Source organism: Callithrix jacchus, chromosome X (assembly GCF_049354715.1).
Source record: "Callithrix jacchus isolate 240 chromosome X, calJac240_pri, whole genome shotgun sequence".
NCBI classification, from domain to species: Eukaryota; Metazoa; Chordata; class Mammalia; order Primates; family Cebidae; genus Callithrix; species Callithrix jacchus.
The window spans coordinates 97377833-97522011 of NC_133524.1; the positions used below are offsets into that span (position 1 = coordinate 97377833).

The 144179-nt window shown below is 41.0% G+C and overlaps 2 protein-coding genes and 1 pseudogene across 6 annotated transcripts; 2 read left to right on the plus strand and 1 right to left on the minus strand.

Annotated features, from left to right (window-relative positions):
* The first annotated feature begins 13963 nt into the window (after positions 1-13963).
* TMEM35A (transmembrane protein 35A) lies at positions 13964-31873 on the plus strand. Its single transcript, XM_002763086.5, has 2 exons — positions 13964-14207; positions 30117-31873. The coding sequence occupies exons 1-2, from the start codon at positions 14088-14090 to the stop codon at positions 30498-30500; spliced, it is 504 nt and encodes a 167-aa protein (XP_002763132.1). The 5' UTR covers positions 13964-14087; the 3' UTR covers positions 30501-31873.
* Positions 31874-33650: 1777 nt separating this feature from the next.
* Positions 33651-109470, plus strand: CENPI (centromere protein I). 5 transcript variants are annotated; one of them, XM_054250868.2, is made up of 23 exons: positions 33675-33750; positions 33966-34065; positions 35410-35566; positions 36485-36720; positions 38185-38322; positions 44147-44265; positions 44559-44666; positions 56676-56724; positions 57006-57052; positions 62483-62572; positions 62905-63033; positions 63265-63432; positions 64467-64587; positions 65716-65807; positions 68063-68180; positions 68265-68329; positions 77721-77815; positions 83476-83611; positions 84929-85053; positions 86879-86927; positions 87057-87275; positions 105708-105749; positions 107017-109470. In XM_054250868.2, exons 4-23 carry the CDS (start codon positions 36498-36500, stop codon positions 107149-107151), a joined length of 2268 nt encoding a protein of 755 aa, XP_054106843.1. In that variant the 5' UTR covers positions 33675-33750; positions 33966-34065; positions 35410-35566; positions 36485-36497; the 3' UTR covers positions 107152-109470. The 5 variants fall into 5 exon arrangements, with proteins under 5 accessions (XP_035144522.1, XP_054106843.1, XP_008987850.1 ...); XM_008989602.5 differs by lacking the exon at positions 35410-35566; XM_054250869.2 differs by lacking the exon at positions 33966-34065.
* A 19025-nt stretch (positions 109471-128495) lies between these two features.
* Positions 128496-129110, minus strand: LOC100408751 (14-3-3 protein theta pseudogene; annotated as a pseudogene).
* Positions 129111-144179: the final 15069 nt, after the last annotated feature.

Genomic DNA, 144179 nt, shown 5'->3' on the forward strand with positions numbered 1-144179 from the left:
CTCTCAAAGTGTTGGGATTACGGGCGTGAGCCACCTCACCTGGTCTTTTTTGTTTGTTTTAACATTATTTTAGGTTCAGGGGTACACGTGCAGGTTTGTTATAGAGATAAATTGTGTGTCTCGAGGGTTTGGTGTACAGAGTATTTTATCACCCAGGTAGTAAGCACAGTACCTGATAGGTAGTTTTTCTTTTTTCTTTTTGTTTCTTCTTCTTCCTCTTCTTCTTCTTGTTCTCCTCCTCCTCCTCCTCCTCCTCCTCCTCCTCCTCCTCCTCCTCCTCCTCCTCCTCCAGCTGGAGTGCAGTGGCACAATCTAAACTCACTACAACCTCTGCCTCCCAGGTTCAAGAGATTCTCTTGCCTCAGCCTCCCAAGTAGCTGGGACTACAGGAATACCCTACCATGCCCAGCTAATTTTTGTATTTTTTGGTAGAGATGGGGTTTCACCATGTTGGCCAGGCTGGTCTCAAACGCCTGACCTCAAGTGATCTGCCTGCCTCATCCTCCCAGAATGCTGGGATTACAAGCATGAGCCACCGCACCCAGCCTCCGTAGGTAGTTTTTCAATCCTCCTCCCACCCTCCACCATTCACCCTCCACCACTAGACCCTGGTGTTTACTGTTCCCCTCTTTGTGTCCATGTGTGCTCAATGTTTAGCTCCCACTTATAAGTTAGAACATGTGGTATTTGGTTTTCTGTTCTTGCATTAGTTCGAGTAGGATATGATCTTGTTCTTTTTTATGGTGGCATAGAATTTCATGGTGTAGGCCGAGCAAGGTGGCTCCAGCCTGTAATCCCAGTACTTTGGGAGGCCAAGGTGGGAGGATCATGAGGTCAAGAGATCAAGATCGTCCTGGTAAACATGGTGAAATGCTGTCTCTACTAAAAAAAAAAAAATTAGTACCTGTAATCCTAGCTACACAGGAGGCTAAGGCAGGAGAATCACTTGAACCTGGGAGGTGGAGGTTGCAATGAGCCAAGATTGCACTATTGTATTCCACTCTGTGTGACACAGCAAGACTCCATCTGAAAAAAAAAAAGAATTTCATGGTGTGTATGTACCACATTTTCTTGATCCAGTCTATCATTGACGGGCATTTAGGTTGACTTCATGTTTCCCCTCCCTTTTATGTTCCATGATTCTATAAAGAAACCGGTAGATGAAATACTCTCTGTCCCATCCACATTGCATTGTCAAGATGTGTTATTTGATTTCTAAACTTTTTTTTTTTGAGACAGAGTCTCACTGTGTTTCCCGGGCTGGAGTACAGTGGTGTGTGATCTCAGCTCACTGCAACCTCCGACTCCTGAGTTCAAGCGATTCTCCGGCCTCAGCCTCTCAAGTAGCTGGGATTACAGACATGTGCCACCATGCCCGGCTAATTTTTATACTTTTAGAAGAGACAGAGTTTCGCCATGTTGGCCAAGTGGTCTTGAACCTCTAATCTCAGGTGACCTGCCCCTCTCGACCTCCTAAAGTGCTAGGATTGCAGGTGTGAGTCACTGTGCCCAGCCAGTTTCTGAACTTATAATTAGGACTTTTGCCAAAGAAAAACAATTATGTTGGAAATTAAAATGATTACCCAAAACTACACTTGTAATCATAATGAATATTCAATATGTATTGAATCCTTACTCTGTACCTCACACCATGCTAAGTGCTCAACGGGCATTATCTCATGTGGGTCCTTATTTTACATGTAAGAAAACTGGTACCTGTATTTTACAGAGGAGGTAGCTGAGACTTAGAGAGGGAAAACGAACTTGTTCAAGGCCACACAGTAAGTGGTGAAACCAAAACTTGAATTCAGCTATTTGATGCCCATGTCTCCACTTTTTTTTCTTCGAGATGGAGTCTTCCTCTGTTGCCCGGGCTGGAGTGCAGTGGCACAATTTTGGCTTACTGCAACCTCCACCTCCCAGGCTCAAGCAATGCCCCTGCCTCAGCATCCCAAGTAGCTGGGATTACAGGCACATGCCAACATGCCAAGCTAATTTTTGTTCTTAGTAGAAACCGGATTTCACCATGTTGGCCAGGCTGGTCTCAAACTCTTGACCTCGAGATCTGCCCGCCTCAACCTCCCAAAGTGCTGGCATAACAGGTGTGAGCCACTGCGCCCAGCCCCATGTCTCTACTTTTCATCTTTTGACTTTTAACCAGTGGTTCTCAAATGTTAGTGTACATCAGAATTCTCTGGAGGGCTTGTGAAAACACAGATTGCTGGGTCCCATCCAGAGTTTCCTGATTCAGGAAACCTGAGGATATGCATTTCTAAAAAATTCCCAAGTGATGCTGATGTTGCTGGATTGGAGAGTACTCTCAGAGGACCTCTGCTTTGTACTCCAGTGTCTCCCGTCAAGGGCAGAAGAGCCTGCCACTGTAATGAAGCTAAAAAGAAACTTGTGCACAATAGGGAGCTTGCACTGTGTGTGTGTGTGTGTGTGTGTGTGTGTGTGTGTGTGTGTGATGGAGTCTCACTCTTGTCACCCAGGCTGGAGTGCAGTGGTGTGATCTCAGCTCACTGCAACCTCCACCTCCCAGGTTCAAGCGATTCTCCTGCCTCAGCCTCCTGAGTAGCTGGGATTACAGGCACACACTACCATGCCTGGCTAGTTTTTGTATTTTTAGTAGAGACGGGGGTTTATCTTGTTGGCCAGGCTGGTCTCGAATGCCTGACCTTAGGTGATCCACTCACCTCAGCCTCCCAAAGTGCTGGGATTGTAATCCTGTAGGCATGTGAGCCACTGCGCCTGGCGGAGCTTGCACTTTTGTTAGGGCTTAACGTTCAGGGATCCTGGGAGATGTTCAGGTCTGCCCCTATCTCTCCAGGAGACCAGACAATAGGCAAGAAATTCCACTGTGGAGGAGAATACAGTGCATAGGCTGTTCTCACAGAATATAATATTTCTGCAAAGAGCTGAACATACAATGGGTTTGGCTCAGTTTCTTAATCTTGACTGCTACCAAAAGCTGGTGCATATACAGTGTGATCTTAGTTCTCTTTTGGAAGAAATTCAAAGAGTTAAAATCGAAGAGTAGTATTTGCCAAGTGTAACTACCTGTCAGTTGAGGTTTTTGATATATCTGACACATTCAGCCTGATCCTGTGGAGGGTCTCGATTAGCACTATCTTGTGAAGCTGAGGAAAGAGCCATTACTGTGCAAGCTCTCCTCAGAGCTGCTGTTCACACCTACCTTATAAAGAACATATATTGCCTACAGTAGACAGAGAGAGGCACACGTTGAAGATAACACTCACACTACCACAACCTTGTTTCTCTCTTTACTTCAATTTTTCTACCTTATGCCTTGTATTTCAGCTTGAGGTACAGCTGAGGTCACTGAGTTTTTAGGCAACAAAGCATAGTTCAGTGTCCATTATGTTCATTAGTGTGACTGCACATCAGGTCATTAGAGAAGCTTTTTTTTTGAAATGGAGTTTCACTCTTGTTGCACAGGCTGGAATACAGTGGCACGAGCTCACTGCAACCTCTGCCTCCCGGGTTCAAGGGTTCAAGTGATTCTCCTGCCTCATGCCTCCTGAGTAGCTGGGATTACAGGCACCCACCACCACACCCGACTATTTTTTGTATTTTTAGTAGAGACAGGATTTCATCATGTTGGCCAGGTTGGTCTTGAACTCCTGACCTCAGGTGAGCTGCCCACCTTGGCCTCCCAAAATGCAGAGATTACAGGCATGAGCCACCTCTCCCAGCTGAGAAGCTTTTTAAAACTACTTGTACCAGAGACCCTACCTTAGACCAATTAAACACAAATTTCTGTGGGAAGGCCTCAGATACATGCATTTAAAAAAAATTTTCAGATGATGCTAATGCCAGTCAAGAAAATAAGCTCTGCTATTGTGCAGATTTCATTTCTAGCTCTGCTGCTTATGAGAAGATGACCTTGGGCAAATGCCCTAACCTCTCTGAGCCCCAATTTTCTCATCTATAAAAATTGGCATACTAATAGAACCCACTAGGCTTTGTTTCATGGGCTTTTATGAAGGATTGAATGTACTGGTGTATGTAATGCACTGTAATTGTACAATGCCTAGCACAGGGTGATTACTACATAGATGGTAGCTAGTTATAAAATTAAGGCATTCCAGCTGGGCGTGATAGCTCACGCCTGTAATCCCAACTCTTTGGGAGGCTGAGGCAGGTGGATCACCTGAGATCAGGAGTTCAAAACCATCCTGGTCAAAATGGTGAAGCCCTGTCTCTACTAAAAATACAAAGAACCGCAGGGCATGGTGGCGCACACCTCTAATTTCAGCTACTTGAGAGACTGAGGCAGGAGAATCGCTTGAACCCAGGAGGTGGAGGTTGCAGTAAGCCAAGATCACGCCACTGTACTCCAGTCTGGACAACAGAGCGAGACTCCATCTCAAAAAAAAAAAAAAATTAAGGCACCCTCTTTTATTGTGCAGAGCAAGTCATGAGGCTGTGACCCTATGGGAGTTGTGGGTATCTTACTCTGCTATGGATCTCATGGTCTTTCAATAGGGACCACCTGTGACAAGATTAAAGGCTATGCAGACCATCTACCTGGTACATGTCATAGGAAACTTCTTTCTTTTGTGTTTGTTTGTTTGTTTTGAGATAGAGTTTTGCTCTTGTTGCCCAGGCTGGAGTGCAATGGCGTGATCTCGGCTCACCACAACCTCTGCCTCCCAGGTTCAAGCAATTCTCCTGCCTCAGCCTCCTGAGTAGTTGGGATTACAGGCATGCAACATCACGCCCAGTTAATTTTGTATTTTTAATAGAGACAGGTTTCTCCATGTTTGTCAGGCTGGTCTCGAACTCCTGACCTCAGGTGATCTGCCCCTTCGGCCTCCCAAAGTGCTGGGATTACAGGGAAGAGCCACCATGCCAGGCAGAAATCTCTTTCATGCTAAATGGGGGAAATGATGCTTCTTTGGATAAGACATCAAGTAAAATCAAAACAGAAACAAAGTACCACTAATATTCTTAGAGACCGGCCCATTAACTAACTTGAGGAAATAATAGACCACTTGGGGTTCTCAGATCACACTCTGAGAACCACTGAAGAGTACATGATAGTCTGCACTATGACTTGTGGCCTAATTAGTGGTCAACCCAGAATTTCCAGAGTATTCAAGAGTCACAATCTAAAAAATGTAATATTTATTGCCCAATGTCTCACCAGATCTGCACATTTATTCCTTACTCCTTGTAGACATGTGAATTGGTGACCCCTAGTGCACTCACCACCCAGAGATCTCTATAGTTTAAGGAAAAAAACTGCAAGAATCTAAGCATTAGGATATAAGGAATGAGATGAAACACAACGGAATTTCTTAGGCCTTAACAAACAACAAAGAAGGCTGCACTTTGTGGGAACCAAGAATTGGATCTCACATCAGTTTCAAGATAAAGTAAAAAAAATCCAGGCTGGGCATGGTGGCTCACACCTGTAATCCAAGCACTTTGGAGGCCAAGGTGGGCGGATAACCTGAGGTTCGGAGTTCAGGACCAGCCTGACCAACATGGTGAAACCCCGTCTTTAAAAACGAAAAAAATCCAGTATTCCGGCCAGATGTGGTGGCTCATACATGTATTCCCGGCACTTTGGAAGGGCGAGGCAGGTGGGTCACCTGAGGTCAGGAGTTCAAGACCAGCCTGGACAATATGGTGAAATCCCACCTCTACTAAAAACACAAAAATTAGCCGAGCATGGTGGCAGGCACCTGTAATCACAGCTACTTGGGAGGCTGAGGAAGGAGAATTGCTGGAACCTACAAGGCAGAGGTTGGAGTGAGCTGAAATGAGGCCATTGCACTCCAGCCTGGATAACAGAGCAAGACTCCATCTTGGTAAAAAAAAAAAATCCAGTATTTTATATTTGATCTTAGCCAAAAAGCTGAGAAGCAATTAAAAAAAAATCCAGCATTCTATATTGCTTCTAGAACCAAGTAAAGATAAAGCATATCCATCTCAAACCAATAGCCAACAATGTGATAAATGAGAAAAAGGAAGTTAGTAAAAATATGATAGTTAATAAAATGGGCTTTTGGGTTCAGACCAACCTGGGTTTAAAATCTCAGTTCATGTGTGGGTGAGGTGGCTCACACCTGTAATCCCAGCACGTTGGGAGGTCCAGGTACGAGGATCATCTGAGCCCAGGAGTTCGAGACCAGCCTGGGCAACATGGTGAGACCATGTCTCTATTTTTATTAAAAATATATAAAAATTCCAGCTCAGGAATATATATGCCTGTGACTCTGAGCAAGTTGCATAATAAATCAAAACCTAATAATAATAGTTCCTACTTTTTGGGGTTGCTGTGTGGAGTGAATGAGATTATGTATGCAAAATACTTAAAATAGCACTTGATACATGGTAAACCCTCAGCAATTTTTTTTTTCTTTGAGACAGAGTCTTACTCTGTCGCCCAGGCTGAAGTACAGTGGTGACATCTCGCTTCACTGCAACCTCTGCCTCCTGGGTCAAGTGATTCTTCTGCCTCAGCCTCCAAAGTAGTTGGGATTACAGATGCCTGCCACCACATCCAGCTAATTTTTTTTTTTGCATGTGTATTTTTAGTAGAGATGGAGTTTCACCATATTGGCCAGGCTGGTCTCCAGTTTCTGACCTCAGGTGATCCGCCTACCTCAACCTCCCAAATGTTGGGATTACAGGTATGACCCACTGTGCCCAGCCAAACCCTCTGTAAATTATAGCTTACTTCTAGCTAAAAACACTCTCACTGGAGTCAAGGACAAAGCTCAGCTGCTACCATTTACAATCTCTTAATAGTGTTCTGAATAACCAGTATCATCCTTAGACCTAGGCAAGAGGGGCTTCTGCCCTGAAGCTCTTGCTTTAAAGGATACCTCATATTGTAAATATTCAAAATAAATTCATTTAAAAAGACACAAACACTTGTGTCACTTGGGATCTAGTGCTTACCTAGTGTTGGTACAGCAAACCACATAACCCCAAATCTCCACTCTCTTGGGTAACATCATTCAAACTTAAGGGAAATACTTCCGATCTCTCACTCTTTATACTTGAATCAAAAGGCAACTCCATCTACAAGCCTGGAAGTTTTGTGAGTTATGCTGCTGCTGATATCAGACACTGCTTAGAAGTACAAGAAAAATCTGAGTAGCAGATGTGTTTAGTGAGAAAAAAGGACAGTTGACTTGTCAAATCCTTTCTCTCTCAATGGAAATATTGTTCCACAACAATGATTGTTTCCCAATAGTAACAAGCATAGGCTTTCTTGCTTCTCTTTGTTTTCCAATTCACGGTTCCTTGATGTGTGGTAAGTAGGCATCCAATTGTACTCTTGCCCCAGGCCAAGCAAATCTTAAAAGCTGGCTTGTAGCTAATACCATAAGACTTGAAAAGGAAATTAGGAATAACTATTGGAAGAGAGACAGAAATTACCATTATTTCCAGTTAATTTGTCTGTCAAGAGAATACCTAAGGGAATCAATTGAAACACTCATAAATTTAACAACAGGGTTCAGAAAAGTGGCCGAAGAACAATCAGTAGTTTTCCTGTAAACCAGCTAGAAGATATAATGGGAAAAAAAATTCATTAATGATGACAAAAATAGCATAAAACCCCTAGGAATAACTCTTTTGAATTCTTGGACTCAAGAGATCCTCCTGTCTCAGCCTCCCAAGTAGCTGAGACTATGGGCACATGCCCGTGCAACCTGGGGGCAGTTGGGGGGGTAGGGGAGAGACATTGGGGGGATGGGGAGGGAGGAGAGGGTGGGAAGGGATAACATGGGGAGAAATGCCAGATATAGTATGCACCTAAAATAAATAAATAAAGACTTCAAAAACATTTCACTGTAGACATGTTTTTTAAATTTCATAGTGAGACCACATGTTGGTCTCACTATGTTGTCCAGGCTGGTCTGGAACTCCTGAGCTCAAGTGATCCTCCTGCTCTGGCCTCCCAAAGCTTGGGAATTAGAAGCATGAGCCACCACACCCAGCCAGGAAATGCACAGAGGCCAGGCGCAGTGGTTCGTGCCTGTAATCCCAGCACTTTGGGAGGTCAGTTCACCTGACATCAAGTGATCCACCTGCCTCGGCCTCCCAAAGTGCTAGGATTACAAGTGTGAGCCACTGCATCTGTCCTATAGTCAAAACAGGACAATACTGAACATGCCCATAGTCCCAGCTACTGGGAAGGTTGAGGGAGGAGGATAGTATGAAACCAGGACCTCCAGACTGCAGTGTCAGACTGCACTTCGGCCGGGGAAACATAGAGAGACCTTGTCTCTAAAAAACAAAAAACGGGCAGAGCACAGCAGCTCATGCCTGTAATATTAGCACTTTGCCAGTATAAAAAGGCACCCTTAATTTTGGGGATCTCACTTTGCCTTCAGCTTATTTGCTGCTTCTTTGGCCCTTGAAATCCATGCTTTCCTGGCTCTGTTTCTCCAAAGCAACCCTAAAGCCAGTAATCAATGAAGAAACTGGCAAATGGAAAATCTTGCAAGTGCCGGATCTTCTATCTGTATTTACATGCATTGTGTGTGTGTGTGTGTGTGTGTGTGTGTGTATATGTGTGTGTGTGTGTGTGTGACGTTTATATATAAAAGAGCTCTGATTGCCAGGCGCTGTGGCTCACGCCTGTAATCCCAGCACTTCGGGAGGCCAAGGTGGGTGGATCATGAGGTCAGGAGTTTGAGACCAGCCTGGCCAATACGGTGAAACTCTCTCTACTAAAAATACAAAAATTAGACAGGCACGGTGGTGTGCGCCTGTAGGCCCAGTCGCTCAGGAGGCTAAGGCAGAAGAATCACTTGAACCTTCGAGGCAGAGGTTGCAGTGAGCCAAGATCACACCATTGCACTACAGCCTGGGCAGCAAAGCAAGACTCCATCTCAAAAAAAGAAAGAAAGAAAGAAAGAAAAAAGAAAAATACTTTCAAATAGAAGAGTGAATGGTGTTTGGTTTTCTTTGGACTGTATTTGTATAAACATGTTATTGGTATGTGGTCCAAAATTATGGGAAACTTCTGTAATGTTGATATAATTTAGCAAACATTATCAATAATTATAATTGTTATGTGAAATTGTTATTTGCCACAGAAATAACCAAAATTCATAGTCAATTTTAGCTTTAATAGTTGCTATAGACTTTTGTCATCCACAGACATTTTGTCTTCCTTTGTTCCTTTTCTTTCTTGTTTTTTAAGATGGGGTTTCACCATGATGGCCAGGCTGGTCTTGAAATCCTGACCTCAGGTGATCTACCCACCTTGGCCTCCCAAAGTATTAGGATTACAGGTGTGAGCCACCGTCCCTGGCCTCCTTTGGTCCTTTTCAAAAGACAGTTTATAATCAGATATAGGACTCTGAGTGCAGGTCCTCAGATAACTTTAAAAACTGAGCTATTGGAGGACGGGTGCAGTGGCTCATGCCTGTAATCCCAGCTCTTTGGGAGGCTGAGGCAGGCGGATCACAAGGTCAGGAGTTGAAGATCAGCCTGACCAACATAGTGAAACCCTGTCTCTATTTAAAAAAAAATTAAAAAAAAAAACCTGAGCTATTGGAAACTTCTAGGACTCTCATGGAGAGCTAATGTGTTAAGTATTGCTAGACCTTTTGTTTTCAGAGTCAGGAAAACTTATTTCTTTAGAGCAATTTGCAACTGTTAACAAGTGAGTAAAACATACTGCTGTGAACACAATTTGGAGCATATTTGTTCCTCTCTACCTGATTTCTCCAGAATTTGGAAACTATTTGTGAGTATTCTCAATTTATGGCAGTATAGTTAATTGCATAAATGCAATAAGAATTTGTTTTCTTTTGTAACAGGACACAGTTGGAGAAATTGGTTATTTTACCAAGGTTTTGACTGGAATGGCATGCTTCCTTTAAAGAATCAAAGTTAACTTATAGAGCCAATTAAAGTCCATTGGGGCATCTGGCCTCATACCTTGTCCACACAGAGTCCCTGTGCAAGGTCCCTGACCTGTGGTAACTAAAGAATGTCACTTCTAAGAGGCTCATGAACCCCAAGTTATCTTGGGACCTCAAGAGGAGAGAAATTTACCCAACTTGTATTTGAGGGTACAAACCCATGGCAGGGCTCGGCTTTTAAAATGTCTTATCTGAGATTCTTCATGAAACAGAGTTCTAGCAAAGCCAATTAAAAAAACCTAAGTGAAAAATCATTATTCTTGCCGCACATTATGCAAATAATCAAGCCACATACAGTAAGACTAAAGTTTATTTTGTAAACAAATCAGTTCTATTAAGTTTATTTTTAATAAAAATAGGGACTGGAGAGAGCAAAATTATGCTTCAAAAGAAAAACTATAGCATGCTGCTGTTAGCTCTTCTTGAGGTTTCTTTTGCAGTTTAGACTAAAGTTTAAATTCTTTGTGGGTTAGAAGTCCCCAAACAAATGCTTTCAAATCTTTGCTTTTAAAATTGGGAATTGTACTCCTCATCCCAGGACTCATTATTTACCTTATAAGGTAAAATTGGCTGTTCACTTGAACACTGTAGTAAAACTATAGATGAGAGTACTAATGTTTCTGCCATGCAAGCCTTAGAAGCTCAACCAGGCCTGCATGAGTATGCTCAGACAATTGCAAAGCAGTTCCACTCTTCTCACCTTAGGATTCACTCCCATTCCCACTACATCCTCTGTCAGCAGGAAGAAGCCAGAGTGATCAATGGCCTTTTCCCATGTTCATAGCCTACACCTTAAGATTAAGGTGTTATATAACTCAAAGGGAGGGATCGAAACAGTCTTTGCAAAATTATGACAGACAGTGAAAGAAATCTAACTTGACTGACTCCATCTTGCTTCTAACCTCCAAGCTGTACTTATTCACTCCTGTGCATAGGCTGAACTAACTTTGGGAGAAACTTAGTTTATAGTTTAAAGAAAGATGGTAACAGCCCTTTCCCAAAGTAGACCTCCTTCCTGCCTGAGGACAAGATTGCATTTGTAGGACTAACATTGGCCACAAGATTAGAAATTATGATTTAGGAGTCATATAGCTGGAGGCTACAAGATTTTGACCCTCCCTAAACTGCTCATAAGATAAGTGTTTGAGATATTTTGCAGAGCCTACACTTGATGGATCACCTGGCACCACCCAGATCAATGAACCAGCTCATCTGAAACTTGTGGCCCCCACCCAGGAACTGACAAGAAAACAGCTTCAACTCCCTGTGATTTCATCTCTGACCAATGAGCACTCCTGCCTCACTGGCTTTCCCCCCACCTTAAAAACTCTGCTCCCAGGTCAGGTATGGTGGCTCACGCTTGTAATCCCAGCACTTTGGAAGGCTGACTCAGGTGGATCACCTGAGGTCAGGAGTTTGAGACCAGCCTGGCCAACATGGTGAAACCCCCAGTCTCTACCAAAAATACAAGAATCAGCCTAGTGTGGTGGCACATGCTTGTAATCCCCAGCTACTTGGGAGGCCAAGGCAGGAGAATTGCTCGAACCCAGGAGGCAGAGGTTGCAGCCAGCTGAGATGGCACCACTGCACTCCAGCCTGGGTGGATGGCACTCAAAAATACACAAACAAAACAAACAAAAAACTCTGCTCCCCCAATGCTCAGGGAGATTGATTTGAGTAATAAAACTCTGATCTCCCGCATAGCGGGCTCTGCGTGGACTACGTTTTCTCTATTGCAATTCCCCTGTCTTGATGAATGGGCTCTGTCTAGGCAGCGAGCAAGGTGAACCCCTTGGGCAGTTATGGTTTCACCATGTTGGCCAGGCTGGTCTTGAACTCTTGACTTCAGGTGATCCACCTACGTCAGCCTCCCAAAGTGCTGGAATTATAGGCATGAGCCACTGTGCCTAGCCATGCATCACATTTTTATTTGTAAAAGTAAAAACCATGGAAACAACATCAGTATCTAGCAATAGGATGTTAAATGAATTAGAATTATCATATATTCGAGTGACGCTAAAGTTTTATGCAATCATTAAAAATGTTTGTGTAGGGCTGAGCATGGTGGCTCATGCCTATAATCCCAACGCTTTGGCAGGCTGAGACAGAAGACTCGATTGAGACTAGGCTTTCAAGACCAGCCTGGGAAACCCCATCTCTACAGAAAATGAAATGGTTGTGGTGACATGTGCCTGTAGTCCCAGCTACTTGAGAGGCTAAAGTGGGAAGACCACTTGAGCCCACGAAGTCGAGGCTGCAGAGGAAGACCCTGCGGTCTCAAAAAAAAAAAAAAAAAATGTGTAGGGCTGGGCTCTGTGGCTCATGCCTGTAATCTCAACATTTTGGGAGGCCAGCGTGGAAGGATCCCTTGAATCCAGGAGTTAGGGATCAGCCTGGACAACATCACAGGCTCTGTCTCCACAAAAAATAAAAAAATTAGCCAGGCATGGTGGCATGTGCCTGTGATCCCGGCTACTCTGGAGACTGAGGTGAAGGATCACTTGAGTGAGACCTTGTCTCTAAACAAAACTAAACTTTGTGTGTGTGTATGTGTGTGTGCGTGTGTGTGCACACGTGTGTGTACACGCACTTACAGTGCTAAACAACTTTAAGTGTGACATAACATTGCAAAATATTACAGGAAAGGCAGCAGAACAATTGTTAAGAGCCTGGGCTCTAGAAACGAATGCCTAGGTTTGAGTCCTGGCTCTCCACCCACTAGCTGTATACTCTTGGGCAAGTTACTTACCTTCCTGCACCTCAATGTCCCTATTTATAGCATGGGGACTCATATCTAGTCCATAGTGTTGCTGTAAAGATTAAGTGAGTTAATAAAAGTAGAGGGCAGTGTCTATCATCTAGTAAACAGCCAACAAATATTGGTTATTGTTACAGAAAATTGGAGGAGGGGAAAATCATATCTAACTGAGAATGGATCAGAAAAGGCTTTATGGAGGGAGGAGGTGACATTGAAGAAAAGGTTTAATGCTAATGAAGTGTGATGGTCGGGTTGGGGGGGAGGGTCAAAAGGTAGGGAGTTAAAGGTAGAGGAGGTGGAAATGCTTAGGTTGTGTGGGGCCATGAGTGAAGAGATGAGGGGTGGCATGTGGCAGTGGAAGCTATTGAAAACTAAATCTCCAAAGAGAGACAGAGGTCAAAACATGGAGGGCCTTGAATGCCAAATTTAAAACTGGAGTTAACCACTGGCTATGAGATTCATTAAAGAGAGAGTTGGGCTGGGCACGGTGGCTCACATCTGTAATCCCAGCACTTTGGGAGGCTGAGGTGGGTGGATCATGAGGTCAGGAGTTCGAGACCAGCCTGGCCAACATGATGAAACCCCAATGCTACTAAAGATACAAAAAATTAGCTGTGCACGGTTCTGGATGCCTGTAATCCTAGCTACTTGGGAGGTTGAGGCAGGAGAATCGTTTGAACCTGGGAGGCGGACGTTGCAGTGAGTCAAGATCATGCCATTGCACTCCAGCCTGGGTGACAGTGCCACACTCGATCTCAAAAAAAAAAAAAAAGATAAAAGAAAAAAAAAGAATGAAATAAAGAGTCATTCTCTTCTTTGTGGAAGAGAAAAAGAAAGCCCTCTTTGGCAGAATTGAAGACTGACAACTTTCCAGTTTGTCCTTGAGTGTTACCAAGTTCAGAAACAACTCTCTGAGGATTAATATTTTGATTTAGGGAAAGGAAAGGGGGAGAGAAAGGAAGAGATGGAAAAGGGAGTGAATAACTGAAGGATGATAAGTGCGAGGGGGAGATGAAAAGTGAGCCCTATGGGAAGGCGGCAGCAAAGTCTGTCTTCCCTAATTCCTCATTCCTGGGGTCACTTGATGACAGAACTAATATATAACCTACCTTCTCCTCATTTAAGATTTGAGGTTTCCGTCTTTAGTTTTGGGCTTCATTTAAGTTTGAGACTGTCCTTTTGGCCTGTGAGCACACGTAGGGCATTAGGACCCAGCGATTGTTGTAGTGAGAGTGGTTGAATCTCGGTCTCTCAATTTTTCTCTCTAGCTCCCTCCTCTCCCTTTGTCATTCTAGCTGCCTGCTGCCTCCGCAGCGTCCCCCTAGCTCTCCCTGTGCTAACTGCCTGCGCCTTGGACAGAGCAGGTGCGCAAATCGGAAGGATTAGTTGGGACCTGCCTTGGCGACCCCATGGCATCCCCCAGAACCATAACTATTGTGGCCCTCTCAGTGGCCCTGGGACTCTTCTTTGTTTTCATGGGGACTATCAAGTTGACCCCCAGACTCAGCAAGGATGCCTACAGTGAGATGGTAAGTAAAGAAAATGGGTGATGAGGAGTGCACTCCCGTGGGATTGCGAGGACCTCTCCCCTTTTTTCCTTCTCAGTCTTTGGTCCTATCCCCTTAGCCCCTATCCCCACCTGGACCCTCCCTTCTCAACAACTTTGCAGCTTGGAAGGAGCAGCTGGGCAATAGCGATTTCTTTTGTGGGCTATGCTGCTCTGGAGCCACTGAATGCCAGTTGGGGGAGGGGTTGTCCAACGAAAACCCCCCACCCCAAGTAAACCAGAAGGCTGAGACCTGCATAGCACCTGTCACCGGCAGGAACCCTTTCCTTCTTGCAGCACGCACCCAAAGTCCAGGCAACCAGTCTACAAGTCTGATTTCCCTCCCTGTGAACTAAGAGTTTAGCAAGCGGAGAGTTTATTTTAGAGCAGAACAAAGGGGAAAGACGGAAAGAGCTTGGAAAAATGGGCTACTAAAACAAGCAATTTGTAGGTACTGGCTGGTATTCCTCATCCCAGGCAGACAGCTGATAGTATTCCTCCAGCCACCTGGGTATGTATCTGGATCCTTGAGACAAAGCATTCTTCGCCCAAATAAAAGTCACTAAGCTCTTGCTTCTTCTCCTTCTCTCAAGGGAGAGCTAGGTGTTTTGTTTTATATATATATATTTTTTGTGTGTAGGGTAATTACGAAATCTGCAAAGTCTGCTTTTTCTCTCCAGCAAAACAGTCCGTAATCCCCACCTTCCTTTCTATGGATGTCCAGAACCAGGCCCTCTGCAGGTTTTCCCCTCTGCAGAGTTGGAATCACTGAAGGTGACTGGCCAAAACATCTCCTCTGCAACCTGGGGGCTGGGCTGCTTTCCCCAGTTGGGCGTGATGAGGACTTGCTCTTATGCCTTGGAGTACTAGGAGATGGCAGGGAATGTTTCCAGCACTTTCAGGTCTCTCTCTCCCCTCTCCCCCTGTCACTTTGCCTTTTCTTTTCCCCACCCCAGCTGAAGGGACCCTGCTTCTCATCGCCTTTGCTAGACTGTCAGTAATGGGAGGGAGCACATTAATGGGCTCTCAAGGTCAAGAGAGAAAAGAGCTTAGGGGAGGAACAGAAGGGGAGAGAGAAAAGAGGAAAGCCCGGTAAGGGCTGAGGCAGGGAGGAACAGCCTCACACATTGCGAGGAATTCATAGTTCTCCTGAACCCACTGCAGAGCTTTCCAGGGCCCCTAAATGTGAGCTGCAAATGCATGGAGACTGGCAAATTATATTAATAGATGCTCAGAAAATGTTTGCAGGCAGCTCTGGCTTCTGTCTCAGGGTTTAAGCTGGAGCTTTCCATTTCTTCCTCACCACAAGATCACCCTAGGGTGGGGGAGGGTGGCTAGGAGTTGAGGGCTTAGGTCTAGCCCCAGTGGCAAACCTTTACATGCTTCTCCTTCTCCCTTCCCCTCCTCCCAGCATGTTTGACCAGATGGAATTTAAATCAGGTCAAAATGAGTACCCGAGGCAGCCTGCACTGGGAGAAGAGGGGCGGGGTGGGGTAGCAAAAGCCACCAAATGGCTTAAAGAGGTTGGGAAAGAGGGACAGGGTGGAGGGGAAAGGCCACTATATTTCTGTCTTGGTGATAGTAGTTTGGTGTTAGATTATGACTAAATAAATATGGTCTTGCTTTACTTTTCATATGTACATATATTTATATATTTGTGTGTGTGCACCATAGGTATTTGTAAGCTTTCCTTAGCCTTAGGGACACACTACCTTTCTTCAGTATATTCCCTGCCCTCCAGACCTTAGTCAGCTGCTTCAGAGGCACCCCAAGCTGCACCCTAAGTACAGTGTTAGGCTCTGCAGGCAATCCGACTAAGATGGAGTCACCGGGAAGCTTCCTACCAGCTTGGCAGGAGCTCACGAGGACCAGCCACAAATGGGTTTACAGTATGTTTCTTCCTAGAAATGGAGCTGTCTAGTGCAGCCTAATGAAAAGGAGAGGAAACAAATATGAAGATTTCATATCACACATAGGAACGTATTTAAATAGATATAATGTAACACAGCAATATAAAACCATTGTGTGTGGGTGTGTATGCACACTTCTGCACTTCTGTGCTAGGGGCATTTAGAGGGAATGGAAAGATTGTATCTAACTGAGATGTAGAAGTCACAGTAGTTTGAGGAGGGTTTTCAGACTGCCCTTTTTCAGGGTACCCTCCTGCATCGAGCATCAGGCCATAAACTGGAGACTGCTCTGTGGCATAGAGCCTACTGCGTAGTGCCTGGGCTTGGCCCGGTTTTATTGTCATTCCCATAGGAAATGGAGGGAAATTCAGTTCTAGTACAGAGAAGGTACTCGATATATATTTGTGGAGTGGATGGGTGAATGAATGAGTCATTGTAGCATTGCCTTGGCTTGTTACCGCCCTTCAGATTTCTCTGGTTGGCTCTTGATTATGCAGTTCAGGAACATGTCTTGCTTCTTAGAGGGGCTCTCTAAGAAGCCCTTCTCTCTCAGAGGGAGAGTCTCCCAGAACCCCTAGATCAGTCGCGATGATTATCTGGGATTTTCTGTTTTCCATTAAGGAGTGATTCCTCTGCATCGAGGAGGTTAGTCATGTATTGACTGCAGTGGCATTTCTTACAAGATCTCAAAGCGTTGTTGCTGCTGTTGTTGTTTTAAGATTATTTGTTCTTTAGAACATCTCTGTGAGGTATATTTCGTGTATTAGTTATTTTTATTTTACTGATGGATAAACTGAAGCAGAACAAGTTTAATGACATATCCAAGGCCAGGAAGGCAAGCTGTTGTTGGAACAGAGATGAGAAACCAAGTCCATGACTCAGTACTCCAGAGTAGCTGAGATTACAGGTGCCCGCCACCATGCCTGGCTAATTTTTATATTTTTAGTAGAGATAGGGTTTCACCATGTTGGTCAGGCTGGTCTTGAACTCCTGACCGCAGGTGATCCATCCACCTGAGCCTCCCAAACTGCTAGGTTTACAGGCATGAGCCACCACCCCCAACCTGAAATCAAGCATTTAGAAGAACAAGATGCTATTTTTATGTGCCCTGTGGACAGACCTCTATGCCATCAGCTAATATTGAAAAATGCACACTTGCCACTGTGTAATGTACAGTGGATCTCATGCAGAACTTCCAGATGCATCTTTGAATAGCCCATTTGGCATGTGTTGTCCCATACCTCCTCCAGATTTAGCAAGTATCATTATAGAGTACTCTAAATCCCACGTGAATTCAACATGACTGGCCACTCCCTTGACTAAATGCCTTCATTAGTTCACTTAAAATTGGGAGACAGCCCTTAAAAGCGCTGGGATGCAGTTTCCCGTGCAGTGACTAGGAACATATAAATAGTTGGTTTGCTTTAAATTTGGTGTTCAGCTTTTGGAGTAGTGGCTTCATCCTATAAGCACAGGGGTCCACATATGAAAAGGTAGGAAAACACCAAAAACCTGCTCAAAATAAAGCCAAGAGATTCTAGTCCTGAGCATGACTGGGCAAGTCTCTGATTCTTTGTATCCCCTCATAGTAAAGGTTTGTTGATTAAAAGTTTGTAGTTAAATGCCCTCCTGTTTATGTAATCCTGAGGAAACCTTCCCAATATATTTGGGCAGTTTATTTAATGTCCATAGGTAATCTTTTAAGCTTCCAATCACTGCTATTACTTCCTTTCCAACTAGGTAATAAGATAGTAATTTACTGATGCTTAAACTGCTCTCTGAGGTGGTACAGTATGTTTATATTCAGAGGAAACTGAGACCCTGAGATGTGAAGCAGCTTTGCTTAGTTCACACAGCCTGCCATCACAAGCTAAACTACATATTAGAGCTTGTGTTGGGGAGCTTGTAGCCTCTCAGTATAGACAACAGCTGACTTTGTTTCAGACAGATCTTTGACTGACAGTAGGAGTCAGTCTTCTGGTTGCCCTACGATGCAATCTGGGAAGGGTCCACTTTAACTGGTACAATTAGGCTTGCCAGCTTCCTCTTCAGGTGGGCAATATATGACAATGGAAAGTAGAATTGCTTAAAAGGTGTTTATCATTCATGTGGCTATTTGGCAATTAAATATATAATGACTTTTTATTACATTTAAACAATGATCTATGATTCACATGGGCTTTATTTCTTACAGGGACTCAGAAAAATCACACATGAGTCAGTACATTTTGCAGCACTTATGTAGGCTTTATGGTTTAAGATAGCAACCAGGCTGAGATTTTTTTGCCAAAATATATTTTTATCAGTGCTTTCTTCGGCTTTCATATAGTTTTTTTCCTTGTAAATCTTATTGAAGTATAACATATATACTGAAACATGCACATAGCATAAGTATGCAGCTCAAGGAATTTTCAGAACATTCTCGTGTAACCAACACCCATATTAAGAAAAAGCACGTTGCCAGACACTGGCTCACGCCTGTAATCCCAGCACTTTGGGAGGCCGAGGCAGGTGGATCACTGGAGGTCAGGATTTCAAGACCAGCCTGGGCAACATGGCGAAACTCCATCTCTACTAAAAATACAAAAATTAGCCGGGCTTACTGGTGGATGCCTGTAATCCCAGCTACTTGGGAGACTGAAGCAGGGGAATTGCTTGAACCTGGGAGGCAGAGGTTGCAGTGAGCCGAGATTGCACCACTGCACTGCAGCCTGGGCAACAGAGTGAGACTCTGTCTCAAATAAATAAAATAAATAAATAAATAAGAGAGAGAGAGAGAGAGATAGAGAGAGAGAGAGAGAAACAGCACATGACCAGCACCCCAGAAACCTTCCTCAGGGCCCCTCCAGTTGCTACCCACCTCAAGGGTAATTACTATCCTGACTTCTAACAACATAAGTCAATTGTACCTGATTCTGAACTTTATATAAATGGAATTCTACAGTCTATTAGCCAATTTATCCTTTCCTTTTACTAATTGGCATGAGTGAACTGAAGTGGATACCACTTTCCCTGTGTTCTCATTTTGTATTTTGTCTTGTTAGCTGGCTTAGGTTGGTTATTAATTGTAATCACGAGTGAACTGAAGTGGACACCACTTGCCCTGTGTTCTCATTTTGTATTTTGTCCCGTTAGCTGGCTTGGGCTGGTTATTAATTGTAATCAAAGATTAATATCATTTGACAGTTTTGAGCTGTTCAAGTTTAATGTCATTAATATGAGATCATGAATCCTGGTGTGTGGTGAAGAATAAATGACAAAAAGGAAAAAAAAAGATATGACTAAAGAAAGGCTTCGGCCGGGCTCGATCGCTCACGCCTATAATCCCAGCACTTTGGGAGGCTGAGGTGGGTGGATCACCTGAGGCCAGGAGTTCTAGACCAGCCTAGCCAACATAGTGAAACCCTGTCTCTACTAAAAATACAAAAATTAGCCAGGCATGGCGGCAGGCACCTACAGTCCCAGCCGTTCGGGAGGCTGAGGCGGGAGAATTGCTCGAACCCAGGAGGCAGAGGCTGCAGTGAGCCAAGATTGTGCCACTGCACTCCAGCCTGGGCGACTGAGCAAGACACCATCTCAAAAAAAGAAAAAATAATAAATTAAAAAAATAAAAAGGCTCCATATGCTTTTGATTCATGTCTCAATCATAATGTCCTCATACCATAAGAATGGACCTGCTTGATTCATCAATGCTTTTGTTATCATTAAAATAATTACCGTGGCTTGCAAACATATGGATTTCTAATCGTGTGGTTCATTTTTTGCGTGTGTTTGTGACAGCATCTGGCTCCGTTGCCCAGGCTGGAGTGAAGTGGCATGGTCTCGGATCACCTCAACCTCTGCCTCTTGGGTTCAAGTGATTCTCCTGCCTCAGCCTTCTGAGTAGTTGGAACTACAGACGTGTGCCACCACGATTCGCTAATTTTTGTATTTTTAGTAGTGATGGAATTTTCCCATGTTGGCCAGGCTAGTCTCGAACTCCTGACCTCAGATGATCCACCCACCATGGCCTTCCAAAGTGCTGGGATTATACACGTGAGCTACTGCACCCAGCCTAATTATGTAGTTTGTTAATGATCAAATGTGTGTGTGCTGATGCTATGACACTTTGACTAAATCTTTAAAATGCTCATTTGATTCACTGAATCTGAGGAGAAACAGGTAATAAAATACTTAGTAATTTTCTCCAAGCAATTTAGTGGCAAAACTAAAATTGGAATTCAGCTTAAGAATCCCAGTCCCAAGGATATTGCTACATGATTGCCTTTGATTACAGGAATTTGAAACATATAACTAAACCTGTCTTTTTCTTGGGCTTTTTTCCCCCCTCCTATAAGGAAACTATGGTTTCAGAGCCTGGGTTATTGCAGTGGAAAGAACACAGACCTAACAAAGTGATTTGCAAGAGCCTTTTAAGAAAGTGAATCTGTCAACTCTCTTTATTCTTACTATCCGTACAATTAAAGTCTTTAGAGACCTAGTTACTATAGACTCAAGACTTGTGACCCTTCTATTGTTGTTAAACTTGAGGTGGCCTGGACCAAGCATAATGAGGGGGGCTGGCAATAACAGGATTCTTTTGATGTCTAGCCTACTCCATGGGAGAAAAATAGATGGTTTCCTATGATGTCAAGAGCCATCCAAGCTTAGTCTCATCTCCAATAAACAACATTCCCTCTTTGGAGTCCTAGGGAATAAATCCTATCTGTACCTACTCAGCTTTCTATGACAGATTTGATAAAATGGTTTATCCACATGCAGTTTTCTCTTGAGAAAAGGAGGAAAGAAAGAGGCAACGGCTGCATAAAATATCCACAGCTGCAGTTTAAGAGGTTAGCTAAACAACTAAAAATGTAATATGCAGTTTTACTAAATGGAGAGAAAAAAGATTACTCAAGTTATAGGAACTTGATTTAAAGACCTGGAATTTGGCCCCAGGCTACAGATTGCACTATAGTATAGATAAGAATCTATTCCTGTATGATGGACGGTTAAGCCCTAGTCAAAAAAAGGAGTGTTTCCAGAAGCCACTCAACAATCTTGGCTCCAAACTGACTATAAGAAACTCATCCTTTGGCCGGTGTGGTGGCTCATGCCTGTATCCCAGTATTTTGGGAGGCTGAGGTGGGTGGATCACCTGAGGTCAGGAGTTCGAGACCAGCCTGACCAACGAGGTGAAATCCCATCTCTACTAAAAATACAAAAAATTAGCCAGGCATGGTGGCAGGCGCCTGTAGTCCCAGCTACTTGGTAGGCTAAGAGAGAATAATTTCTTGAACTTGGGAGGCAGAGGTTGCAGTGAGCAGAGATCGTGCCACTTCACTCCAGCCTGGTCAATGGAACAAGAAGAAAAGAAAAAACTCATCCTGGGCCAGGCATGGTGGCTTATGCCTTTAGTCCCAGCACAGTATTTTGGGAGGCTGAGGCGGCAGATCATGAGGTCAGGAGTTCGAGACCAGCCTGGCCAATATGATGAAACCCCCGTCTCTACTAAAAATTCAAAATTTAGCCGGGTGGTTGGCACACGCCTGTAGTCCAGCTACTCAGGAAGCTGAGGCAGAAGAATTGCTTGAACTCGGGAGGCAGAGGTTGCACTGAGCAGAGATCACGCCACTGCACTCCAGCTCAAAAAAGAAAAGAAACGAAACTCATCCTGCCTCCTGTGTTAATCACATCAGAATTTTACACTTAGGATTTAGGAATTGCCTCTTGAGAACCTTTGTGTTGCTAATTAGAAATGCCCCTTACAGGCCAGGCACGGTGGCTCACGCCTATAATCCCAGCACTTTGGGAGGCCGAGGCGGGTGGATCACAAGGTCAAGAGATCGAGACCATCCTGGTCAACAAGGTGAAACCCCGTCTCTACTAAAAATACAAAAATTAGCTGGGCATGGTGGTGCACACCTGTAGTCCCAGCTACTCGGGAGGCTGAGGCAGAAGAATTGCTTGAACCCAGAAGGCGGAGGTTGCAGTGAGCCGAGATCGTGCCATTGCACTCCAGTCTGGGTAACAAGAGCGAAACTCCGTATCAAAAAAAGAAAGAAAGAAAAAAGAAATGGCCCTTACTTATCCAGTGGCTTTCACCTGTAATCCCAACACAACACTTTGGGAGGCTGAAGCAGGAGGATCACTTGAGCCCATGAGTTTGAGACAAGCCTAGGCAACATAATGAGACTCAGCCTCTACAAAAAATGTTAAAAGATATTAGCTGGGCATGGTGGCACAAGCCTGCAGGCCCAGCTACTCGGGAGGCTGAGGCGGGAGGATCACTTGAGCCTGGGAGGTCGAGGCTGCAGTGAGCCCTGATGGTGCCACTGCACTCCCGCCTGGGTGATAGCAAGACCCCATCTCAAAAGGGTTAAGAGGCCAGGTGTGGTGGCTGACGCCTATAATCCTAACACTTTGGGAGTCCGAGGTGGATGGATCACCTGAAGTTAGGAGTTCAAGACGAGCCTGGCCAACATGGCGAAACCACGTCTCTACTAAAAATACAAAAGTTAGTTGGGTGTGGGGGTGCACACCTGTAATTCCAGCTACTTGGGAGGCTGAAGTGGGAGAATTGCTTGGGTCTGGGAGGCAGAGGTTGCTGTGAGCTGAACCACTGAAATCCAGTCTGGGTGACAGAGCGAGACTCTGCCTCAAAAAAAAAAAGTGTTAAGGAAGCCACTTGGGTCTACATTTTTTCCCATAATGTCCCCCTGCTACCATAACCAGAGTGCAGAGGGAGAAGGATAAGGCAGATGGCATGTATTGAGGTTAATGTGAGGAAAGGGTGGACTTCTCACCATCACCAAGTACCCTAAAACTCAGTTCAGCTCTGCCCCACATGGGTCTGGCTCCTTTCAGCCCAAGGTTTTACTCTGCCTCGTTGTCAACCTCTCTCCTAATTTCTCTCTGAAAAATCCTTGATTTAATCTAAGATGGGCAGAGAGAGGAAGAATGTCTAACACTTTGTATTTCCATATCGGCTCAGGAACATAGTAGGGATGAGGGTAAGGTGGAATTTTAAATAAGGACAGTCTCTGCCAAGGCAGGTTTAGGGAGAAGTAAGTGAAGCAGGGTCATGCAAATGTAGAGTCAGAGCCTACGTTTATTTAAAAGTTTGATATTTTGTTCATCATGGATATTATTTACCTTGATTAATGAGTATTTTTGGTGCCATCTTAAATTTTCCACCCGAGGTAAGTAGCCTTGCTGACTTTACCTTAGCCCAGGCTTGTTTAGGAACTTTCAAATAATTTGCTCAGAGACACCCAACTAGAAAGTGGCAGGAGCACTTTGAAAAGTTGAGGCAGGCCATATAGCCAGGCGCTGTCCCCCGCCCAAAAAGTAAAATAAATAAATAAATAAATAAATAAAAGAAATTTAGCCAGGTGTGGTGGTGCATGCCTTGTAGTCCCAGCAACTTAGGAGGCTGAGGCAAGCTGGGAGAATTGCTTTTGAGCCCCAAAAGTCGAGACTGCAGTGAGCTCTGATCTTACCACTGCACTCCAGCCTGAGTGACACAATGACAGCCCATATAAAAAAAAAGGCTGGAAAGTGGCTGAGCTGGGATTTGATGCCAGTCTGTTTGCATCTAAACCATGCTTTTATTTTTCCTAAACTTTTAGTCTTTTTTTTTTTTTTTTTTTTTGAGATGGAATCTCTGTTCCCCAGGCTGGAGTGCAGTGGCGTGATCTTGGCTAACTGCAACCTCTGCCTCCCAAGTTAAAGCAATTCTCTGCCTCAGACTCCCCAGTAGCTGAGATTACAGTTGCCTGCCACTGTGCCCGGCTAATATTTTTGTATATTTAGTAGAGATGGGCTTTCATCATCTTGGCCAGGTTGGTCTTGAACTCCTGACCTCATGATCTACCCACTTCGGCCTCCCAAAGTACCAGGATTACAGGCGTGAGCCACCAAGCCCTGCCTACCATTAGTCTTTTTTTTTTTTTTTTTTCTGAGATGGAGTTTCTGTTGCCCAGGCTGGAGTGCAGTGGCGTGGTCTTGGCTCACTGCAACCTCTGCCTCCTGGGTTCAGGTGATTCTCCTGCCTCAGCCTCCTGAGTAGCTGAGATTACAGGCATGTACCACCACACTTGGCTAATTTTTTGTATTTTTAGTAGAGACCAGGTTTCACCACATTGGCCAAGCTGATCTTGGCCTTCTGACCTCGTGATCTGCCCACCTCAGCCTCCCAAAGCGCTGGGGTTACAGGCGTGAGCCACTGCCCATTAGTCTTTTAAGAGTCCTCATAGGTGATTATCTTAGGCCACTTAAGATAATTAATCAATTAAGTAAAGATACATTTGCTTGTTAGCATTTATTCCAAATCTACAGGTGTGTGAATACTATTTTAAGTGCCAGATGCTTCTGAAAGGTCAAGTTGGCTTTCTGTCTGATTCTTTATTTTTTTATTTTTTTGGTGCCATGACTCTGCCTCATTCTTACACTTGTCTAGCATTTGGCACTTTTGACTATTCCTTTTTTTTTATTTTTTTGAGATGGGGTCTCGCTCTGTCACCAGGAGGGAGTGCAGTGGCGCAATCTCGGCTCACTGCAATCTCTACCTCCTGCGCTCAAACGATTCTCCTGCCTCAGCCTCCCAAGTAGCTGAGATTACAGGCATGTGCCACCACACCCAGCTAATAAAACATTTTTTTTTTTCAGACAGTCTTGCTCTGTTGCCAGGTGCCAGGCTGGAGTGCAGTGGGGCAATCTCAGCTCACTGCAACGTCCACCTCTTGGGATCAAGCAATTCTCCTGCCTCAGCCTCCTGAGTAGCTGGGACTACAGGCGCACACCACCATGCCCAGCTGATTTTTGTATTTTTTTAATTAGAGATGGGGTTTCACCGTGTTGGCCAGGATGGTCTCGATCTCTTGACCTTGTGATCTGCCCGCCTTGGCGTCCCAAAGTGCTGGGATTACAGGTGTGAGCTACCGCACCTGGCTTGACTATTCTTAAAACTCCTCTTGGTGTTCATGACCTGGTCTCTCCTGATTTTCCTCCTAATTTTCTGACCGTACTTTCTTCTACCTGCTTTGTGGACTCTTCTTTCTTTTCTTTTCCTTCCTTCCTTCCTTCCTTCCTTCCTTCCTTCCTTCCTTCCTTCCTTCCTTCTTTCTTTCTCTTTCTTTCTTTCTTTTTTTTTTTTTTGAGACATAGTCTTGTTCTGTTGCCCAGGCTGGTGCAATCTTGGCTCACTGAAACCTCTTGCCTCCTGGGCTCAAGTGATTTTCCTGCCTCAGCCACCTGAATAGCTGGGATTACAGGCATGTGCCACCACGCCTGGCTAATTTTTGTATATATTTTTTTTTTTAGTAGAGACAGGGTTTCGCCATGTTGGCCAGGCTGCTCTCGAAACTCCTGCCCTCAAGTGATCTACCTGCTTCAGCCTGCCAAAATGCTGGAATTACACTGCGCCTGGCCTCTCTTCCCATTTCTTAAATGTCTGTCATGCATTTTTTCCCATTGTATATACCCTCCCTGGGCATGATAATGACTATCCATTCTCTATCTTTAGTCCAGACTTCTCTTACTGAACTGCCTTACCGGTCCTTTCCACTTGGATGTCTTAGAGATACTAAAAAAACCCCAAACTGAGTTCCTCATTCTTTCCTGATCCCTGACCACCCCTCCCTCTATTCTCTTCCTCTTATATCTGATATACATCCATACTTGGAGAACACTAACACCTATTTATCTCTCCAGCACCCAAGCCAGAGAACTGAGAATCATTCTTGACTCTTCCCTTTCCCTCAGTGCTCACATCCAATGAGACACCAAATTCTGTAGATTTTGATTTTGCTTTTTTTTTTTTGAGATGGAGTCTTGCTCTGTTGCCCAGGCTGGAGTGCAGTGGCGTGATATCGGTTCACTGCAACCTCCGCCTCCTGGATTCAGGCAATTCCCCTGCCTCAGCCACCCTAGTAGCTGGGATTACAGGCGTGGGCCACCACGCCTGGCTAATTACTGTATTTTTTAGTAGAGATGGGGTTTCACCACATTGGCCAGGCTGGTCTGGAACTTCTGACCTCGTGATCCATCTACCTCAGCCTCCCAAAGTGCTGAGATTACAGGCATGAGCCACTAGCCAGATTTGTCTTACTTTCTTTTCTTCTTCTTTTTTTTTTTTTGACGGAGTCTCACTCTATTGCCCAGGCTGGAGTGCAGTGGTGTGATCTCGGCTCGCTGAAACCTCTGCCTCCCGGGTTCAAGCAATTCTCGGCCTTGGCCTCCCGAGTACCTGGGATTACTGGCACCCGCCACCATGCCGGGCTAATTTTTGTATTTTCAGTAGAGATGGGGGTTTCACTATCTTGGTCAGGCTGGTCTTGAACTCCTGACCTTGTGATCCACCCACCTTGGTCTCCCAAAGCGCTGGGATTACAGGCGTGAGTCACTGCGCCCTGCCCAGATTTTGCTTTCAAAGCATTCCTTGACTCTGTCCCCTTCCCCTGATCCTGACTGTCACTATGCTAGTCCACATCTCTTACCTGATCTCTTTGTTTCTAGGCACACTTCCCCCAATTCATCCACCACAGTATTTCCAGAGGGACCAGCTTTTCTCTTTTCTCTTTTTTCCAGACAGGGTCTTGGTCTGCCACCCAGGCTAGAGTGCAATGGCACAATCACAGCTCACCAAAGCCTTGAACAACTCTCTGAAGCCTTGAACTCCTGGACTCAGGCAAACCTCCTATCTCAGCCTCCCGAATAGCTGGCACTGCAGCCATGCACCACCATGCCCAGCAAAATTTTTAAAAAACTTTTGTAGGGAGAGAGTCTCACTATCTCATTTAGGTTGGTTTGCATTCCTGGGCTTGATCCATCCTCCTGCCTTGGCCTCCCAAAATGTTGGGATTATAGGTGTGAGCCACTGTGCCCAGACTATTTCCAGAGGGAACTTCTTTAAAAGTTCCTCTTGGCTTATAAGACAAAGTCCAGCTCCACATCAGAACAGATATTGTTCTCCATGATCTAATTCATATTTATCTCTCCTATTTCATGTCTCATCTCCCTCTCTTCCCTCTGTCACCCTATGCTGAACTGAAGTGGTATTTGGCCGTATTTGGTGTGTCAGGGTCTTTTCTCATCCAGCTTCCTCTGCCTACAGTGCCCTTTCCTTTTTTTATCTTGCAAACGCCTGGTCTACTTTTAACATTCCATTCCAAGTTTTCTGTCACCATCTAGAGATTTGACCACTCCCTCTGGTGTACCTATACTGTTCCTACTACATAATTATATCCAGCACTTATAACACTTTATTGCACTTGTGTATTTACGTATCTGATTTTCCCCTTATAAACCTCAAACTTCAGGAAGACAGGACCTTTGAATAATAGACACCTATATCCAGAGTACCCAGTACAGTGCCTAGCACAAGGAGGCACTTAATAAATATTGAATTCAGATGAGAGTACCTCCTGGAAAGGAAAAAAAGAAATAAAATAAAATAAAATAAACTTTTTTTTTGAGATTGAGTCTTGCTCTGTCACCAGGCTGGAGTGCAGTGGCAAGATCTGCCTCCCAGGTTCAAGCAGTTCCCCTGCCTGGCTAATTTTTTGTATTTTAGTAGAGATGGGGTTTCACCATGTTGGACAGGATAGTCTCGATCTCCTGACTTCGTGATCTGCCCGCCTTGGCCTCCCAAAGTTCTGAGATTATAGGTATGAGCCACCACACTCAGCCAGAAAGTAAACATTGAATGAATGAATGGAAACAAAATGAAAACAAAGCAGTGGGCCAACCCAATGAAACACTTGATAAAATCTCATCAATTTACTGCAAAATGAGGCACAGGTCAATCTGGATAGTGAAAAATAGGAATGATCTATTACTCTAATGTCAATATAATTCTGTTACTTTGTAATCTTATATAGATCTCTATGTACCACTAACTGTGCTGCTTTATGTTGTTTACATATCTGTTTCCCCCTTCTAGTCTGAAAGCTTCATGACCCATCTTATTTAGCTCTGTATCATTGATGCATAACCCATAATAGGTGTACAATAAATATTTGTTGAATCAAAATTAAGGAATGAGGACTGGTTTGATGGCTCACACCTGTAATTCCAGCCTTTTTGGAGGCCAAGAGAGCTGGATCACCTGAGATCAGGAGTTCAAGACCAGCCTGGCCAACGTGACAAAACCCCATCTCTACTACAAATACAAAAAATAAAAAACTAACCAGGCAGTGGTGGTGTGCGCCTGAATCCCAGCTACACCAGAGGCTGAGGCAGAAGAATCGCTTGAACCTGGGAGGTGGAGATTGTAGTGAGTTGAGATTCCATCACTGCACTCAAGCCTGGGCAACAGAGTGAGACTCCGTCTGAAAAAAGGAAATGAATAAATAACAAAATAAAAATTAAGGAATGAAGCAAGCCAAAGTAGCTTCTTATAAAGGTCTAGGGATTTATTTCAATGAAATGAGAATTACTTTGTCTTACTATATTTTAAAGCTATGTAAAGGGCTGGCATTTGCATACATTTTTCTATTTGCTCAGCAAAACATTAATTTTTATATATTCTACAAATATAAACTCCAGTTTCCTCTTTTCTGAAATATCACAGATTCCAAATTAGGGAAGTCCAAGTTAGTGAAGCTTTACCAGATTGTACCTTACCTTGTTTCATTTTGCTTGGTATTCATATGCATCTGGGATTTGACAAAGCAGGCACTAGAAAATATGGATGTGCCTAACATGTACCAGTTTTTATGGACCTACTAAATTTAAAAAAAAATTCTTTTTTTTTTTTTTTTGAAATGGAATCTTGCTCTGTCACCCAGGCTGGAGTGCAGTGACACGATCTTGGCTCACTGCAACCTCTGCCTCCCAGGTTCAAGTGATTCTCCTGCCTCAGCCTCCCGAGTACCTGGGATTACAGGCATGCCCCACCACACCCAGCTAATTATTCTATTTTTAGGAGAAACGGGGTTTCACCATGTTGACCAGGATGTTCTCAACCTTCTGACCTCAGGTGATCCACCCCCCTCAGCCTCCCAAAGCGCTCAGATTACAGGTGTGACCCACCACACCCAGCTAAAAAAAATTCTTAATGTTATTTATGATTTATAATCATAAATGTTTTTAAACTATAAAATCAAATTGTTTGCCTTATTACCTTTGGTGCTTGTCTTAGTCTATTCAGACTAATTATAATAAAATAGCATAAACTGGGTAGCTTATAAACAACAGAAATTTAGTTCTCACAGTGGAGCTCAAGATCAAGGTGGCAGCAGTTTGATGTCTATTGAGGGCCCACTTTCTGTTCATAGTGCCTTCTAACTGTGTCCTCACATGGCAGAAGGGGCAAGTCAGCTTTCTGAGGCCTCTTTTATAAAGGAATTCATCTCATTTAAGAACACTCCACTCTCAGACATAATCATCTCCCAAAACCTACTAATACCATCATCTTGGGGGTTAGGATTTCAACATATGAGTTTTGTTGGGAACATAAACATTCATACCATAGCAATGATGCTACTAAGGTTTAAATCACAGGGATCCCAGAAGATTGCTTATTTTATTTTATTTTTTATTTTTTTGAGACGGAGTCTCACTCTGTCACCCATGCTGCAGTGCAGTGGCATAATTTTGGCTCAGTGCAACCTCCACCTCCCCAGTTCAAATGATTCTTGTGCCTCAGCCTCCTGAGCAGACGTGATTACAGGCGACAGTAACATGGCTGGCTAATTTTTGTATTTTTAGTAGAGACAGGGTTTCACCATGATGGCCAGGCTGTCTCCAAGTCCCGACCTCAGGTGATCTACCTGCCTCGGCCTCCCAAAGTGCCGGGATTACAGGTATGAGCCATCATGCCTGGCCTCTTATTTTAATCATAAAAAATTAAGATATGAAAAATTATATGTAATGGGACACCAGCAGCTGGTGTGAAAGGGGAATGGAGGTAGGAAAGGAGGACTCTGCTTGTGTTTTCTTCATTCTAATGTTAAAATCATGGTTAATGCTGTAATTTCCTTATAATATTCCCACTCTAGAAACGGGCTTACAAGAGCTATGTTCGAGCTCTCCCTCTACTGAAGAAAATGGGGATCAATTCCATTCTCCTCCGAAAAAGCATTGGTGCCCTTGAGGTGGCCTGTGGCATCGTCATGACCCTTGTGCCTGGGCGTCCAAAAGATGTGGCCAACTTCTTCCTACTTTTGCTGGTATTGGCTGTGCTCTTCTTCCATCAGCTGGTCGGTGATCCTCTCAAACGCTACGCCCACGCTCTGGTATTTGGAATCCTGCTCACCTGCCGCCTGCTGATTGCCCGCAAGCCTGAAGACCGGTCTTCTGAGAAGAAGCCCTTGCCAGGGAATGCTGAGGAGCAACCCTCCTTATATGAGAAGGCCCCTCAGGGCAAAGTGAAGGTATCATAGGAAAGTGGAAGTACAAAGAGTGGACCTTCCAGGCAGTTGCGTCTACGACACCAGGAAGATGTCAGTGTGTGTTTCTCATTCGATTTATTTATCTTGGGGAAAGGGAAAAATGTAATCTGCAAGTTAATGACCCTATTGGCTTGTGTACATCTATATGCTAAAATGACTTCCCCACTTGACATTTGTGCACCACCTGTAATTACTCTGGGGCAACTCTCACATCTTGCTGCATGTACATGTATACGGCTACTGTTGAAGTGTAATTGTGAGATGGACTCCAGCAAGCATGTGCTTGTGAGATTGTGTGTGGGAAAATGTATTTAACTACTCTGTGTGTGTGTGCACATGCACAAACGCATGTGCAGAGCAGGCTCTGATCTTGAACTAATCCTGCACAGGCATCCTTCCCTTTATAGATTGATTCCAGCAAAGGCAGAATAAAACAAATTTCCAATAAAGAGAATCCTGATATAAAACAAGTCATGTATTCCCATGGCCAGGAATCTCTCCACAGATGCTGAAAACTTAAACTTACTACTTTAGAGAAAAAAAATTCAATTTGAGACATTGAGTTATATATAAAATTAATTAGGGTTTATTCCAACAGTTGCTTAAAATTTAAATAGTCCATATTGAGTTTAATTAAAACAAGGGATGCATGCAGTTAAATTGATAGTTTAATTCTTCAAATGATAATATAGGAAGTTTCACCTTGCCTTTGTCTGAGCCCCACCTACTAAACCCCTTTACACACAATTTAAAACTGAAGCAGTAAACTTGTTTCCTGACATCTTTTTCAGATTGTCTTAAGCCTAAAATTGCCTCACTTCCATTATTCTCAGCAGCCAACCAGGATTTGGCAGCTGCTCCACTGTTCAGGTTGAGGGAACAGGATCAGTCTTGTTAGAAGTCTGTGAGTCTCAAACTCTACCTGTTCTTTGCAATCATTCAAAATTTGACAAAGAAGCTATATTCAGTGTTTCCTTGCCAAACAAATTTGCTATTCTTATTGATTCTTCACTGAGGTTTGCTAGTATAAGCAGAGTTCCAAGTCAACCCTAGAGTTGTCTCTACACTTCTTTATCATTCCAGTGGGTGGAGTTTAGCTGGGGGAAGGACATTTCATAAGGGTTAGTTGGATTGAGCAGTATAAACATTTGCTTTTTTCATTACGTACTGTTGTTTTTCCTTGTTAGATGTGCTTTGGTGGTTTAATATTATTGTGCCAGGGATGGGGAAATGGGTGGGCGGGGGTGTGTGGGAAGAGTACTTATTACTGTATTTTCTTCAGTGTCATGTTCTTGGTAATTGATACCTCTCTGTTTTATTTCTCTCATTCTTTCAAAATAAAACTTTTTGAAATTTGGAGGAAACTGTCTAGACAAATGCTGAAAATCTGGAAAGTAAGGATCATATCAAAGGATTCAGCCTCTCTTTTTCTGAGTCTGGATGAAGGAAGAGAGGAAAGAGAAGAGTATAATCACTTAATATGCTAATGAAGTTGCCAACTTTCTGATTTCTAGTTTTTCTTTTTCTTATTCTTTTTTTTTTGAGACATGGTCTTGCTCTGTTGCCCAGGCTGTAGTGCAGTGGTGTGATCACAGCTCACTGCATCAGTCTACCAGGTTCAAGTGTTCCTCCCACCTCAACCTCCTGAATAGCTGGGACTATGGCATATGCCACCATGTCCGGCTAATTTTTTATTTTTTGTAGAGATGGGGTTTTGCAATAGTGCCTAGTCTGGCCTCAGACCCCTGGGCTCAAACAATCTGCTTGCCCCGGCATCCCAAAGTGCTGGGATTACAGGTGGGAACCACCTCACCTGGCCTAACTTTCCAATTTAATTTACGTTCCTGCACACTTTTGTGATGTTAGCACACAAGACAGAAAGCCACATATTTAGGATCCCAATAAAATTTCAAGGTTTTGGGAGTTTTGCTTTATTAGGTGATGCCAAGGGAAGTTAGAAAAATGATTTCAGAGAAAATTGAAGATACATTAAAGGTGAATCACTGGCTATCACTACATATATATATATATATATCTCCACAAAGTAGTACAAGTTGCACTGCCTCAGACTTGTCACATTAGGCAAGATATTTCACCACTCAGGGCTCTAGTTTCACCATCTACAAAAAGAAGCTTTAAATTCCCTTCTAATTTACATTTCTTTGAGCCTATGAAACATGATTAAAAGCATGAAAAATAATTCAAGAAATTTTCAATTGTATTAAAGAAGAGCACTTATCAGAAAAAATTGAAGGGTCTCAGTTGTCATGCATGATTAAATAAGAGTTTGTGAAACTACTCTGAAAACCATGTATGATGTGGTAAATAACTATTTTTGCTGTGTGCTTTCCCAAACACATAAACTTAATTTTTGATAATTCATCTCTAAGATTGCAGTTCCCCCCCAACTAGTTTACCCAAAGTTTATAGGTATGTTTTGGTCTCAACAACTCAGTGAGTCATTAAATTTTTATCTTTTCTCTCTTATTCCTACTCTAATAAGAGATTAAATTAGAGACTAAGCTGAGAGCTCAGACTAAACCCTTGTTGCTGTTTTAAAGCCAGTTTCTTTAAGGTCGATTAACTTCTCATGATTAGGAATAGTTACATGTTGACAGCCAGTTTCTAGAAAACCTTGAAGGATATCCCTACTGATTCTCGGTAAAACGAGGGCAGATCCAGCTTTTCTTTCCTCCCACGCCCTAGGTTCACGTGGGGAAAGCGACAGGCCCTTTGACTTAAGTCTCAGCCAGGGAGAAGCCACCTTTATTGTGAAGTTTGCGGTTTCACATTTACCTACAAAGTCCCGACATCTGGGGTCAGAATAGGCAAAATAATCACTATAATTGATCATGTTAAATTCAAGAACGGAGACCTGAATTGTCCCATCACACGCATAATGACAAATGCGAGCATTCCTAGCACAGTGGGAACGCCAGCCAATCAGTTCACTCCAGCAGCGACGGCCCACTCGCTGCGCGCCCCCTAGGCCCCAGGTGGGTGGGGCAATCCGCTCTCCGTAATTGATATACGTCAGCGTCGGCGCGCGCGCCCCCTCCCGCCACAGAGCCACCTCCCGCCACCTCTAGCCAGTTAGGCTTCAGCTGAGTGCGTAGCTCCGCCCAGCCGCCGCTTGGGTCTGGGCGGAAGCGCATGCGTGCGGGTGGAGTCCGCTTCTTTGAATTCCCGAGGCGGCATTCGGTCGTCAGAGGCCTGTGCGGCTATACGTCGAGTGTGTTAGGTAAGAAGGTACTTTTAAGCACCGCGCGAAATAGGAGCGAAGATAATTTTGTAATTTTTGAGGGTGGGACTATCCTGCAAGTTGTGGCTGTGGTCCGGTTTTCTGTAGCCAGTTTCGCTTCCAGCTGGGGCAGGCTGTTGCGGGGATCCTTGGGAAGCACTGGGATGGTTCAACTGGGTGGGGTCAGAAGCCGCTCCCCCACCCTTCTTTTTTAGGACCCTAGGAAACGACTTGGGACCTGTAACCTCCCACTGGGTTGGACATACATAGTCCTCTTCTGATCTGGCCTCATCTGTTCCACGGAGGTGGGATTGAGTAGGTGTCATTCCGACCATTCCTTTCGTTTTTCCTATTTGAAGCCAAAAACTTAGAAGTCATTCTTTGTTACTGTTTCCCTTTTCCCTATATCCAATTCTTTTATCACGGCCCGCTCTGTCTACTTCCAAAACATAGCACTAATCCAATCATTTTCCACCTCTACACCCTAGGCCTAGTGCAGGCAACAGTCATCCCTTTACTGGACTTCTCCAAGAGTCTTTTATTTGGTTTATTGCCGCTGCTTGACCTCTAACATTCTCGTCTCTGCACTGCAGCTAAAATGATCTTCAAACACAAATCAGATGGCATTGCTCCCTTCTCTAACCTTTCCCCCTTCGCCTATGTTTTCCCATGACATTTAAAATCCAAACTCCTTACTCTGGCCTGCAAATCCCAGTGTGATCTATCGAGTCCCTGGCTACGTTCTGACTTCATCGCTTATTATCTTTTACCTCTTTCATTCCACTTTCTCCAGACTGATGTTGCTACTCTTTTTTTTTTTTTTTCGATTTCTTTCTTCCTTCCTTCTTTCTTTCTCTTTTCTTCTTCCCTTTTTTTTCTTCTTTCCAGAGTCAGGTTGGGTGTGGTCGCTTACGACTGTAATCGCAACACTTTGGGAGGAAGCTGAGGCAGGTATGGATCACTTGAGGTCAGGAATTCGAGACCAACCTGGCCAACATGGGGCAACCCCTTCTCTACTAAAATACTACAGTTAGCTGGGCGTGGTGGCATGCGCCTTCTTCAGTCTAACGCTCTCCCAACTGAGCTATTTCGGCCACCGGCGTGCTCCTATAATTCTAGCTACAGGAGAGACAGGCAGGAGAATCCCTTGAACCTGGGAGGTGGAGGTTGCAGTGAGCTGATCAGGCCACTGTATTCCAGCCTGTGTGAGGAATTAATTCTGTCTCAAAAAAAAAGAAAAAGAAACAATGTCTCCCTATGTTGCCCTCAGCTTCCCAACGTGCTGGGATTCTAAGTGTCACCTACCTACCCTACCTTGTAGGGCCAAGCTGCTGTTTTAACACATAAAGTTCTTAAAGGTCACCTCAGAGAGGTTTTCTTTGAACACTTGTTACAAAGTTACAACGTAGCTTCCCATTCCTACTTCATTTCTGTAACATCACTGTGTATTATATTCATTATTACTTGTCTACTTTTCTTCCTTTTTTTTTTTAGAGATAAGATCTTGCTCTGTCACCCAGGCTGGAGTGCAGTGGCACAGTCACAGCTCTCTGCAGCCTCAACCTCCCAGGATCAAGCGATTCTCCTGCCTCAGCCTCCTGAGTAGCTAAGACTACAGACATGTGCCACCACGCCTGGCTAATTTTTTGTCTTTTTTAGAGACGAGGTCTCACTGTGTTGCTCAGACTGGTCTTGAACTCCTAGGCTGAAGGGAACCTCCAGCCTCACCTCCCAAAGTGCTGGTACTACAAGTGTGAACCACCATGCCTGGTCTTAGTTGTATACTTACTTATTGACTCTCACCTCCCCCTTCAATGTAAGTTTCATGAGAACAGGGACCTTGATTGTTTTATTATTTTATCCCTGGTAACTAGACTTGTGCTTGGCATATAGATGACATTTAGTAATTATTAAGTGAATGAATGGGAATATTTGTCTCCTGAAAATGCTTAGTCTGGCCACCAGTTTGGCTTTTGAACTATGGTTTTAACTTAGCACTCAGAAAGTGAGATGCATAAAGATTAAAAGTAAAATCAAGTAGAGGTGGGGAAAATAGGAGTGGAGAAAGTAAGATTGAGTTATTGAGGTAGATTAATTTTTGTTTTGTTTTTGAGACAGGGTCTTGCTCTGTCATGGAGGCTGGAGTGTAGCAGTGCAATCTCTGCTCACTGCAACCTCCACCTCCTGAGTTCAGGCGATTCTCCTGTCTCAGCCTCCCGGGAAACTGGAATTACGGGTGTGTGCTACCATGCCCAGCTAGTTTTTGTATTTTCAGTGGAGACTGGGTTTCATCATATTGGCCAGGCTGGTCTGGAACTTCTGTATGCCTGACCTCAAGTGATCCACCCGCCTCAGCATCCCAGAGTGCTGGGATTACAGGCATGAGCTACTGCAACTGGCCGAGATGGATTAGTTTTGGACCCACTTATATGACATAGCCATTCTAAGAAAGAACTTGCTATGTTTCCTGTATTCTGGTTTTTTTTTCCCACTAGAAAGCTAGTTCAGCTGATGATGTTACCTTGGCAGGTTGTTTCTATTTCTATTTAGGGCAAGGGCTTTCTGAGAAAGTCAACGTCTAGATTTTGTTTCCTGGATTGTTGTCAACTTATTTATTGCATGCCTGTTGTATGCTAGCCATTGTATACTAAATACTGGAAATACACCCTGTCTCTGTGGAGAAGAAAGGACTGTTTGGCTGATTAATGATAACTTAACACTTGTTTCTGTATAGAACATATGCAGTAATGTCATCTCAAAAGAGAGGTAAGAACGTCCAGGCACAAAACAGGACTTCACAAGGTAGTAATAGTTTTCAGACCACGCTTTCAGCCTGGAAAGTAAAGCAGGATCCAAGCAACTCAAAGAGCATCTCAAAACATGGAGAAGACAATCCAGTGGGAGATTATGAACATGCTGATGATCAAGCTGAAGATGCTCTGCAAATGGCAGTGGGATATTTTGAGAAAGGTAAAGGTGGATTGTTTTCCTTATGAAAGTCCTATTTCTGTAAGAATATTCTAGTCTTTTTTCTTAAGAATTTTTAAAGGGCTGGGCGCGGTGGCTCCTGCCTGTAATCCTGGCACTTTGGGAACCCGAGGTGGGTGGATCACTTGAGGTTAGGAGTTCAAGACTAGCCCGGCCATCATGGTGAAACCTCATTTAAAAAAAAAAAAAAAGAATTTTTAAAGGAAAGCATAATTTTGCTCATTCATGCTTTTGTTTATTTAATAGACATTGAACACTTACTATGTATTAGCATGCTAGGTACTAGGGACACAACAACAAAACTTACTAGCAGAGTGGTTCCCAAACTGCTGCATATTGGGATCACCTGAGAATCTTTTTTTCTTTTTCTTTATTTTCCCCTCCCTCTCTACCTTTTCAGCTCTGAGAATCTTTAACAAACAAACTGTTGTCAGGCATCCACTCTTTTTTTTTTTTTTTTTTTTTTGAGGTGGAGTCTTGCTTTTGTTGCCCAGGCTGGAGTGCTGGAGTGCAATGGTGTGATCTCGGCCCGCCACAATCTCCACCTCCTGGGTTCAAGCAATTCTCCTGAATTGCTTGAACCTGAATAGTTGGGATTACAGGCATGCGCCACCACGCCCAGCTAATTTTGTATTTTTAGTAGAGATGGGGTTTCTCCATGTTGGTCAGGCTGTTCGTGAACTCCCAACCTCAGGTGATCTACCTGCCTCTGCCTTCCAAAGTGCTGGGATTACCGGTGTGAGCCACCGTGCCCGACTGGCATCCACTCTTAGACTTTGTGATTTTATTGGCATGGGATGCAACCTGGTGTAGGGATTTTTTTTAAGGCTTCCTAGGTGATTCCAATGTATGGCAGAGTTTGTGAACCACTGTCCTAGTATTGAAACAGATTGTAGTCTAAGGTCAGTGCTTTTAGTTAGTTTAGAATAAGAATGTCAGTGCATGATCCAGCTTTCTTCACTGAAGGTGCTATTGCTGTTAAATATTCTTTAGTTAAAAACATCTTTGAATGGTTTTTGGGAAGACACTTCTTACATAAACAAACTCATTTATTTATTTATTTTTGGAGATAGGGTCTTGCTCTGTTGCCCAGGCTGGAGTGCAGTGGCATGATCATGGCCCAGTGTACATTTGACCTCTTGGGCACAAATGATTCTCCCATCTCAGCCTCCTTAGGAGCTAGGACCATAGGCACATGCCAGCATGCCCAGCTAGTTTTTAAATTTTTTGTAGAGATGGGGTCTTGCCATGTTGCCCATGCTGGTCTCAAACTCCTGGCCTCAAGTGATCCTCTTGCCTTGGACTCCCAAAATGCTGGAATTAGAGGTGTGGGCCACCATACCTGGTCATTAAGCTATTCCTTTAAAGAGTTTCAAGTTGTTATTGAGGCTGAAGACAGAAATAATTTTAAAGGTCTCGCTATTTAATACTGTTTCTTTTTTCCAGGTCCCATTAAAACTTCACGGAATAAAGATAAAACCTTGGAAAAACACTTGAAAACTGTGGAAAATGTGGCTTGGAAGAATGGGTTAGCTTCAGAAGAAATTGACATTCTATTAAATGTTGCACTCAGTGGCAAATTTGGTAAGTTGAGGAGATGCTTTTTTTTTAAATCTTTTAACTCACCTAGCATCTATATTTTTTATTTTAAAAATAAATTTTATATATATATATATATATATATATATATATATATATATATATATTTTTTTTTTTTTTGAGACGGAGTTTCGCTCTTGTTACCCAGGCTGGAGTGCAATGGCACGATCTCGGCTCACCGCAACCTCTGCCTCCTGGGTTCAGGCCATTCTCCTGCCTCAGCCTCCCAAGTAGCTGGGATTACAGGCACGAGCCACCATGCCCAGCTAATTTTTTGTATTTTTAGTAGAGACGGGGTTTCACCATGTTGACCAGGATGGTCTCGATCTGTTGATCTCGTGATCCACCCGCCTCGGCCTCCCAAAGTGCTGGGATTACAGGCTTGAGCCACCGCGACTGGCCTATATATATATTTTTTATATAATAGAGAGAGGGTCTCACTGTATTGCCCAGGCTGGTCTCGAACTCCTAGTCCCAAGTGATCCTCCCCCATTGGCCTCCCAAAGTGCTGGGATTACAGGCTTGAGCCACCACACCTGGCCCAGGGGGATGTTTTCTGATTTTTTTGTTTTTTTGAGACAGAATCTTGCTCTGTTTCCCAGGCTGGAGTGCAGTGGCATGGTCTTGGCTCACTGCAACTTCTGCCTCCCAGGTTTAAGCGATTCTCCTGACTCAGCCTCCTGAATAGCTGGGACTACATGTGTGTGCCACTATGCCCAGCTAATTTTTTGTATTTTTTTTTTTTTTTTTAGTAGAGACGGGGTTTCCCCATGTTAGCCAGGATGGTCACGATCTCCTGACCTTGTGATCTGCCTGCCTTGGCCTCCCAAAGTGCTGGGATTACAGGTGTGAGCCACCGTGCCCAGCCAAGGGGATGCTGCTGCTTTTTTTTTTTTTTTTTTTTTGAGACACAGTGTCGCTCTGTTGCCCAGGTCATAGTACAGTGGCTTGATCTTGGCTCACTGCAGCCTCTGCCTCCCAGGTATAAGTGATTCTCTGCCTCAGCCTCCGGAGTAGCTAGGATTACAGGTACCCGCCACACGCCTGGCTAATGTTTTTCTATGTTTAGTAGAGACAGGGTTTCACCATCTTGGCCAGGCTGGTATTGAACTCCTTGACCTCGTGATCCACCTGCCTTGGCCTCCCAAAGTGCTGGGATTACTGGCATGAGCCACAGTCCCCACCTGGGGATACTTTAGTCATCACTTTGCTATTAGTTTTTCCTTTTAGACTTTGACTTGGATTGTTCATTGGAATCAGTTGCAGTTCTTTACATTTACTGTTCTTGTCATAAGACCAATCTGTTAAGATTATAAAATTGGCTTTTCTTGTGTTTAGGCCAAAAGTTTCTATATACATATGCTGAAAATGACCAGTTACCATATATCACAAATAAAATACAGAATACATACTCTTGTTACCAAATACATGAAAACCATTTTTTAGTATTTCTCTTAAGAAGCATACATAATAATTTAAATAATGTTGCTGGAAGGCATCTTAAAAGATTACTTAGTCTACTTCATTACCTTCATTATCTATGGCTTACACTGTCTCCATTCCAGTGTCTATGAGTTTAACAGTCAAGATTCTTTTGTGCAAATACATCTTTTCCTGTTCTGAGTTAATTGGTGTTGGTGGGGATGGTTGGATGAGGTTCTTAGACGTAACACCTGGTCAGTATTTTATTTACTTGAAAAGAACCTTTTGGCCAGGTGTGGTGGCTCACGCCTGTAATCCAAGCACTTTGGAGGCTAAGGCAGGCGGATCACCTGAGGTGGGGAGTTCAAGACCAGCCTGACTAACATGGCGAAACCCCGTCTTTAAAAAAAAAAGAACCTTTTAACTTTTTATCATTTAAATTCAGACTTAGAAGGTTAGACTCTAAATACTTTCATTTAAAGGTGAGGAAACAGAAGCTCAGAGTAGTTAAGGAGACTTGCTTAATGTCAGAGCTAGAACTGGGGAAATAAGATGTCTAAAGTCCCATTCTAGTGCTTATACTGTACTACACTGCTGCCTTTTTTTCTACTTAAAAAAAGTTAATGCTGGGCACAGTGCCATGGCTCATGCCTGTAATCCCAGCAGTTTGGGAGGCCAAGGCAGGATGATTGCTTGAAGCCAGGTTTGAGACCAGCCTGGGCAACAAAGTAAAACCTTGTCTACAAAAAGTAAACAAAAGAAAAAATCAGCTAGGTGCAGTGTCATGTGCCTGTAGTCCTAGCTACTTGGGAGTCCGAGGCAAGAGAATCACTTGAGCCCATGAGTTTGAGGCTACAGTGAGCTATGACGGTACCACTGTACTCCAGTGTGGGCAACAGAGCAAGACCCTGTCTCTGGGGGAAAAAAAGAATAAGACAGCTCTGAAAACCAAATGCTTTATATACTAAGTTTCCTGGCCCTTGCATGTTAGATTTATTTGTTTATATCCTAGCAGCATAAATAGTTGGGATTACGGGCACCCACCACCGTGCCCAGCTGATTTTTGTATTTTTAATAGAGACGGGGTTTCACCACATTGGCCAGGCTGGTCTTGAACTCCTGACCTCAGGTGATCTCTGTGACATCATTTCTATTACCAGATGGGAGAACATCATGAGTCCTGAGATCAAGTGTAAAGATTGGACTAGTGTAGAATGATATTACTGCCAGCCAATTCCAAGAATATCTTGTTCTAGGCCAGTCAGAGTGGCTCATGCCTGTAATTGCAGCACTTTGGGAGGTCGAGGTAGACAGATCCCTTCAGCCCAGGAGTGTGAAACAAGCTTGGGCAACATAGTGAGACCTTGTCTTTACTAAAAGTAAAAAATGTAAGCAAGCATGGTGGCACCTGCCTATAGTCCCAGCTACTCTGGAGGCTGAGGTGGGAGGATTGCTTGAGCCCAGGAATTTGAGGTTGTTGTGAGCTGTGATTGCACCACTGCACTCCAGCCTGGGTGACAAAGTGAGACCATGTCTCAAAAAAAAAAAAAGAATATCTGTTCTATTTTGCTATTCTCCCTTCTTTTTAGGGGCAAGTAGATGATATATATATTTTTAATTTTATATATATATATATATGTATTTATTTATTTTGAGACAGAGTCTCACTCTGTCATCCAGGCCGGAGTGCAGTAGCACGATCTCTACTCACTGCAACCTCCACCCACCACCACGCCTGGCCAGTTTTTGTGTTTTTAGTGGAGACGGGCTTTCACCATGTTGGCCAGGCTGGTCTTGAACTTCTGACCTCAGGTAATCCACTTGCCTCTGCCCCACAAACTGCTGAGATTCCAGGTGTGAACTACTGTGCCTGGCTATATTTTTATTTCCAGTTCACATTCTCTCATGAACAAATATATTCTTAAATGTAACACCTCATGCAAGGTGTCCCTTGGTAGCTTTAAATAAATCTATTATGCCATTGAGAAAAATGAAATCTTTGAAATATTCCCATGATTGAAAGGGTTTTTTGGAGATAGAACTCTTTTTTTTTTTTTTTGAGACGGAGTTTCATTCTTGTTGCCCAGGCTGGAGGGCAATGGTGCAATCTCCACTCACTGCAACCTCTGCCTCTCAGGTTCAAGCAATTCTCCTGCCTCAGCCTCCCCAGTAGCTGGGATTACAGGTGCCCGCCACCACGCCCAGTTAATTTTTTGTATTTTTAGTAGAGATTAGGCAGTTTTGTATTTTTAGGTGTCTCACTATGTTGGCCAGGCTGGTCTTGAACTCATGACCTCAGCCTCCCAATGTGCGGGGATTATAGGCTTGAGCCACCGTTCCTGGCTTTGTCTTTTCATTTTGTTTCTTCCTTTTTTTTTTTTTTTGAGATGGAGTTTCACTCCTGTTGCCCAGGCTGGAGTGTAATGGCGTGATCTTGGCTCACTGCAACCTCCACCTCCCGGGTTCAAGTGATTCTCCTGCCTCAGCCTCCCAAGTAGCTGGGATTATAGGTGCCCAGCACCATGCCCAGCTAATTTTTGTGTTTTTAGTAAAGATTAGGTTTTACCATGTTGGCCAAGCTGGTCTTGAACTCCTGAACTCAGGTGATCCACCCACCTCAGACTCACAAAGTGCTGGGATTGCAGTTGTGAGCCACCATGCCCTCATAAAATTCATTGTTTTAAAAATTCAGTATTTTTGTTTTTGGAGACAGGGTCCCACTCTGTCACCCAGGCTGGAGTCCGGTGGTGCAATCGCAGCTCACTGCAACCTCCACCTCCCAGGCCCAAGCTGTCTTCCCACCTCAGCCTCCCATGTAGCTGGGACTATAGGCATATGCTACTGCATCTGGCTAATTTTTGTACTTTTTGTAGAGATTGGGGTCTCACGATATTGCCCAGGCTAATTTCAAACTCCTAGGCTCAATCAGTCTTTCAACCTCAGCCTCCCAGGAGGCTCCACCATGCCCAGCTAATTTTGATTTTGATTTTTCATGGAGACAGGGTCCTGCTGTGTTGCCCAGGCTGGTCTCAAACTCCTGGGCTCAAGTGATCCGTTTGCCTTAGCCTCCCAAAGTACCTGGATTATAGGCATGTATCACCATGGTCGGCCCCAAATTCAGCATTTTTTAAAAAGCATAGTCACAGAGTTGTATAATCATCACCACTGTCTAATTCTTGAATATTTTTATCACCCCAAGAAGAAATTTATATTTTTTAGTTTTTTTATTTGAGACAGTCTCACTCTGTTGCCCAGGGTGGAGTGCTGTGGCATGATCTCAGCTCACTGCAACCTCTGCCTCCCAGGTTCAAGCGATTCTCCTGCCTCAGTCTCTCGAGCAGCTGGGGTTGCAGGTGCCTGCCACCACGCCTGGCTAATTTTTTGTATTTTTAGTAAAGACAGGGTTTCTTCATGTTGGTTATGCTGATCTTGAATTCCCTACCTCAGGTGATCTGCCTGCCTTGACCTCACAAAGTGCTGGGATTACAGGTGTGAGCTACCATATCCGGCCTATATTTTTAAAATAGAAATATTTGGGCCAATTTGCCATATATATATATATATATATATATATATATATTTTATTTTTGAGACAGGGTCTCACTCTGTCACCCAGGTTGGAATACAGTGGCATGATCATGGCTTACTGCAGCCTTGACCTCCCTGGGCTCAGGTGATCCCCCCACATCAGCCTCCTTAGTTGCTTGGTTTGCACCACCACCCCTGGCTAATTTTTGTATTTTTAGTAGAGATGGGGTTTTGTCATGTTGCTCAGGCTAGTTGTGAACTCCTGAGCTCAAGTGATCTGCCTGCCTCGGCCTCCCAAAGTGTTAGGATTACAGGCATGAGTCACTGTGCCCAGACATTGCCTTATGGTTTATATTAATAGTTAAAAGTACATTTTTGTTTTGAACAATTTATTAATGATGGTAAGAGATACTGAATTTTACATACTGTTGTTTTTTTTATTTTTTATTTTTGTTTGAGGCAGAGTCTTGCTGTGTTGCCAGGGGCCAGGCTGGAGTGCAGTGACGCGATCTCAGCTCACCGCAATCTCTGCCTCCCAGGTTCAAGCAATTCTCCTGCCTCAGTCTCCCGAGTAGCTGGGACTACAGGTACGCGCCACCACACCCAGCTAATTTTTGTATTTTTAGTAGAAATGGGATTTCACCATGTTGGCCAGGATGGTCTCGATCTTTTGACCTTGTGATCTGCCTGTCTCGGCCTTCCAAAATGCTGGGATTACAGGCGTGAGCCACCGCACCCAGCCATACTGTTGGTTTTTATTGCCTTCAATATAATGTGAGATTTTTAGATCTAAGAGTGAATAATAGTGAAAGAACAATTGAGACACTAAAATGTTTAATTTAGCTTGTCTGCTTTCCAGGAAATGCTGTAAACACGCGGATATTGAAGTGCATGATCCCAGCAACGGTAATATCAGAAGATTCTGTGGTTAAGGCTGTCTCCTGGCTTTGTGTTGGCAAGTGTTCTGGTAGCACTAAGGTAACCTTTGTAAACACTATGTTGATACGTCCTTCAGAACCACTTAAGGGCTGGCAGGGAAGAGCCACTTATGAAGTAATGGCAATGGCCTTTTGTGCAAAGCCTGTAGTTTTGGAATAATACATCTTGATGCAAGGACTATGTTCAAACAGAAATTTTTACTGAGAAGTAAAATCTGTCATTCTACTTTGTGCTGGAAGCTTCTAAAACAGCCCGGGGAGTGGGAAGGCTGAATTAAACTCTTCTGTACCAGTTATAGTTATTTAAAGATAAGTATTTTGTCTTTTTGATAGGTACTTTTTTATCGTTGGCTGGTTGCAATGTTTGACTTCATTGATCATAAGGAGCAAATTAACTTGCTCTATGGCTTCTTTTTTGCCTTATTGCAAGAAGATGCATTGGTAAGTAAAAATTGGACAGTATTGAGCATCAATCAAATAGTACGTGTGTATATTAATGTACCATATATGCTTCAGAGTGCTACACAATGTGTTTTTCCTTATTTTAAAAATAAGCATACAGAAATGTACCAAGATAACATAGACATATGAAATATACAGAAAAGGGCAAAGAATAGCATTCTATTTTTCACGTGTCTGTCAGATTAACAAAATTTTTTTATCATGTCTACTTTATATCTTCTTTTAAGGAAATAGAAATGTTACAGATAGAGTTGATTCCACGTTGGAGTCTCTGCTGAGCTAGAGCACTCATTCCCATCTTTTCCTTTTTAAACCTCTTCAGCAGGGTCCTCTGAGTCATTTAGTCTACATTTTCTTTTTTATTTATTATTATTATTATTGTTATTTTTATTGCATTTTAGGTTTTGGGATACATGTGCAGAACATGCAAGATAGTTGCATAGGTACACGCGTGGCAGTGTGATTTGCTGTCTTCCTCCCCTTCACCCACATCTGGCATTTCTCCCCATGCTATCCCTCCCCAGCTCTCCCCCACTGTCCCTCCCCTATTCCCCCCAATAGACCCCAGTGTGTAGTGCGCCCCTACCTGTGCCCATGTGTTCTCATTGTTCATCACCCACCTATGAGTGAGAATATGCGGTATTTCATTTTCTGTTCTTGTGTCAGTTTGCTGAGAATGATGTTCTCCAGATTCATCCATGTCCCTACAAAGGACACAAACTCATCGTTTTTGATTGCTGCATAATATTCCATGGTGTATATGTGCCACATTTTTCCAGTCCAGTCTATCATCGATGGGCATTTGGGTTAGTTCCAGGTCTTTGCTATTGTAAACAGTGCTGCAATGAACATTCGTGTGCATGTGTCCTTATAGTAGAACGATTTATAGTCCTTTGGATATATACCCAGTAATGGGATTGCTGGGTCAAATGGAATTTCTATTTCTAGGTCCTTGAGGAATCGCCACACTGTCTTCCACAATGGTTGAACTAATTGACACTCCCACCAATGGTGTAAAAGTGTTCCTTTTTCTCCACATCCTCTCCAGCATCTGTTGTCTCCAGATTTTTAAATGATTTTAACTGGCGTGAGATGGTAGCTCAATGTGGTTTTGATTTGCATCTCTCTAATGACCAGTGATGATGAGCATTTTTTCCTGTTTGTTGGCCTCATGTATGTCTTCTTTTGTAAAGTGGCTGTTCATATCCTTTGCCCATTTTTGAATGGACTTGTTTGTTTTTTCTGGTAAATCTGTTTGAGTTCTTTGTAAATTCTGGATGTCAGCCCTTTGTCAGATGGGTAAACTGCAAAAATTTTTTCCCATTCTGTTGGTTGCCGATTCACTCTAATGACTGTTTCTTTTGCCGTGCAGAAGCCGTGGAGTTTGATTAGGTCCCATTTGTCTATTTTGGCTTTTGCTGCCAATGCTTTTGGTGTTTTGGTCATGAAGTCCTTGCCTACTCCTATGTCCTGGATGGTTTTGCCTAGATTTTCTTCTAGAGTTTTTATGGTGCCAGGTCTTATGTTTAAGTCTTTAATCCATCTGGAGTTAATTTTAGTGTAAGGTGTCAGGAAGGGGTCCAGTTTCTGCTTTCTGCACATGGCTAGCCAGTTTTCCCAACACCATTTGTTAAACATGGAATCCTTTCCCCATTGCTTGTTTTTGTTAGGTTTATCAAAGATTGTATGGTTGTAGATATGTTGTGTTGCCTCCAATGCCTCTGTTCTGTTCCATTGGTCTATATCTCTGTTTTGGTACCAGTACCATGCTGTTTTGATTACTGTAGCCTTGTAGTATAGTTTGAAGTCCGGTAGTGTGATGCCTCCTGCTGTGTTCTTTCTGTTTAGAATTGACTTGGCTATGCGGGCTCTCTTTTCGCTCCATATGAAGTTCAAGGTGGTTTTTTCCAGTTCTGTGAAGAAAGTCAATGGTAGCTTGATGGGGATAGCGTTGAGTCTGCAAATTACTTTAGGCAGTATGGCCATTTTCACGATATTGATTCTTCCTAACCATGAGCATGGAATGTTTCTCCATCTGTTTGTGTCTTCTCTTATTTTGGTGAGCAGTGGTTTGTAGTTCTCCTTGAAGAGGTCCCTTACATTCCTTGTTAGTTGTATTCTTAGGTATTTTATTCTCTTTGTAGCAATTATGAATGGCAGTTCGTTCTTAATTTGGCTCTCTTTAAGTCTGTTATTGGCGTATAGGAATGCTTGTGATTTTCACACATTGATTTTATATCCTGAGACTTTGCTGAAGTTGCTTATCAGTTTCAGGAGTTTTTGGGCTGAGGTGATGTGGTCTTCTAGATATACTATCATGTTGTCTGCAAATAGAGACAGTTTGGCTTCCTCCTTTCCTATTTGTATACCCTTTATTTCTTTTTCTTGCCTCATTGCTCTGGCTAGAACTTCCAGTACTATATTGAATAGGAGTGGTGAGAGAGGGCATCCTTGTCTAGTGCCAGATTTCAAAGGGAATGCTTCCAGTTTTTGCCCATTCAGTATGATATTGGCTGTTGGTTTGTCATAAATAGCTTTTATTATTTTGAGATATGTTCCATCAATACCGAGTTTATTGAGGGTTTTTAGCATAAAGGGCTGTTGAATTTTGTCTAAGGCCTTCTCTGTGTCAGTTTAGATAATCATGTGGTTTTTGGAGCTCTTGTAAAGCAGGCCTGGTGGTGACAAAATCTCTGAGTACTTGCTTGTTCGTGAAGGATTTTATTTTTCCTTCACTTATGAAGCTTAGTTTCGCTGGATATGAAATTCTGGGTTGAGAGTTCTTTTCTTTAAGGATGTTGAATATTGACACCCACTGTCTTCTGGCTTGTAGGGTTTCTGCTGAGAGATCTGCTGTGAGTCTGATGGGCTTCCCTTTGTGGGTAACCCGACCTTTCTCTCTGGCTGCCCATAGCATTTTCTCCTTCATTTCAACCCTGGTGAATCTGACAATTATGTGCCTTGGGGTTGCTCTTTTTGAGGAATATCTTTGTGGTGTTTTCTGTATTTCCTGGATTTGAATATTGGCCTGCCTTGCTAAGTTGGGGAAGTTTTCCTGGATAATATCCTGAAGAGTGTTTTCCAGCTTGGATTCATTCTCTTCGTCACATTCAGGTACACCTATCAAACGTAGATTAGGTCTCTTCACATAGTCCCACATTTCTTGGAGACTTTGTTCATTCCTTTTTGCACTTTTTGCTCTAATCTTGGCTTCTCATTTTATTTCATTGAGTTGATCTTCGACATCTGATATCCTTTCTTCTGCTTGGTCAATTCGGCTGTTGAAACTTGTGCATGCTTCACAAAGTTCTCGTGTTGTGTTTTTCAGCTCCTTCAATTCACTCATATTCCTCTCTAAGTTGTCCATTCTTGCTATCATTTCCTCAAATCTTTTTTCAAGGTTCTTAGTTTCTTTGCATTGAGTTAGAACATGTTCTTTTAGCTCACGGAAGTTTCTCATTACCCACCTTCTGAAGTCTGATTCTGTCATTTCATCACACCCATTCTCTGTCCAGCTTTGTTCCCTTGCTGGTGAGGAGTTGTGGTCCCTTGTAGGAGGTGAAGTGTTCTGGTTTCGGGTGTTTTCCTCCTTTTTGCACTGGTTTCTTCCCATCTTTGTGGATTTATCCATCTGTCATCTGAGTAGTTGCTGATTTTCCAATTGGGTCTCTGAGTGGACGTCCAGATTGTTGATGATGAAGTATTTCTGTTTCTTAATTTTCCTTCTAACAGTGGCCCCTCTGCTGTAGGACTACTGAGGTCCACTCCAGGCCCTGCTTGCCTGGGATACACCTGTAGCAGCTGCGGAACCATGAGGGTTGCTACCAGTTTCTTCTTCTTCTATCTTTGTCCCCGAATGATGCCCGCCAAATGTCAGTCTGAGCTCTCCTTTGTGAGGTGACTCTTTGGATATATGGGGGTCAGGGAGCTACTTGAGGAGACTGTCTGTACTTTATACTTGAGGAGACAGTCTGTACTTTATAGGAGCTCAAGTGCTGAGTTGTGAGCTCCGTTGTTCATTCAGGGCTGCTAGGCAGGTACGTTTAAATCTGCTGCAGCAGAACTCATAAAGCCCCCTTTTTTTTCCTCAGGTGCTCGGTCCCGGGGAGTTAGGGCTTTATTTATGAGTATCCGTGGCACTGTCCTGCCCAGCAAGGAGGCAGTCTAATCACTGCCTGCCTGTAGTGGCTATGCTGAGCTGCCGTGGGCTCTACCCTATTGCCGTGGGCTCTGCCCTGCTGCCATGGGCTCCGCCTTGCTGCCGTGGCTCCACTGTGCTGCCATGGCTCTGCCCTGCTGCTGTGTGTAATTCTCTGTAGTCCTGTTTATATGGGTGTGGTTAGAGCTCCCGTGGTGATGATGGCCCGCCTCTGTAGTGGCAGACTCTCTCTGTTATGGCGGGTTGCCTCAGCAACGGCAGGCTGCGTCAGCAATGGCAGTGTACCTCCGTAGGGGTCAAGTGCCTCGGTAATGGTGGACGCCCCTCCCCCTCCGAGCTGCACCATCCTGGGTTCAGCTGTGCTTGCCGTGAAACTCTCAACCCCGAGCGTTTCCAATTGCTGTTTTGTTTGTTTTTGTGGGGGTGGGACCCACCAAGCCTGATAACCTGGCTCCCTGCCCCAGAGCCCGCCCCTTTTTTTTTAAGTTGAACGGTTGACTCTCTCCCAGGTGTTCCAGTCACCTGCTGAAAGGGCGCCAGATCTGTGTGATTTCCTGTGCAGCGACCCACTGCGTCGGCTGGAACCACATTGCTGCCTGGGAATCTCCTGGCCTGACTTTCTGTTTAAGTCCCATTTAATCAGATGAATGTGCTAATCTTCCTTCTGAAATCTCTGATTGCCGGTTTAACAGGGCAACCAAACCAGTGTATTTTGTATGGAGTGCTGCTGTGCTGCAGCCCCAGCCCAAACAGCTGTGCCAGCCCAAACAGCTGCGCTGGCGGCTCATGGGGCTCCTACACCTGGGAATCTCCTGGTCTGTGGGCAATAAAGATCCGTCTGGAAATGCGGCGTCCACTCACCATCTGTGGTTTCACTGGGAGCTGCAATCCTGAGTTGGTCCTACAGCACCATCTTCTCCCATAGTCCCCCCCTTTTTTTTTTTTTTTTTAAGATGGGGTTTCACCATCATGGCCAGGCTGGTCTTGAACTCCTGACCTCAGGTGATCCACCCACCTTGGCTTCCCAAAGTGCTAGGATTACAGGTGTGAGCCACCATGCCCGGCCTACATTTTCTTGATTAACACTGTAAAAGCCTCATCAGAATTAATAAGAAGGAGAGAATTCCTTTTCATGAGTGCTAATGGAGTGATTTTGATTAAATAGCATAATTATTTCCCTTAAAAACATTAATAACTTTAAGAAATCAATCTACTGTCCACCTGGAAGACTTTTTAGGACCATCAGTAGTTCATGGACCGTGTGAATCACTCATCTAACTCTATTTCTCTTGCCTTTGGGAAGGGAATTCATTTATTGATTTTATTTTTTAAAAATGATGTTTCCAGTGTGTTCATTGCATTATCCTAGGCACTGTAGAAGATTCAAAGTTTAGCATAGAGTTTCCTTACTCCAGGAACTTGAAATCTGGTTGGGGAATTAAGGAAATCACATAGAGTTGAATTATCAAAAATAGTATATGATAGTTTGAGGATAATAATTGCTGTAATATTTCCAGGAAGGAAGAAAGCACTGTAAATCAAAATGATTAGTAAAAGCATCATAAAATATGTGGGTGTTGAGCTGGGCCTTACAGGTAGAATAGGATTTGGGATTTGATGACAGAAAATGATATTTGATATGATGGGAGATAGTTCAAGCAAAGTTGTGAGATGTGTAAATTGTGTTTTAGGAGACCTTAAACAGACCAGCCTGACTTAATTGGAGGTGCTGATAGGTGGTAAAGCTGAAAAAGTTGGGTGAAGACAGATTGTAGAGTTCTTCCAATGTGATGCTAAGGAATTTGAACTTTATTCAGTGGGGAAATTACTGAAAATTTCTGGGTCGGATATGTTGAAAGCAGGAAGCTATATCTAGTAGTGCCGAACAATGTGAATTAGGAGGGAGGCTGAAGGCCAGAAGACTAATTAGGAAGCTAAACATGGTAATCTGGGTATATCATGATATCCTGGACAAGAAATTTTCAAATATGATCTGTGGACCCCCTGAGGCTCCCTGAGACCCTTTCAGGAAGTCTGAGAGGTCAAAATTATTTTCTTAATCCCAAGGTATTATTTGCCATTTTCACTTTGTTGACCTTGACACTGATGGTGCTAAAGCAATGGTGGGTAAAACTACTGGCCCTTTAACATGAATCAAAGCAGTGGCACCAAACTGTACTAGCATATTCTTCATTTTGTTCTTCATTGCGGTAAAAAACAAAAATGCTAATTTCATTTAAGAATGTCAAGTGAAGCAGTAAAAATTAACTAATTTTTATTAAATCTCTACATCTTTTTTTTTTTTTTTTTGAGACAGTCTGGCTCTGTCACCAGGTTGCAGTGCAGTGGCATAATCTCAGCTCATGGCAAACTCTGCCTCCTCGGTTCAAGTGATTCTCCTGCCTCAGCCTCCTGAGCAGCTTGGACTACAGGCACGTGCTACCATGCCCAGCTAGTTTTTGTATTTTTAGTAGAGACGGGGTTTCACCATGTTGGCCAGGATTGTCTTGATCTCTTGACCTCGTGATCTGCCCACCTTGGCCTCCCAAAGCGCTGCGATTACAGGCATGAGCCATTGCACCCATCCTAAATCTCTACATCTTTAATATTTTGTGTGATAAAATGGCAAGTACAAACACAGTGCTGCATACTAAAGTACAGTGGTTATTCTGAGGAAAAGCATTTGTGTGATTGAGTTGCGAGTCAAACTAGCTCCCTTTTTTTTGAGACAGAGTCTCGCTCCGCCCAGGTTAGAGTGCAGTGGCTCGATCTCTGCTCTCTGCCTCCTGGGTTCAAGCGATTCTTCTGCCTCAGTCTCCCAAGTAGCTAGGACTACAGGTGTGTGCCACCACGCCAGGCTAAGTATTTTTAGTAGAGACGGGGTTTCACCATGTTGGCCAGGCAGGTCTCGAACTCCTGACCTCAGGTGATACGCCTGCTTCGGCCTCCCAAATGTTGGGATTATAGGTGAGAGCCACCGTGCCCAGCCTCCATTTTTATTTGAAAGAATGACTGACAGCTGGGCACGGTGGTTCATGCCTGTAATCCCCACACTTTGGGAGGCTGAGGTGGGCTGATCATGAGGTCAGCAGATAGAGATCATCCTGGCCAGCACAGTGAAACCCTGTTTCTACTAAAAATACAAAAATTGACCGGGCATGGTGGCATGTGCCTGTAGTCCCAGCTACTCCAGAGGCTGAGGCAGGAGAATCGCTTGAACCCAGGAGGCGGAGGTTATGGTGAGCCAAGGTCACACCACTGCACTGCAGCCTGGAGGACAGAGTGAGACTCTGTCTCAAAAAAAAAAAAATTCAAGATGAGATTTGGGTGGAAAAATAAAAAGAAAAAAAGAGTGGAAAAAATAAAAGCAATGACTGACATACGAACCATAGTTATTCAGACTTGAGTATTTGGAAGATGTTTTCTTGAAAATGCACAAAATAAACCTGTTATTTCAAAGAAAACAACTGGCAGTATCTGTTGCTGGTGATAAAATTTGAGCATTGAAGTGAAAAATTGAAGTTTGGAAAATTTGTTTCTGCCATTATGAGCCAGATGGCTTTCAGTTACCTGACTTTTCTAATGATTGGTCATGGTATTAATGATGTGATTTTTAGTTATCATATAATGAAATGTGTCAGCATTTGGAAGCTCAGTATAACTCAGCGAGCCAATATTTTCCAGATTAACAAGTATGATGTTCTAAATTCATACATGGATAAAAGATCCATTCAAAGTAGAAGATACATCAATGAATTTTAATGGAGCAGAGTACAGAGCTTTTACTGCGAATGTTTCATATTCTACATTGCAGCTAACCCTTAAGAAACTATCACTTGTCAAGTTTTGGTGTAGTATCAAAGACTAATACCCACAGTTTTCTGAAAAGGCTTTTAAAATATTCCTACCTTTTCCAACTACATATCGGTATGAGGCTGGATTTTCTTAATATAAAACATAAGATTGAAGATTGATCTTCAATCAAAACAACAGAATTGGTGCTGCAGCACAGAATCCAACTGTATTCTTTTAAGCCAGAGACATTAAAAAGATTTGTATGGCCGAACACAGTGGCTCATGCCTGTAATCCCAGCACTTTGGGAGGCCAAGGTGGGTGGATCATGAGGTCAGGAGTTCCAGACCAGCCTGGCCAAGATGGTGAAACCCCATCTCTACTAAAAATACAAAAATTAGCCAGGTGTGATGGTGGGTGCCTGTAATCCCAGCTACTCGGGAAGCTGAGGCAGAGAATTGCTTCAACCCAGGAGGTGGAGGTTGCAGTGAGCCAAGATTGTGCCACTGTACTCTAGTCTGGGAGACAGAGTGAAACTGTCTCAAAAAAAAATTGTAGAAATAGGCTAGGCATGGTGGCTTATGCCTATAATCCCAGCACTTCCGGGGGCTGAGGTGGGCAGATCACTTGAGCTCAGGAGTTCGAGACCAACTTGGACAATATGGTGAAACCCCATCTCTACAAAATATACAAAAATCAGCTGGGTGTGGTGGTATGCATCTATAGTTCCAGCTACTTGGGGGGCTGAGGCAGGAGGATTGCTTGAGCCCAGGAAGAGGAGGTTGCAGTGAGCTGAGATCATGCCATTGCATTCCAGCCTAGTGAGACCCTGTCTTTACTTAAAAAAAAAAAGAAAGCTGGGTGTAGTGGCATGCACCTGTAGTCCTGCCTGACTACTTGGGAGGCTGGGGTAGGAAGATCACTTGAGCTTGGGAGTTGGAGGCAGCAGTGAGTTGTTATGATGCCATTGCATTTCAGCATGGGTGACAAGCAAGAACCTGTCTCAAAAAAATAAATTCTCAGTATTATTTGCAACATGGTGAGTATTGACAGACGTAATCCAGATAAACAAAAGCTCTTTGTGGTAAATATATATATATATATATATATATTTTTTTTTTTTTTGAGACAGAGTTTTGCTCTTGTTGCCCAGGCTAGAGTAAAATGGCATGATCTCAGTTCTCGGCAACCTTCACCTCCTGGGTTCAAGCGATTCTCCTGCCTGAGCCTCCTGAGTAGCTGGGATTACAGGTGCCCACCACCATGCCTGACTAATTTTTTCATATTTTTAGTAGAGATGGGGTTTCCCCATGATGGCCAGGCTGATCTTTAACTCCTGTCCTCAGGTGATCCACCTGCCTTGAGCTCCCCAAAGTGCTGTGATTATAGGTGTGAGCCACCATGGCCGGCCAAAGGGTCCTCTAATTTTTTTTATTTTTTTTTGAGACGATATCTTGCTTTGTCGCCTTTCCCGGCTAAGAATTAGTTTATTTACCTTGGTAATGACTACTGATATAGTAAAAATAAATTCAGATATCTTATTTTGAGATAATTCTAAATGAGTTGGGGTTTTTTTTTCCAGGTGTTCTCTATCCTCCTTTTTTTGGATTGACCCTAGTTTTTTTCCTATTCTTGTTTGGAAGTCACATACTCTGTGACTCTTCTTCAAAGTGTATTCATACCTACTTAACACGCATACTTAAAGTCTAAAGGTGACTGGCATCTTTACCTTTATCTTATATGATACAAAGACCTTAGGATGCTTTAACTCTGTTTTTCATTTTCTTTTTTTCTCTCCCTGTCGTAGGGTACTGAAGAATGCTTTAACTCTCATTACACTGCTCCTGGCTTATATGCTGCTGTTGTATGGTTTTAGTTGTAGCTTGTTTTTCTCCATCCCTTTACACACACACACACACACACACACACACACACACACAGAGTAGATTTTTTCTTTTTTTTTTTTGAGATGGAGTATCACTCTTGTTGCCCAGGCTGAAGTACAATGGCGTGATCTTGGCTCACTGCAACCTCCGCCTCCTGGGTTCAAGTGATTCTCCTGCCTCAGCCTCCCGAGTAGCTGGGATTACAGGCATGCACCACCATGCCCGGCTAATTTTGTATTTTTAGTAGAGATGGGGTTTCTCCATTTGGTCAGGCTGGTCTCGAACTCCTGATCCACCTGCCTTGGCCTCCCAAAGTACTGGGATTACAGGCATGAGCCACCATGCCTGGCTTCTGAAACCATTTCTTTTTTTTTTTTTTTTAAAGACAGGGTTTCACCATGTTGGTCAGACTGGTCTTGAACTCCCGATCTCAGGTGATCCGCCCGCCTTGGCCTCCAAAGTGCTTGGATTACAGGCGTGAGCCACCATGCCTGGCCTTGTTTTTTTCCTCTTTTTTTTTTAATTAACTTATTTTTTTTGAAACCATTTCTGGCCGGGCATGGTGGCTCACGCCTGTAATCCAAGCACTTTGGAGGCCAAGGCGGGCGGATCACCTGAGGTTGGGAATTCAAGACTAGCTTGATGAACATGCTGAAACCCTGTCTTTAAAAAAAAGAAAGAAAGAAAGAAACCATTTCTAAGTATAGAAGAAGCAATATGGAATATGCTGTACTTTAGACCTTGAAGTTTAGAGTCATGACTACAAAAATACAAATTTGTTTAAGGAAAGTCTTTGCTTTTGTTGCTTTCTCTAATACCATTAAATACTTTATTTTTTCACTTACCTATTATTTAGAGAGGTTGTTGGCAAATTTTTCTTAAAGGGACAGGTAGTACATATTCTGGGCCTGAGAATATTGTCTTTGTTGCAGCTATTCAATTCTACTGGTGTGTGCAAGCAGCTGTAGACAATAAGCGAATGAATGAGTGTGGCTGTGTCCTAGTAAAACTTTAATTACAAAAACAGGTAGACCATAGTTTCCTGACCCCTGGTCTAGAATAAGACCTCAACAGATGGACACTGAAAATGAAATGGTATAAGGGAATCAATCATTCAATAATTTAATTAGCAAATTGAGTGCATGGTATTTGCCAAACTGAAGACCAAGCTGTTAATTGAATTCTTGTATATATACTCACTGGAATATGAAGCAGCATTGAAAATGATAATTTTGGCTAGGCATGGTGGCTCACGCCTGTAATCCCAGCACTTTGGGAGGCCGAGGCGGGTGGATCACAAGGTCAAGAGATCGAGACCATCCTGGTCAACATGGTGAAACCCTGTCTCTACTAAAAATACAAAAAATTAGCTGGGCACGGTGGTGCGTGCCTGTAATCCCAGCTACTTAGGAGGCTGAGGCAGGAGAATTGCCTGAACCCAGGAGGCGGAGGTTGCGGTGAGCCGAGATCGCGCCATTGCACTCCAGCCTGGGTTACAAGAGCGAAACTCCGTCTCAAAAAAAAAAAAAAAAAAAAAGAAAATGATAATTTTGGAGACTGAACAACATGGGAAAATGGTTTTAAATAGGAAATCAGGATAAAAGTTTCAAGTTTATGTCTTAAGTATGGGCCAAGCTCAGTGGCTCATGCCTATAATCCTCATACTTTATGAGGCTGAGTTAGGAGAATCACTCGAGGCCAGGAGTTAGAGACCAGCCTGGGCAGTATAGTGAGACTTTGTCTCTACTAACTAACAATACATACATACCTAAAAATATTGAAAGAAATAACAAAAATTCATGCAATTTTTTCAATATTTGTATGAATTTAGTAACTACATACATACAAATATTGAAAGGAATGCATGAATTTTTGTTAGGTAGAAGGATGATAGGTAATTTTGTTTTTCAGATTGTCTGCAATATGTTTACATTCCAAAAATAACTAAAAAAATGACCTAATGGGATGTTGACTAAAACTATTGTTTTTTTTAAATCAGTAGGAAAAAGAGATGCTTTGTAAGACTATTTTTCAGTGAAGTCCTGAAGGTTTTTTACTTAATCAGCATAAGATTGACATTTGAGGAAAATATGTTACCCCTGTGTTCAAGACATATTATCATTTCTCTTAAATTTTTTATGTTTTAACAGTGCCCTTATGTTTGCCATTTGTTATATTTACTTACCAAAAAAGAGAATGGTGAGTATTTTCATTACAGTTATATTACACTTTGTGGAGTGTGCATTTGTATTGGCCTTTTTAAAGTTAAAATCACTATTAGCATTAGTTATATGACAAAATTCATTTTGTGGAAATTGATTTTTAAGAGCATCTGCTTAGTGGCTTAACTGAACAGTGTGCTTATTTTCTTGATACATTGTAAGAAAAAAAACTGTATGAACTGCATGGTGGTTAAATATCACCAGTTTCTTTTTATTCTGAACCCAAATTCATACTACCTCTTTCCTTTATGTTTCTAGTCAAACCATTTCGTGTGAGAAAACTGCTTGATCTTCAGGCCAAAATGGTGAGTACTGAAAAGACTTAAGACCTGCCACGGTACTATGTGCCACGTACAGAGCCAGACTTTGGGAATACAAAATCAAATAACTCATTATCTTTTTTTCTGTTTTTTGGAGACAGGGTCTCACTCTGTTGCCCAGACTGGAGTACAGTGGAATGATCTTGGCTCACTGCGTCCTCTGCCTCCCAGGTTCAAGTGATTCTCCTGCTACAGCCTCCTGAGTAGCTGGGATGATAGGCACGTGCCACCACATCTGGCTAACTTTTGTATTTTTTGGTAGAGGTAGTGTTTCAGTGTGTTGTCCAGGCTGGTCTGGAATGCCTGGCCTCAAGTGATCCACCTGCCTCGGCCTCCCAAAGTGCTGGGATTACAGGCGTGAGCCACTGAGGCAGGCCAAGGAAAGCATTTTAAGACATTATCTTCTGGATGCTTAAACTTCAATACAGTCTCTGACTGTTATCTCTAGTTCTTTACAGCTCTCTTGCATTGTTATTTTCACTTTACCTGCCAGGTAACAGAAGTCTGTGAAGCTTTGGGTATGAAACAATAGGAAGTAATAGTGGCCATGCCTAACTGGAGCCTTCATGACCTGCCTACAGGCATTTATTGAATGAAAGATGGAAACACAGAACACATTTGTGCTTCTCCAATGTCAGGTCTTCTCTTAGTGCAGTTCAATGATTATTCTTTTTTTTATAGCCTTCTGTTTTAGCTCCATGGGCACAATTATTTTTTCTTAGTTCTCTGAAGGTATTAATGGTAATGTTTTTGTCCAATTTGAATTTTATTTCACATTAGTAGAAATTATGAAAAAGATGTACCTTTTCCCATGTTACAGCAAAACATTTCAATGGAATAAGAAAATTCTTACCGTAATAAAAGATCTTGCTGGGTGAGCACGGTGGCTCACGCCTGTAATCCCAGCACTTTGGGAGCCTGAGGCAGGTGGATCACAAGGTCAGGAGTTAGAGACCATCCTGGCCAATGTGGTGAAACCCTGTCTCTACTAAAAATACAAAAAATAGCTGGGCGTGGTTGTGGGCACCCGTAATCCCAGCTACTTGGGAGGCTGAGGCAGGACAATCGATTGAACCTAGGAGGTGGAGGTTGCGGTGATCTGAGATCGCTCCATTGTACTCCTGCCTGGGTTACAGGGCAAGACTTTTGTCTCAGAAAAAAAAAAAGATCTTGCTGATTAGTATTAGCTGAAACACAGTGTATGTTCAAGTTAAAAAATGATTTATTAGATGATTGTCTAAAAATCTAAAAGACACTAAATATATGATTTCATTACTAACACTCTATAAGTACATTACTAAGTTATTCCATTATCAATACCCATTTAAAAAGATGCATACATAACATTGTTTTGATTAGCTAAATTTTGATGAGTTTGGGCAAGTCCAATAATTTACCAAGAAGGCATAGCCATGTGCATGTGTAACCTAACATGCATGATAGTAACAGGCATAGTTAGTCCCTATGTGTAAGGAAATACACTGGATGTGTGAATTTCTTATACCTGCAAAGGCATATATCCCATCTATCCCCATCCATGCCCCATAACTCCCAATCTGTGAAGGAAACAAACCACAAAAATTGCCTTTCTGGTGGCAGGCATGAATAGTGGGAAGTGAGGCAGGCATGTTATTTTCCTACATACACTAGGCCCTGTCCAGAGCAATCTTTGGAACAAGAAGGGAGAATTAGGTGTTTGTTTTTTTTCCCTGACATTACCCTAGGCTTGTCAGTCAAGAGAATTAGGTCTTATCTTAAGGGTTGATGAGGATGGTTTCTGGGATTCTCTCTCTATCAGTCATGAGCCGTGTGTATGTACCTTGGGCTGTGATATTTTTCTGTTTCAAGCTTTGTCTCTGTTTTCTCATAGTTTGTGTTTTTAGTTTGTTTGGTCTGTCTTTAATGGTACTTTTTATTTTGTTTTTCTTTTTTTTAACGTATATTTTTTCTAATGGTACTTTTTAAATTTAAATTTTATTTTAATTTTTTTAAGAGACAGGGGTCTCACTTTGTCACCCAGACTGGAGTGCAGTGGCATGATCATGGCTCACTGCTCACTCCCGCCTCAGCCTCCAGAGTAGCTGGGACTACAGGCATGCACCACCATGCCTGGCTGATTTTTAAATTTTTTGTAGAGACAGGGTCTCTCTATGTCACCCGTGCTGGCCTTGAACTCTTGGGCTCAAGCACTCCATCCACCTTGACCTCCCAAAGTGTTGGGATTACAGGTGTGAGCCACTGCACCTGGCCTGTCTTTCCTGGTAGTTTTTCTCAAATGCTTGGTGAAGGTTATTTGTTCATATTTAAAACTAAAGTAGTAACACGATGATTGGAAACTTGTGTGCATGAGCAGGAGTTGTTCACTGTAGGATCTTGATGTTTCATTGAGGATTCTCCCAGATGACTATGTCAATTTTCTCAGCAGAATTCTCCTGTTTCCTATCTTATGGGGTTGCATAGTTGCACATAATCAGCTCTGTGTGTGTGTGTGTGTGTGTGTGTATTTATAATATGAGGAATTGGCTCATTTAATTATGGTGGTTGGTAATTCCAAAACCTACAGGATGGGCCAGCAGACTGGAGATCCAGGAGAGCCAATGTTCCAGTTTGAGTTCAGTGGCAGTCTACTATAGAACCAGAAAGATCTGCTGTTGCAGATAAAGTCTGAAGGCAGTCTGTTGGACATTTTCTTCATATTTAAGGGCCTCTTCTATTCAGGCCTTCAACTGATTGGATGAGACCTATCCACATTACAGAGGATAGTCAATTTGCTTTACTCAAAGTCTGCTGATTTAAATGTTAATCATATCCAAAAATCCCTCACAGAAACACCCAGAATAATGTTTGTCCAAATATCTGCGCAGCCTGTGGACCAACCAAATCAACACTTAAAATTAACCATCTGAAATGGTTTGGCTGTGTCTCTACCCAAATCTCATCTTGAATTATAATTCCCATAATCCCCACATGTCATGGGGAGGGACCTGATGGGAGGTAATTGAATCATGGGGGCAGTTTCCTCCATGCTATTCTTGTGATAGTGAGGGGCTTCCGGCTTTTCTCTGCTCTCATTCTTTTCCTTCCTGCTATCATGTGAAGAAGGATGTGTTTGCTTCCCCTTCCATTATGATTGTAAGTTTCCTGAGGCCTCCCTAGCCATGCAGAACTGTGAGTCAGTTAAACCTCTTTCCTTTATAAATTACCCAGTCTCGGGCAGTTCTTTATAGCAGTGTTAGAGTGGGCTAATACATCATCATGGGGTGTAAACTTGGCTACTGGCACTCTGAGACCTAAGCAGTAGAAGGGGGTGAGAAATTGTCTTGTTATCCTCCCGTGGCTATGCCTGGTTGTATCTGAGTCCAGCTTCATTTTGAGAGAGTAAAACCTAATGTCTTGCCAGTATAGTGAAGGAATTTGGGGTTCTAACTGCTTCTTATGTAGCCTTTCATGCAGTATTCCAGTTTTCTGTTCCTCTGGCATCCTCACTTTTTAGAGATATCTGGTCCCTCAAATCTTGATCCTTTCTGGGAGTTGTCAAACATGAATCTGATTTTTTTGAGGCTTTTTCTGTTGATACCTTATATTTTATTTTATCTGTTCTGCTGACTTGGTTACTATTTGCCCATCTTCATTCTAGGTTCCAAAATCTTGTTTAGGTTTTTCATTTGCTGTTGTCTCTTCTCTTGTTCTCTTTGAACTTATGCTTTGCTTTATCCCCTTTTTATTCTTTCTCTCTCTCTCTTTCTCTCTTTCTTTCTTTTTCTTTCTTTTCTTTCTTTCTTTGAAATGGAGTCTCACTCCATCACCCAAGCTGGAGTGCAGTGATGTAATCTCAGCTCAGTGTGACCTCTGCCTCCCAGGTTCAAGCCATTCTCCTGCCTCAGCCTCCTGAGTAGCAGGGACTGCAGGTGTGCACCACCATGCCCAGCCTAATTTTTGTATTTTTAGTAGAGTCAGGAATTCACCATGTTGGCCAGGCTGGTCTCAAACTCCAGGCTGGTCTCAACCTCCTGACCTCAAGTGATCCACCCACTTCGGCCTTCCAAATTGCTGGGATCACAGGTGTGAGCTACCATGCCTAGCCACCTTTTTCATCCTTTTACTGTCTTTTAAATGGGGCTTTAGGAGAACCCAGAATTAATTATGTCTTCAATATGCCATTTTTAACTGGAAATCTCCCCCGCCCCTTTTTTAGCATTAACTTTTTAACAATAAAAATAGTTATAATTAACTAGACTATACGTTATAAAGGCCTCAGCACTACCAAGTATTCTATAAAAAGCATTCTGGCTCAAAACAAACACTCTGATACCCATGGATAATGGGTGTACAGAGGTTAGAAGATATTTTCAATGTAGATAAACTGGATCAATTTAATTTTGTTTTAATAAATTTAACTTCAAGGAGCTGTTATAAAATAGAAATATTAGGCTGGGCACAGTGGCTCACGCCTGTAATCCCAGCACTTTGGGAGGCCGAGGCAGGCGGATCACAAGATCAAGAGATCAAGACCATCTTGGCCAACATGGTGAAACCCCGTCTCTACTAAAAATACAAAAGTTAGCTGGGTGTGGTGGCATGCGCCTGTAGTACCAGGTACTCAGGAGGCTGAGGCAGGAGAATTGTTTGAACCCGGGAGGTGGAGGTTGCAGTGAGCCGAGATTGCACCACTGCACTCCAGCCTGGTACCTGGCGATGGAGCAAGACTCTGTCTAAAAAAAAAAAAAAAAAAAGGTTGTATTTCTAAGCCTCATTTGCTGCCTTACTTTTTACAGTATTTGATTCAATGAAATTTTAGTATAATAAAACAATTCAGTTACTTTCTTACAATTCATTTTAGTGGTATTCTTTCTCCGGATAGCCAGATGTATAAAACAGGTTTGTAGCAGTAATGACTTCTTTCATTGTGAAATTACTGTTTTTGTTAAGACGTAAGACTTGTTTCAGTTATACCAAAGCTGCTTGATTATGGCATAATTTCCTAGATGATTTTCCAAGAATTATGATAATCAGGTATTAGCTTTTCTTTTGGTCCTATCCCTTTGATGTCTAAATCAAGGACAAGTTAACTTTGAGTCCTGAGTATGATACTAGTGAAAATAAGCTATGCTATGCTAGTAAGTATAACTGGTAAGCCTAAAGTATAGGAAGAGAAAAGAAAAGAGAAAACAGAAGGTAGAAGTAAAGTCAAAAAAGGTCTTAAGCGAGAAGATCACAGTTCGGAGAGGGTTGTTTTATGGTGGTTGACTTGAATGCCTGGCTACTCATTTTTTGATTTTCGATAGCATCTTTCCGTAGATATATCTCGTAGTGAAATTATGGTCTGAATATACTTTTTTCCTTCTTATTGGTATTTGTTTCCTCAGTTTCTTAATAGCCACAGAATTGAAAATGAAAAACTTATTTTTATTTCAGGGAATGCAGCCTCATCTCCAGGCTTTGTTGTCTCTGTATAAGTTCTTTGCTCCTGCTCTGATTTCTGTATCTTTGCCTGTAAGGAAGAAGGTAAGCGATTAAGGAGAGAGAAATCATACTGAGATTGAAATATGTTATTTTTGGTAAGGTTAACTTACAGATTTCAACTGAAATGTTTACAGCCTACTATTTTACTTTCTAGTATTGTGATACTATTTTGGGGAAGTTTTTTTAGGGATTGGCATTTTGTATTAATCCTATTTAGTGTATTTAATAGATTGCTGATGAGAAAAAAAACTTTAAATGTATTTGTCTGGGTGTAAAGATTTCATAATGTATTTTCAATTAATAAGAGTTTTAGACTTTATGTTGCTCCAATTTATGAGTGCCTACTCTCTTGTACTTTATATCCAAATTTATAGATCTATTTTAAGAATTCAGAGAATCTATGGAAGACGGCTCTGCTTGCCATGAAGCAAAGAAACCAGGGACCTTCTCCAGAACCTCTGAAATTGATGTTAGGTACAGCTAATGTTCGTCCTCTAAAAAGAGTAAGTATCTAAAGCCCAAACAACTTGCATGGCTTTCTTTTATTAAATCCAAATAATAGCCGTTCATATCTTAGAGGAGATTATAGATATTTAAATACATGTCAGTTACCCAGGATTTTGTGTAAACCATATTCAGATTCCTTTAATTGAAACACCTTAACAACTGCTTTTATATTTATGGTTTGTAGTCTGTTTAGTCCATCAATAGATTGTTTTATTTTCTTTCTTTAGAAGTGGAATTCTCTCTCAGTTATACCAGTGCTCAATTCCAGTAGCTGCACTAAAGAATGTGGAAAAAAAGAGATGAGTCTTTCTGATTGTCTGAGTAGAAGTAGATCATTTCCACTAGAACAGCTTCAAAGCTTCCCCCAACTTTTACAGAACATCCATTGCTTAGAGGTATGTGACTGGACTATATGCTTCTTTGCATTTTTCTATTTGAACTTCATGGCCCTTTTTTTTTTCTGTTTTTTTGAGACAGGGTCTTATTCTGTCACACAGGCAGTGGTATAATCATGGCTCACTGCTGCCTTCAACTCCTGGGCTTATGTGATCCTCCCATCTCAGCCTTCCAAGTAGCTGGGATTATAGATGTGCATCACCACGCCTGGCTAATTTTTTTAAAAAAATTATATCAGGCTGGGCGCAGTGGCTCATGCCAGTTATCCCAGCATTTTGGGAGACTGAGGTGGGCGGGTCACCTGAGGTCAGGAGTTCAAGACCAGCTTGACCAACATGCTGAAACCCCGTCTTTAAAAAACAGAAAAAAAAATACAAAAATTATCTGGGTGCGGTGGTGCGTGCCTATAGTCCCAGCTACTCTGGAGGCTGAGGCATGAGAATCGTTTGAACCTGGGAGACAGAGGTTGCAGTGAGCCAAGATTGTGCCACTGCTCTCCCACCTGGGTGACAGAGCGAGACTCGGTTTTAAAAAAATTATTTAAGCCGGACGTGGTGGCTCATGCCTGTAATCCCAGCACTTTGGGAGGCCAAGGCAGGGGGATCATGAGGTCAAGAGATTGAGACCATCCTGGCTAACATAGTGAAACCCCGTCTCTACTAAAATACAAAAGTTAGCTGGGCATGGTGGCACGTGCCTGTAGTCCCAGCTATTCGGGAGGCTGAGGCAGGATAATTACTTGAACTCAGGAGGTTGCAGTGAGCTGAGGTCACACCACTGCACTCCAGCCTGGCATATGGCAACAGAGCAAGACTCTGTCTCAAAATAAAAAAATTATTTAAAAAATATGTTGCCCAGGCTGGTCTCAAACTCCTGGGCTCAAGTGATCTTCCTGCCTTGGCCTCCCAGAGTGTTGGGATTATAGACATGAGCCATCATGCTAAGCCTGTTTTTGTTATATATTTTCTGTATGATGATTCCCTTATCCACTTTTCAGATACTTAATTGTTGATCGATTGTTCTGTCATTGCAGCTGCCTTCTCAGATGGGCTCAGTGCTAAACAGCTCTCTGCTGCTTCACTATATTAATTGTGTCAGAGATGAGCCCGTCTTGCTGAGGTTTTATTACTGGTTGAGTCAAACATTACAAGAAGGTAAGAATTGAGTGAGGATGGAACAAGATAGTTTACAAATGGGTTTCTTTTATGAGGGTGCCAAATCCTAGACAAGAGGAGCCTTCATATGTCGTAATTATGTCTCTGGTAATCATATATTTAAAGCATGAATGTTTTATGTTGTTGTAATTTTAAGACAGTAAGAAGGGAGACAGATTTTGTTAAGGAAACACTGCTGGATGGCCACCAAAACTCAATGGGGTGTTCTACTTTGGTGACTATTGTAATCCAAGAATTCTTCATCTTCATATGTCCAGAACCTTGCTGTTAAGCCCCCAGAGTCTTCCCATTAATGGTAATGAAACTCAGAGGAAACTAATGTATAAGCCAGAATGTCAGCTTATTATAAGATTAATTATTTCTGGTATGCAAAATGGTCATATTTGCCAACTAGAATATTCCCTCTGTGCTATCAGCATATATGGGAGCCAAATTTGTCATTAGAAGGTTTCTTAATTATAGAATTAAAGGAAAGGGCAGTGAGAAGTGTTTCATCCAGGCCAGAGTAAAGCCTGAGCATTCATTCCTCCAATGGTGGGGGATGGTGGGGAGGAGAGGGTATATTTCTCTGGACATGGTATTTCTTTTGACCAAATTGTTTCTTTACAGGATAAGCAACTCCTGACTCTTCTGATGGTTAAAGTTGCTTTTAGTTGGTTCCAGGCCAATTCTCCTTCTTGTACTCTGAATCTTTTAAATGGAATATGATACAGTTTATTAAATTTCCACTTACTAAATTTCTATCACTCTTACATTATACCCAGCCTACCCTAACTGAAGTTTAGGGTATTCTAAAACTTTCAATTCAGATGTTTATACTTTCTTGGATTACTATGTGATATAAAGCTTACCATATTCATTATACGTGAATTTTCTCCATTTATTTTTTTTCACTGTAAACTTTTCCCTGTATTACCAAATTGTTGAGGAACATCTCACTATCACCTCCATGTATCTGTTCTAGTCTACATCATGAGTTAGCTAGGATGTATGAAACTTAATGGCTTTTTTACTTTGTCACTTATTTGTTACTTTAGTCATAATTATTTTTGTGTACTTTTTTACTGTGGTACAACTACATGCTTATATTTACTGTTTTTGCTCTAGAATGTATTTGGTACAAGGTGAATAATTATGAACATGGAAGAGAATTTACCAATTTCCTGGATACTATCATCAGGGCAGAGTGCTTCTTACAAGTAAGATTTTACTTGCTTCTTCCACACTCCATCACTCTTTACTAAAGTTTATTTAGATATCCGTTGAAAACCTTTTCTTGGCTGGGTGCAGTGGCTCATGCCTGTAATCATAGCACTTCAGCGGCTGGGGTGGGTGGATCGCTTGAGCCCAGGAGTTCAAGACTAGCTTGGGCAACATGGCAAAACCCCATCTCTATAAAGAATACAAAAATTAGCCAGGTGTGGTGGCATGCATCTGTAGTCCCAGCTACTCAGGAGGATGAGGTAGGAGGATCACTTGAGCACAGGAGGTCGAGGTTGCAGTGAGCCATAATTGTGCCACTGCACTGCAGCCTGGGTGACAGAGTGAGATCCTGTTTCAAAAACAAACAAACAAAAAACCCCTTTTTTTAGTACCTGATATCTTTTGTAAACAATATTTGTTCATTTTGTAACTCATTATAAATAGAGCTGAGTTGGACATTTATCTTTGCACCGTTGGATTTCAAGAAAGAATATGTTATATTATGCAAATAAAAGGGAAAAGCCTGTAATTAGAGAACAAACTAAAGATGTAATTAAATATATTCAGTTAATTGAATTAGCCAGTAATGAAATTTCACAGGGTCACTACTTATATTCTTTTTTCCTTTTTTTTTTTAATAAAGAGATAGGGTGTCATCATGTTGGACAGGCTGGTCTCAAACTCCTGATCTCAGGTGATCCACCTATCTTGGCCTCCCAAAGTGCTGGGATTACAGGCATGAGCCACTGTGCCCGGCCTTCACTACTTATGTTCTTATAATCAACATTTTTTGAGCATCAAATATGTTCCAGCCAATGGACAATTTGGTCTGGGTAACCCTGAGTTGTATTTTAAGCTGCAGCTTAGGTATTAGCACCTTCATTTGTCAAGAAGCCTTCATTTATTGCCCCAATGTGGGTTAGCGTCTTGTTCTGTGTTCCCATGGCTCCCTGTGCTTACCTCTATCGTGACACTTTTAGCACCCATTTTTCCACACATTATGAGCTCCCAGCAGGCAGAAACTATCTAACTTTTCTTCATGGATAGATGTTCAGCTTGATTGATAAATGTTTGTGGAATAATTCTTTGTTTTTTTTTTTGAGACAAGGTCTCGTTCTGTTGCCCAAGCTAGAGTGCACTGGCACAATCATGGCTTACTGTAGCCTGATTCTCCCCCTTTGGTCTAGTAGCTAGAAATACAGGTGTGCACCACCACTCCTGGCTAGTTTTTTTTTTTTCATTTTTTCATAAAAATGGGGGTTTGCCACATTGTCCAGGCTGGTCTCGAACTCCTGGGCTTAAACATTCCTTCTGCCTTGGCCACCCAAAGTGCTAGGATTACAGGTGTGAGCCACCACACCCAGCCCAAGTTTTAGGGATTTGGTGTGAAACCATTTAATTGGAAGTTGGGTATCCACGATGGTAGTGAGGATAACAATTTAGGTTGATGTTTATGTTTCCTACATGGGAAGATGGATGGCACTCACTGAGAAAAGGAATATAGGAGGAGCAGGCTTGGAAGGAAAGATGTTTCAAAACTTAAGAGATGCCTATGGGACATCAAAGCGGTCATATCTAGTATGCAGTAAAATAATGAGTCTAGACCTCAGGAATGAGATTTGGGCTAGAGATACAGATGTAGGACCCCTCATGTTAAAAGTGGTGGTTTTAGCTGTGATATGGATGTCATTGTCCAGATAATTCATGTCATGAAATGAAGGTCTTAGGATAGAGTCCTGGTGCATGTTACTATGTAAGGTTTAGGTGACAAAGGAAAAAAAAAGGGAATTCCCAGATCCTCACTCTGGTGGAAATATAAGCAACCTAGACATTAAGCCTCTAAAGATGGAGCTGCTCAGAGTAGGGATTTGGTCTATGACCTCCAATGAACTTCTAGCCTGGTTACATAATAACATTGTATACATTTTATTGACTGTTCAAATTACTGTGTGTACCCCAAGATAATAAATTTTATTTTTAAAAATTCTATAACTGTTAATCTTCTTTCCAACTGATGAAGTTTTATAGCATTTGAGAAGTATTTGATAAAAATGGTAATGTATGCAAATACTGATCTTCTCATCCTTTTTCTGAGGAAGTCTGGCACCTAACCTAAGGCTTTTAATATATTGATGACAAAAAATTAGTCTAAGAGTGAAGCAACTATAGCATAAAATAAACTGGTTGTTTAGAGCGTAATTTTATGACTGAAGAGCTCCATATAGGGATTTACTATTCACTTGTGTTACAGGAGGGATTTTATTCTTGTGAAGCTTTCCTGTATAAGAGCCTTCCTCTCTGGGATGGCCTCTGTTGTCGGTCACAGTTCCTTCAGCTTGTGAGCTGGATTCCTTTTAGCAGCTTCTCTGGTATGTATCATGAAAATTTGGAGTCATTTAATTCAATGTGCTATGATTGAAAATATTTTGAATAATTTTTTTTTTGATTCCCAGAGGTGAAACCACTTCTTTTTGACCGTCTAGCACAGCTCTTCTTTACATCAACCATTTATTTTAAGGTAACAAAAACTTGCCTTGCTTAGATTCCATAGGATGTATTATTCTATTGCTAGTAGTACACAATTGCAAACTGATATTACAGCAATGGTTTTATAACAGGATTTTCTTGGACCTGGGCGTTGAGGTGCTGCATCACTCAACTCAAAGTTAATGCATAGAATGTTCCTTTTTAAAGGCTGTGTTGCATATACTTTTCCTGAGAGAAACGAGAGAATTGCAAAATAGTGTTTCCACTTGTAGCAAATAACATAGTGAACAAACAAGTGGCAAATGCATACTAATAAAAACAAACAGAAATAGTTTGATTGTTGTGGTTTATGTTTTTGTAGATACATTTATTCATTTTATAAATATATTTTGAGCACCTACTATATATCCTCTTGACACTGGGAATACAGTCGTGATCAAAGCAAACAAAACTTCCCATAACATTCATATTTTATATTTATAATAATAGTTGTTTTCTGCTAATAAAATTGTTCCAACCTTCATATATAATATATTACTATTATGGGGTGGTCTCCAAGAAGACCAATATGGCTTCCAGAAGTTCTACCTGAATGAGTTTGAGAGCCACCTTCTTTTTTTTTTTGTTTTGTTTTGTTTTTAGACGGAGTCTCACTCTGTTGCCTGGCTGGAGTGCAGTGGCGCGATCTTGGCTCAATGCAACCAACCTCTACCTCCCAGGTTCAAGTGATTCTCCTCGTCTCAGCCTCCCTAGTAGCTGGGACTACAGGTGCATACCACCACGCCTAGCTGTTTTGTATTTTTTTTCCAATCTACCTCAAACTTCAAAGTTTTGTATTTTTAGTAGAGACAAGATTTCACCATGTTGGCCAGGATGGTCTCAAACTCTTGACTTTGTGATCCTCCTGCCTCAGCCTCCCAAAGTGCTGGGATTACAGGTGTGAGCCACTGTGCCTGGATGAGAGCCACTTTCTTATAGAATTCCTATCCTAAAAGAGGGACAATTAAGTAATGTTTCTTTTGTAACTTTTTTTTTTTTTTACCTTAAATCACTTCCTGTTGACCACATTGACAGGAAACACGTTGTTCTGGTTAGTGTTTGTCATAATTGAATGGCACTTGATTAATTTCTATCATATTAACTTGGATTTGAGGTCTATTTATGTTAATTGTAATTTATATATCCTGACCAATATCATCATTCACATGGCATCCACACCAGTTTTCCCAGCTAATAAATTTTCAGAGACTTAAGTTTGAATTTTTTTTTGCAATTCTCTCTCAATCTTCTAATTGGGTTATTTGTTTCTTTTCTTATTTTTCCATGCTAAAGAGCTGTTTAAACATTAGGCTGGACCATAGGAAATTGCCATTTTTTGTAGGTCAAAGATGGTTAATGATTGGCAATTTGCTGTGGTTCAATCTAATATGCATATACACATTCATACACACGTATATTTGAGAGGGAGGGGGTGGAGAGAGGAAGGAAGCAAGGAAGGGAGCAGACCATAGGCTAAGTACAGAACTCAGAGGAATGAACACAGTATTTAATTCTCAAGCCAAGGAGGAGGACAGTCTGAAGGAATCTTAAGAAGAAATTGCCAGAGGTATAAAAAGAACCAGGAGAATAATAGTTCCAAGGAAACAAAGGGAATATAGAATATCAAAAAGGAATGAAGGAGTAATGTTGCCAAGTATCCCAGGAAGGTCCAGAAAGATAAGGACAAAAAAGTTTCTTTTAGAATTGACAATACAGAGGTTTTGGCTTCCTTTGTGAGTAGTTCCAGTGGAGTGTGGAGGTAGAAGTCAGATTGTGTGGGTTGAGGAGTAAGTGAAAAGTCAAGACAGTGAGTATAGAATATGTTTAAAAATCTTTGACCAAAAAAAAAAGTTGTGGAGAGGAGCTATAGGGGGCTGTGAACCAGGGGAAGTTGTTTGTTGCCTCTAAAATGAGATAAATATGAGTGTGTTTATAGATGGAGTTGAAGGAGCCAGTGGAGAAGAGGGAGAAGTTGAAAATGGAGAAAAGATTGGGGATAATCGATGGTACAAGGTTCCAGAAGAAATATGAAGGTATTGGGTTAAAACTAGGTAGGGAGATTTGCTTGAATGGGTAGTTAGGAATTGGGAGGCACCATTTATCCTCTGAGACTGGGGAGAGGATGCACAGATAGTGGTAGATATATTTGTAAAGTTAGAAGAAAGAGCAAGACCTTGAAGTACTTTGTGCCTAAGAATGTTAAATTTCTCTAAATGAGAAGCATGCTTGACAGAGTAGAAGGTCACTCCAGGAGGGCAGTAGCTATTTAAAACAAGCAGTGAGTATAAAGAGCTGGTTAAAGACAAGTAAAAGAATTACTGAGCGTCATTAAGGACCCAGCAGAAGTTGGCAATCATAAATTTGGAATGGTGCCAATCTTTGCAGTTTTGTGTTTTTCTTCCATTTAGATATTGGAGAAGAGAAAGCCAATTATGAGATTGAATCAGTTTGGGTTTTGCTGGTTGAATGGAGTACAAGAGAGTTGTGATCAGCTGTGGTCTAGTCTAGACAGGAAAATAAGGCCAGGAGAAAGCTAATAAACCTGAAAAAGAAGGTTAAAAATTAAGAAATTGGCCAGGTGCGGTGGCTCACGCTTGTAATTCCCAGCATTTTGGGAGACCAACACAGGTGGATCATTTGAGGTCAGGGGTTCGATACCAGCCTGGCCAACATGGTGAAGCCCCATCTGTACTAAAAATATAAAAATTAGCCAGGTGTGGTGGTGTACGCCTGTAATCCCAGCTACTCGGGAGGCTGAGGCAGGAGAATCACTTGAACCCAGGAGGTGGAGGTTGTAGTGAGCCGAGATTGCACCATTGCACTCCAGTCTGGCTGATAGAACAAGACTCCGTCTCAAAAAAAGGAATTAAGGGATTGAGTATCTCTGATGCTGAGAAACAAGAGTAACTATATTGGAGTTGAGTCTGTAAGAAAGCTGGAATAGGAAGTTATAATAAAGAAAAAATAATAAAATTTTGTGTGGTTCAGTTCAGGTTATGACACAATAGTATGGCTGTGGGAGTAGGTAACTAAGGTGGAATGAAGGTGAAGGTTATTTGATTCAAAGTCAATGAACTGTGAAGCTGAAATGTTGGGGAGATCATTTGCATGGACACTGGTGTAACTGAGGTGTTGATGGCAGGATATGATGCAGAGTTCTAACGTCCTCAATGAATCTTGATGAGTTTCCAAGTGATAGACAGCAAAGATATGAGAAGATAAAAAAAAATAGAGGGTAGTGTAGCTAGATAGTATGAACAAAGGAGAAAGGGTTTCATGAGGAAGGAGGAATAATGGTTTAGAAATAGGGTTGAAGAGAGCTTTTATGCTGTGTTCAGAAAAGCAAGGGATAGTCAAACTCATGAGAAAAACTGTAACAAAATGCAACCAGAAATAGTGTCTTTGATCTTAGCCTAACAAATTCAGCTTTTAGCAGTAGTTTGGCTAATGAGGTTCTTTCTGTAGCTCACAGATTATTTGTAAACGTACTTAAACAAGGCAATTTTTTTTTTTTGAGATGGAGTCTTACTCTGTCGCCAGGCTGGAGTGCAGTGGCGCAATCTCGGCTCACTGCAACCTCCACCTGGGTTCAAGCAATTCTTCCGCCTCAGCCTCCTGAGTAGCTGGGACCATAGGCACGTGCCACCACGCCCGGCTAATTTTTGTATTTTTAGTAGAGATGGGGTTTCACCATGGCCAGGGTGGTCTCAATCTCTTGACCTTGTGATCTGCCCGCCTCGGCCTCCCAAAGTGCTGGGATTACAGGAATGAGCCACCGCACCCAGCAAACAAGGCAGTTTTTTTCCTGTGGCACCTGATTAAATATAAGATCCATTTGATTTCTGTATATTATCCTTTCTTCTTTTTAAGATGGAGCCTCGCTGTGTCACCCAAGCTGGAGTGCAGTGGCATGATCTCAGCTCACTGCAACCTCAGCCTAGCAGGTTCAAGTGATTCTCCTGCCTCTGTCTCCTGAGTAGCTGGGATTACAAATGCCTGCTACCATGCCTGGCTAATTTTTTGTAGTTTTTAGTAGAGATGGTGTTTTGCCATGTTGTCCAGGCTGGTCACGAACTCCTGACCTGAGGTGATCCACCCACCTCAGCCTCCCAGAGTGCTGGGATTACAAGTGTGAGCCACTGCGCCTGGTCTGTATGTTATCTATTAAATTAAATCTGATTTCCTTCTTAAAGTAGGATTGATTTTTGATTTTATATTTACCTTCTCAAAGAAGGGGCTTATATTCTGTTCCACATTAGCAGTGGGAAGCTTGGTATAGGGCAGTGCTTACACCTAGTTGTTAAGGTGGGATATGGAAATGTATTCAGAGGAAGCAGTGACCTGGTTTGTTGGTGAAGGAGAGCTAGGATATGATTAAGGTAAGAAGACAGAGAAATCATACTTTGTAGAATATGAAGGTGTATGTTTAGGTTACTACAGAACAGAGGTTCTGGATACTGCAATTGAGAGGTTTGGAAAGGACAGGATCAATGAAAGGGGACAAGCATAGAGACAGGGAAAAAAGTGACTAAAGGGGGTTACATATTGGGAAGTGACTAAGGGTAACAGGAATGTGAAATATGGTAGAATTAGTTAAACATCAGTTTCCGAGGCCTGTAGTAGCTAGTTATTGCCTTATTGTATAGCTTGATTACCCAGCTTAGTCTAATACTTGAATAGTATTTTTAAAGTCTATTAAAATATTTTCACATTTTCAGTGTGTTTTGTTTGGTCCTGGTCAGTTATTCCTATCAGCAAACAACTTATTTTCATCGAAGAATTTTTTTTTTTTCTTGAGATGGAGTTTCGTTCTTTGTTACCCAGGCTGGAGTGCAATGGTGTAATCTTGGCTCACCACAACCTCAGCTTCCAGGGTTCAAGTGATTGTCCTGCCTCAGCCTCCCAAGTAGCTGGGATTATGGGCATGTGCCATCACACCCACCTAATTTTGTATTTTTAGTAGAGACGGAGTTTCTCCATGTTGGTCAGGCTGGTCTCGAACTCCCGACCTCAGGTGACCTGCCTGCCTCAGCCTCCCAAAGTGGTCGGATTACAGGCGTGAGCCATTGTGCTCGGTCTCATTGAAGAATTTTGCATGGGAAAGGCCCCATAAATCCACACAAATGTTGTTACATTTGTTTTGGAATGTTAATTTTTCAATATCTCTCCTTATTGATTTATGATTTTCCATATAGTTGCAAACATAGTAAACATAAATTTAAAAATCAGAATACATAATTAACATAAAAATCAAAATACATAATTAAAAATCAGAATACATAATAATTTTCGTGTTTCCTCATAGTCATCATAATGTTGTTAATAGTGGCACCATAGTCCTTAGCACCATAATTTATTTAGTAATTTATTATTATTTTTCTATCTGTTTTTTTAGAGACAGGATCTTGTTCTGTTGCCCACGCTGGAGTGCAGTGGCATGATCATAGCTCGCTGTAACCTTGAACTCCTGGGCTCAAGGGATTCTGCCACCTCAGCCTCCCAAGTAGCTGAGACTACAGGCATGTGCCACCAAACCTGGCTAATTAAAAAAAAATTTTTTTCTGAGACAGAGTCTCGCTCTGTCACCAGGCTGAAGTGCAGTAGTGCCATCTTGCTCACTGCAATCTCTGCCTCCCAGGTTCAAGCAATTCTCCTGCCTCAGCCTTCTGAGTAGCTGGGACTACAGCATGCGCTGCTACGCCCAGCTAATTTTTGTATTTTTAGAGATGTGGTTTTACCATGTTGGCCAAGATGGTCTCGATCTCTTGACCTCATGATCCACCCAACTCGGCCTCCCAAAATGCTGGAATTACAGGTGTGAGCCACTGCCCCCGGCCTAAAATTTTTTTTAGAGACAAGGTCTTGCTATGTTGCCCAGGCAACTCTGCCCAGGTCTCAAACTTCTGGCTTCAAATGATCCTCCCACCCCAGCCTCCCAAAGTGTTGGGATTACAGGCATGAGCCACTATACCTGGCCTCTATTATTTCTAATTTGTCTCTTTTGTCAAATAACAGTCTTGAGCATCTTTATTATATATATATTTTAAACTTCTTCCCTTGGCATACCTATATAGGAGTGAGATTACTGGATGAAAAGAAAGGTGCTGTTACTTAGCTAATGGGATGTACACTGCAAGTTCTTGGAAAGGAGGAGGATGCAGTGGATGGCGTACTTAAATAACAAGAGTCTAGCAGCCATGGGGAAAGTGTTGGGGTTTGGGAGATGATACAAGAATAAAGGAGACTAGCTAGGAGGATAAAATGACCTCAAAGATGTGAAGGCCCCGTCTAGGGTAGTCATAGTGGGATTGGGAAGAAAATGAAAAAGTAGGACATTTTGAAGAAAAAAAAAATGATAGGATATGGTGACTGAAGATAAAGTGTATATGATGCAAGATGACTTGAAGTTTTCCAACTTGAGATAGCAAATGAACTTGGGATATTTTGCCTGGAGGAAAAAAGACTAAGGTTTTCTGGTTCCCTTTCAATATTTGAAGGATTGTCACATGAAAGGAGATCTCTGTGTAGCTGCAAGAAACAGAGGCAAATATAGGGCAGTATCTCGTAACAGTTAGAGCAGACTCATGATGGAATAAAGGACTTTCAGAGGTGATATATTTCTTAACAGGTCAGGCAGAGGATTAATGGCTATCTATTCAGGATATTTATGTAGAAAAGGTTCACATATCGGGTAGAGCTGTGTTTCTCAGTCTTGTTTTTAGAAAGCATAAACTGGCCGAGTGCAGTGGCTCACGCCTGTAATCCCGTCACTTTGGGAGGCTGAGGCGGGTGGATCATTTGAGGTCAGGAGTTCGAGACCAGCCTGTTCAACATTGTGAAACCCCATCTCTACTAAAAATACAAAAATCAGCCTGGAGGTAGTAACACGTACTTGTAACTCCAGCTACTTTGGAGGCCGAGGCCAGAGAATTGCTTGAGCCTGGGAGGCAAAGGTTGCAGTGAGGTAAGATCACATCACTGCACTCCAGTTTGGGCAATGGAGTGTGATCCTGTCTCAAAAAAAAAAAGAAGAAAATAAAAAAACCTGTGTCCTCTTATCATCATGAACATAAAAACCTCATACCTACCTTCCCTCCCTCCCTCCCTCCCTCCCTCCCTCCCTCCCTCCCTCTCTCTCTCTCTCTCTCTCTCTCTCTCTCTCTCTCTCTCTCTCTCTGTCTCTCTGTCTCTCTCTCTCTCTCTCTCTCTCTCTCTCTCTCTCTCTCTCTCTCTCTCTCTCTCTCTCTCTCTCTCTCGATGGAGTTTCATTCTTGTTGCACAGGCTGGAGTGCAATGGGGCGATCTCTGCTCACTGCAATCTCTGCCTTACGGGTTCAAGTGATTCTCCTGCCTCTGCCTCCTGAGTAGCTGGGATTACAGGTGCTCACCACCATGCCTGGCCAATTTTTGTATATTTAGTAGAGACGGGGTTTCGCCATGTTGGTCAAGCTGATCTTGAACTCCTGGCCTCAAGTGATCCACCCACCTTAGCCTCCCAAAGTGCTGGGATTACAAGTGTGAGCCACCCACCTCATACCTTTCTTTTGTTTTTTTGAGATGGGATCTCATTCTGTTACTCAGGCTGGTGTGCAGTGGTGCGATCTTGGCTCACTGCAACCTCTGCTTCCTAAGCTCAAACTATCCTCCTAGCTCAGCCTCCTGAGTAGCTGGGACTACAGGCACATGCCACCATGCTTAATTAATTTTTTTTTTTTGAGACGGAGTTTCGCTCTTGTTACCCAGGCTGGAGTGCAATGGCGTGATCTCGGCTCACTGCAACCTCCGCCTCCTGGGTTCAGGCAATTCTCCTGCCTCAGCCTCCTGAGTAGCTGGGATTACAGGCACATGCCACCATGCCCAGCTAATTTTTTGTATTTTTAGTAGAGACGGGGTTTCACCATGTTGACCAGGATGGTCTCAATCTCTTGACCTCGTGATCCACCCGCTTTGGCCTCCCAAAGTGCTGGGATTACAGGCTTGAGCCACCGCTCCCGGCACTTGATTAATTTTTATGTTTTTAGTAGAGAGAGAGTTTTGCCGTGTTGCCTAGGCTGATCTCAGTCTCCTGGGCTCAAGGGATTTGCCCACCTCAGCTTCCCAAAGTGCTGGGATTACAGGCATGAGCCACTGTGTTTGGCCAAGATTTTTGTTTTCTAAACATGACATGGTATATATATACTGTGTACCCACAAAAATTAAAAATAAAAATTTAAAAATGATAATATAATGTTGAATATCTTTTCAAATGATAAAATTCCATGGTTGACACTGAAGTAGACTATTGTCTTAGATGATTCCAGAGTTGCTTTCAACTACTACTTCTAACCTCAATGCAAGTTGTCAACAAAAATATTAATTGAACTGTTTTGTGAAGTAGCAGTGAGCACTCTATCACTAGAAATACTGAAATCAGTAGGGCATTATTTACTAAGAATGTTTTTTAAGAAAGGTTCGTTGTATTAGATTTTGGGATGATATGGATTGCTTTCAAATTTATAGATATTATGGTTTATCATCATAAATGCCATGGATTAATTTCTGTGATCATTGTATGTTTTTGTATGTGACTGAGGCTTGGAAAATCAAGGCAAGGCCTGAGAAAAGAAAGACTAGAGCTGGGCACGGTGGCACGTGCCTGTAGTCCCAGCTACTCGGGGGGCTGAGGTGGGAGGATCACTTGAGCCCAGGAGTTCTGGGCTGTGGTGCGCTATGCCAATCGGGTGTCTGCACCAAGTTCGGCATCAATATGATGATCTCCCAGGAGCGGGGGACCACCAGGTTGCCTAAGGAGGGGTGAACCGGAGCAGGTCAAAACTCCCGTGCTGATCAGTAGTGGGATCGCGCCTGTGAATAGCCACTGCACTCCAACCTGGGCAACATAGTGAGACCCCATCTCTGGAAAAAAAAAAAGAAAAGAAAGACTAGAATTCCTTGTTTTTCAAAGTCACAGAAGATAAGATAAATTTTTGTGACCGTCAAAAAAGGCGGAAAATTGTAACTGTAGACCATAAGGTAAAAAGGGAGAGGAACTCATATCTGTAGCAACTTCTAAAGATCTCTGAGAGGGGTAGATAAAGATGCTGTTTTTATTCGATGCTGTAATATTTGTTATAAATGAATTTAATTTAGAGAAAAGTCTATTCCTAGGCTGATAAGTTGGGCAGTCCTGCTGAGGTATGTTTCTTGTAGAGAAAATGGCAAAATAAACTTGTACTTGGCATTTGTCTGTCTCCTGGAGACTGATCACGTTTTAGAAACAGCTGTTGGGTTCCAAATTGGATGTGATCATCTCCTTGATCCTTTCCATCTCTAAGCCTCTGTTATTTCTGAACACTGTTATGTCTGAATGATTTCATGATTTTGTTTTGTTTTGTCCTCTTCAGTGTAGTGTTCTTCAGAGTCTGAAAGAGCTACTGCAGAATTGGCTGTTGTGGCTTTCTATGGACATTCACATGAAACCTGTTACAAACAGTCCTCTGTGAGTTATCTAACAGTCTTCCACAAGAGACGATCTGTATACAGATGTTTGCATATGTTTAATAGTGTGGCATGAAACCTAATTTTTTCATGTAAATGCTTAGTAGTACTTTCTAGAAGACTTTTTTGTGACTTTACACTCTTCCCCCACAATCCTGAGAGGAAGGTTAATTCTCTAAGTTTCTGTTATGTAAATCAAAAAGCAACCCCTTATCTGCTAAGTGACTTCAAGAGTTAATAGAGCAAAACACTAGCAAGCTGAGATTAGACTTTGACTTCTGTTCAGTTTAACTAATTTTATAAAATATATTCTTATATGTAAAGCCAACTTTCATGATGGCTAGAAAAATCTCTAAGGCAATTTTGCTGTGCAGCTTTGTTTTTATGTTTCTAAGCTGTATTTTCGTTATATCCGTTAATTTATTTTAACTTGAGTTTTAAAATATAAGCCGTAAATTTTTGTTAAATGTGTGCTTTACCTTCAAAATAAAAGACTATTGTGTTAACTGGTGTATGACACTTATATTTATATAAAAAAAGTAAAAGACTAAATTTTAAGGCACTGCATAATCAGGTTGTTTTGCCTCTTTCTACCAAAAATATTTGCCTTGTCCTATATTCTTTTTTTTTTTTTGAGACAGAGTCTTGCTCTGTCACCCAGGCTAGAGTGCAGTGACACAATGTCAGCTCACTGCAACCTCTGCCTCCCAGCTTCAAATGATTCTCCGCCTCAGCCTCCTGAGTAGCTGGGACTACGGGCACATGCCACCACTCCTGACTAAGTTTTTTTTTTTTGTATTTTTAGTAGAGATGGGGTTTCACCTTGTTCGGCAGGATGGTCTCAAACTCTTGGCCTCCCAAAGTGCTGGGATTACAGGTGTGAGCCACTGTGCTTGGCTGCTTCTCCTAAATTCTATTATCAGTCACATTATTTTCAGCAGTTGAAGAACTATATTATAGAAAATTACAAATTGAGTCAAAAGTAGAGAAAATACTGCAGTGTTACTGTTCTGAGCCCATTACCCATTTTCAACAGTTATCAATTCTTGGTTAACCTTTTTTCATCTAAGTACCTTTCACATTTCTCTTTAATTTTTTTTTGTTAACTAAAACATTAAGATTTATCTCGTCAATTATTATTATTATTATTATTATTTTTTGAGACAGAGTTTCACTCTTGTTACCCAGGCTGGAGTGCAATGGCGCAATCTCGGTTCACTGTAACCTCCGCCTTCTGGGTTCAAGCAATTCTCCTGTCTCAGCCTCCTGAGTAGCTGGGACTACAGGTGTGTACCACTATGCCCAGCTAATTTTTGTATTTTTAGTAGAGACGGGGTTTCACCATGTTGACCAGGATGGTCTCGATCTCTTGATCTTGTGATCCACCCGCCTGGGCCTCCCAAAGTGCTGGGATTATAGGCGTGAGCCACCATGCCCTCTTCAATTATTTTTAAGCAAAACTCAGTTTCTGTTTCAACTGTAAAAAATGATACCATTATGACACCTAAAAAATTAGTAGTTCTTTTTTTTTGAGACAGAGTCTCACTTTTGCCTAGGCTGGAGTGCAGTAGAGTGATAATAGTTCACTGCAACCTCTGCCTCCTGGGTTCAAACAATTCTCCTGTTTTGGCCTCCCAAGTAGCTGGGACTATTGGCACGTGCCACCATACCCAGCTGATTTTTGTGTTTTTAGTAGACAGTTTCGCCATGTTGGCCAGGTTGGTCTTGAACATGTGACCTCAAGTGATCCACCCTCCTTGGCCTCCTAAAGTGCTGGGATCACAAGCAGGAGCCACCATGCCTGACCAATAGTTCTTAATATCTTCGAATATCTAACCAATGTTCAAATTCCCCTTAGCTTCAGTTATAAATAGCTGGTGGTTAGTTTGGTTGAAAGTTCAGCCTAGACTTATTTTTCTGTATGTTCTTATCCCTATAGTGGTTTCCTACTTTGTTAGGAGAATAGAGAATAGAAGCTTCTTAAGGCCTGGAAAATTGTTTTTAATTCTTCCTATTCCTTATTACATTGTTTCCATATACATCTGATCACTTTTAGAAGGAAATGGAGTGTTAGTGGGTAGTAAACGTCTTGTAAAGCTGTGCTTCTCAAAATATGGTCCTTGGATCATCAGTATAACCTGGAAACTTGTTAGAGATGCAAATCTCAGGTCTTGCCCTAGATCCTAGTAATCTGTTTTAACACCACCGTAATTCTGGTGCAAGCTGAAGTTTGAGAACCACTATTATAAAGAAACTCCATTTAAATATTTAATCTCTTCTACCTAAGTTATATTAAGAATAGTAGGTTTGAAATTACTCCCCCCTGACTTTTTTTTTTTATTTGGAGAAAGGATCTTGCTCTGTCTCCCAGGAGTACAGTGATGCAGTCTTAGCTCACTGCAGCCTCGACCTCCCAAGCTCAAGCAATCCTCCCACCTCAGCCCCTGAGTAGCTGTGACCACAAGCGTGCACCACCATGCCTGGCTAATTTTTTAATTTTTTATAGAGACATGGTCTCACTGTGTTGTCCAGGTTGGTCTTGAACCCCTAGGCTCAAGCTATCCTCCTGCCTTGGCCTCTCAAAGTATTGAGATCACAGGTATGAACCACCACATCCAGCCCGAAATTCCTCTCTTTTACTTGTGGTTCTTCCTAACGTGCATTCCTCTCTGTGGGCTACTGAGCCTGGACCCATATTTATTTACTCCCTGTTCCCCAGATAAGCAAGAGATTTAACAAAATAGTTATGTTTGCATCTATAATCTTTGACCAATTTGCAATGTAAGTCTCCGGTACCCCTGAAATAGCTGCCTTACAATTTCTGTACTATCTTTCCAAAAATCTTAGGATTCCTCTTTTATTAGCATCATAAGTTAAGGGAAACAATTTAAAAAGGAATTCTGCTTTCTAAAATTCTTAAATACATGTAGATAATTTTGTTAGACATACATGTAGATAATTTTGCTTGTCATATCAGTATTTGGCATTATATACTATAGCTCAAGTTTTCAATACTTCTTTATTTAGTAAATACAGGTGTAATGCCCTGTTTCTATCATGTGGCCATATGCCATATCACTGTCAAAAAGGTATTAAATTGTAGTTATATATCATAAAAGAAGGCAAGAAAACTTCTTAACAGTGGTTCTCGAAGGGAGGCATTTCTGGTTGTCACAGTGACTGGGAAGAGGTTACAACCATCATTTAGTATGTGGGAGATGGGGATGCTCAATGTGCTCCAGTGGGTGGGGAGTAGGAGGCAGTCCTCAACAGTGAATTGTTTCATACAAAATGCCAATAGTGTCTTGTGGAGAAATACTTCAAAAGAGGCTGTTCTGAGCAATCAACATTGTTTCAAATTATTTCAGACACAGTTGCCAAGTGTTAGCAAAATTCATAGTTAAGATATAGTTACTGCCTGTAATCTCACCACTTTGGGAGGCCGAGGCCAGCCTATCACTTGAGGTCAGGAGTTCGAGATCAGCCTGGCCAACATGGTGAAACCTTGTCTCTAGTAAAAGTATAAAAATTAGCTGGGCATGGTGGCACACGCCTGTAATCCCAGCTACTCAGGAGGCTGAGGCATGAGAATTGCTTGAACCTGGGAGAAGGAGGTTGCAGTGAGTTGAAATCACACCACTGCACTCTAGCCTGGGTGACAGAGCAAGACTCCTCAAAAAAAAAAAAAAAAAGATACAGTTTTGCAAATAGCCAGCTGGCTATGTGTAGATGCTTGCCTATTTGAATGGTCTCCTGATCCTTCATTGATTACCCTGGCACTGAACTATCATGGTGGTGGGCAGTAGTAGAGTCATCATCATCTCTGAAACTAAGATTATACATGTTCTTTTCCTTATGCATAACCATTGTTGACTAACTAGATAGGAGGGTAAAGCTATGAATTCAAATTTCTAAGTCTTTTCCTACTCCATTTAACATTGCATTGAAGGACAGGGGAAAGTAGGTGGATGGATTGAACTAATACCCATATGTGCTGTAAGAGACTCCATTCGTTGATCCAGGGAGAATATGAAATACCCAGATCTGTTTTTTTTTTACTAGAAGAATAAAAGATACAAAAAAAATTTGCTAATTCTCTTTTAGGATTGAATTGAATTCAAGTGAAAAAATATATATATTTCTTTTGCTTTTGCTTTTTTTTTTTTTTTTTTTTTGAGATGAAGTCTCTTTCACCCAGGCGAGGCTGGAATACGGTGGTACAATCTTGGCTCACTGCAACCTCCACCTCCCAGGCTCAAGGGATTCTCCTGCCTCAGCCTACTGAGTTCCTGGGATTACAGGTGTGCACTATCACACCTGGCTAATTTTTGTATATTTAGTAGAGACGGGGTTTCACCATATTGGCCAGGCTGGTCTTAAACTCCTGACCTCAGGTGATCTGCCTTCCTCAACCTCCCAAAGTGCTGGAATTACAGGCATGAGCCACTGCACCCGGCCGAATTCAAGTGAAAATATGTTTAATAGCATTTTAGCTAGGAAATTCAGGCAAAACTGAGTTTTGATTTGTGTACTGTAGGTTTCCTTCAATCTGTGTTGCAGTGTTACTGACAGCATAGGAAATGATTCCTAAAGTCATTTTAATGTTTATTCCTTAAACCACTTTTGACTTGGTTGGGATAAACTAGTTCTCATTTTTTCTAGTTTACTGTATAATTTTGTCCATTTTCACATTTTATGCTGAATTTTTTTAGACAGGGTCTTGCTCTGTTGTCCAGGCTGGAGTGCAGTGGCATGATCTCGGCTCACTGCAGCCTCCACCTCCTGAAGTGATTCTCCTGCCTCAGCATCCTGAGTAGCTGGGATTATAGGTGCCCACCACCATGCCTGGCTAATTTTTATATTTTTAGTAGAGACAGGGTTTCACCATGTTGGCTAGGCTGGTCTTGAATTCCTGACCTCAAGTGATCTGCCTGCCTCAGCCTCCCAAAGTGGTGGATTACAGGCATGAGCCACTGCATCTGGACTGATTTTTTTTTTTGAAACAGAATCTTACTCTTTTGCTCAGGCTAAAGTGCAGTGGTGCAGTGTCCCTGACTGCAGCATTTGCCTCCTGGGCTCAAGTGATCCTCCCTCCTCAGCCTCTTAAGTAGCTGGAACTACAGGCGTGTGCCACCACCCCAGCAAATTTTTGTATTTTTTGTAAAGATGGGCTTTTGCCATGTTGCCCAGGCTGGTCTCAAACTTCTGGATTCAAGAGATCTGCCCACTTTGGCCTCCCTAAGTGCTGGAATTACAGGTATGAGCCACTGTGTCCTGCTCTGAATTTTTCATGTCACTTTTATGTGAACTTTTTTCCCCTTAACTATTAATGGAATACCTATTTTTCTAGTGGTTTTTATATCTCTCACTTGAGAATTTTTATATCTGCTTGGAGCATATTACCTTATTTCTCTGGTATTTACTAGTAGAGTCTGGTTGCTTAGAATGTTTTATGAATTCATCTTAATGGTTCTCTGGAGGGCTAAGTGTAGTTTTATGATTAATCACTGTGATTTTTCTAAAAAGTGAATTATACATTGGAGCACTGAAAGTGTTTAAAATATTCACCAACTTTTTGCTTTATATTTTTTCAGCTTTAGCGTTGGAATTGTGAGCACTTTTACTACTCTGTACCTGAATGTTAATGGTTTCTTATTGCAGAGAGACAACTTTGGGTGGATCCATGAACTCTGTGTCTAAACTGATCCACTATGTAGGGTGCCTGTCCACTACTGCAATGCGCTTGGAGAGCAACAGTACTTTCTTGCTGCACTTTATTTTGGATTTCTATGAGAAGGTAGTACACATTACATTTTCCCCATTTGGATTTTTGTGAAGGCTATCCACTTTATTGACTTACTATTTAAATTTTATGCGAAACCATTAAGGTGGGCTATGATCTTATTAGCATTGTTAAAATAACCTCACATTTTGAAGTTCATGATTATTTTCTCGACAGAATAGCCGACTTTCATAAACAAAGTGGAAAAACAAATACTTTTTTTTTTTTCCTCGAGACAGAGTCTCGCTCTGTTGCCCAGGCTGGAGTGGAGTGGCACGATCCCAGCTCACTGAAATCCCCATCTCCCAGGTTTAGTTCCCTGCCTCAGCCCCCCAAGTAGCTAGGATTGTAGGTGCCCACCACCAACTGCAGCTCATTTTTGTATTTTTAGTAGAGACAGGGTTTCACCATGTTGGCCTGGCTGGTCTTGAACTCCTGACCTCGTGATCCACCTGACTTGGCCTCCCAAAGTGCTGGGATTACAGGCATAAGCCACCACGCTCGGCCTAAATGCTGTTGTTTTTTTTTTCCATTTTTGTTTTTAATCACCAAAGGCACTAGACTGTACTAAATGCTGGCTGTTTTTTAGGTCCAGGTACCACTACATTGACCTGTGTTAATACTGGCCCTAAACAGAAGTCTATTGTTAGCATTACTTTTTGTTCATCTCATTCCCAACCCCTGGCAGAAACCAAAAATATCTTGTTTCTACAGATGTCCATTTCTACCTTTCAACTGCCTTACTTTTTTTGGTACCTTGTACCCTTTTATTGTTTTACAGTATATGACTTGGACAGAACTATAGATTGGCGCAAAAGTAATTGCGGTTTTTGCCATTGAAAATAATAGCAAAAACCGCAATTACTTTTGTGCCAACTTAATATTATCCATGAAGTTATTCATTATAGTCTCACTTTTCCCAGCTTCCTCTATTTACTAATACCTAGTTGCTTGTATTTTGCATTTGCTTAGAAGCATGGTCCTTTGTTTTCTAGGTTGACAGCTAACTCATATGATAAGTAAGTATTATGGGACTTAAGGAGAAAGAAATACTTCATTCTTCTACCCTGTTCCCCTAACTTTAAGACCTTTCCCCAGAAAAAATGAAAAATTTAAATAATGGCCTTATAGAAATAATCCTCTATAGTATGGTTGATATTTGGCGAAGTATATTTTAAGCAAGCTTGTAGTTACCTGTTTATTTAGGAGTCAGACATGTCCAAAGCTAATATTGTATTATTGCTTATCTTATACTGATGATTCTTTGGGTGAACTTGGTTGAAGAGTTCTGGGGAATACTCTATATACTGATGTTATCATTCTTTCTCAAAGGTGTGTGACATATATATAAATTATAACCTTCCATTAGTGGTGCTGTTTCCTCCTGGGATCTTCTATTCTGCACTCCTCAGCCTGGATGCCAGCATCCTGAACCAGCTGTGTTTTATTATGCACAGGTACAAAAGCTTTTTACCATTTTATAAAATAGTATATTATAATTCTCTCTTCATTTTTCAGCTATAATACAATAAATATTCCTACTCATTTTCTGCCAGGGCCTCTGGAAATCGGAAATGTGGCTTGCTTTTGGACATGACCTTCTGATATGGGGCTATGATAGCTGTGTTGTTTTTAAATCCTCCACTGCTGTGGTTATGGAATAAAAAAAAGTCATAGTTGAGGACCTGTTGTGCAGTGGTACTGTTGCACTCAGCAGTGTTCATTCTTGTTGGTGTCTTCAGGAAAAATTAGTTGTTTGATGACAATTGCTTTAAGTGTTTGTAGCTTCTCTGATAAATACAGTTTCTGGGAGATAAGGGGAGCTATTGCCAATTATGTGAAGCTGTGTTATTTCTAGTCTCCTCTAATTATTTCACGTATGGACTGAAATTACTCTTTTCAGTCCATAAGTATACACTTTTTTTTTTTTTTTTTTTGAGATGGGGTTTGCTCTTGTTACCCTGGAGTGCAATGGCGTGATCTCGGCTCAGTGTAACCTCCGCCTCCTGGGTTCAAGTAATTCTCGTGCCTCAGCCTCCTTAGTAGCTGGGATTATAGACACTTGCCACCACGCCTGGCTAATTTTTTGAACTTTTTTGTAGAGACGGGGTTTTACCATGTTGGCCAGGCTGGTCTTTAACTCCTGACCTCAGGTGATCCACCTGTCTTGGCCTCATAAAGTGCTGGGATTAGAGGTGTGAGCCACCATGCCCAGCTAAGTATACACCTTGTTGGCATAACTTGTAGAACTATGTCAAGGTTGAAATGTTTAAAAACTTGTTAGTTGTTAATAGTTCTCTGACAAGAAGAACATATTTCTAAATTTCCCCTTTATCCTTTCTGCTGTACCTTTTTTTTTAACATTAGGAAAATATGTTCTATATCAGTGACTGACTGCTTTTGAGCCTCTATTATTATTATTTTTTTAAATTTTACTTTAAGTTCTGGGATACATGCACAGAACATGCAGGTTTGTTACATAGGTATACATGTGCCATGGTGGTTTGCTGCACCCATCAACCCATCATCTAGGTTTTAAGTCCTGTATGTATGCATTAGGTATTGCTCCTAATGTGCTCCCTCCCCTTGTCCTTCACCCCCTGACAGGCCCCAGTGTGTGATGTTCTCCTCCCTGTGTCCATGTGTTCTCATTGTTTAACTCCCACTTATGAGTGAGAATTCTATTAAATTTTTAATAGTGAAACGTTGAAAGCATTTTTCATTGTTCATTTTTTACTTAGTCAGGTGCACATCTTTTTTTTTTTTTTTTTGAGACGGAGTTTTGCTCTTGTTACCCAGGCTGGAGTGTAATGGCATGATCTCGGCTCACGGTGACCTCCGCCTCCTGGGTTCAAGCAGTTCTCCTGCCTCAGCCTCCCAAGTAGCTGGGACTTTAGGCACGGGCCACCATGCCCAGCTAATTTTTGTATTTTTAGTGGAGACGGGTTCTCACCTTGTTGACCAGGATGGTCTCGATCTCTTGACCTCATGATCCACCCGCCTCGGCCTCCCAAAGTGCTGGGATTATAGGTGTGAGCCACCGCGCCCGGCCATCAAGTACACATCTTAAGTGAACCACTTATTGAGCCGCTCTTAATTTTCACTTGAGGAGAATGTATCACAAAAGGATAAAATCCTTAACTACACAACTGGATATTTGTATATATGCACATTTGCAGATATTTACATTTAAAATATATGTTTTTGTTTATTTTTACCACTTCAAAGGCATTATATTAAAAGGCATATTACATGTTTCATTCTGTTTGTTTTTTCTGTTAGGTATCATAAAAATTTGACTGCTGCAAAGAAAAATGAGTTGGTACAAAAGGTACGAATGAGAAAACTCTGTTAAATCACTGTTGTTTAAAAATTAAGTCTAGATATACATGACCTGGTGGGAATAAGAAAGAAAGAGATAACAGGTGATACTGACAATTTTTTATTTCTCTCCCATTAGACAAAATCGGAGTTCAATTTCAGCAGCAAGACTTATCAAGAATTTAATCACTATTTGACATCCATGGTTGGTTGCCTGTGGACCTCCAAACCCTTTGAGAAAGGAATATATATTGACCCCAAAATCCTAGAAAATACTGGAGTGGCTGAATATAAAAAGAGTTTAAATGTAGTCCATCATCCTTCTTTCTTGAATTACGCTGTTTCCTTTTTGCTACAGGTAAGGATATTTCTTTTTATTTTACTTTAGGTTCTGGGGCACATGTGCAGATCATGCAGGATTGTTGCATAGGTACATATATGGCAAGGTGGTTTGCTGCCTTCATCCCCCCATCACCTATATCTGGTATTTTTCCCCATGTTATCCCTCCCCACCCTCTCTACCCCCCACTGTCCCTTCCCCAGCCCCCACCAACTGACTGCAATGTGTGATGCTCCCCTCCTTTTGTCCACTTGTTCTCATTCTTCAACACCCACCTGTGAGTGAGAACATGTGGTGGTTGGTTTTCTGTTCTTGTGACAGTCTGCTGAGAATGATGGTTTTCAGATTCATCCATGTCCCTATGAAGGACACGAACTCATCGTTTTTTATGGCTGCATAGTATTCCATGGTGTATATGTGCCACATTTTCTTTATCCAGTCTATCCTTGATGGACATTTGGGTGGGTTACAAGTCTTTGCTATTGTAAACAGTGCCACAGTGAACATATTGTGCATGTGTCTTTATAATGGAACAATTTATAATCCTTTGGGTATATAACCAGTAATGGGATTGCTGGGTCAAATGGAATTTCTATTTCTAGGTCCCTGAGGAATTGCCACACTGTCTTCCACAATGGTTGAACTAATTTACACTCCCACCAACGGTGTAAAAGTGTTCCTATTTCTCCACATCCTCTCCAGCATCTGTTGTCTCCAGATTTTTTAATGATCGCTATTCTAACTGGCGTGAGATGGTATCTCAATGTGGTTTTGATTTGTATTTCTCTAATGCCCAGTGATGATGAGCATTTTTTCATATGTTTGTTGGCCTCATATATGTCTTCTTTTGTGAAGTGTCTGTTCATATCCTTTGCCCACTGTTGAATGGGTTTGTTTGTTTTTTTCTTGTAAATCTGTTTTAGTTCTTTGTGGATTCTGGATATTAGCCCTTTGTTGAGTCTGGATATTAGCCCTTTGTCAGATGGGTAGATTGTAAACATTTTTTCCCATTCTGTTGGTTGCCGATTTTCTCTAATGATTGTTTTTTGTTTTTGTTTTTGTTTTTTTTTTTTTGCTGTACAGAAGCTGTGAAATTTAATTCAATCCCATTTGTCTATTTTGGCTTTTGTTGCCATTGCTTTTGGTGTTTTAACCACGAAGTCCTTGCCTATGCCTATGTCCTGAATGGTTTTGCCTAGGTTTTCTTCTAGGGTTTTTATGGTGTTAGGTCTTATGTTTAGATCTTTAATCCATCTGGAGTTAATTTTAGTGTAAGGTATCAGGAAGGGGTCCAGTTTCTGCTTTCTGCACATTGCTAGCCAGTTTTCCCAACACCATTTATTAAATAGGTAATCCTTTCCCCATTGCTTGTTTTTGTCAGGTTTGTCAAACAGCAGATAATTGTAGATGTGTGGTGTTGCCTCTGAGGCCTCTATTCTGTTCCATTGGTCTGTGTCTCTGTTTTGGTACCAGTACCATGCTGTTTGATTACTGTGGCCTTGTAGTATAGTTTGAATCAGGCAGCATGATGCCTCCAGCTTCGTTCTTTTTGCTTAGGATTGTTTTGGCCCTGCAGGCTCTTTTTTGGTTCCATATGAAGTTTGAAGTGGTTTTTTCCAGTGCTGTGAAGAAGGTCATTGGTAGCTTGATGGGAATAGTGTTGAATCTATAAATTACTTTGGGCAATATGGCCATTTTCATGATGGTTTTGCCTAGGTTTTGCCTAGAATCATGATGGTGATTCTTCCCAATCATGAGCATGGAATGTTTTTCCATCTGTTTGTGTCCTCTCTTATTTCATTGAGCAATGGTTTGTAGTTCTCCTTTAAGAGGTCCTTTACATCCTTTGTTAGTTGTATTCCTAGGTGTTTTATTCTCTTTGTAGCAATTGTGAATGGGAGTTTCCTTTTGATTTGGCTCTCTGTTTGTCTGTTATTGGTATATAGGAATGTTTGTGATTTCTGCTCATTCATTTTATATCTTGAGACTTTGCTGAAGTTGCTTATCAGTTTAAGGTGATTTTGGGCTGAGAAAATGGGGTCTTCTAAATATACAATCATGTCATCTGCAAATAGAGACAATTTGACTTTCTCTTTTCCTAATTGAATACAGGTAAGGGTATTTTTAAAAGAATTTTTAGATGGCGGAAATAGGAAATTCCATACATTTAATGCGTCTGAATTGTAAGATATGTGTTTAGTAATTTTTTTTAAGTAACAACTAAATTTTGGGCATTGTGCTAGGGTGTGGGATTCTAGTTAATTTAGGTGAGTTTCTGTCCTCTAAGAGAGCTTGGGCTTGTAGCAGATACAGACTTCTAAACAAATTACTATAATACAGTGTGGCAAAATGAGAAAAGGTTCAGTTGTGAGAAAGATGGAGGAGTGATTAGTTCAGTCCTGCCTGGATAGAGGTGGTGCCATGTAAGGAAAGGTTCATAGAAGTGGAAGCTCTCATAAAATCCTTCTAAACAAGATAGAAAATGTAGGCTACATAATAGTACAATTAGAGTCTTAGTCAAAGCCTGCTGATTTAATGGATTGATAGCAATATGCAGGCAGGTGGCGGAGGGTGTGTGTTTGTGTGTGTCCTTTCAGGACTTTATTCTCAGCCCTGTCACTTTCAACATTATGTGTGTGTGATATGGAGAAGAACTCAAATTGTATGTATCTGAAATGCATGGATGAGACAACAGGGTGCAATAAAAATACCCTGAAAGAATTTGGACTCAGAATTCCCTTAACAGACCAGAACATTGAGAAATCTAACAAAATGAGAAAACGTGTGCGGTGGGGGTGGGGGGAGATATTCATTGAATAAATTTTAATATCTGCATACAGTGAAGCAGACACTATAGTGAATAAGACACTCAGAGTGTTGTCCTGAGAGAGCGTGCCATCTAGTCAGGGAGGCAGTAATTAAACAGACATCGTAGAAGAAAGAATAATGAGTCATATAATAGGGGAAAGTACAGAGGGTGTTGAAAAAATATAAAGGGGCCTAAGTTCAGGATTTGCAGAGATGATGCTGATTTGAAGGATGGACATGAGCTTGCCAAGATAGGAGCAGAGTTTGAGGAAAAGTGCAAAGATGCAGAGCAGAAATAGAACAGAAGTCAGCAAACTTTTATTGTAGAGGGCTAGACTGTAAATATTTTAGATTTTACAGGTCATATGGTCTGTGTCAAGAGTACTCAGTGTTGTCATTGTAGTATGAAAGCAGCTATAGACAAAGCATAAACAAATGGCTATAGTTGTATTCCGGTAAAAAATTTCTTTACAAAACCAGGTATTGAGCTGGAGTTTGGGCTTTGGGCCATGGTTGGCTGACCTCCATGTTAGAGCCTGTCATGTTCGAGGAACATGAAGTAGAATTGTAGGGCTGGAGCAGTGATTCTATACTCACTGAGCATCTTAATTGCCAGTGGTGCTTTTCCTTTTTCTTTGTGTTTTGTTTTTGAGATGGAGTCTTGCTCTGTAGCCCAGGCTGGAGTGCAGTGGTGTGATCTCGGCTCACTGCAACCTCCAAGGTTCAAGCCATTCTCCTGCCTCAGTCTCCTGAGTAGCTGGGAATACAGGCATGCTCTACCACACCTGGCTAATTTTTGTATTTTTAGTAGAAATGGGGTTTCACCATGTTGATCAGGCTGGTCTCAAACCTCTGACTTCAAGTGATCCACCTGCCTCAGCCTCCCAAAGTGCTGGGATTACAGGCCTGAGCCACCATCCCTGGCCCCGTGCCCAGCCCCAGTGGTGCTTTTTCAAAGTGTACATCCTTGGCTGCTCCCATGCTGAGACTCTGATTTAATAACTCTAGGGCAACATTTGAAACCCGCCTTTTAAGTAGTTCTGATATACAACAAGAGTTGAGAGCCACTGGGCTAGACTATAATCTGGTAGGAGATGAGGTTCTGAAATGCAGTCAAGGACCATATGCTGAGAAAAATAATACGTAAGCCTCTAAAACCATATTAATTGATTTGAATATTTGAATAAGAGTTATATTTTTTAACTACATAGAAGAATTTCAGACATAGTATAGTGATTTTCTGATATTTCTTCTTGTCTTTTTCTCTTTTCTTACCTTCGTAAAAGCTTTATTTATCATACAATATATAAAAACCTGTGTCAAATTAATAATATTAATATTACTATTAATATGAGACTACTAGATGTTTGCAGGTCTTCTTCCCCCGGGACTAAATCCTTCTACAAATGTAAGGTGTGCATACTGTATTTTACGTGCAGTTAGGTACATTTGTTTTCATGTTTTACAGATTGCCTTTTTTTTTTTTTTTTTTTAAGGCAAGGTCTCATTCTCATTCTTTGTCCCCCAGGATGGAGTGCAGTGGCGCAACCTTGGCTCACTACAGCCTTGACCTCTGGGGCTTGATTGGTCCTCCAATGTCTACCTCCTGAGTAGCTGGGACTATAGGTGTGTGCCACCCCTCCCAGCTAGTTTTTTTTCTATTTGTAAGGATGGAGTTTTGCCATGTTGCCCAGGCTGGTCTCAATCTCCTGAGTTCAAGTGAGATGCCTGCCCAGCCTCAGCTGGGATTAAAGGTGTGTACCACTGTGCCTGACTACTTTTTTTTAGATTTAATTTTATTTTAAAATATGTAAATTTTTGTTATTTCTTTTTTTTTTTTTTTGAGAGAGAGTCTTGCTCTTGTTGCCCAGGCTGGAGTGCAATGGTTGTGATCTTGGCTCACTGCAACCTCTGCCTCCTGGGTTCAGGCGATTCTCCTGCCTCAGCCTCCTGAGCAACTGGGATTACAAGCACGCGCCACCATGCCCAGCTAATTTTTTGTATTTTTAGTAGAGACAGAGTTTCACCGTGTTGACCAGGATGGTCTCCATCTCTTGACCTCGTGATCCACCCACCTCGGCCTCCCAAAGTGCTGGGATTACAGGCGTGAACCACTGCGCCTGGCCCTAATTTTGTATTTTTAATAGAGACAGAGTTTCTTCATGTTGGTTGGTCAGGCTGGTCTCGAACTCCCGACCTCAGGTGATCCATTCACCTCAGCCTCCCAAAGTGCTGACATTATAGGCATGAGCCACCACGCCTGGCCCTAAATTCTAAACTATGAACATCTCATTTCTACCCTTGCCTCTTCCGTCTTTTACCATCTTCTTCCTTAAGATAGCCATTTCTATTGCTTTTTGTTTTTTCCATCCAGTGTTTCCTTTCTTGCATTGTTTTATAATCTGTGTTTGATAATTCCAATGTTTGAAGTTTTTGAATGTCTGCTTCTGTTGCCTGCTTTTTTTCTTTTGTGTGTGTGTGTGCTTCTTCCTCACACTGCTTAGTTTCTTTGTGTGCCTGGTTATCTTTCACCATGTGCTGGATACTTGGAATATTATTTTGTAGAAGTAATTTGAATGCTGAAATGATAACTTTCTGCACAGAGGATTTTCCTTTGCTTCTCACAGGTACCCAGTGGTGCTCTTTGTCTGGCACTACCCTAAATCCAAGTTCTGTGTCTGAGATTTCCTGAACTGGGAAGTCAGACTGCAAGCTTGTAAGAGGACTGATTTACTTCTGGTTATGTCCTACCTTGAAGGTGTGGCCCATTTCCAAGTTTAAAGTGAAGCATGGCTGGGCACTGTGGCTTATGCCTGTAATCCCAGCACTTTGGGAGGCTGAGGCGGGAGAATCACTTGAACCCGAGAGGTGGAGGTTGCAGTGAGCCGAGATCACACCACTGCACTCCAGCCTGGCAAAAGAGCGAGACTCTTTCCCAAAAAAATAAGTGGGGCATGATTAATAAGAGTTCCTAATTTTGGCAAACCCTACGCTCTGAATTTAATTACCTTAGTTCTTTGAGGCCGTGGAAGTGCAGTTCACTTTGGTAGCAGATTCCTCTGGATTGGCAAATTCCCTCAGGCCAAAAGTTATTTTGAGTATTAGACTTATCTGTTTGGGTTCTCATTTTCTATATTTTGGCTTCGTAATTCCTTACCATAGCATTAACACTTTACTTTAAAAAAAAATCTACCTTTTGTTATGGAAAAAGTCAAACATAACAAAGGTAGAATAGTATGATGAGGCTAGGCACAGTGGCTCACCTCTGTAATCCCAGCACTTTGGGAGGCCAAGGCGGGCGGATCGCTTGAGGTCACAAGTTGAGACCAGCCTGGCCAATATGGCAAAGCTGGCGAAACCCCAGTCTCTACTAAAAGTACAAAAACTTAGCCAGGCATGGTGGCGCATGCCTGTGGTCCTAACTACTCAGGAGGCTGAGGCAGGAGAATCTCTTGAACCCAGGAGGCAGAGGTTGCAGTGAGCTGAGATGGCACCACTGCACTCTAGTATGGGTAACAGAGCAAGACTCCATCTCAGAAAAAGCCAAACCAAAACCAAAACAACAACAACAAAAAACAAATTAAGTATACGGTTCAATGGCTTTTATTCTTAGAGCTGTGCATCCATCACCATCATCAATTTTAGAACATTTTCATTATTCCCAAAAGAAACATCACACCCCTTAACCATCATTCCCCAGGACCTCCCACCTTTCAGTCTTAAGCAAACACTAATCTACTTTGTATATCTGTGTATTTGCCTATTCTAGAAGTTTCAAATCAGTGAAATCATACAATATGTGATTTTCTGTGACATACAATATGTGACCACTTCTGTGCAGTGGTGCCATCTCGGCTCACTGCAACCTCTGCCTCCTGGGTTTAAGCGATTCTCCTGCCTCAGCCTCCTGAGTAGCTGGGACTACAGGCACACACCATGACGCCCAGCTAATTTTTTGTACTTTATGTACTTTCTCTTTTTTGACACAGAGTCTTGCTCTGTCACCTGGGCTGGAGTGTGGTGGTGCCATCTTGGCTCACTGCAACAACCTCTGCCTCCTGGATTCAAGTGATTTCTCCTGCCTCAGCCTCCTGATGCATGTGCCACCATGCCCAGCTAATTTTTTATATTTTTAGTAGAGATGGGCTTTCACCATGTTGGCCAGGCTGATCTCTAACTCCTGACTCTCTAACTCCTTAACTCACTATGGGAGGCCCGCCTCAGCCTCCCATAATGCTGAGATTACATGCGTGAGCCACAGTGCCTGACCTGGCTTCTTTCACTTAGCATAATATGTTCAACATTCAGCTATCTTATGGTATGTATCAGTACGTTATTTGTTTTTACTGCTAAGTAATATTTCTTTGTATAGATATATGATACATTTTATTCATTTGTCAATTGATGGACATTTTGGTTATTTTCAGTTTTTCATTTCTCTTGGGTATATATACTTAAGAGTGGGAATACTAGATCATATAGTAACTCTATGTTTAACCACTGGAAGAACTTCCAGACTGTTTTCCAAAGTAGCAGCACCATTTCACATTCCCATCAGCAGTATGTAAGGGTTCCATTTTTTCCACCTCTTTCCTAACACTTGTTAATCTGTTTTTTTTTTTTCCTAGCCATCTTGGAGGTGTGAAGTGGTATTTCATTGTGGTATTGATTTGCATTTCCTTGGTAACTATTGATATTTAGCATCTTTTCATGTGCTTATCGATCATTTATATATATATTTTTGGAGAAATGTCTATTCAGACTCTTTGCTCACTTAAAAATTTTTTTAAAGTTTTTTAGTTTATATATATATATAAATTTAATATATATATTTAAATGTATATATTTTAAAAATCTATATATTTAAAAATGTATATATTTTTAAATATATACATTTAAATATATATATATATTTTGAGACTGTCATTCTGTAGCTCAGGCTAGAGGGCAGTGGCACAATCACAGCTTACTGCAGCCTTGAACTCCAGAGCTCAATTGATCTTCCCACCTCAGCCTCCTGAGTAGCTGGCACTATAAGCGCACGCCACCACTATTGGCTCACTTTTTATAGACAGGTTTTTACCATGTTGCCCAGGCTGGTTTGGAACTCCTGGGCTCAACTCTGGGTTGGCCTCCCAGAGTGCTGGGATTACAGGTGTGAGCTACCATGCCTGGCCCTTTGCTCATTTTTAAATGAGTTTATTTGCGATTTTATTATTGAGTTATAATAGTTCTTTTTATATTCTAGATACAAATCCTTTATCAAATATGTAATTTGCAAAAGTTTTCTCCAATTTTGTGGGCCATCTTTTCTTTTGTTAGTGTTTTTTGATTTACAAAGGTTTTTAATTTTAATGAAATGTGATTTCACTTTTTTTTCTATTGCTTATGCTTTTGTTGTCAGAGCTTAAGAAATCACTGCTGATCCAAGATTACAAAGATTTACTCTTCTGTTTTGTCTGAGAATTTTATAGTTTTAACTCTTATATTTGGGTTTTTAAAATCAATTTTACCTCTTGTGTATGTTGTGATTTAAGTATACAACTTCATTTTTGTGTGTGTGAGCACACAAATGTACCCACATCATTTGTTGAAAAGGCTACTCTTTCCCATTAAAATGTTTTGGCACCCTTGTCTAAAATCAATGGATCATAGATGTATGGACTCTTAATTCTGTTTTGTGGATCTCTATGTCTATCCTCATGCCGGTAAATGTTGTCTTGGTTAGTATAACTTTGTAGTAAGCTTTGAAATCAGAAAATATGAGTTCTCCAACTTGTTCTTGTTTTTCAAGATTGTTTTGGCTATTCTTGATTCTTTGAAATTCCATATGAATTTTAGAACCAGCTTATCAATTTCTATCAAGAGTCTAGGCAGGGTGCGGTGGCTCATGCCTGTAATCCTAGCACTTTGGGAGGCCAAGGTGAGGGGATCACCTGAGGTCAAGAGTTCGGGATCAGCCTGGCCACGATGGTGAAACTCTGTCTCTACTAAAAATACAAAAATTAGTCAGGTGTGGTGTGGTGTGGTGTGGTGGCATGTGCCAGTAATCCCAACTACTCTGAGAGGCTAAGGCAGGAGAATTGCTTGAACCCGGGGGTGTGGAGGTTGCAATGAGCCAAGATTATGCCACTTCACTCCATCCAGCCCGGGCAAAAGAGTAAAACTCTGTATCAAAAAAAAAAAAAAAAAAAGGATCCAGCTGTGATTCTGATAGATAATAACTTGTAATCTGTAGAAATTTGGGTAGTATTCTAATATAGATGATGGGGGTGATAGAGGCAGCAAACCACCATGGCATGTGTACACCTATGTAACAAACTTGCATGCTCTGCACATGTACCCCAGAACTTAAAGTGTAATAATAATAAAAAACAAAACAAAAAAACTCCCTAGAGACAGTAAGACATTTATAGAAAACAAGAGACCAACAACATGGGCAGAAGATGAGAGGACCTCCCAGTATAGCGAAGGCAAATCCAGGATAACAGCTGTGTCCCAGGCAAGGAGGGCAAACTAGGGTTAGAGCAAGTGGGAAGGTTTTGGGAAAGACTTGTACAGAAAGATGGAGTAAATAGAATACTTCAAAAAAAAAAAAAAAGAAATTTGGGTAGTATTGCCATCTTAACAATATTGTCTTCCAATGCATAAATATCATGTCTTTTCATTTATGTAGGTCTTCGGTTTTTTTCAACAATGTTTTGCAGTTTTCAGATTATAAATTTTATACTTCTTTTGTTAAATGTATTCCTAAGCATTGGGTTTTTTTTATATTATTGTAAATGGAATATTTTTCTTAATTTTAGTTTTGGATTGCTTATTGCTATTATATAGAAATGTAATTGATCTGCATCTATATATTGATCTTATATCTCATAATGTTGTTGAACTCAATTATTAGTTTTTACAGCTTTTTGTTATATTCCTTAGGATTTTTCATATACAATGTTATGTTTCCTGCAAATGGATATAGTTTTGTTTTTTCCCTTACAAATTTGAATGCCTTTTCTTTGTCTTACCTAATTGTACTGCCTAGAATCTCAGGTACTATGTCAAAAAAGAAAATGACAAGAATGGCCACTTAATTATAGGGAGAAACATTTCACTTTGTCATTTGTCAGGTTGAGGAACTGCCCTTCTATTTCTAGTTTGTTGAATTTTTTTTCTGTTTTGGTTTTTTAAATAAATTTTTGTTGTTGAATGTTTTTTTATTTTAATTTTTTATTTTTTTTGAGACGGACTCTTGCTCTTGTTGCCGAGGCTGGAGTACAGTGGTGCAGTCTTGGCTCACTGCAACCTCTGCCTCCTGTGTTGAAGCGATTCTCTTGCCTCAGCCTCCCAAGTAGCTGGGATTACAGGCGCCCGCCACCATGACCGGCTAATTTTTGTATTTTTAGTAGAGATGGGATTTTACCGTGTTGGCCAAGCTGGTCTCGAACTCCTGGCTTCAGGTGATCCACCTGCCTCTCAGCCTCCCAAAGTACTGGGATTACAGGCATGAGCCACTGCTGCACCAAATGTTTTTTATTATGAATGGGTGTTAGATGTTGTGAAATGCTTTTCTGCATCTATAAACATGGTTTTGTGTTTTTTTTCCTCTATTCTATTGATATAGTGTATTACATTAATTGAGGTTCAGATGCTTAACCAACCTTGCATTCCTAGAATAAATCCTGTTTGGTAATGGATAAGAATTCTCTTTTACACATTACTGGGTATTTTTTGGGTAACGCTTTATAGCACAGGCTTACGAAATTCAGGAAGGGCAACCAAAAACTCTTCTGTTAAGTCTTTAGATTCTTGGAGACAAACAGATTCGATTATTGAAGAAAAAATGTCAAAGCATATAACTGACCAGTGTAGTTTGGAAAATGGCTCAGACTAGATTGTCATGTAAGACTTTTATGATATAATGTTGAACTTAATAAAGACAAGTGAGTCAAGTACAGCCATAAATATTTGTAATAATAATTATGATGATGATGCTAATGTTTTACCTTGCCTTTGTTTAATCACTTATCCTCTTTTTTTTTTTTTTTTTTTGAGACAGAATTTTACTCTCATCACCCAGGTTGGAGTGCAATGGCACAATCTTGGCTCACTGCAACCTCTGCCTCCTGGGTTCAAGTGATTCTCCTGTCTCAGCCTCCTGGGTAGCTGGGATTACAGGCACCTGCCACAACACCTGGCTAATTTTTATATTTTTAGTAGAGGTGGGGTTTCACCATGTTGGTCTCGAACTCCTAACTTGGCCTCCCAAAGTGTTGGGGTAACAGGCATGAGCCACCACTCCTGGCCTTATCCTCTTTTTTTAAGTGCCACAATATACATTGACTCTTTAATTATCAAAGCAGTCTTGTGAGGTTGTAAGGCTAGGCACCATTATTCCCATCTGAAAGGTGGAGGAATAGCCTCAGGAAGGTTGATTTATTGCTTAAAGGGAAAAGTAATGAACAATTATTTATTTATTTGTTTATTTTTAATTATTATTTTGAGATGGAGTTTAGGCTGAGTGCAGTGGCACAATTTTGGCTCACTGCAACCTCTGCCTCCCGGGTTCAAGCAATTCTCTGCCACAGCCTCCCGAGTAGTGGGATTACAGGCACCCGCCACCATGCCCTGCTAATTTTGTTTTGTATTTTTAGTAGAGATGGGGGTTTGCCATCTTGGCCAGGCTGGTCTTGAACTCCTGACCTCATGATCCACCCGCCTCAACCTCCCAAAGTGCTGGGATTACAGGCATGAGCCACCGCACCTGGCCTTTTTTTTTTTTTTTTTTTTTTTGAGACAGAGTCTCGCTTTGTCACCTAGGCTGGAGTGCAGTGGTGCAATCCTGGCTCACTGCAACCTCTGCCTTCCGGGTTCAAGCAATTCTCCTGCCTCATCCTCCCGAGTAGCTGGGATTACAGGTGTGCACCCCACGCCCAGCTAATTTTGTATTTTTAGTAGAGGTGGGGTTTCACCATGTAAGCCAGGTTGGTCTTGAACTCCTGACTTCAGATGATCCACCTGCCTTGGCCTCCTGAAGCACTGGGATTACAGGTGTGAGCCACCACACCCAGCCTATTTATTATTTTTTTCACTGTTTTATTTCCATAGGTTTTTGGTGAACAGGTGGTATTTGGTTACATGAGTAAGTTATGATTTTGGTGTATCCATCACCTGAGAAGTATACACTGAATCCAATTTGTAGTCTTTTATCCCTCATCCCCTTCTCACCATTTCCCCAAGTCCCTCGAGTCCATTGTGTCATCTTATGCCTTTGCATCCTCATGGCTTAGCCCCCACTTATGAGTGAGAACATATGGTGTTTTCTTTTCTTTTTTTGAGATCGAGACTTGTTCTGTCACCCAGGCTAGAGTGCAATGGTACAATCTCGGCTCACTGCAACCTCCGCCTCCTGGGTTCAAGAGATTTTCCTCAGAAAGCTACTCAGTTTTCTGAGTAGCTAGGACTACAAGCACATGCCACCATGCCCGGCTAATTTTTGTATTTTTAGTAGAGATAGGGCTTTACCTTGTTAGCCAGGATGGTCGCAAACTCCTGACCTGTGATCCACCGGCCTCGGCCTCTGAAAGTGCTGGGATTATAGGCATGAGCCACCACGCCCGGCCACGATGTTTTGTTTTCCATTCCTGAGTTACTTTGCTTAAAATAATAGTCTCCAATTCCATCCAGGTTGCTGTGAATGCCATTAATTGATTCAGTTTTATGGCTGAGTAGTATTCCATTGTGTATATATGCCACAGTTTATTTATCCACTTGTTGATTGATGGGTATTTGGGTTAGTTCCACATTTTTACAGTTGCAAATTGTGCTGCTATACACATGCATGTGCAAGTGCCTTTTTTGTATAATGGCTTCTTTTTCTCTGCGTAGATACTCAGTAGTAGGATTGGTGGATCAAATGGTAGTTTTACTTTTAGTTTTGTAAGGAATCTCCACACTGTTTTCCATAGTGGTTGTACTAGTTTACATTCCCATCAGCAATGTAGAAGGGTTCCCTTTTCACTGTATCCACACCAACATCTATTTTTTTTTTTATTATGACCAGGAAGTAACAATTATTGTATTGAAGACTTATGACTCGCCAGACTTGGACTATAATGTACATATATATGTTAGGCCTCAAAACTAGGTATCTATCCCTGTTTTACAGGAGGGGAAGCTTAATTCAAAGAGGTAGAATAAATTGACCCTAGATCAGTAACAAGTAAGAGACGACATTGGGGCCGGGCACTGTGATTCATGGATGTAATCCCAGCACTGTGGGAGGCCAAGGTGGGAGGATCGCTTGAATCCAGGAGTCTGAGACCAGCCTTGGCAATATAGTGTGATGCTGTTTTTATATAAAATTTAAAAAAACAGCTGGATGTGGTGGCATGTTCTCAGCTGCTTGGGAAGTTGAGGTGCGAGGATCTACATGAACCGAGGAGGTCAAGGTTGCTGTGAGCTGTGATTGCACCATTGAACTCTCTAGGCTGGATGACAGAGTGAGACCTTGTCTCAAAAAAGAAAAAACAACATACTGTTTTTTTTTTTTAATTTGGGGTATTTATGTGATACTTTGATATATGCATGCAATGTATAATGATCAAATTAGAGTAAATGGGATATCTATCAACTCAAACACCGGTTTTCCATTTTAAGAACATTCCAGATCTAGCTATTTTGAAATATACAGTGAATTATTACTTATAGTCACGCTACTGTGCTATTAAACACTAGAACTTAATCTTCCTATCTAACTATATTTTGGACCCATTAACCAACCTCTCTTCATACCTGTCCCCCTCCCACTTTTCCCAGTCTCTGGTAACCATCATCCTACTCTCTACCTCCATGAGATCTACTTTTTTTTTTTTTTTTTTTTTTTAAGCTCCCACATATGCGTGAGAACATGGAATATTTGTCTTTCTGTGCTTGGCTTATTTGATTTACCATAATGTATGTACTCCAGTTCTATCCATGTAATCGTAAATGACAGAATTTCATTATTTTGTATGGTTGAATAATATCCCATTGTGTATATCTACTGCATTTTCTTTATGCATTCATCTGTCGATGAATATGTTATTGGTAGTTTAATAGGAATAGCACTGAATCTGTAAATTGCTTTGGGTAATATGGCCATTTTTACAATATTGATTCTTCCTATCCATGAGCATGGAATGTTTTTTTCCATTTGTGTCATCTCTGATTTCCCTGAACAGTGTTTTTTTTAACTCTCATAGAAATCTTTCATCTCCATGGTTAGCCATATTCCTACATATTTTATTCTTTTTGTAGCTATTGTGAATGGGTTTGTGTTCTTGATTTGGTTCTCAGCTTAGGTGGTGTTGGTGTATTGAAATGCTACTGATTTTTGTGCATTGATTTTGTATCTTGAAACTTTGCTGAAGTTGTTTCTCAGGTCTAGGAACTTTTGGGCAGAGACTGGGGTTTTCTTGGTATAGAAGCATATCATCTGAACACAGATAGTTTGACTTGTTCTCTTCCTATTTGGATGCCTTTTATTTTTTTTTTCTTGCCTGATTGCTCTAGCTAGGACTTCCAGCACTATGTTGAATAGGAGTGGTGAGAGAATGCATCCTTTTCTTGCTCCAGTTTTCAAGGGGAATGCCTCCAAGCTTTTGTTCAGTATGATGATGGCTATGGGTTTGTCATATATGGCTCTTATCATTTGGAAATATGTTCCTTCAGTGCCTAGTTTGTTGAGAGTTTTGACTTGAAGGGAGACTGAATTTTATCAAAAGTCTTTTCTGCATCAATTGGTTCTGATCATGTGGTTTTTGTTTTTAGTTCTGTTTATTTGGTGAATCATATTTATTGATTTGTGTATATTGAACTAACGTTGCATCCCAGGGATAAAGCCCACTTGATTTTGGTGGACTAGCTTTTTGATATGCTGCTGGATTCAGTTTGCTAGTATTTTGTTGAGGATTTTTGCATCAGTGTTCATCAAGGATATTAGCCTGAAGTTTTTACTGAGTTACTACATTGAAAATGTTTCAAATTAGCCAGATTCTTTAGAGATAATTTAGTAAACTTTAATTTGGCCAGTTAGATCTCATTATTAAAGAATTCAGCTCACTTAATAAGTTGAAATATTTTAAACGTGTAGAGCCTACATTTTGGGAAATTCTGAAGCTCTGTGTTTTCTTATCACAAATTGCCTTTGAATTAACAACTAGTTGTTTCTTTATTCATTCAGCAAATATTTATTTGGTGTCCCTTCTGCTCCTGGCACTGGGAATACAGTGTTGAAGAAAACAAATGTCATCTTTGCCCAATGGAGTTTATATTCTAATGAGGGCAAGTGATAAACAAGTAATAAAATAAAAAAACATAATAATTTTAAATTCTGATGAATGCTACAAAGAAAATAAACAGTGTGGGGTGAGATAGAGTCACTGTAGGGTTGTCAGGGATGGATGGTCCAGGAAGACCGTTTTGAGCAGATGACATTCGATCTGAGATTTCTTCTAAAGAATGAGAATCAGCCAGCTTGGAAATAAATAGAAGAGTGATGTAGGCAATGGGCATAGTAAATAAGACCAGTGTGGCTTAGCATTAAGGAACAAGTGGAAGAATGGGGTAAAATAAGGTTGGAGGGATGCAGGAGCCATCTATCTTACAGGTCTGTTTAAGAGTACAGTGGGAGGCCAGGCGCAGTGGCTCACACCTGTAATCCTCACACTTTGGGAGGCCGAGGTGGGTGGATCACGAGGTCAAGAGATCGAGACCATCCTGGCAAATATGGTGAAACCCCATCTCTACTAAAAAATACAAAAATTAGCTGGGTGTGGTGGCACACGCCTGTAGTCCCAGTTACTCGGGAGGCTGAGGCAGGAGAATTGCTTGAACCCAGGAAGCAGAGGTTGTAGTGAGTGGAGATCGCGCCACTGCACTCCAGCCTGGTGACAGAGCAAGACTCGGTCTCAAAAAAAAAAAAAAAAAAGTACAGTGGGAAACAATGGAATGATTTTTTTTTTTTTCCGAGACAGAGTTTTGCTCTTGTTGCCCAGGCTGGAGTACAGTGGCACCATCTGGGCTCACTGCAACCTCTGCCTCCTAGGTTCAAGTGATTCTCCTGCCTCAGCCTCCCAAGTAGCTGAGATTATAGGTGCCTGCCACCACACCTGGCTAATTTTTGCATTTTTAGTAGAGACGGAGTTTCACCAGGCTTGTCTTGAGCTCCTGACCTCAGGTGATCTGCCCGCCGGCCTCCCAGAGTTACAGGCGTGAGCCACTGTGCCTGGCTGGAATGATTTTTAAGTAGGGTTGTAAAATGGTCTGAGTCGATGTTTAATGGAGATCACTTTTTTTTTTTAAACAGAGTCTTGCTCTGTTGCCCAGGCTGGAGCGCAGTGGCATGGTCTTGGCTCACTGCAACATCTGCCTCCCAGGTTCTAGTGATTCTCATGCCTCAGCCTCCCTAATAGCTGGGATTGCAGGCTTGCACCACCACACCCAGCTAATGTATTTTTAGTAGAGACAGGGTTTCACCATGTTGGTCAGGCTGGTCTCGAACTCCTGACCTCAAGTGATCTGCCAACTTTGGCCTCCCAAATTTCTGGGATTACAGGCATGAGCCACCATGCCTAGCCAGTTTTGGTTTGTTTTGAGACAGAGTTATGCTTTTGTTGCCCAGGCTGGAGTGCAATGGTGTGATCTTGACTCACTGAAGCATCTGCCTCCCTAGTTCAAGTGATTCTCCTGCCTCAGCCTCCCAAGTAGCTGGGATTACAGGCACCCGCCACCACGCCCAGCTACGTTTTTGTATTTTTAGTAGAGATGGGGTTTCACCATTTTGGTCAGGCTGGTCTTGAACTCCTGACCTCAGGTGATCCCCCTGCCTCGGCCTCCCAAAGTGCTGGGGTTACAGGCATGTGCCACCGCGCCTTACAGACTTTTTGTTTTTTTGACTTGAATACTTGGGTTGATGGTGGTTTTGTTTATTATTAAGAGGAATACTGATGAGAAAACAGGAGAGGTTATTTTGTTTTGTGGGGAGGACAATTTGAGAATCAAGCTCTGTTTGACCTACTTAAGTTTGAGATGCTTGTTAAACATCCAAGAAAAAAATGTTAGTAGACAGCTTTAAATAGGTGCGCGGTGCTCAGAAGAGAGGTTCAAGCTAGAGAAATAAATAAAATATGGAATTCATCAGCAAGTAGTATATTAATTTCAAAAACTTTTTTTTTCACTTTCCTACTTCTAAGAGAGCAGATACATCTTGTGATCATTGTAGGTCAGGTAAGAATCATGACCTATTTGTCACTTGCTGTGGGAGTATGCACAGGCAGACTGAAAAATCTGGAGACAATATTGGAGCATTGTTGTAACCTTCAAAAACCCAGTGATTTGGAGGGAGGGAAGGCAGAAGCAGTGATTCATACCTGTTACGGACTTTCCTGAAGCAGAAGCCAAAAGTAGTTAGCTTTATATAATTGAGACCCCAGCATCATTAGCTATTAGTTCTTTTGAAAAATGCATTGTATATTTCCAATAGCCAAGAGAGGACTTTGAATGTTCCCATAGCAAGGAAATAATGTTTATGGTGATAGATATGCTAATTACCATGATTTGATCATTAAACAGTATATACACATATTGAAACATTGCATTGTACCCCATAAATATGTACTATTATGATTAAAAAGAAGAAAGAAATGCTACATCACCAACGCTCTATGGCACAGAGAATGATGTGGTGTGAAAAAATATAGACATTCCACAACTCAGAGGAGTTATACTTTGAATAGAGGAGTTGTAGTCTGAAGTTTTAGAAGTACTTTCACCAATTTATTTTGTTTATATTTATGTTTATAAAAATGATATATGATAAAAATCTGCCTACATCTGAACTTTTTATTTTTTTAATTTATTTTTATTTTTCCAGTAATGGCTACAAGCAAACAACTCTTAATCATTATAACAATTCTGTTAAAAGGCATTGTGTTATACATGGTTTATTTATTTAAACAGAGACAAGGTCTCATGTTGACCAAGCCGATCTCGAACTCCTAGTCTCAAGAGATCTGCCCACCTTGGCCTCCCACAGTGTTCAGATTACGGGCATGAGACATTGTGCCCAGCCTGTCATACATAGTTTAATAGGCAGTTTTCACTTAACAATAATTTTTAAAATGTTATTTCTTAGAACTGACAGATCTTAGATTCAGTGAAATACAGTAAATGATAGTTAAAGCCAGGAAATACAGGACTACCTAAGCTTAGAGATTTTATAAAGAATTAGTTTAATAGAATCTACCATGTACACAACCTGCCTCACCAAACTTCCTCTTCATCTTTTAAGACTCAATTCAGTGATCACATTCCTCAGAAAAACCTCTAACACCCTTCTTCCCTAACCCTGGTGGCTAAGTACAGAATTTTAAAATGAAGCCATAGATTAGCAAAATGGTGCTCACTTATGTACTGTGATTTTATTTCCTCTCTATTTGTGCTTCTAAGGAGAAAGAAATGTGGAAGGTTGTAATAGTAGGTGTGTATTTGAAAGGAATCCAAGAGTGATGGTCGGAATAAGCGCCATCTTAATTTTCTGGTGATTTGTGCTAACCAAGTATTTCCCCATGTCTCCCCACTTTTTTTTTTTTTTTTTTTTTTTTTTTTAAGGAAAGCCCAGAAGAAAGGACAGTAAACGTGAGCTCTATTCGGGTAAATAAATTTACTTTCATCATGTTGAGGGATTTCATAGAGCTTAATTTCGTCAAGAGAATTTAGACCTTTCCTTTTTTCCAAATCTTAAGCCTGCTGCCTCCACAAAGTCAAAATGAAGTGTTTGCCTTCCAAATTCATTCCAGTGACTTTAATGTGAATTTATTGGCACTTACTCTTTCTAGTCCTCTCTAGGATATAACTTTTCATAGTTTGACTCTTGCTGTTGTGAACACACATTGTCTTATTTTATATAAGTACAGTTGCATGGATATAAAGTGTGACTGTAATGAGACTGATTTAACAAAACCGGGCATTGTGGCTCTTGCCTGCAATCCCAGCACTTGGGGAGATTGAGGCAGGAGCATCTCCTGAGGCCTGGATTTTTTTTTTTTTTTTTTTTTTTTGAGAAGGAGTCTCACTCTGTCTCCCAGGCTGGAGTGCAGTGGTTTAATCTCAGCTCACTGCAATTGCCTCCTGGGTTCAAGTGATTCTTCTGCCTCACCCTCCCAAATCACTGGGATTACAGGTGTGTACCACCATACTTGGCTAATTTTTGCTTTTTTAGTACAGAAGAGGTTTATGCCTGTTAGCCAGCTGGTCTCGAATTCCTGACATTAAGTGATCTGCCCACCTCAGCCTCCCAAAGTGCTGAGATTATAGACGTGAGCCACTGGACCCAGAGGCCTGGATTTTGAGACCAGCCTGGGCAACATAGCAAGACCTGCCTCTACTAAAATTTTAAAAAATTAGCTGGGCATAGTCATGCATGCCTGTGGTCCCAGCTACTTGGGAGGCTGAGGCAGGATGATTGCTTTAGCCTGGGAGGTTGAGGCTGCAGTAAGCTGTGATGACTACTGCATTCCAGCTTGGGTAACAGAGCAAGACCTTGTCTCAAAAAATTAAAAAAAAAACCATATAATTATGTAATTATCAAAAACTCTTGCTATTTACATATTTCATATAGGCAGTAATGTAATGATATCTGCTCCTATGTTATTTCCTAGAGTGTGAGAATAATGACACATTTCCATTTCATAGTACTTAATTTTTTTTTTGGCCTACATATAAAATGGATGCTTAGCCCTTGGAATTGGGTACTTTCTGGTTTAAATGTTACTTAGTGACTAAGCTTATTTCCTCCTTGAACTAACTTTTGATATGTGCATGCAGGATCTTGCGAACTCTTCCTAGGGAAAGAGGAGGAAATAGAGAAAAAACATAGTAAAATATTCGATAAGTAATTTTCCTTTTTCTGTGCCTGCAGGGAAAGAAATGGAGCTGGTATTTGGACTATTTATTTTCACAGGGGTTACAAGGCTTGAAACTTTTTATAAGAAGTAGTGTTCATCATTCTTCCGTTACCAGAGCAGAGGGCATAAACTACAACAATCAGTATTAAATGAATGTTAACATATACTGAGCATACTGGACTAAACTCCTTCCTTGATGCTACAGGTAAAGTGGCTGATCTTGAGTTCCTATTTTCATTTCACTGACTGTCACCCTCAAGGAGTACTCAGACTGGCCTTCTGTTCATGGCTTAGGAGAGCCTTGGCGTGGCTAACTGATTTTTCAAGATGCAAATTCTTTAGCCTACTAGTGAAAAATTACCCCTTCATCATCAGGCTCTGCATTCTACCAAATTGTATATAAAAAGACACATCTGTTTTGTGGTAGGATTTTTTCCACATTTGTGTGTACTATGAGCTACATTGATGGAAGACAGCAGGTAATATGCGGTGACAGGTAATTCACAGACATACACATGCAAAATACTTAGCTGCCTCTGGGGACATTCCCATTTTTCTTACTGTGAACAATAGCACGAGCACCAAATTAACAGGATGCAACATGTATGGCTCTAAAAGCCCTAAGTAGTTGGTAACTTCCTGGGCCTTCAATCATATCAATTTGATGAGGGAATGAAGGCGAGAGGATTTGTTGGGTAATCAAGACATTCCTGTATATGTTTCATTTCATGAAACTGCTCTATTTTGTTTGTGTATATATGTATATGTGTGTGTGTGTATATCTATTATGTGTGTGTCTGTGGCTTCAGTTTTTAAGTGTTGAGGACTAAATAAACTAACTGAAATTTTACTTTCAGAAGGAAGTCTGAAGTTTAAAAAAAATTAATAGCTAGAATATCGTGCTGAAACTTTACTATAAAATTTTGCCTCAGTGCTATTGAATAACTCTCCCTTCTAATAAAATTTATATCATTTGAGAAGAATCAAGCTGAATTAATTTTTGTCTTTAACAATGCATACTTGGGGTTCTTTTTTTCCCCATTAAGAAAACCAAACCCTAAATTATATTATTGGATAGTGTTCAGACTAGAAATCCCATTCGTCCATTGACTCAGTTAATTGATTTAATAAATATTTATTGAGCTCCTTACTCTGTGCCAGGTACTCTTCTGTGTGCTGGTTATCCAGTTGTGACCAGTACAAAGTATCTGCATTTTTTGTTTTTGTTTTTGTTTTTTTGAAATGGAGTCTCACTCTGTTGCCCAGGCTGGAGAGCGGGTGTATGATCTCGACTCACTGCAACCTCTACTTTCTGGTTCAAGCGATTCTCCTGCCTCAGCTTCCCGAGCAGCAGGGATTATAGGTGCCTGCCACAAGGGCCAGCTAATTTTTGTATTTTTAGTAGAGACAGAGTTTTGTCATGTTGGACAGGGTGGTCTTGAACTCTTGACCTCAAGTGATCCACCCGATTTGGCCTCCCAAAGTGTTGGGATTATAGGCGTGAGCCACTGCACCCAGCCCAAAGTACCTGTTTTTATGGAGTTTACATTCCAATGGAGAAGACAGACAATAACAATATAAGGAAATGTAACATATCAAGTGCTATAAAGAAAAGGCAGGGAATGGGGATAGAATGTGTTGAATTTTGTCAAATGCTTTTTCTGTATCTTTTGAGATTGTCATATGGCTTTTGTCCTTCATTCTGTTAACATGATATATCACATTTACTGATTTGTATATGTCGAATCATCTTTGCATCCCAGGATGAATTCCACTGGGACAGAATGGGTGAATTCTGAGATTCAGAGATGGGACAGGTTTGGAGGAATGTGGAATCAAGTTCTGTTTTGGCTATGTAAGGTTGGAAATGCTGCTGTGTAGGCAATTGGATATCCAAGTCTGGCTTCAGGGTACAATTTGGGATGGGAAAAACTAATTTGAGAGTGTTTAGGGAATAACCATAACTTTGGATGAGATCATCTAGTACAGCTAGTGAAGAGAATGTGGCAAAAGATGGAGACCTAAGATATGCCATCATTGAGAAGTAGAGGAACCAGCAAAAGACTGAGAAGGACCTACCAGTGACCTAGAAGAAAAATCAAGAGACTGGTATTCTGGAAGCCATCAGAAGAAAGTGTTTCACAAAAGGAAGATAGTATTGAATGGTGTGGAATGTTGCCTGTATACCTGGAAAAAAAGCAACTTCGGCTGCTTTTTAAGTAAATGTGGTAGAGTTTGTACTGTAAATAACTTTCCATGTAGCTTTTCAGATCATGATATTTTGGTCCTTAAGATCATATAGAACTTTCCATTGTGAGAAGGGATTTGATTATTTTATCATTAAAGAAACTTTTCTAAACAAATTTATGTTCCAGAAGAAAAATAATTTTCCCTTAGGTTTGTCTTTTTGTTCAATAATGATTCCCTGGGTATCTTTTTTTCCCACAAATAAAATAGATGTACCTGGATACCTTTTTTTGTGCATATTTCTTTTAATTTTTTAACCTATTTAAGATTATTTATCTGGCAGTACAAATAAGCCAAATATAGTTATCTGAAAAATATTTTTCATGGCAAAAACCATAATAGTTAAATAAAGAATAGCTATTTTGCTTCAGTGCAAAACATATCTAGACAATAAAAGAAATGGAAAATTCGGTTTATTATTGCAGTTATACAAAAAGTATTTTTCTATTTTTTATTTTTAAGTAGACACTTGGCATTCACAAAAAGTATTTTTCTTTACTGAGTGTGTAGAATTGTTGGCATTATTAATATTGGCTTAATGTTCAATACTAAAGTCGCTATTAGAGTTCTAACATTTGTTTTCCTTTTTATTATACTTTTTCCTTCCTTTTGACCTTGGGGTTGATCTGGAAAGAAAAGTAAGTAAGTGGTGTCACACATAACTTTTATTAACATAGTAGAATTGTCTACTAGAAAAGTTACTCTCTGTAATTCTTACTGAGATAATTTGCATTTATTATAGTTTACCTTCATGGGCAAACAGATTGCCTGAGCCATTTTGGACAAAATGCAAAAAGTATGAAAGAATGAGCACATATTTAATAGACTGACAGCCTGGGCATTTATGAGTATTCCAGCCTTAGATATAATGACACCTATGAAATTGAACAAGACTGAGTCTTTTTGCATTCCACCTTGCCTTTGCATCCGTTTGTATCCAATTTTCTGCTACTTGGGGTAATAAGAGAGAATGTAGCATATAATTTTTTTAAAGTAACCATTAATTCCAGCGTTTAAAAATTAGAAATGAATCATTTTTGCATTTATAATCAGCTTCATGGACTAGGTTAAATTCCCAAACTTGATTACCACTTTCTGCATAATCAATTGAAAATTGGAATGTGGGGGACCTCTAGGTGGCACTATGAAGAGTTCAGTGGAACTTCTTCCCAGAGGAATACCCATTTCATTGGTTAAAATTAGCAAAGGCAATCATTCAGTCTCTGGAGAGTGATCAGAGGATTCGCAATAAATTGAAACTCAATATATTCAAACTTTACGGAACTCAATAATAGTGGAGGTCATAACATCTGAGCTAGAGCCTGCATTCATTTTCCCACCCAACTTCGTGTTGTAGAAGAGCTATTGTGTAAGAGGTATTCCAGCAGGCATGGCCCAAATTGGAACTCCTATCCTCTCCAGATACTGCTTCATAATACAGAGTCTCTGCCAAGGGAGCGGGGTCAGTGCAAGCCTTAAAGACTGGCAAGACGTTGTCCCTTCCTGAGAAACCTGACTTTATTTGTCCTGTGGAGCAACTTATGACTCTAGGAATTGCTCATAAGAATAGGATAACCAATTAGCAATATGTGCAGACTAGCAGCATGGTATAATACCTATAGAGGAAGACCAGCCAGAAGTTTAAAAGGGAGAGCAGAGAAAGAGCAAAGGAGGCCTTGCTAAAATCATGGTCATAGTTGGTGATATGGAAAAATGTACACATGCATGAGTCTGCATTCTCTCAGAAGCAACTGAAGAAGGAACTGCTTTGCTATTAGTTCCTCACTAAATGTGGGACAAAATTGTTAACTCCCTGAAGTGTGAAAGCAGTCTCCAAGCTACAGAGCAAACGGTAAAGAATGAAAACTATTGGGCCTGGGCATGGTGTCTCACGCCTGTAATCCAAGCACTTTGGGAGGCCGAGGCGGGTGGATCACTTGAGTTCAGGAGTTTGAGACCAGCCTGGTCAACATGGCGAAAACCCATCTCTACTAAAAATGCAAAAAATAGCTGGGCGTGGTGGCATGTGCCTGTAATCCCAGCTACTAGGGAGGCTGAGGCAGGAGAATCGCTTGAACCTGGGAGGCGGAGGTTGCAGTGAGCTGAGATTGCCCACTGCACTGCAGCCTGGGCAACAGAGCAGGACTCTGTCTCAAAAACAACAAAACAAAAAACTTTATTGGCTCGGGGGCTTTAAGCACAACTTCTGATCTATCAGAGGCTGACTACTAAACTGTACTGACCCAAGGATGACCCTTAGGAAGCCATATTTAAAAACAAAAACAAAAAAATCTAAATGGAGTCATTAGAGGCTATACACTGGGGGAATGGACTTCACAGGATTAGTCTAGCTAGGTCACCAAATAAGTGAACAAAGAACAACAACAAAACTTGGAGCAGAGAGTATCATCCAGAGCTGCAACAATATAGTACCTAAAGTGTTCAGTGCAGTAAAATGAGGCATGCAAAGAGGAACATGTGATTCATACACAGGAAAAAAGACTAGAAGTTATCTTGATGAGGACCAGATATTGAACTTAGTGACCAACGACTTCAAAGCAGCTACTATAAGTATCTACAAAGAAATTGAAACTGTTTAATTAAAGGGAGATATGATGACAATGACTGTATCAATAAAGTACAGTGGACACACATACACCACTTCTATACACAGAAATGGAAATTCTGGACCTGGAAAAAAGTGAAGAAAAATGAATGGAGCCTTAGAGAAATGTGGGACGCAAATATGTTCATAATGGGAATACTAGAAGAGGAGAGAAGGAGACAGAAAAAGTATAAATAATGGCGAATAATGTGCCAAACTTGATGAAAAGCAATCTATACATCAAACAAACTCAAGGAAATATAAGCAAGTCAAATCCAGCAATATACAGTCATGTACCACCACATAACGACATTTTGTAAAACAACCTCAGGCAGGTCCTTCAGGTGGTATTCCAGAAGAAGGCATTGTTATCATCCGAGATGACAGCTCCATGCTTGTTAGTGCCCCTGAAGACCTTTGAGTAGAATGAGATGTGGAGGTGGAAGACAGTGATATTGATGATCCTGCCCTGGTGTAGGCCTAGCCTAATGTGTTTCTATGGCTTAATTTTTTTTTTAAGGGGAAAAAGTTAGAAACAAACTTATAAAAATATAAAGAAAATATTTTGTACAGCTGTACAACGTGTTTGTGTTCTAAGTGTTATTACAAAAGAGTGAAAAAAGTTAAATTTGAGTTTATAAAGTAAAAGGTACAGTAAGCTAAGGCTAATTTATTAAAGAAAAGCTTTTTTTTTTTTTTTTTTTTTTTTTTTTGAGACGGAGTTTCGCTCTTGTTACCCAGGCTGGAGTGCAATGGCGTGATCTCGGCTCACCGCAGCCTCCGCCTCCTGGGTTCAGGCAATTCTCCTGCCTCAGCCTCCTGAGTAGCTGGGATTACAGGCACGCGCCACCATGCCCAGCTAATTTTTTTGTATTTTTATTAGAGACGGGGTTTCACCATGTTGACCAGGATGGTCTCAATCTCTTGACCTCTTGATCCACCCGCCTTGGCCTCCCAAAGTGCTGGGATTACAGGCTTGAGCCACTGCACCTGGCCAAGAAAAGCTTTTTATAAATGTAGCCTAAGTGTGCAGTGTTTATAAGGTCTACAGTATTGTGCAGTAATGTCCTAGGCCTTCACGGTCACTCACTGATTCACCCAGAATCACTTCTAGTCCTGCAAGTTTCATTCTTGTTAAATGCTGTATAGAAGTGTACTGCTTTGTAACTTTTATACGATATTTTTACTGTACTTTTTCTGTGTTTAGATGTGTTGAGACACACAAATACGTTGTGTTTCAGTTGCCTACAGTATTCTGTTCAGTACAGGAGCATGCTGTTCAGGTTTGTAGCCAAGGAGTAATAGGCTATGCCATAGACCCTTGATTTGTGTAAGTATACTCTATGATGTTCACATAATAAAATCACCTAACACATTTCTCAGGACATGGCTCTGTTGTTAAGAGGTGCATGACTACGTAAAAAGGATTTTACTTCATGACAAACTGGGGTTTATCCCAGGAATGCAAGATTGATTTAACATCCGAAAGGCAGTTAATACACCATATCAAAACATTGTTTTAAAAAATAGACAATCTAATACATGCAAATTTATCTACGTTCATAGATTAGAAGACAATATTGTTAAGATAGCAATAGATTTCCAATGCAGTCTTTTTTTTTTTTTTTTTTTTTCTGAGACAGGGTTGTGCTCTGTTGCCCAGGGTGGAGTGTGGTGATACAGTCCTCAACCTGGCACTGCATCCTCAACCTGGGCACAAACAAGCCTCCCACTTCAGTCTCCCAAATAGCTGGGACTACAGGCATGTGCCATCATGCCCAGCTAATTTTTGTATTTTTTATAGAGACAGAGTTTTACCATGTCACCCAGGCTGGTCTTGAACTACTGGGCTCAAGCGATCTGCCTGCCTCAGACTCCCAAAGTTCTGGGATTACAGATGTGAGCCACTACACCTGGCCTCTAGTGCAGTCTCTATTGAAATCCCAACTGGCATTCTACAGAAATTGACGAGCTTAACCAAAAATTAAAATGGAACTGAGGGACCCCAGAACAATATTTTTTCAATATTATTTCTTTTTTTATCAATATTATTTCAATAATCAAAATGATACTGAAAAAACTTGGAAAACTCACATTTCTCAATTTCAAAGACTACAACACTATGTTAATCAAGACAGTGGGATACTAGCATAAAGGTAGACATAGGTCAATGGGATGGAATTGAGAATTGAAGAATAAACCCATACATTTAGGGCCAATGTGCTTTTCCACAAGGAAGCCAACACAGTTCAATGGGGGAAAGAATAGTCCCCCATTGTACTAGGACAATACAATAGTTGAAAAGATTATTATAAAACAATATTTTAAATGAAAAGACTTAATATTTCATTATGATACTGTGACAACTGGATATCTCCATGCAGAAGAATCCATTTGGGTCTCTGTATCGCACCATACATAAAAAATAAAACAGATTTAAAAACCTAAATATAAAGCCGGAAACCAAATAACTTTTTTTTTTCTTTTTGAGACAAAGTAACACTCTCATCTAGGCTGGAGGGCAGTCGCCCAAACAGGGCTCGCTGTAGCCTTGACCAGGCTCACGCAATCCTCCTGCCTCAGCCTCCTAAGTAGCTGGGACCACAGGCATGCCCCACCATACCTGGCTAATTTTTTGATTTTTTGTAGAAATGGAGTCTGTTGCTCAAGCTGGTCTCGAACTCCTGGGATCAAATGATCATCCCACCTCAGCTTCCCAAAGTTCTGGGATTACAGGTGTGTGTCACTATGCCTGGCCCTATAAAACTTTTAGATAAAGCATAGGAGTATATCTTTGTGACGTTGGTTTGGGCAGTGATATCTTAGCTATGACAGCAAAGGCATATATAATGAAAGAAAAAAATGAACTTTGTTGTAGTTAAAAACATTTGTGCTTCAAATGACACCATTAAGGGAGGTGGAAACAAAATGAGAGGAAATATTTGTGAATCATATACCTGATAAAAGTTATTAAAAATATATTAATAATTTAAAATTTAAATTTAAAAATGGGCCAAAGATCTGAATATTTCTCCCCAGAAGGATATGCGAATGGATAAGAACATGGAACAGCCAGTCATGGTGGCTCATGCCTGTAATCCCAGCACTTCGGGAGGCTGAGGTGCGTGGATCATGAGTTTAGGAGTTTGATACCAGCCTGACCAACCAACATGATAAAACACTGTCTCTACTGAAAATACAAAAATTAGCGGAGTATGGGTGGCACATGCCTGTAATCCCAACTACTCAGGAGGCTGAGACAGGAGAATCACTTGAACCTAGGAGGCAGAGGTTGCAGTGAGAGGAGATCATGTCACTGCACTCTAGCCTAGGCGACAGAGCAAGACTCCATCTGAAAAAAAAAAAAACAACCATGAAACAATGCTGAACATTATGAGTCATTAGGTAAATTCAAATCAAAACCACAGTGGTCTGCAACTTCATACCCTGTAGGATAGACAGGCATAATAAGATAGACAATAACTAGTGTTAGCAGGATATGGAGGAATTGAAATATTCACACATTGCTGCTTGGAATGTAAATGTTGCAGCCAGTTTGGAATAGTTTGGTAGTTGCTCAAAATTTCAAACAGAGTGGCCATATGAACCTGCAGTTCCACTGGATGTATCCCTAAAAGAAATGATATGTCCTCACAAAAGCTTGAACACAGATTGTTCATTGCAGCATTATTTTTAACAGCCAAAAGGTGAAACAATGCAAATGTCCAACTGATGAATGAGTAAAGAATGCTATACCCATTTAACAGAATACTGTTTGGCAGGAAAAAAAAACCATACATATTATGACATGGACAAACCTCAAAGACATCATGCTATATGAAATAATCCAATCACAAAACACATATTTTATGGTTCTACTTTTATGAAAACGTCCACAATAAGTAAATGTATAAAGACAAGAAAGTCGTTAAGTAATTGCCTAGGGCTGATGGGGATAGGTTGGCAGGTAATGGAGAGTGACTCTTAACGGATAAGAGGTTTCTTTTTCAGGTAATGAAAGTGTTTTAAACTATGTAAATATAAAAACCACTGAATTGTACATTTTAAATGGATAAATTGTTATGTAAATTATGTCAATGTTTAAAAACTCCTAAGGACTATTTTAAGTCCTGCTTTGGAGAAGGGTGAGTAATCTTAAAGATCTTATATTTGCATAGTGATCATCTTAATTGTATAATAATACATTTAGAAAAATTATACTCATAAAATCATCATTTGCTTATCTTCTGTCTCAATACCTGCCCTCTAGAAAGGAATATGCAAAGATAATTGTGCACCTATTAAGTAGTTGTAGAAATTCTTTTTTTATTTTTCTTTTTTGAGACAGAGTCTTGCTCTGTTGCCAGGCTGGAGTGCAGTGGCATGATCTTGGCTCACTGCAACCTCTGCCTCCCATGTTCAAGCAGTTCTCCTGCCTCAGCCTCCTGAGTAGCTGGGACTACAGGCATGTGCCACCACGCCCAGCCAATTTTTGTATTTTTAATAGAGACAGGGTTTTACCTTGTTGGCTAGGATGGTCTCTATCTCTTGACCTTGTGATCCACCCACCTCGGCCTCCCAAAGTGCTGGGATTTCAGGTGTGAGCCACAGCGCCTGGTCTGTTTTTTTGGAGACAGAGTTTCACTCTGTCACCCAGGCTGGAGTGCAGGCTGGAGTGCAAGGGTGTAATCTTATCTCACTGCAACTTCCACCTACTGGGCTCAAGGGATCCTTCCACCTCACTCTCCCAAGTAGCTGGGACTACAGGCATGCAACACCACACCTGGCCAATTGTAGGAATTTTTAAAGGTGAATATTGGGTTTAATGGATATCCCATGAGATACCATTTGACCTATCAATGATTGGGTACATATCCAAAAGAAAATACATTTTTTATTTTAAAAAATGCACTCATGTGTTCATTGCAGCACTATTCACAGTTGCAAAACAAGGAATCAAACTAGGTGCCTATCAGTGGTGTTTTGGATAAGGAAAATATGGCACATATATACCATAGAATACTGCATAGCCATAAAAGACAAACATATCCTTTGCAGCAACATAGATAATAGCTGGAGACCATTATTCTTAGCAAATTAATGCAGGAACAGAAAACCAAATACCATGTGTTTGCCCTTATAAGTGGGAGCTAAACATTGGGTACTCAGGGACATAAATATGGCCACAAAGACACTGGGGACTACTAGAGGGGGGAGGAAGGAGAACAAGAGTTGAAAAACTATTGGACGCTATGCTCAGTACCTGGGTGATGGGGTCAGTCATACCCCAAACCTCAGCATCACACAACATGCCCAGGTAACAAACTTGCGCATGTACCTCCTGAATGTAAAATAAAAGCTGAAATTTTAAAAAAGAAAAATCTGGGCCGGGCGCGGTGGCTCAAGCCACTAATCCCAGCACTTTGGGAGGCCGAGGCGGGTGGATCACGAGGTCAAGAGATCGAGACCATCCTGGTCATCATGGTGAAACTCGGTCTCCACTAAAAATACAAAAAATTAGCTGGGCATGGTGGTGCGTGCCTGTAATCCCAGCTACTCAGGAGGCTGAGGCAGGAGAATTGCCTGAACCCAGGAGGCGGAGGTTGCGGTGAGCCGAGATCGCGCCATTGCACTCCAGCCTGGGTAACAAGAGCGAAACTACGTCTCAAAAAAAAAAAAAAAAAAACCTATTAAACTATTTAATTTCAGGTGAGGGTTGTTACAATTAGGCTTATTTCAATAACAACCCCATTTACTCTGTGTGAAAAAATCTTAGCAATGTTTAGAATCCTGTGTTATTGCTTTACTCTGTTGATTGTTTCCTTTGCTGTACAACAGCTTTTTAGTTCTTATCCAGCTGGATATTTACCCTACTATAAGGAAGTAAGAATTCCACCTCTGCATTTTAGCCTGTACAGTTGCAGGGAAAGCTAAAGTAAAGAAAATGATCCTACCACTTCCATGGATGGGAAGAAAGAAAATGAGCATGTTGTGCTGAATGGGGGAGTTAGAATAAAATTGTAGTTTCTTGTTCTAACTTTAAAGACTATTTCCCCTTGTGTTTGGAAATGAATTGAGCTGAAGGATAGAGCTGAAGGATTCTTGGCCTATATCTTAGCTTCTAGAGGTTGGACAGTAATTGAGCCTTTCTAAGATCTACACTTTTGCTTTTAATTGATGCATAATATTTGTACATATTTATGGGGTGCATGAGATACATCATTACATGTATAGATTGTGTAATGATCAAGTCAGGATACTTGGGATGTCTAACATCTCGAGTACTTATTATTTCTGTGTTGAGAACATTTCAAGTCCTCTATTCTAGCTATTGAACTATACAATACATTGTTAACTATAGTTACCCTCCTGTACTGTCAAACATTAGAACTTATTTCTTCTATCTAACTGAATGTACCCATTAATTAATCACTATTTATCCTCACCCAACCCACACCAAACCCATACCCTTCCCAGTTTCTGGTGTCTGTCATTCTATTCTCTACCTCCATAAGATCAACTTTATTAGCTCCCACATATGAGTGAAAATATGTGATATTTGTCTTTGTGGGCCTGGCTTATTTCACTTAACATAGTGACCTCCAGTTCCACATTGCTTCAAATGACAGGATTTTATTCTTTTTTTTTTTTTTTGAGACAGTCTCCTTCTGTTGCCCAGGCTGGTGTGCAGTGGCACAATCTCAACTCACTGCAAGCTTCGCCTCCTGGGTTCAAGCAATTTTCCTGCCTCAGCCTCCTAAGTAGCTGGCGCACACCACCAGGCCCAACTAGTTGTTGTATTTTTAGTAGAGGTGGGGTTTCACCATATTGGCCAGTCTGGTCTTGAACTCCTGACCTCCTGATCCACCCACCTCCGCCTCCCAAAGTGCTGGGATTACAGGCATGAGCCACCACACCCAGCCATAGGATTTTTTTCTTTTATAAGATGGTAGTATTTCATTGTATGTGTGTATGTATGTGCTTTTTTTTTTTTTTGAGACAGTTTCACTCTTGTTGTCCAGGCTGGAGTGCAATGGTGCTATCTCAGCTCACTCACTACAACCTCTGCCTCCTGGGTTCAAGTGATTATCCTGCCTCATCCACCCAAGTAGCTGGGATTATAGGCATGCACCATCATGCCCAGCTAATTTTGTATTTTCAGGAGAGATGGGTTTTCTCCATGTTGGTCAGGCTGGTATTGAACTCCTGACCCCTCAGTGTGATTCCCTTACCTCAGCCTCCTGAGTAGCTGGGATTACAGGTGCCTGCCACCACGCCCAGCTAATTTTTGTGTTTTTAGTAGAGATGGCGTTTCACCGTGTTGGCTGGGCTGATCTCGAACTTCTGACCTCAGGTGATCTGTCTACCTTGGCCTCCCAAAGTGCTGGGATTGCAGGCGTGAGCCACCTTGCCTGGCCTGTATGTGCAATTTGAATACACTAGTCCACTGATGGACACTTAGGTTTATTCCATATCTTTCTATTGTGAATAGTGCAGCAGTAAGCTCACAGGTGTCTCTTTGATATACCAATCTATTTTCCTTTGGATAAATACCAAGTAGTGGGATTCCTGGAACATATGGTAGTTCTATTTTTAGTTTTTTGAACCTCCCATACTGTTGTCCGTGGTGGCTATACTAATTTACAATCCCACCAACAGTGTATAAGCATTTCCCTTTCACGTCCTTGCCAGCATGTTATTTTTTTTCTTTTTAATAATAGCTATTCTAACTGGGGTGAGATGATATCTCATTATAGTTTTGATTTGCATTTCCCTGATGATTAATGATGTTCAGCATTTTTATTCATATACCTGTTAGGAAATTACATGTCTTCTTTTGAGAACTGTCTATTCACGTTCTTTGCTCACTTTTTAATGGGTTTGTTTGTTTTATCCTGTTGTTTGAGTTATCTGTATATTTGGGATATTAGTTCCTTGTAGCATGAATCATTTGCATGTATTTTCTTCAGTTCAACAATGTCTCTACTCTGTTGATTGTTTCCTTTGCTGTGCAAAAGATTTTTATTTATATAGTTCTATTTGTCTGTTTTTGTTTCTGTGTTTTTGAGGTCTTAGTCATAAGTTCCTTGCATAGACCAATGTTTTATAGTCTCAGGTCTTATGTTTCAGTCTTTACTGTGCTGAGTTGATTTTGTACATGGTGATGTTTGTGATTTCCTCAGTGGTTTAGGATGCTATTATTGGTTGAGGCTATGGTGAAGTTTTTTTTTTTTTTTGAGACGGAGTTTCGCTCTTGTTACCCAGGCTGGAGTGCAATGGCGCGATCTCGGCTCACCGCAACCTCTGCCTCCCGGGTTCAGGCAATTCTCCTGCCTCAGCCTCCTGAGTAGCTGGGATTACATGCCCAGCTAATTTTTTGTATTTTTAGTAGAGACGGGGTTTCACCATGTTGACCAGGGTGGTCTCGATCTGTTGACCTCGTGATCCACCCGCCTCGGCCTCCCAAAGTGCTGGGATTACAGGCTTGAGCCACCGTGCCCAGCCCTTATGGTGAAGTTTTTCTGGGGACAGGGACACCACATGGGCCTGTCCTTGGTCCCTTGATCCCACTGGTGGGCTGAATGTACTTGTCCTTGTGTCTCAGCATGGTATATGTTGACACCAGTGTTAGATCCAGGTGGGCTGTCTTTTGGGCTCCTAGGTGGCTTGCTTGGGTGCCAGTAATGAAAGTGGCAAGCTGGGAAGGTGGGCAGGATTTTGGGCCTCTGGATGCAGGTATGGTGTGGGCAATGATAGTTGCAGTGGTGGGACAAGCTTTTGGCTCCCAAGCTATCCACATTGGTATTTATTTATTTAGAGATGGAGTTTCACTCTTGTTGCCTAGGCTGGAGTGCAGTGGTGCAATCTTGGCTCACTGCAACCTCTGCGTCCCAGGATCAAGCAATTCTCCTGCCTCAGCCTCCCGAGTAGCTGGGACTACAGGCATGCACCACCATGACCAGCTAATTTTGTATTTTTAGTAGAGACAGGGTTTCTCCTTGTTGGTCAGGCTGGTCTTGAACTCCTGACCTCAGGTGATCCACTTTTCTCAGCCTCCCAAAATGCTGGGATTACTGGCGTGAGCCATAGCGCCCGGCCACATTGGTATTTATGATGGCTGTAATTGGTTATGCAGGACAGTCTTGAGGCCTCCAAGTGGCATATGCAAGTTGGTACCTGCAATGGCAGGTTGGGTGGGCCCAACCTCAGGCCTTCAGGATGAATGCCCATCTGCCATGAATGGTGGGCTTTGCTGGGCAGCCCTAGTCTCTTATACTGCATGGTAGGTCGCAGTGAGAGTTGAGCCAGGCTGGGTGGACCTATCCTCAGTTCCCCAGGTGGTGCATTTAGGCACTGGCTGTATTAGGCAGAGGTAAGGTGCACCTCAAGCTCAAGCAGAATGATTGAGTGGGGACAGCAGCAACTGTGCAACAGCCCTGCTACTGTAGAGGACAGGGTTGCTTTCAGTTGGTAATAGTCATATGCAGGTGGGTGCTCAAACTTTGGGCCTGGTGGAGGCAGTCTGGTGTGGCAGCTGTTATTGGTAAGGGAGTTTGTCCTCAGGCCATGTGAAGGTGTGCTACAGCTTCACTGCTGGGGGCAGTAGAATTCTTGCCAATGCCTGACACTTTAGCCCTGGTGGCACAGTTAGCTACGATGGTGGCTGTGGGTGTGAAATGTCAATGGGGCTTCAAAGATGTGGAGATGCAGGGGCTATTGGGCCCCAGGCAGGATGCAGTCTGGTGAGTCTTAGCAACCAATATGGTACTTTGCTGTAGCTACTTAGGGCTTGGGGTATGTGTGGGACCCAGTGTGAGCTCCCTCTCTGGAGCCGTGTCTTCCTGCATTCTTCAGGCAGCGTCCTATGTTATTCTTAGGGCCTGAAAGGGTCTAGGGGCTTTCATGTGGCTAGGAAGCAGGAGTCTGCAGTGGAAATGTGGACCACTGGGGGTCACTCACATACCCTTTCCCCACGTTGGGGAGCCTCTCCAGGTTTCCAGCTTATCCCAGGTAGCAGGCTCTTCCTTTCCCCTCCTTCCTTGCTTTAGGTGTTTCCTGTCACTTCTCTAATTCCAGTGTTCTCTGTGAAATGATCTGTTTGAAATATGATTATCTACTTGCTATTTTGGTTGTTTGTGAAGGTGAGTACCAGATGTCTCTAATAGTCAGCTATCTTGAAGCTCCTCCCCTAGGATCTATGCTTCTTCTTCTTCTTCTTCTTTTTTTTTTTTTGATATGGAGTTTCGCTCTTGTTGCCCAGGCTGGAGGGCAATGGCGTGATCCTTTCTCACTGCAACCTCTGCTTCCCGGGTTCAAATGATTCTCTCACCTCAGCCTCCTGAGTAGCTGGGATTACAGGCACCCACCGCCATGCCCAGCTAATTTTTGCATTTTTAGTAGAGATGGGATTTCACCATGTTGGCTGGGCTGGTCTTGAACTCCTGACCTCAGGTGATCCACCCGCCTCAGCCTCCCTAAGTGCTGGGATTACAGGTGTGAGCCACAGTGCTTGGCCAGGTCTATGCTGCTTAAAGAACTTTGACCCTATAAGCCACTTTACATAAGAGTACTCACATTGGTTAATAACTACAGCTCTTCTTACCGTAAATTTCAGAATTTTCCTTGCCGTCAATGAGCATTACATTTTTTCTTCTTAGCATTTTTTTTTATTCTAACACCAATAGATTTAACTTTGATTTCTTAAACATTTCATAATTTATGTTTTAGAATTATTAGATGTCTTTAAGCATTTTTTTGAAGGCTAGTTTTGGTAAGATAACTGATTTGCATTTTACGATTTTTTCTTATTCTGGTAAAATATGCATTGCATATTTACCATTTGAACCATGTTAAAGTCAAATTCAGTGGCATTAAGTATATTCATAATATTGTGCAAGTACCACTAATACTAGTTATAGAACTTTTTCATCACCCAAAAGGAAACCCTGTACCCATTAAGTAGCTTCTCCGCATTCCTCCCCTTTTCCCAGCCTCAGGCAACCACAAATATGCATTCTAGTCTGTATGAATTCACCTGTGCTGGATATTTCATATAAATTGAATCATGCGATATGTGGCTTTTTGTGTCTGGCTTATTTCACTTAGCATGATGTTTCCAGGGTTCATCCATGTTATTATATCAGAACTTCATTCCTTTTTAGGGCTGGATAATATTCTTTTATATGAATATAGCATATTTTGTTATTCCTTCATCAATGATGGGCATTTGGATTGTTTCCACTTTTGGCTGATGTGAATAATGTTGCTGTAAACATTCATATATACAAATGGCTATTTGAATCCCTGTTTTTCAATCCTTGTGGGCATATACCTTGGAGTGGGTTTACTAGACATTATGGTAATTCTATGTCTAAATTATTGAGGAACCGCTAAACTCTTTTTCAATGTGGCTGTACAATTTTACATTCCTATTAGTAATGTATGAGGCTTCTAGTTTCTCTGCATCCTTGTCAACTATTGTTAATTTTTATTATAGCCATGCCAGTGGATAGGAAGTAATATCATGTAGCTTCATTTGCATTGACCTGCTGACTAGTGGTGTTGAACATAATTTTCATGTCTTGTTGGCCATCGTGTATCTTTTCTGGAAAAACGTCTTAAGTTTTTTGACTTATTTTTTTTTTTTTTTTGAGACAGGGTCTTTCTCCGCCACCCAGGCTGGAGTGCAGTGGCATGATCATGGCTTACTGCAATCTCAACCTCCTGGGCTAAAGTGATCCTCCTGCCTCAGCCTCCTGAGTAGCTGGGACCACAGGTGTACACCACTGCACCCGGCTAATTTTTTAATTTTTTGTAGAGATGAGGTCTCACTATGTTTCCCAGGCTGTTCTTGAACTCCTAGGCTCGATCCTCCTACCTCCGCCTCCCAAAGTGCCAGGATTACAGGCATGAACCACCACATCTAGCCTCCACTCATTTTTAAATTGGGTTATTTGTCTTTTGGTTGTTGAGTTGTAAGACATCTTTATACATTCTGAATATAAGATACTTCTGAGACATGATTTGCAAATAGCAGGTTATCTTAATACTTTATTCATAGTGCCCTTTAATGCACAAAATATTTAGATTTTGACGAAGTCCAATTATTTTTTGTTGTTGTTTGTACTTTAGGTGTAATGTCTCAGAAACCGTTGCCTAGTCCAGGGTCATGAAGATTTACATCGTTTTCTTCTGAGAGTTTTGCAGTTTTAGCTCTTATTTTGGGTCTTTTATCCATGTTAAGTTAATGCTTTTGTTTTTTGTTTTAGAGACAGGGTCTTGCTCTGTTGCCCAGACTGGAGTACAGTGATGTGATCATGGCTCACTGCAGCCTTGCTCTCCTTGTGCTCAAGCAATCCTCCCACTGCAGCCCTGCAAGTAGCTGAGACTATGGGGGCATGCCACCACACATGGCTGATTTTAATTTTTTTGTAAAGATGGGATCAAGTTAATTTTTAATATGATACGAAGTGGGCTAAATTTATTTTTCATGGTGATATAAATTTGTTGCAACACCATTTATTGAAAAGGCTATTGTAACCTATTGAATTTTCTTAGGATCTTTGTCAAAAATCAATTGACTATAGAAGTGTGGGGCTATTTTCTCTGGACTTTCAACTCTACTGCAGTGATCTATATGTCTCTCCTTAGGTCTGTACCACAATGTCTTTGTTATTGTACCTTTGTGATAAATTTTGAAATAGGGAAGTATGAGACTTTCAAACTTTATTCTTCTTCAATATTGCTTTTGGCTTTTCTGGGTCCCTTTCATTTCCATATGAAGTTTAGGATTAGCTTGTCAATTTCTGCAAAGAAAGGCAGTTGGAATTTTGATAGGAATTACATTGAAACTGTAGATCAGTTTGGAAAGTATTGACTTAAAAAATTTTAAGTTTTCTAATATGTGAATACCAGATGTCATTCCATTTATTTAGGTATGGTTTTCAACAATGTTTTGTAGTTTCTAGTGTACAAGTCTTATACTTACTTTGTTGAATTTGTTTCTCGGTATTTTATTATTTTTGATGCTATTACAAATGAAATATTTTCATTTTTGCATTTTTATTAAAGCATATAGAAATACAACCAATTTTAGTAATTTGATCTTGATTCTTAGAACCTGGCTGAGCTCATTTAATGGCCTTAATAGTTTTTTTTTTTACTTGATAAAATTGTAACTTGTATTCTCATGGCCTTAATAGTTTTTTAGTGGATTTATTTGAATTATCTATATACAAGATCATGTCGTTTTGTGAATAGATATTTTACTTCTTCCTTTTCAATCCGAATGTCTTTTATATCATTTTCTTGACTAATTATCCTGGCTGGAGCCTCCAGTACAATGGTGAATGGAAATGAGGAGAGTGAACAACCCTTTATTGTTCCTGAACTCAGGGAGAAAGCTTTCAGTCTTTTAATAGTAAGTATGATATCAGCTGTTGGGTTTTGGTAGATGCTGTTTATAGGTTTAAGAAATTTTCTTCTCTTTGTTTGTTTGTTTATTTTTGATACAGGGTCTCAATTTGTTGCCCAGGCTAGAGTGTAGTGTCACGGTCATGGCTCACTGAAGCCTTGACCTCCTGGGCTCAAGTGATCCTCCCACCTCAGCTTCCCAGGTAGCTGGAACTACAGGCATGTGCCACTAGGCCTGGCTAATCTTTAAAATTTTTTTGTTGAGATGGGGTCTCATTAGGTTGCCCAGGCTGGTCTTGAATTCAAGTGATCCTTCTGCCTTGGCCTCCCAAAGTGCTGGGAGTGCTGCTTCCGGCCCAGTTTCCTTTCTTTTCTTTTGTTCTTCTTCTTCTTTTTTTTTTTTAGGTGGAGTCTCACTTTGTGCAGTGATGCAATCTTGGCTCACTACAACCTCTGCCTCCCAGGTTCAAGTGATCCTCCCACCTCAGCTTCCCAAGTAGCTGAGATTACAAGCATGCGCCACCACTCCCGGCTAATTTTTGTATTTTTAGTAGAAATGAGGTTTCACCATATTTCCTGCTTTGCTCAGTTAGGAGATGTGGGTTCTAGGCTTCCTTAGCTTCTAATTACTGAGTCATACAACTTTATCTAATTGGCTAAGCCAATCTGTGCCTTTGTTTTATTTTATGTATAAAGGAAGTAATAGTACTTACTCTACTTTCCTTATAAGAGTAATGGGGAGATAAAATGAGAATTTCAGCTTCCTGGATATTAACTAAAAAGTGGAGTCTGATAACTTTAAACACAACCCGGCAATTATAAAGCAATAATAATTGATGTTCAGGAAAATAAACCCAGGTATTGAAGGATTTTAAAATCTCCCAGAGAATAGTTAAGTTATATCTTCCTTATTCATAAATGAGTGTCTCCTGTATGTCAAACCTGCACTCAGCACTGGAACAAAGTAGACATTTTCTCAGCCATCTCAGAGAGTAAACTACAATCAATATTTTTTTTCTTCAAAGCATGATATAGACTAAATATTTTTTTAAATAAAAAATTTTTTAAATCTTAAAAAAAAAAAAAAGAAATGAGGTTTCACCATGTTGGCCAGGCTGGTCTTGAACTCTGGACCTCAAGTGATCCTCCTGTCTTGGCCTCCCAAAGTGCTGGGATTATGGGTGTGAGCCATGGCACCCAGCCCAAGTTTCCTTTTATTCTTTGTTTGCTGAGTGCTTTTGTTGTGAAAGGATGTTGAATTTTGTGAAATGGTTTTTCTGTGTCTGTTGACATGTGATAATTTGGTTTTGTCCTTTATTAATATGATGTATTATATTATTATTTTTTTTTTCTGAGACAGAGTCTCTCTTACTCTGTCACCCAGGCTGGAGTGCTGTGGTGTGATCTCGGCTCACTGCAACTCGCCTCCTGGGTTCAAGCAATTCTCCTGCCTTAGCCTCCTGAGTAGCTGAAACTACAGGCACAACATCACCACGCCTGTCTAATCTTTGTATTTTTAGTAGAGATGGGGTTTCACCATGTTGGTCAGGATGGTCTTGATCTGATCTTGTTATCTACCTGCCTTGGCCTACCAAAGTGCTGGGATTATAGGCATGAGCCACCAGGCCTGGCCCCACATTAATTGATTATTGTATGCTGACTCAGCATTACATTCCTGCGATAAATCCCACTTGGTCATGGCAGGTAGTACTGTTTATATATGGCTGGATTTGATTTGCTAGTTTTTTGTTGAGAATTTACTATATCTATATTCATAAGTAATATTGATCTGTAGTTTTCTTTGCTTGTGATTATTTTGTCTGGTTTTAGTATTGAGGTAATGTTGGCCTCATAGAATTAGTTAGGAAGTGCTCCCCCCTCTTCTGTTTTTGGAAGAGTTTGTGAAGTCTGGCATCAGTTCTTCTTTAACTATTCTGTAGAATTCATCAGTGAAGCCATCTGGTTCTAGACTTTTAATTGTGGGAAGGTTTTCAAAATAATTCAATCTCTTTAGTTGTTATATATTTATTTACATTTTCTCCTTTTTCTTGAGTCAGTTTTGGTAGTTTGTGTCTTTCTAGGATTTTTTTTTCATTTTATTTTTTGTAATTTGATGATTTTGTAGTTTTAATTGACAGTTTATAATTGTACATATTTACAGGGTATAATTTGATGTTTCAATATATATATTATATATACTGATCAAATCAGGGTGTTTAGCGTATCTATCATGTCATGCATTTAATCATTTCTTTGTGGTGAGAACATTCAAAAGTCTCTCTTCCAGCTATTTTGTATTATGCAATTCCTTATTGTTAACCATTGTCACCCTACTATACATTAGAACACTAGAAATTATTCCTCCTAATTGTAACTTTATATCCATTGACCAATCTCCTTTTTCTCCCTTCTCCTCTTCCCTTGCTTTCTCAATCTCTGGTAACCATCATTCTACTCTGTGCTTCTATGGTATCTTTTTTTTTATGAGGTATAAGTGAATTTTTATTGGGAAGGAAGATTGTCAACTTAAACAGCAGCAAATAGAGTGAATAAGGAAACTCCCTGATGCCACATATATACATGACCCCCTTATGTGATACAGGAGGCATTTAACTTTGTGACTCCTAGCCAGAGATGGCAAATACTTTTCCATTCAATCTAATACTTACGGATTCCTACTAAAAAGGAATACATTAAGATCATGGAAAAGTTGCTTATTGAAAGGAAACCCCTGAAGAGTAAGGGAGGGAATGCAGAAATTAAGAAGTTATGTGGAACAATCTTTAAATGGTAATTAACTACATTTTCATATCGTCACAGTAATACAAAACACAGTCACTTGCAGAACTGGTTCAGATTACGTAAATACCAGATACATTTTTAGTCCTCTACATAAGTGTTTGGAACTTACTTATGTTTATATGAAATGAAGCTATTAATACTTTTCTACAGCAGTAACTGCACACCAGGAAGGCCAAGACAAACATGAATCAAGGAATGAAGTTTTCCCAAAGCTTCAGTGTGAAAAGACTATAAACAGATGATTTCATACACATGAATGGGTTTCTTTGCTATTGGAAATCCAAGTGGAATAAGGAATGGAGATGTGTAAAAAAGTTTCTTGAAGGAAAGGATGACACCCTATATGGATTTAGTTTTCAGCCCCTTCTGCCGCATCGCATTCTTCTCCTGCGCTGTTTGATGTCCAAAGTGTGCGTTAGGTTGTCTCTAAGCAACTGCATGATGGGGGTGCTTGCTGTCTTTGTATGAGTCTTCATTCAGTGAAGATGAGTCATCAAGTTCAGCTATGGCCTTATCAAAAGCCACTTTAGCCAGCATGCAGGCAATCTCTGGGTTATTAAGAATCTCAATGTAAAATACAGGGAAGTTAAGAGCAAGCCCCAGGTGATTTGGGTGTGTGGGTTGCATCTCTTTCTTGCTTCTATCAAATGCCTCTTGGTAAGCTCCTTGGGAATTATCTATCGTTTGTTTTCGGTCATCACCACATACAACTTCAGCAAGGTACCAGAAGTAATCACCCTTCATTTTCAGATAGAAGACCTTACTCTCTGGATTAGTTGCATTGGCTATTAAATATTTATCCAACAATTCCATGACTGTGGTGCAGATGGATCTCAGCTCAGATTCCACTTTCTCCCAATAGTCCTTAATCAGCTGCAACTTATTGTCAGAGGTGTTGGTCTTCTGCTCCATCCTTGAGATGACCCTCCATGCGGACCTGCGACACCTGACCACGTTCTTGTAGGCCGTGGAGAGCAGGTTGTGCTCCTCATTGGACAGTTCAGCGCCCACCTTGGTCATGGCCTTCATGCAGGTGGCCATGTCTTCGCAGTTTGGCCTGCTCCACCACTTTGGTCTTCTGGATCAGCTCGTCTTCTCCTTGGCAGGCGCGGGGTGGACCGGGGCAGAGGGCGGAGGAGAGCGAGGGCGAACTGCCAACCCGGAGCCGGAGGAGCCTTGAGAGCTGTTGAGTGGCGGGGCGGCGAGGCCAGAACAAAAAGCAGGGAGAGAGTGCCGTCAGACCAAGGGGCTCGCCGTCCTGCTATCGTCTCCGGCAAGCGAAGCCGTCTGAATTTCCCTCTTCCCCCGCCCCTGCCCGGCTGGGGCTCCTGGGGAGGCAGCGGCTTGCGGAGAGAGGGGTCCCGGGCGTCGCGGAGGGCCCGCTTTGGGAGCCGGAGCCCCGGCCACTCCCTCCACCCCCGCCCGGCCAGCCCAAGAGAGAAGCGACCATTTGATATCAGCTTTAAAAAAAAATAGATTATACATATGAGGGAGAGCATGTGTTATTTGTCTTTCTGTGTCTGGCTTATTTCACTTAACTCGATGTCCTAAAGGCTCATGCATGTTGTTGCACATGACAGGTTTTCATTCTTTTTTATGGCTGGATAGTATTCCATCATGTGTGATATACACACACACACATCACACACACAACGTGTGTGTGTATATATATCACACATACACCACGTGTGTGTAGTGTGTGTGTATTCATGCATTGTGTATATATATATATATACCACATTTCTTTATCCATTGTTGGACATTAGGTTGACTCCATATCTTGGTTATTATAAATAAACATGGGAGTGCAGAGATCTCTTCAACATATTGTTTTTATTTCTTTTGAATAATACCCGGTAGTGAGACTTCTGGCTCTTATGGCAGTTCTATTTTTAATATTTTTAGGAACCTCCATACTATTTTCTATAATGACTGTACTGATTTACAATCCCACCAACAGTATATAAGGGTTTTCCTTTCTCTACATCCTTGCCAACAATCATTTTGTCTTTTGATAATAGCTATTCTAACTGGAGTGAAGTTATATTTCATTGCAGTTTTCATTTGCATTTCCTTAATGATGAGTGATGTTGAGCATTTTTTTCATATATAAGTTGGCCATTTGTATGTCTTCTTTTGAAAAAATGCCTGTTTTTTTTTGTTGTTGTTTGTTTGTTTGTTTTTTGAGATGGAGTTTCGCTCTTGTTACCCAGGCTGGAGTGCAATGGCGCGATCCCAGCTCACCGCAACCTCCACCTCCTGGGTTCAGGTGATTCTCCTGCCTCAGCCTCCCGAGCAGCCAGGATTACAGGCACGCGCCACCATGCCCAGCTAATTTTCTGTATCTTTAGTAGAGACGAGGTTTCACCATTTTGACCAGGATGGTCTCAATCTCCTGACCTCGTGATCCACCCGCCTCGGCCTCCCAAAGTGCTGGGATTACAGGCTTGAGCCACCGCGCCCAGCCGAAAAATGCCTGTTAAAGTCCTTTGCCTATTTTTTAATTGGGTTGTTTGATTTTTTTTTTTTTTTTTTGCTCTTAAGTTGTTTAAGTTTCTTAGTGTTCTAGATATTAATCCTTTGTCAGATGTATAGCAAAGATTGCTGGCATCTGTGGTGGCAATGGGAACTGGTGGGAGTCTCTAGTTTACTTTTTCTCTGTAAGAAGTCTTCTCCTTGAATTTGATGCAATTCTGGTGGAGGAGGAGACAGTGTAGCAGAGGCAGAGCACCTGGCTTCCCTCTCAGTAGTGCCATTCTGTGCTTCATGCTCCACAGGTATTTTGCTCTCCCCTCGTCCTTTCCAGTGTACTTCCTCAGTCACTCCTGTTGAAATATAGTTATTTATTTATTGTTTTGGTTCCTTTTTGTGAGGGGAATGAGTGCCAGGTTGACTCTAGTTGGCTGTCTTGCAGACGTCAGTCAGAATTTTTCCACTTTAGCTATGTTATCTGATTTATTGACATATAATTGTTTATAGTATTCCTGAGTAATCATTTTTATTTCTGTAAGGTTGGTAGTAATGTACCCTCTTTTATTCCTGAATTTAGTTATTTGTGTTTTTTGTCCTTGTTTAGTCTAGCTAGATGTTTATCAATGTTGTCGATGTTTTCAAAGAACCAGCCTTTGGTTTTATTGATTTTCTCCATCATTTTTCATTCTCTATTCTATTTATTTCTGCTTTAATCTTTATTATTTGCTTTCTCTTCTTGCTTTGTATTTAATTTGCTCTTCTTGCTCTAGTGTCTTAGGGTATAATGTTATATTATTGAGTTAAGAAATTTCTTTTTAAATATAGGTTTTTGTAGTTATAAAAAACTTATGCATTGCAAAAGTTTTATTATGTTATGTTTTAGTTTTGATGTAACTCATTACAAATTTTCTCAATTACACGTTTTCTTATGTGTTCTAATTTTCTTTTTATTCTTTGATTCATTGATTATTTAGGAGTGTGGTAATTTCCACGTATTTGTTACTTTTCCAAATTTTCTTCTTTTATATCTAATTTAGTTCCATTCTTGTCCCAAAACATGCTTTGTAGGACGTCAATCCTTTAAAATCTATTGCAGATTGTTTTATGTCACAATATATGGTCATTCTGAAGAATGTTTTATGTACACTTGAGAAGAATTTGTATTTTGCTCTTGGATGGAGTGTTCTATAAATTTTTGTTATTTATGTCTGGTTTATTTTGTTGTTCAAGTCCCACATTATTTGAAGTGGGGTATTTTTTTTTTTGAAGTGGGGTATTGAAGTCTCCAACTCTTGTGGTTGAATCACATATTTCTCTCTTCCATTTTGTCAAGACTTTTTCCTGTATTTTGAAGCTTTATTGTTAGATGCATATATATTTATAAATGTTACATCTTCTTGATGGATTCACCCACACACACACACACACGCACACTCCTTTTTTGTCTCTAGCCACAACTTTCATCATAAAGTTTGTTTTCTCTGCTGTTAGTATAGCCGCTCCAACTCTCTTTTGGTTAGTTTGCATTAAAAAATTTTTTTTTGGCTGGGCATGGTGGCTTACACCTGTAATCTTAGCACTTTGGGAGGCTGAAGTGGGTGGATCATTTGAGTTCAAGAGTTCAAGACCAGCCTGGCCAACATGGTCAGACCCTGTTTCTATTAAAAATATAAAAATTAGCCAGGGATGGTGGCGTATGTCTGTAATCCTAGCTACTTGGGAGGCCGAGGCACGAGAATCACTTGAACCTGGGAGGTGGAGGTTACAGTGAGCAGAGGTTGCGCCACTGCACTCCATCCTGGGCAACAGAGTCTCAAAATATATCTATATGTATATCTATATCTATAGTTATATATAGAGAGATATATAGTTATATATGTGTGTGTGTGTGTGTGTGTATTTTTTCCTTACTTTCTACCTATTTGTATCTTTGGATCTAAAGTTTTTTTTTTTTATAGATGGCATATAGTTGGATAGTGCTTTTAAAATCTTGTATAGAACAGCTATTTTCTAGTGTAACATCATTCCCTTATTTCATTTACTGTGTTTTTTAAAATTAATTTTTAGTGATTGCCCTGAGTATTGCAATTACCATTTTAACTTATAACAATCTAATTTGGATGAACAGTAACTTGATTTCAATAGTATATGAAGATTTTGTTCTTTAGTTGCTCCATCCTAACCCTCCTTTATGCTGTTGTTACCACAAATTACATGCATATACATTGGGTCTCTTTTAACACAGATTTATACTTCTTGTTCTATGCTGTTGTCTTTTAAATAAGACAGGCAAGAAAAAGCATTATGAACAAAAAACACATTTATACTGTATTTTATTTTATTATTAATTTTTGAGACAGGGTTTTACTCTGTCATCCAGGCTGGAGTGCAGTGGTGTAATCTCGGCTAACTACAGCCTTAATCTCCTGGATTCAAATGATCCTCCCACCTCAGCCTCCCAATTAACTGGGACCACAGGCATGCACCACCACACCTGGGTAATTTTTATATTTTTAGTAGAGACAGGGTTTCACCATGTTGACCAGGCAGGTCTCGGACTCCTGGTCTCAAGTGATCTGCCCACCTTTGCCTCCCAAACTGCTGAGATTACAGGCATGAGCCCTTGTGCCTGGCCATACTTTCTTATTTATTTGCATCACTCATCGTTTTTTGTTGAAAACTGGATTTTTGAATAATCTGATGTGACAATCTGGGAAATCAGATGCTCTCCCTTCACCAATGTTTATTGTTGTTTTGACTTGTTTTTACTAATGTGGGCGTGTGGTCGTTTTAGTGATTTCTCTGAACTAGTGACTAGTCTGTATTCTTCGTCATATGTGACCACTGAATTCTCTACTCAGCTATCTTAGAGATTAGTTCATGATTGGACAGAGAACTTCTTAAATGGCCAGAACCAGCAAATCTCCTAGTCTTTGTCAAAGAATGTGCATGTTGGGGTGTACTTTCAACAATCAGCTAGGCCATTAACAACTCTGCCTTAGCTTTCACTTCTTGATCATGCAAAGGCTCAAGGTCAGCTAGACATGACAATGTGGGGCATTCTTGAGTCTTTTCAGAGCATATATACAGTCCTATGCATGCTTATGCTCTTCTAGATTTTCTGAAAAATGTAGGAGGTTTTCAAAGTTCTTATAGATATCTTCTTCCCCAATTTTTCTGTTTACATTTTTTTTTTTTAGTCTATTGTGTACCTTAACTGTTATTCACAACCTTAGGCAGCTGCAAAGCTAAATCACTTGCCTGTATTTGTTCTTGACGATACTCCCCTTGGAGAAGGCTTTTTGCACTGTTATCTTGGAATCAGATCAAATATAGACAGCCTTGCAAGTGGTGTTTTCCAGGGAACCACCAGATGTATATAATAATGACGGTTGTTTAGGAATGAAGCTTTGAATAAGCTCCCATCCTTTCTGCTTCCTCACGTGTCAGCCAGGCTGCTGGTTTTCTTCATGAATGTGGGCTGTAATTTTTTTTTTTTGAGATGGAGTTTCACTCTTGTTACCCAGGCTGGAGTGCAATGGCGCAATCTCGGCTCACCGCAACCTCCACCTCCTGGGTTTAGGCAATTCTCCTGCCTCGGCCTCCTGAGTAGCTGGGATTACAGGCGCGCACCACCGTGCCCAGCTAATTTTTTGTATTTTTATTAGAGACGGGGTTTCACCATGTTGACCAGGATGGTCTCGATCTCTTGACCTTGTGATCTACCTGCCTCGGCCTCCCAAAGTGCTGGGATTATAGGCGTGAGCCACCACGCCCGGCCCGGGCCGTAATTTTTTAAAGCTACTGAAGAGCTAGAGAGTGGAAGATGGAACTAGGACAAGTTAAAATGACATTAATCTCACTTTTCTTACAGAGATTCAGGTGTTTTTCTTTAAAACACATTCCCCAGGTTGCTGCAAGCCTTTGGTTATTTTCTAGAGTTCTGAAAATGTTGATTCTGACTAGTTTTGTCAGGCTTTAAAAAAATTTTATGGAGGACTGAGTTTGGGAGGCTGTTACTTTTCCATTTTCACTGATACTGCTTCAAGGAATCTTTTAAAAAAACATGTTAATATAATTATATCTAAAAACATTAACAATACTTCCTTAATATATGTCTATTTTTCTGTTTCCCTGATTGTCTCAAAGTGTTTTATAACCATTTGTTTGATTCAGATATTATAAATGGTCCCCAGATTACATTTGATTGATATGTCTTAATGCCTCATTTAATCTATAGATTCTCCTTGCTCCTTTTTATTTTTGCAATTTATTTCTTGAAGAAACTGGGTGTTTGTCTCCCTGAGTTTCCCACGTTCTAGAGTGTGCTGATTCTATTTTCATGATATTGTTTAAAATGTTCCTTTGTCTCTTTTTTTCCCTACAGGCTTAATTAGAATAGATTTTATCTTTTGGTAAGAGTATTTCATGTATACTATTGTTAACTTCTGTCATTCTCCTTATATTTTAAAGCTATATTTGGGTGCCCATATCAGGGCCCTACAAGTGGATTACAATATAGAGACTTAGGCTGGGCCCAGTGGCTCATGCCTGTAATTCCAGCACCTCGGGAGGCCAAGGCGGGAGGATCCCCTGAGGTCAGGAGGTCGAGACCAGCCTGACCAACATGGTGAAACCCCGTCTCTACTAAAAATACAAAAATTAGCTGTGCGTAGTGGTATGTACCTGTAATCCCAGCTACTTGGGAGACTGAGGCAGGAGAATCACTTGAACCCAGGAGGTGGAGGTTGCAGTGAGCCAAGATCGCACCACTGCACTCCAGCCTGGGTGACAGAGCAAGACACTGTCTCAATAATTAATTAATTAATTAAATATAGAGGCTTACCTATAATCTCTTCCTTCTGTACACTCCCTCCTTCCCAAACAGATACACACTTATCCTCTCAGTAATTAAATGTTTTTTTCTAGAAATAAACGTAACCTTTTCCCATTAAAATACTGGTTTCTGTCAGTCTTAGATTACCATGACCATTATTAAAATGTTTATAGTGCATTTTTTACTATTTAATATTTTTAGATTTTTAAACCCCAAACCTAAACCTTTGTCAGCCTAATTGTACCGGAATTTAAAAAACAGTATCAGGCTGGGTGCAGTGGCTCTTGCCTGTAATCCCAACACTTTGCAGGGTCTGAGGTGAGGTAATCACTTGAACCTAGGAGTTCAAAACCAGCCTGGGCAACATAGCGAAACCCTATCTGTACAAAAAATTTAAAAATTAGTGGGGTATGGTGGCACAGAGATAGAGTCCCAGCCACTCAGAAGGCTGACGAGGGAGGATTGATTGAGCCTGGGAAGCTGAGGCTATAGTGAGCCATGATCATGTCACTGCATTCTAGTCTGGATGACAGAGTGAGACCCTGTCTAAAAATATATATATTGTCGGCCGGGCGCGTTGGCTCACCCCTGTAATCCTAGCACTTTGGGAGACCAAGGTGGGTGGATCACCTGAGGTCAGGAGTTCAAGACCAGCCTGGCCATCATGGTGAAACCCCATCTTTATTTAAAAAAAAAAAAAAAATATATATATATATATATATATATATATATATATATATATATTCATACATTATATCCAGTTCACATTCTAAAATATTGTGTGGGTGATTTGTATCCAGATTCTTCAGTGTGAGAGACATTATTGTAATAGTCTCATTTTACAGGTGAAGAAACTATAAGCTCTGAAAGATTGAATAATTGATACAAAGTCATTCATAATGGAGTCAGGTCTACCTTTTGGTTTACTAACACCAGATTCTATGTTTTTTTTCCAACATATCATGTTGAGAATAAAATTATATGGCATTGCAAGCTGCTCCTTGTACTCTTTTTTTTTTTTTTTTGAGCTGAAGTCTTGCTCTGTCACGCAGGCTGGAGTACATTGGCTCCATCTGTACCTCACTGCAACCTCCACCTCCCAGGTTCAAGTGATTCTCCTGCCTCAGCCTCCCAAGTATCTGGGATTACAGGCATATGCCACCAACCCAGCTAATTTTTGTATTTTCAGTAGAGATGGGGTTTCCCTATGTTGGCCAGGCTGGTCTCAAACCCATGACCTCAGGTGATTCACCCACCTTGGCCTCTCAAAGTGCTGGGATCACAGGCTTGAGCCGCCATACCCAGTGCCTTGTACTCTCTTAAGAAATATATCTCCTTTTAAAGATTATTAGCATCATAAGATCTAATACCTTGAGGGAGAAAATATAGATACTGCAAGTATGGGCTATAATATAATAAATCACACTAGGTTGAGGAAAATTGAAAGCTTATTCCCCACTTAATGCTTTAGCATTACCAAATTAATGTTGTCTTCAGTTACCACTTTTCCACACTGAAAATTAAAACGAAGCACTGTATATAATTTAAACATTTTGAATTGTAGCCCTGAGCTTAATCTTAGTTTAGAACAATTGAAACACACCAGAACCTTCTTCAAATAAAATTGTATTTGAAAACTCCTGGTAAAAATAGTGATTCCTCTTTTAATGATAAAAGATAAAACACACCCAGCTGGGCGCAGTGGCTCACCAGCAATTTGGGAGGCTGAGGCGGGCGGATCACCTGAGGTCGGGAGTTTGAGACCAGCCTGACCAACATGGAGAAACTCTGTCTCTACTAAAAATACAAAATTAGCCAGGCATGGTGGCAAATGCCTGTAATCCCAGCTACTCGGGAGACTGAGGCAGGAGAATCACTTGAACCTGGGAGGCAGAGGTTGTGGTAAGCCGAGATCACCCATTGCACTCCAGACTGGCAGACTGGGCAACAAGAGCGAGCACACTCTAATTGGAGCAGAGAATGATGACCACTTATGTTTTATAAAACATGTGTTTCCCTTACCCCTAATTAAGTACACATGCTCCAGGAAAAAAATCAAGGCCAAATACTGTTAATAATGAAAGGGAAGAATGTTAGGATCATAATTTAATTAGCTCTAAGGATCTCTTTGCTCATTACGAAATAAAAGGATCAATGATCCCTTTGAGCACTTCAAGGCTTTTCCTGTCAATTAGCCATTGTGACTAGATTGGCTATTCAAAGGCATGCTTTTCAAATTGGTATGAGTACTCCCAGGAAAATAAAAAACGGTATAAATATATACACACTCACAGAGTGAGGAGTGACATTTTTACTCAGATTATTTGCCAAAAATTCAGAGCAAATGTTTTGAAGAATATATGATGTCTATGGCATCAACTAATATTTGTGAGTAGGAAGAAAATTCTCTTCTGCTTTGTTATACTTGTATACCACATCCAAAGCAAAAAGATCTAAGTGAGCAAAAGAAAACCAAATAATCTGTTTAAAGAAAGATTTAATGGGCAGTAACAGCCTTTCCTGCAACTATCAATTTGAGAGAGAAGCAATTATTTTACTTATTACATTCAAATGCTGGGATAACATACTTTCTTGAAGTGCTCAATGGGACCATTGACCATTTTTTTCTTTTTAAATTGATATTCTCTTTTTTAAAATTTCTTTTCTTTTTTTTTTGAGATAAGGTCTTGTTATATTGTTCAGGCTGGTCTTGCACTCTTGGGCTTAAGCAGTCCTCCTGCCTCAGCCTCCCAAGTAACTGGGATTACAGGCATGTGCCACTGTGCTTAGCTAATAAATATTTTTTTCTTTTCTACAGTGAAGTTCACAGATCTTAAGTGTAGCTCACTTAATTCTATCTCTATTTCTCTCTCACACACACATCTCTTCCTCTGTTTCTCTCTCTCTCTCTCTCTCACACACACACACACACACACACACACACACAATCATTTAACTACCTACCATCCAGATCAAGATGTTGAACCATTTCCAATACCTCAGAAGACTTCTTCATGCCCCATCCCACTCAATACTCTTGAAGGTAACCACTGTTTTAACCTCTATCACCGTAGGTTTATTGTGCCTGTTTTAAAACGTCACTTAAATGGAATCAAACTATGTATTTGTGTATTTGATTTTGCTCAACATTATTTTCTTTTTCTTTTCTTTTTTTTTTTTTTTTTTTTGAGACAGAGTCTCACTCTGTTGCCTAGGCTGGAGTGCAGTGGCATGATCTCGGCTCACTGCAACCTCTGCCTCCCAGGTTCGAGTGACTCTCCTGCCTCAGCCTCTTGAGTAACTGGGATTACAGGCACCTGTCACCACGCCTAGCTAATTTTTTGTATTTTAGCAGAAACGGGGTTTCGTCATGTTGGCCAGGCTGTCCTGAACTCCTGACCTCAGGTGATCTGCCTGCCTTAGCCTCCCACAGTGCTGAGATTACAGAGGTGAGCCACTGTACCCAGCCAACATTATTTTCTTGGTTTTATTGATGTCACTGTACATTCTAGAAGTTTCTTTTTTTTCAGCTGCTATGTACTAATTCCATTGTGTCAATTTACCACAATTGGTTTGTTCATTCTAGAGTAGAAAAACATTTGTGTTTCCAGTTTTTGAATTATGAACAAAATGGATATGAACAGTCTTGTACATATCTTTCACAGAATATAAGCACTCATTTTGGTTGAGTTAATATGCAGGAGTGGAATTTCTTGGTCATAGAATGAGATGTATGTTGGGCTTTTGTAAAAACTGCCAAAGTGGTCTGGGCGCGGGAGCTCACGCCTATAATCCCAGCACTTTGGGAGGCCAAGGTTGGCAGATTACCTGAGGTTGGGAGTCTGAGACCAGGCTGACCAACGTGGAGAAACCTCGTCTCTTAAAAAAAAAAAAACAAACTGCCAAAGTGATCATATGTTTATTTACGTCACCACCAGCAATGTATGAGAGTCTCAATAGCTCTATATCTTCATCAGCACTTGATTTTGTCTGTCTGTTTAATTTAACCATTATGTTGGATGTATGGTAATATCACAATGCCATTTTAATTTGTGTCTTCCTGATGATTAATGATGGTGAGCATCTCTTCATAGGTTTATTGACCATGTGGATATCTTCTTTTGTAAAATGCCTGTTCAGGTATTTTACCTATTTTATTACTGAGTTTTTGTATTTCTGTTGTTTCGTAAGATTTCTGTATATATTATTTATTTTTTAGAGACAAAGTATCACTCTGTTGCCTAAGCTGGAGTATAATGGTGCAAACCTAGCTCACTGTAGTCTCAAACTCCTGAGCTCAAGTGATCTTCCTGCCTCAGCCTCTTAAGTAGCTGGGACTACAGACGTGTGCTACCACACTTGGCTAATTTTTTTTTTTTTTTACCTTTTTTGTAGAGATGGGGTCTTGCTATGTTTCCCAGGTTGGTCTTGAACTCCTGGCTTCAATCGATCCTTCCACCTCAGCTTCCCAAAGTGCTGGGGCTGCAGGTATGAGCCACCACACCTGGCCCAGTTCTTTGCATGTTCTAAATACAAGTCCTTAGTAATATGTATTACAAAAATCTCCCAGTCTATGGCTTGAATTTTCATATTCTTAATGGTATCATTTGACCAGAAATTTCTTAATTTTAATTAAGCCCAATTTATCATTTTTATATAGTTAGTACTTTTGATGCCTTACTTAAATAATCCTTACTGCTGATTCAGAGCATCTAAAGAGAAAAATAAATAATCCTTGCCTATTCCTAATATCAAGAAGATACACTGCCATGTGTTTTGCTAGAGCAGGAGTCAACAAACTACAACCCAAAGGTCAAATGTGGCCCAGATAATGTTTTACGGAAACATAGCTATATCCATTCATTTATGTATCATCTATGGCTGCTTTCACACTTCAGCATCAAAGTCAGTGCGACAAAGACCAGATGAGCCACAAAGCCTAAAATATTTTCAATCTGGCCCTTTACAGAAAACTTTTGCCAACCTCTGTTGTTCTAGATTACTTAGGTCTATTATCTATCTCAAATTAATTTTTGGGTGTGGTTTAAGATAGTTCATTTTTTTATATATAGATATCCAGTTAACCGATCACTATTTAAAAAAAAAGTCTAACCCTTTCCCACTGAATTGTAACAGTGCCTTCACCATATATCTGGAAATGAGTGGTTCTCTTTCTGTATTCTCTATAGTGCTCCATTGGTGTATTTGACTATCATTGAATAAATGCTACATAATCTTAATCACAGTAGCATTATAAGAAGTCTTGATATCTGATAGTGTAAGTCTTCCAGCTTTTTTTTTTTTTTTTGAGATGGAGTCTCGCTCTGTCACCCAGACCGGAGTGCAATTGTGTGGTCTTGGCTCACTGCAATCTCCGCCTCCCAGGTTGAAGCGATTCTGCTGCCTCGGCTTCCTGAATGGCTGAGATGAAAGGCACCAGCCACCACACCTGGGTAATTTTTGTATTTTTAGTAGAGACGAGCTTTCACCATGTTGGCCAGACTGATCTTGAACTCCTGACCTGTGATCCGCCCACCTCGGCCTCCCAAAGTGCTGGGATTACAGGCGTGAGCTACCTCGCCTGGCCTATTGTTGTTTTAAGATTGGCTTTTCTAGGACCTTTGTGTTTCTATATAAATTTAAATTTTATTGATATTATTTTTAATTGACAAATCATAATGGATATTTTTATGGGGTATAGTGTGTTGTTTTGGTATATGTATACAATGTGGAATGATTAAATCAGGCCAATCATCTTGTTAATTTCCACAACAAAGAGTATGCTGGTATTTCTATTGAGATTGTCTTGGACCTATATATGAATTTGGATAAAAGTAACATTAAAATAATGAGTTTGCTAACCAATAAGCATAATATATTTATTTATTTGGATCTTAAAAAATTAAAGAAATATTTTTTAATTTTATATCTTATGCAGCTACTTAATAACATTTACAATTTTTTACTGTCTTTTCATTTTCTCCAACCTTAAAAAAAAACCCACCCAACCACATCTACTTTGTTTTTCTGTTAGATATGAATTTTTCTTGAATATTGTGTCCTTTTTTTTGTTCTTACACATTGCTAGAAAGACATAGCCAGTTTTGTTTGTTTTTTTTTTTTTTTAGATGGAGTCTTGCTCTGTCGCCAGGCTAGAGAGCAGTGGCGCAACCTCGGCTCGGCTCACTAAAACCTCCGCCTCCCAGGTTCAAGCAGTTCTCCTGCCTCAGCCTCCTGAGTAGCTAGGATTACAGACATGCGCCACCACACCCAGCTAATTTTTATATTTTTAGTAGAGATGGGGTTTCACCATGCTGGCAGCATGGTCTTGATCTCCTGACCTGGTGATCCACCCACCCTGGCCTCCCAAAGTGCTGGGATCATAGGTATGCACCACCTTGCCCAGCCAATATTGTGTCCTTTTTAAGTCTCCATTCTCCCCTACCACATAAGCACAATAAAGCATCATATTATTGCTGGTAGTAAATTGAAAGAGGGATAATTAAAATCACTGTACTCATATTATTACAAATTCACCACCAAATCTTAAGGATTTGAAGGCTCTAGGAGAGCTTTATTTATCCTACCATTCACGATTAACACTAGGTTCCATACCTTTTTCTTCAGTACACTTAGATTAGGGAAAGAGATGTTAGCAAAACCTACTTTGATTATCAGCCATTTCTGCAATTACCACTCAGGCAACCCATTTAGTGCTTTGGTGAGCCTATAAAAGGAAAAGCTCTGCCAGGGTATTTAAAAAGGTGATAGACTAGAAGAGGCTATTTTCTTAGCAAAATTTTGACCTGAGGGTCTCAGTCTAATGGTATACCCTTTAGTATTTATTCATTACACATAAAATTAACTCCCTCTCTAGAGGTGGATTCTTCTTATGTCTTTAATTCTGTTCAAGAATTTCATTAGGAAACTTTGAGGAACTTCATATCTGAAATATCATTCAGCCTAAACCCTGGTTTTGAAACTTAGGCTGATTCTTCTAAGAGTTCTTTGAAACTTTGCTTTTTTACATTGTTTATCTTCTAGTTTTTAATGCACCTAGGAGTTTATGAAGTGTTTATATTTACTTTATCTGGTTTGAACTTTATAACTTCCTAAGGCAGAGGGCATGCACATGCGCATGCTCTTTTTTTTCTCTTTTTTTTTTCAGTGCTGTGTCGTATCTCATGCTGTGTGCATCCATTGGTTTTTCCTTATCTGCTCTCTGTGTAGTGAATGGATACTCAAGTAGTTTCTGCTCCCTAACACCACAAATAGTGCTGCAGTGAACATCTTCCTACAAGTCCACTTACAAAGTTGTATAATATTTCTTTTTTTTCATGGAAATGTTAATAATAAGAGTAATAACAATATCTAACACTTCTTGAGTCCTCATCTATGCCAGGCATCATGTTAAGCGCTTTACATGAATTAATTCATTTACTTTTTTCACAATATGCCTCAAGGAAGTTGCTCTTATCCCCACCTTTTTTTTTTTTGAAAGAAAGAAAGAGAAAGAGAAAGGGGGAGAGAGAAGAGGAGTCTTGTTCTATTGCCCAGGCTGGAATGCAATCTAAAAATAGGTATTAAAAACCTCTTTTATGCTGATAATCGTGCTTAACAGCGGAAACAGGAAGGAATAAGGGAAGAAAATAACAATCAGCCAACCAATATTTCATTTAAGTCTATGAAATGCTATGCAAATGCTGAAGAGTGATTTAATTCCAATTATGTGGTCACTTTCAAAATAGGGGTAATGTGATACTGAGAAAAATGTATGTTCTGTAGACCTGGGGTAAAAAATTCTATAAATATTCGCTGAGTTTACTTGTTCCAGATCTGAGTTCAAATCATAGAAGTCCCTGTTAATTTTCTATCTCGTTGATCCGTCGAATATTAACAATAGACACACACACAAGATCTAAGAAACTTCTGCTCTCTTTTTTTCTCAGACTTTATATATTCAAAGTCACCTTTTTGTTAGAAAGTTTCCCAACATGATCTGGTATAGAGAATAACTTTTAAGATTAGTGTTTAACTCAAATGGTCTCCTAATTTTTCAATTCAGAGGTCTCCACATTTTTAGTTCTCTTGACACTAGTCAGTAGCTGCTACAGTTCCTAGCCTACTGCTTGGTCCAACTGAAAAGTTTCTCTCAAAGGAAAGCATGCAGAGAATGCTAAGGATCATTTCTAGAACTGTTATATTGTGTTTGGAAGCCTTTGGCTCAGGCAGCTAGTCATGCAGATCATTTTACTTTATCTATATTAAGTGCTGCTACAGCATACCTATCTGACCAGATTATCTCCAACTTTATGGGATGATAGGATAAGAATATAGTAGCAAGATGGCTGAAATATATTTATTTGTGCCCTCTCCCTATTGGCTCTAACTCTACCCTCTAAAAGTGCAGAGAAAGTTTCCTCTTCTCCATAATAGCTCTTTAGAAATTTTAAGGCAGCTGTGACTTCTTTTCTTCTTTGCCCAAGCCTTCTCTTTTTCTAGTGTAAGTAACTAGATCTTTACTATCTTAATCATCCTCAGCAAGCCATCTATTACTGTGCCTGATGTTATCTACTTTTGAAATATATCCTCAAATCAGACCTTGTTGAGTAGCCATGTTTGTTCATACAATGGAATATTATACAGCAATAAAATGTATGAATTAAAGTTTTTTGCATAGGAATGGGTGAATCTCACCAATATAAGTTGAGTGAAAGAAGCCAGACATACAAGAATATATCTTGTAGATTACCTTTATGTAAAAGTTTGAAAAATAGCAAAACTAAGGCAGGGTGTATTGG

Excerpts from the sequence above, each read along its gene's own strand:
- TMEM35A (XM_002763086.5), top strand. The coding sequence starts at position 14,088 with ATGGCATCCCCCAGAACCATAACTATTGTGGCCCTCTCAGTGGCCCTG. Across the intron at positions 14,208-30,116 it reads AGGATGCCTACAGTGAGATG|AAACGGGCTTACAAGAGCTA; the intron begins GTAAGTAAAGAA and ends TTCCCACTCTAG.
- CENPI (XM_054250868.2), top strand. The coding sequence starts at position 36,498 with ATGTCATCTCAAAAGAGAGGTAAGAACGTCCAGGCACAAAACAGGACT. Across the intron at positions 44,667-56,675 it reads TATTGCAAGAAGATGCATTG|TGCCCTTATGTTTGCCATTT; the intron begins GTAAGTAAAAAT and ends ATGTTTTAACAG. Across the intron at positions 77,816-83,475 it reads CCTGTTACAAACAGTCCTCT|AGAGACAACTTTGGGTGGAT; the intron begins GTGAGTTATCTA and ends TTCTTATTGCAG.